The 107,774-nt window shown below is 39.8% G+C and overlaps 1 protein-coding gene across 1 annotated transcript; it reads left to right on the top strand.

The window, feature by feature from the left end:
- The first annotated feature begins 14,586 nt into the window (after positions 1 to 14,586).
- Zmym2 (zinc finger MYM-type containing 2) lies at positions 14,587 to 88,491 on the top strand. The gene is given in 27 exon segments (XM_032917999.1): positions 14,587 to 14,668; positions 15,757 to 15,819; positions 29,480 to 30,336; positions 37,262 to 37,544; positions 39,308 to 39,334; positions 39,336 to 39,376; positions 39,379 to 39,473; positions 40,161 to 40,373; positions 49,072 to 49,143; positions 50,069 to 50,219; positions 50,876 to 50,991; positions 54,088 to 54,204; positions 56,266 to 56,416; positions 60,333 to 60,505; positions 63,393 to 63,558; positions 64,248 to 64,282; positions 67,641 to 67,770; positions 68,836 to 68,951; positions 69,695 to 69,866; positions 72,029 to 72,154; positions 73,517 to 73,611; positions 75,153 to 75,321; positions 75,877 to 76,028; positions 81,774 to 81,888; positions 82,442 to 82,693; positions 83,857 to 83,977; positions 85,308 to 88,491. Coding segments are annotated over 25 exon segments (4,128 nt in total). The 5' UTR covers positions 14,587 to 14,668; positions 15,757 to 15,819; positions 29,480 to 29,489; the 3' UTR covers positions 85,501 to 88,491.
- Positions 88,492 to 107,774: the final 19,283 nt, after the last annotated feature.

The raw sequence follows: 107,774 nt of genomic DNA, 5'->3' as shown, positions 1-107,774 counted from the left end.
CCCATGTTCTTGGGACCTTCACACTTAGTGGCAAGTGGTAAGTGAAAGGTTATCTCTCCAAGGGTAAAATGAGCCAATTCAAGACAGATTTAAAAATATGTATATAAAAATATGTACATAAACACAGATTTATTGGGAAACTGCTCTCAGGTTGAGTTCACGGGTCTCAGGGAATTCACTATGGGGAAGGAGTCAGGAGGGGAAGGGAAAGAGAGAAAGCACATGGACAGAGAGAAGGAAAAACAAGGAGAGAGGTCTAAATGTCTGGATTATATAGGGAGGAGTCTCTGGGGAGGGGCAGGCCAGTCCCAGGGCTGGAAGTTCAGGGTTGGGAGTGCCAGCTTGGAACTGAGGGATGCTGGGGGACCCCAGTGCCCAGATCTGTTTTTGTTTTGTAAAATATCCACCTCAGCCTCTTGTGTGGGGTCTCAAATCCAGCACTATATACCTTTATTCAGCCATCTTTCTAGTCTCATGATGATATTTTAAGTATACACTATACAGCCTTGTGCATCGTTTCTTTAATGCAGGAGAAATTTGTTCAATTCTCAGTTCCTTTCTTTCTGTTTACAAGTAATTATGTTTAGCATGTTTTGCATTGGTGGTTACTAACTTGTTGAAACATATTTGGTAGATCAAGCTATTTACTCCATCCCTACTTTCTTTTTCTTTTTTGAGACAGGGTCTTGTGTAGCTGTTCTCAAACTTGATATGTGGCTGTAGGGAACCTCAAGTTCCTGAATCTACTGCCTCCACCTCTCCTCAGTGCTGAGGTCACAGGTATGAACCACTGTGCCTGTCTTTATTTTCCTTTTTAAAATGTACAGGTAAGGCAGGTGTGGTGACTCAGACCTATAATCTCAGCCCTAGAGAGTCTATGACAAGAGGATCAAGAGCTGAAGGCCAGGGCCATGGTAGTGACTTACTGGGTAAAGGCTGTTGCTACCAGTCCTGAAGATCTCTGCCTTATCCCTAGGACATACATGGTTGAAAGAGGGAACTGGGGGTTGGGGATTTAGCTCAGTGGTAGAGCGCTTGCCTAGCAAGCTCAAGGCCCTGGGTTTGGTCCCCAGCTCTGGAAAAAAAAAAAAAAAAAAAAAAAAAAAAGAGAACTGGCTCAACAAATTATATTCTGACCTCCACACAGCATGGTGCACATGTGCCTACACACAATAAAGAGGTAAGAAAATAGAGCTGGAGCCGGAATCTTGCTGATCCCGACCCACATTCCCTGCTCCCAAACCCCTTGGGAGAGAGAACTCACCGCCCGGACAGGTGGGCACTCCTGAGACTACAGAGCTGAAGAGACCACCAATACTGCCCACCCCTGCCCACATCCCTGGCCCAAGAGGAAAGTGTATAAGGCCTCTGGGAACCAGAAGATAGGGGCACCCAAGTGGCAGGTCCCCTGCAGTCCAGACACCACCCAGATCTAAACGGCCCTGATCAAAAACTCCCTGCACCCAAATCCTGTGGGAGGGAGAGATAAACCTTCAGAGGGGCAGACAAGCCTGGGAAGCCAGATGAGACTACACTCTGCCCACATTTCTGACTCCAGAGGAAAACACCTAACGCCATCTGGGACCCTGGTGCACAGGGGCCCCAGGAAACGGCGGTGCAGGCCCTCCTGGTTACTGCCCTCACGAGAGCTCAAAAGCAGCCACTCAGGAGCCACTTCAGCCGCGGGACCACAGGTAAGACCAACTTTTCTGCTCCAAGGGACCTGCCTGATCGACTCAGGACACAGGCCCACAGGAACAGCTGAAGACCAGTAGACAGGAAAAACTACACGCCCGAAAGCAGAACACTCTGTTCCCATAACTGGCTGAAAGAAAACAGGAAAACAGGTCTACAGCACTCCTGACACACAGGCCTATAGGACGATCTAGCCACTGTCAGAAATAGCAGAACAAGGAACACCAGAGACAACCTGATGGCTAGAGGCAAGCACAGGAACCCAAGCAACAGAAACCAAGACTACATGGCATCATTGGAGCCCAATTCTCCCACCAAAGCAAACACTGAATATCCAAACACACCAGAAAAGCAAGATCTAGATTTAAAATCACATTTGATCATGATGATGGAAGACTTCAAGAAAGACGTGAAGAACTCCCTTAGAGAAACACAGGAAAACATAAATAAACAAGTAGAAACCTATAGAGAGGAATCTCAAAAATCCTTAAAAGAATTCCAGGAAAACAGAATCAAACAGGTGAAGGAATTAAAAATGGAAATAGAAGCAATAAAGAAAGCACAAAGGGAGACAACCTTGGATATGGAAAATCAAAGGAAGAGACAAGGAGCCGTAGATACAAGCATCACCAACAGAATACAAGAGATAGAAGAGAGAATCTCAGGAGCAGAAGATTCCATAGAAATCATCGACACAATGGTCAAAGATAATGTAAAACAGAAAAAGCTACTGGTGCAAAACATACAGGAAATCCAGGACTCAATGAGAAGATCAAACCTAAGGATAATAGGTATAGAAAAGAGTGAAGACTCCCAGCTCAAAGGACCAGTAAATATCTTCAATAAAATCATAGAAGAAAACTTCCCTAACCTAAAGAAAGAGATGCCCATAAACATACAAGAAGCCTACAGAACTCCAAATAGATTGGACCAGAAAAGAAACTCCTCCTGTCACCTAATAGTCAAAACACCAAATGCACAAAACAAAGAAAGAATATTAAAAGCAGTAAGGGAAAAAAGTCAAGTAACATATAAAGGCAGACCTATCAGAACCACACCGGACTTCTCACCAGAGACTGTGAAAGCCAGAAGATCCTGGACAGATGTCATACAGACCCTAAGAGATCACAAATGCCAGCCTAGGTTACTGTATCCAGCAAAACTCTCAATTAACATAGATGGAGAAACTAAGATATTCCATGACAAAACCAAATTTACACAATATCTTTCTACAAATCCAGCGCTACAAAGGATAATAAATGGTAAAGCCCAACATAAGGAGGCAAGCTACACCCTAGAAAAAGCAAGAAACTAATCATCTTGGCAACAAAACAAAGAGAAGAAAAGCACACAAACATAATCTCACATCCAAATACGAATATAACAGGAAGCAACAATCACTATTCCTTAATATCTCTCAACATCAATGGCCTCAACTCCCCAATAAAAAGACATAGATTAACAAACTGGATATGCAATGAGGACCCTGCATTCTGCTGCCTACAGGAAACACACCTCAGAGGCAAAGACAGACACTACCTCAGAGTGAAAGGCTGGAAAACAACTTTCCAAGCAAATGGTCTGAAAAAGCAAGCTGGAGTAGCCATTCTAATATTGAATAAAATCAATTTTCAACTAAAAGTCATCAAAAAAGATAAGGAAGGACACTTCATGTTCATCAAAGGAAAAATCCACCAAGATGAACTCTCAATCCTAAATATCTATGCTCCAAATACAAGGGCACCTTCATACATAAAAGAAACCTTACTAAAGGTCAAAGCATACATTGCACCTCACACAATAATAGTAGGAGATTTCAACACCCCACTCTCATCAATAGACAGATCATGGAAACAGAAATTAAACAGACACATATCCAGACTAAGAGAAGTCATGAACCAAATGGACTTAACAGATATTTATAGAACATTCTACCCTAAAACAAAAGGATATACCTTCTTCTCATGGTACTTTCTCCAAAATTCACCATATAATTGGTCATAAAACAGGCCTCAATAGATACAGAAAGATAGAAATAATCCCATGCATCCTATCAGACTACCACTGGCTAAAGCTTGTCTTCAACAACAATAAGGGAAGAACACCCATATATACATGGAAATTGAATAATGGTCTACTCAATGATAACCTGGTCAAAGAAGAAATAAAGAAAGAAATTAAAGACTTCTTAGAATTTAATGAAAATGATGATACAACATACCCAAACTTATGGGACACAATGAAAGCCGTGCTAAGAGGAAAACTCATAGCTCTGAGTGCCTGGAGAAAGAAACAGGAGAGGGCATATATCAGCAGTTTGACAGCACACCTAAAAGCTCTAGAAGAAAAAGAAGCAAATACACCCAGGAGGAGTAGAAGGCAGAAAATAATCAAACTCAGAGCTGAAATCAACCAAGTAGAAACAAAAAGGACCATAAAAAGAATCAACAGAACCAAAAGTTGGTTCTTTGAGAAAGTCAACAAGATAGATAAACCCTTAGCCAGACTAACAAGAGGACACAGAGAATGTGTACAAATGAAAAGGGAGACATAACTACAGAATCAGAGGAAATTAAAAAAAAATCATCATATCCTACCACAAAAGCCTACATTCAACAAAACCTGAAAATCTGGAGGAAATGGACAATTTCCTAGACAGATACCAGGCACCGAAGTTAAATTAGGAACAGATAACCCATTCAAAAAACCTCAAAAATACTAACGAAATAGAAGCAGTCATTAAAGGTCTCCCAACCAAAAAGAGCACCAGGTTCAGATGGGTTCAGTGCAGAATTCTATCAGACCTTCATAGAAGACCTCATAACAATACTATCCAAACTATTCCACCAAATTGAAACAGATGGAGCGCTACCGAATTCCTTCTATGAAGCCACAATTACTCTTATACCTAAACCACACAAAGATTCAACAAAGAAAGAGAACTTCAGACCAATTTCCCTTATGAATATCGATGCAAAAATACTCAATAAAATTCTGGCAAACTGGATCCAAGAGCACATCTAAAACAATCATCCACCATGATCAAGTAGGCTTCATCCCAGGCATGCAGGGATGGTTTAATATACGGAAAACCAACAACATAATCCATTATATAAAGAAACTGAGGGCTGGAGAGATGTCTCAGCGGTTACGAGCACTGACTGCTCTTCCAGAGGTCATGAGTTCAAATCCCAGCAACCACATGGTGGCTCACAACCATCTGTAACAAGATCTGATGCCCTCTTCTGGTGTGTCTGAAGACAGTGACAGTGTACTCATCATATATAAAATGAATAAATAAAATCTTTAAAAAAAAAAGAAACTAAAGGATAAAAACCACATGATCATTTCATTAGATGCTGAGAAAGCATTTGAGAAAATTCAACACCCCTTCATGATAAAAGTCCTGGAAAGAATAGGAATTCAAGGCCCATACCTAAACATAGTAAAAGCCATATACAGCAAACCAGTAGCTAATATTAAACTAAATGGAGAAAAACTTGAAGCAATCCCACTAAAAATCAGGGACTAGACAAGTCGGCCCACTCTCTCCCTACTTATTTAATGTAGTACTCAAAGTCCTAGCCAGAGCAATGAGACAGTGAAAGGAGGTCAAAGGGATACAGATTAGAAAAGAAGAAGTCAAAATATCACTATTTGCAGATGATATGATAGTATATTTAAATGATCCCAAAAGTTCCACCAGAGAACTACTAAACCTGATAAACACCTTCAGCAAAGTGGCTGGGTATAAAATTAATTCAAATAAATCAGTAGCTTTCCTCTACACAAAAGAGAAACAAGCTGAGAAAAAAATTAGGGAAACAACACCCTTCATAGTAGTCCCAAATAATATAAAATACCTCGGTGTGACTTTAACCAAGCAAGTGAAAGATCTGCATGATAAGAACTTCAAGCCTCTGAAGAAAGAAATTGAAGAAGACCTCAGAAGATGGAAAGATCTCCCATGCTCATGGATTGGCAGGATTAATATAATAAAAATGGCCATTTTACCAAAAGTGATCTATAGATTCAATGTAATCCCCATCAAAATATCAATCCAGTTCTTCAGAGAGTTAGACAGAACAATTTGCAAATTCATCTGGAGTAACAAAAGCCCAGGATAGCTAAAACTATCCTCAACAATAAAAGGACTTCTGGGGGAATCACTATCCCTGAACTCAAGCAGTATTACAGAGCAATAGTGATTAAAAACTGCATGGTATTCGTACAGAGACAGACAGATAGACCAGTGGAATAGAATTGAAGACCCAGAAATGAACCCACACACCTATGGTCACTTGATTTTTGACAAAGGAGCCAAAACCATCCAATGGTAAAAAGATAGCATTTCAGCAAATGGTGCTGGTTCAACTGGAGGTCAGCATGTAGAAGAATGCAGATGGATCCATGCTTATCACCCTGTACAAAGCTTAAGTCCAAGTGGATCAAGGACCTCCACATCAAACCAGATACACTCAAACTAATAGAAGAAAAAGTGGGGAAGCATCTCTTAACTGCTGAGCCATCTCTCCAGCCCGGGAAGCATCTCAAACACATGGGCACTGGAGAAAATTTCCCGAACAAAACACTAATGGCCTATGCTCTAAGATCGAGAATGGACAAATGGGATCTCATAAAACTGCAAAGCTTCTGTAAGGCAAAGGACACTGTTGTTAGGACAAAATGACAACCAACAGATTGGGAAAAGATCTTTACCACTCCTACAACTGATAGAGGGCTTATATCTAAAATATACAAAGAACTGAAGAAGTTAGACTGCAGGGAGACAAATAACCCTATTAAAAAATGGGGTTCAGAGCTAAACAAAGAATTCACAGCTGAGGAATGCCGAATGGCTGAGAAACACCTAAAGAAATGTTCAACATCTTTAGTCATCAGGGAAATGCAAATCAAAACATTCCTGAGATTTCACCTCACACCAGTGAGAATGGCTAAGATCAGAAACTCAGGTGACAGCAAATGCTGGCGAGGATATGGAGAAAAAGGAACACTCCTCCATTGTTGGTGGGATTGCAGACTGGTACAACTATTCTGGAAATCAGTCTGGAAGTTCCTCAGAAAATTGGACATTGAACTACCTGAGGACCCAGCTATACCTCTCTTGGGCATATACCCAAAAGATGCCCCAACATATAACAAAGACACATGCTCCACTATGTTCATAGCAGCCTAATGTATAATAGCCAGAAACTGGAAATAACCCAGATGCCCTTCAACAGAGGAATGGATACAGAAAATGTGGTACATCTACACAATGGAATATTACTCAGCTGTCAAAAACAATGACTTTATGAAATTCATAGACAAATGGTTGGAACTGGAAAATGTCATCCTGAGTGAGTTAACCCAATCACAGAAAAACACACATGGTATGCACTCATTGATAAGTGGCTATTAGCTCAAATGCTTGAATTACTCTAGATGCACAGAACACATGAAACTCAAGAAGGATGACCAAAATGCGAATGCTTCACCCCTTCTTTAAAAGGGGAACAAGAATACCCTTGGCAGTGAATAGGGAAGCAAAGTTTAGAACAGAGGTAGAAGGAACACCCATTCAGAGCCTGCCCCCACGTGTGGCCCATACATATACAGCCACCAAACTAGATAAGGTGGATGAAGCAAAGAAGTGCAGGCTGATAGGAACGGGATGTAGATCTCTCCTGAAAGACACAGGCAGAATACAGCAAATACAGAGGCGAATGCCATCATTAAGCCACTGAACTGAGAACAGGACCCCCGTTGAAGGAATCAGAGAAAGGACTGAAAGAGCTTGAAGGGGCTTGAGACCTCATATGAACAACAATTCCAAACAACCAGAGCTTCCAGGGACTAAGCCACTACCCAAAGACTATATACATGGACTGACCCTGGACTCCAACTGCTTACGTAACAATGAATAGCCTTGTAAGAGCACTAGTGGAAGGGGAAGCCCTTGGTCCTGCCAAGACTGAACCCCCAGTGAACGTGATTGTTGGGGGGAGGGCGGTAATGGGGGGAGGATGGGTAGGGGAACACCCGTAGAGAAGGTGAGGGGGAGGGGTTAGGGGTATGTTGGCCCACAAACCGAGAAGGGGAATAACAATTGAAATGTAAAGAAGAAATACTCAAGTTAAGTAAGATGGGAAAAAAAAAAAAAAGTAAGAAAATAGATTAACATATTTTCGAAACAGAATTCAAGGCCAGCCTTCTATCCCATTTCCCAAATAAAAGCATTAAAACAAAATCAACGTCTGCAGTTAAATGGTTTTTCGTTTTATCGAAGCTATCACTTTTATTGATTTTAGAATCTTTTCTTTAAAAAAAAAATACCACATGTCTTCAATCTTTCACTTTCCCACCTATTTTTAAAATTGAACCTTCGGTGGCCCGTCTCCCTTCTGTGATGAGCACCCTACCTTCCCAGCTTTGAGGAACAGCTAAGCGATTTGATGTTTTTATGGATTTGTCTATTTGGTTCACTTCACATAAAGGGAAGTATACAGTATGTAGTCTTCTGGGTCTGGCTTATTTCATTTAAGATAATCTCTTGAAGGGTTGTCCACACATTTATGGGAACTTCACTCCTGTCTATGGTTTCGTAATATTCAATCATATGACTATACCAGGTTTTATCCCTTCATCAGCTGGTGGACACTCTATTGGTTTGTAACATTTTGAAATTATGAACAATACTGTTATGAACATTCAGATGATTTTTCTTTAAGAAGTTAAAAGATATATTCATCTGTTGTGTGGGTCACGTGCAGAGGTCACAGGACAGCTTTAAGGAGTCGGTTTGACTCTTCCGCCATGTGGGTTTGAGGGATCTAATGTTGGTCACTGGACTTTTTGTCCTATGTGCATCTGTGTTCTGCATGCCTAGTGCCTAGAGAGGCCAGAGAGGGTGTTAGATACCCTGGAGCTGGAGTAACAGTTGGCTGTGAGATGGACACAGAGTCCAAGTCTCAGTAGTTACGTTTCTGCTGCTGCTGAAACACTGCAGGCAGGACTAACATCCATCAGGAAGGGATTATTTGAGATTACCATTCCAGAGAGAGCCGCCATGATGCCACGGGGGGAGGGGGGAGGTGAGGGCTGAGAACTTTAACTGCAATGTCTAGCAGAGAGAGTAAACAGAGGAAGTTCTTAGTTCTCACAATGCACCCCCAGTGACGTGTTACCTCCTGCAAGCTGACCCCTCCTAAGCTTCCCGGAACAGTGCCACCAGCTGTCAAATGTAAGAGTTTATGGAAGCCATTCTCTCTCAAACCAGAAAAAAGGTCCTCTGCAAAAGCACCAAGTACTCCTAACTGTTGAGACAAGTCTCCAGTCCCCTCTATGATTTTTGTGACACAGTATCATGAGGTCTCAGACTGGCCTTGAACTCCTGATCTTTTTGTTCACCTCTCCTAAGTGCTAGGATCCCAGATGTGCACCACCATAATGGATAATATTCAAATGCTTATTTGGTTAGTTGAAACAGGTTCTTACAAAGTCCAGAAAGGCCTAGAACTCAATTATATAGCTGAGGAAGACCTTGAATTCCTCATCCTTCTACCTCTCAAATTCTGTGTTAAGCAAGTACCCCAAGTCCTGCTCAAAAACCTCTTGTACTTCAGGCTGACCTTGAATTTACAAGGTCGCTGAGGATGACTTTGGCTTCTTGATCGATCTTCTTCCCTATACCTCCTAAGTTGAAGGATTACAAGCATGTGCCACTGCACCTGGCTGATGTAGTACCAGAAGTTTCTACCCACAGTCTTAGCCCTTAAATGTTTATTTTATTGCTCTTATTATCTTGGATTATCATTATTTTGGATCTTTTACATTTTCTTTCTTTTTTTTCTTTTTCTTTCCTGTCCTCCTCATTCCCTTCCCTAGAAAATGTTTCTTTGTGTAACTCTGGCTATCCTGGAACTCACTCGGTAGAGCAGGCTGGCCTCGACATTCAGAGATCTGTCTGCCTTCTGAGTGCTAGGATTAAATGCTTATGCTGCAATTCAAGGCCAGACTGGGCTATATAGTGATATGCTGCTAGCTCGGAGTTCTCTTTTTCTTTATGCAGCCCTGGCTGTCTAGGAACTCCTTATGTAGACAATGCTGTCCTCGAACTCAGAGATTTGCTTACCTCTTCTTTCCAAGTGCTGAGAGCAAAGACATGTTCCCCATATGTTGCTGTCAGGAATTCAGCAGAGAAGACTGCTCAGACATCGGTTTAAGCCAATAGAAAGTCTTTAGTAACGGGCTAGTGACTACACTGGGTGTTCAGGGTCCCAGTGTAGCCCTGAGCCTTTTCCAGGTGAGCTTTTAAGCACAAAACTATGTTCTGGGTTGACAGACTTTTGTTGACAAGAAATGTTAGCTAGAAGTGGACCTACAGAAGCCAAACAACAAGCTTAGTACATTTAGAGACTTTCTCAGAACTACGGACTTTGACAGACTGGGTTTCGTTTGTGTGTTGGCTGGAGGTGCTGTCTCTGTGCTGAGTTTTACTCTTGAATGGCACTTCCATCATGGGGTCAGTTTTGCTGAGGTCTGGGCTCTGGTAGAAAATGGCTATTTTAAAATGAACTTTCAAACAGAATTGAGTGTAATTTGTGTTTAAATTATCATGTTCTAACTTCCCACCTAATGTTGTGGAATGATGTCCTCTTGGCATGACCTAATCCTTGTACTCTTGAACCCTGAGCAATGGTAATTACTCATGCAAGACCTGTAAGATTTGGCCTATTATTGTTTATCATAATGGCGGTAAGGGATTCATAATCTCCTCCTCTGTAGATGTATAGGCAGTTAACAGTTGGTTGGGGGAAGGGCTCAGGAAACCCTGCCTCATCTCAAGAATATATAGGCAGTTAACAGCTGGTGGGGGAGGGGTTCCCAAGGTCCCTCTGGCTTCCTACGAATAAGTAGGTAGTTAATAGTTGCTCGAGGTTGTGTAGGCGGTGTTCGGCTTCCAGAGGTACTGCCCTCCAGGGTGATATAAAATATTTTAACAGCTTTTGGGGAGACTTTTCTTCAATGTAAATTGCCTATGTTCTTGTAAATAGTCATAATTAAACCCGTCATTTACAACATTCTACTTGTGCGGAGTCATTTCTTTGGTTTGACTTTGGTACCCTACCTGGGGGTAATGGGTATTTGTTTCTCTCCCTAGGAGAAGTCCACATCACTGTGGTTCAAACTTCTTTTTTTCTTTTTTTTTTTTCTTTTTTTTCGGGGCTGGGGACCGAACCCAGGGCCTTGCGCTTCCTAGGCAAGCGCTCTACCACTGAGCCAAATCCCCAACCCCTGGTTCAAACTTCTTTTAACTGCCTTTAAACTCTGCACTCAGCAGGCTTAGACAGGATAATCTCTGTGAGTTCCAGGACAGCTTGGTCTACATTTTGAGTTTTAGGACAGTCAGGCTAAGGAGTGAAAGATTGTCTTAAAACAAAATGAAAGATTTATTTTATGTATGTGAGCACACTGTCACTATCTTCAGACACACCAGAAGAGGGCATCAGATCCCATTACAGATGGTTGCAAGCCACCATGTGGTTGCTGGGAATTGAACTCAGCACCTCTGGAAGAGCAGTCAGTGCTCTTAACCTCTGAGCCATCTCTCCAGTCCCTAAGTTGTTAAGTTTTATGGACAAAAGAAAATGAACAAAGTATTATATCTCATCTTCCACATATTTTAATTACTAAAGTTATATCAGTGTGTGCACATGCATGTGTGAATGCACATGTGCACATGTAGGTAATAGGCAAGATCAAGAGTCCAAAGTCATCTGTGATGGTTTGTACATGCTTGGTCCAGGGAGTGGCGCTATTTGGAGGTGGCCTCATTGGAGTAGGTGTGTCATTGTGGGCGGGGGCTTTAAGACTCTAGTTGTAGCTGCCTGGAAGTCAGTCTTCTCCTAGCAGCTTTCCAGTAAAGATGTAGAACTCTCAGCTCCTCCTGCACCATGCCTGCCTGGACTTTGCCATTTCCTATCTTGATGATAATGGACTGAACTTCTGAACCTGTAAGCCAGCCGCTTGTCCTTATAAGTGTTACCTTGGTCATGGTGTCTGTTTACAGCAGCAAAACCCTAACTGAGACACCATCCTCAGCTACAGTGTACAGTCCAGGACAGCCCGGAGTATATGACTCATTTGAGTGGTGCTTGGTGGCACATGCTTATCCCAGGTTTTTGGAGGTAGAGGTAGAAGGACCAAGAATTCAAGGTTCTTCTTGGCTACATATTTGAGTTCTAGGCCATCCTAGAATGTAAGAATCTGTGTTAACTAATCAAATAAACACTTGAATATTTTCCAGGAAAGGTGATGCACACTTGTCTTCCACCATGTGGGTTCCAGAGATTGAACTCAGGTCACCAGAGAATTATGAAGTGTAAGATAGCAATAACATCAGAGAACTGGTGGCAGTACAAAGCTGCTCCCATGTAAACAGCTTGTGGCAAACCAATCAATGTTTATCACATAAAACCACTTCTAACAATAAATTCAGTGAGTTGATTTAAGATAGGACCCTGATATCATAGGCCCGTCCTTCAAGGCTCAGGGGTGTTTTCAGTAGGGGGACAGATTGTAAGAGCCAGAAGTGGGAATGACTCTGAGGAATACCAGGACTGACCTTTCAGAGAGTCTGATACAGAACTTGTAGGACCTGCTGGGGTTCAAACTTTAGCACTGTAAGGGGTAAATGGATGTGGGTTCTCACTCCTATCAGGAAGGTATTTGCAACAAGTATCTGCTGGCAAATGGAAACTCAAATTTTTCTAATGGAGTGTTATAGAGTATATCAACCACCCTTCAGGGTAGGCCAGGTACCCAGGAGTATTGAACCAACTCCATGCTTTTCTTTGTGGACTTTTTTTTTTTTTTTTTTTTAAAACGTTTTGTTGGTATTATTTGGTTTTTTCAAGATAGGGGTTTTTTTGTTTTTTTTTTTTTTTTTTTTAGTCTTACCAGTTTCCTATTTGTTTTGATTTTGAAAGAACAGGAACTTGGGGTAGGAAGGTGAGGAGGAGCATTTGAGAAACTGGGGGGGGGGAAAAATGATGAAAATATATTGTGCACAATCTCATATAATACTTCCATGTTGTCAGTGAATTTTACCATCCCTCATGTTTATAAAAATGTTCCTGTTGTGATAGTGACACCATGTCAAAGTAAAATGGTATTGTGAAATATGAAATTTCACAAGAATCTTTTAGTATTGAAAAATAAGAAAAATAATTTTCTTATGAAAGTTTTCTGAAGAACAACTGTGAAAAGCTGGTTCATATGTGTTGGAGTTCTTTTCTTCAAATGGTAAAGGAGTGCAGTGTATGTATGGAATTTAAACGAGGGTGAAAGCACTCTTCTATTGTAAGATGAATGTTTCTACCAGGTTATTCTTTGTAAATGGTATCCACTGCTGTCTACACATTAGTCTGAGACATTAATCAATAATTCACTTCATTAAAAATTTCATATTCATTTTCATCCTGAAGATCTTTAAAATGCAACTTCATATGGCTCATTAATAGGCAGTATTGTCAATTCGGAAATTCAGAGGTCTAATTTAATTCATCCATTTGGCTGGGGAAGTAACCAACAACATCAGTTGTAATCCCGCTAACAACCACCAGGGCGAGGTGCATTTCTTAGGTTACAGGGAGGCCTGGAAATCCAGTACCAAGTCTGCCAAAGACGTAGGTGTAGACGAGGAACAAAAGACCCTCGTGCCGCCCTCCAGCGGCTCCGCTTCGAATGCGCCCGGTGGCACTCCCGTGCGAGGGTCACTACCCACGGGGACAGGACTCAAGCGAAGAGCATGCGATGACCCAAGGTCCCGTCAACGTGGAGGACAGGCGCCGGGCAGGCCCGGGAGCGCGTGCTCGGCCAGGCACCGACGGTCGAGCCCAGACAGTCTAGGTTCCAGGGGCGCGAGCCCGCTAAGGGAGCCCGGGGCTCCATCTTGCCCGGAGGCGAGTCTGGGGCCCGCACCGTCGTGTGGCCCCGCCGCAATCTAGGCGCGCACGCCCTTAGCGGCCGAGGGCAAGGCCTACGGTAGAGCGCGATCCGGCCCGTTTCGGGCCAAGTTTCTCATCCCCACGGGTTCGGTTCTGATGAGTCCCAAGTTCTCCCAACAGATCCCACAAAATGGAGGCCGACATCTCCTCCCGCCACAGCCATGGCGGAGGAGGGACACCCTTCCCACGGGCCAGGCAAGGTGGAAGCGCCTGCACGGCCGCCAGCGCACCAGTCCCTTTGCAGTCCAGCCGCGGCCGGGTTCGCCCCCTCGGTCCGCCGCAGGCACTGCCGGGCTCGCCAGTCGCCCGGGCCTTGGGGGCCTGGACAGGGAGGATGCCGGGACATCGAGGCCGCGTCTCTCCACCGGCAGAGTCGCAGGGGGCCGCGGCGACCGTCTGGAGGCCGAGGCCTGGCGTCCCGATCCCCGGCCCGCGGGAAGCCTCGACGAAGATGGCCCGCCCAAAGGCCGAAGCGCGAGGCGTACTGCGGGCAGCACCACTCGGGCTCCTGACCCGGGCAGACCCCGCGAGTGGGGGCGGGGCGGGGCGGGGGCACGGAGGGAGGGAGGGATGGAGGGAGGAGGGAGGGTTGGCCCAGCCCGGGGCAGGCGGCGCAGGGGAGGGGGGGGGAGATGGTGGTGGTGGTGGGGAGGGCCAGCCGGCCGGAGGGCGTGGCCCACGACTGACGGACAGCCGCAGTGACTACCTCACCGAGGAGGGTCCTGAAAGAAGGCCGACTGGGCCAATGGAACCTGCCCGAGGCATTCCGGGCCGCCCTCGCCAGCAGCCAATGAGCGTGCGGAGGGCGGGGCTTCCCCGGGCTCCGCCGCGCCGCCGCCTCCTCTGCCTCCTCCTCACCAGCGCTAAAGCCGGGACTGGACCGAGCGGAGTTGTGCGTGTCGCCGAAGGGGGGTGGGCCGGGGGAGGGGAGGTTCGTTCCGCGGAGCTGCAGCCAGAACCGGGTGAGGCTTCTCCCCGCTGTCTTTCCTGTCGAGGGCCGCGGAGAGTGGGGGTGGCTGGGAGCAGCGCAGCCTCAGGAGGAGGAGGCAGGCAGGGGCGACTGGGGAGGCGGAGATGGGTGAGGCAGCGTCAGGAGCCTCCCACAGAGCCCGGCTTAGCAGCCCGCGGCGGCCGGCGTCGCCGCTGCTGCGTCAGGGACTCCCAGGGGTTCGCTGGGGCCGCGCTCATGTCCAGGGCGGCTTCGCGTGCGGCCCGAGGGGTGAGGGAGCGCGGGTGCGGCCGGGCGGGCTGGGTGAGGCAGCCGCCGGGGCGGGGGTCGTGGGGGCCTCCGGGTGCGGGCGGCGGCGGCCGGAGGTCGCGGGGTGTTTTCCTTTCTGTGCTGCGGGCGGGCGGGCCGGGGAGGGGCCCTTTGGCCCTCCCGCCTGGTGGCCGCACTCCCACCCTGTGTGCGGGACCGAGACCCCAAGTTTTCGTTGGCGAGGGGTGCCTTTTGAGTCTTGCCGAGTCCCCTTCGTCGCTGGTCTCCTCCCCAGCGCTGTGCTGCGCGGCTCTTGCTCCTCACGTATTGTTTGGCTGGGTCTCTAATGGCGGACGGGGAGGCAGCGCTGCCGGTCTCGGACTGCAGGGGGGGCAAACCTCCAGCCCAGGGCAACTGCTTGGGGCAAATATGAGCAATATTAGCCCATCGTTGACATAAACTGTTCCTTACATGTAAATTGGTTCTGAGTTTGACTGGAATGACGGTGGTGGTAAGATTTGCTAGGGAGTGCAAGTCCCTTGCTGGCGTCGGGGCAATGTTTGCCCTTCCCCCTCCCTACCCCCTAGCAGGCTTGATGCCCTCAGGTCCCTTTCCCTGCAGATTGTGATTTATATGTAGGTTTTGGCCCCAAATAAAATATTTCACTCCACTTGGGTAGGAGTGGGCCGTTTTGCGTGGGCTTTGGGGTAATAATAGAAGAGCCGAACCTCCTTGACCTCTTAGTCCCTTCTCTGCCTCCTTCTGGTGAAATAGGCTTGGTGCTTCTACCAGATTGGGTGTTCATCCATTTCTCTCTCTCTCTCTGTCTCTCTTTTTTCTCTTTTATCCCAGGACCAGAAATTTCGTTCAACCCTATCTGGTGCATCTTTGGCAGAAAGTGAGGAAAACACCATTGTGAGTCCTTTGCTTCTAATTTGTTGCTTATTACAGAGGACATCGTCGGGTTATAGGGGTTCAGCTATGGGACTTGGCCCTCCTGGTTGTTCTTAAGGGGAGGAGCCTTCTCTTGGGTGGCAGTTGTTCTCGGGGAGAAGCTCCAGTGATGCCTGGGGAGGCAACTGGGAGTGGGCGCTGCTGTTTCCACCGCTGCAGACATCGCTTCTGCTGCTGCAATACCAACCTCAGCAACCAGACGACGGGTTCTGCAGCTGCTCACGTTACTGGGGGAGGAGGGGTGTCGGGAAGGAGGGCATATTTCTGGTGCCCTCTAGAGTTACAGAGTGGGAATTAATGTTATTTGGTTTGAAGTGCACGTAACCATTTTTGACATTTTTCTTGTCTATGGCTAGTGGACCTTGAGTATTGAACAACCAGGGAGATCTGCTTAACTTTTTCTGTCTGTTCTGAATGACAGAATTTGACCATTAAGGTGGATGTGTTTCTAGATCTTTTCATGTCTTTGGTTAAGAAAGGACACAATATCTGTTCTTTGCATCTGTTTCACCCCACCAAGTAGATGCTGCTCAGACCTGTGCGGTCTTCTACTTAGTCTTTCGTCTCTGGTGTTGACCAGTCTTCTATTAAGTCCCACTTTTTATAAATTTCTAGAAATTTATGTAGTGTGTGAGTGCATGATGTGTTTGTGTTGGTGTACATGCCACAGCACCAGTGTGTAGGTCAGGACAACTTTTGGAGTGAGTTCCACCCTTCACCATTGAGTGGGTTCTGTGGATCCAACTGAGGTAGTTAGGCTCATGTAGCAGGCGCCTCTACCGAGCTCAGCCATCTTGCCAGCCCTGTCACTTAATTTTGAGATGAGTCTAATGTATCCCAGGGTGTCCTTGAACTTTTGTTGCATAGCCTAGAACTTTGAACTTGTGATCCCTCAACTCCCTAAGTGCTAGAATTACACTTGCACCCTTTTGCTAGATTTACGTGGTGCTGGGAATCAAACCCAGCTTCCTGCATGCTAGCAAGCACTTTACCAACCGTGCTACATTTCTAGTCCCAGACATTACTCTTGAGCCCAGTACAGCCCGTGTTATTTGTATACTTTCAAAGGTGTGCTATAAGTATAGATGCTTATGGTTTCTTCCGATGCATCTTAATGCATGTGATTGTTTTACCTGCTTGATTGAATGTATGTGTGACATACATGTACTTGGTGGCCAAGGATGCCAGAAAAGGGTATTGGATATTGTGAGGCACTGTGTGGGTATTGGAAACCCAACCTTGTAAGAACGCGCGTGCTTTTTTTTTTTTTTGGTTCTTTTTTTTGGAGCTGGGGACCGAACCCAGGGCCTTAGCTTCGAGGCAAGCGCTCTACCACTGAGCTAAATCCCCAACCCCAGAATGCGTGCTTTTTAACTGCTGAGCCATCTCTCCAACCCAATGTTAAATGTTTTAAACTTGTAATTAAGTAATTTAATCCATAGGAGCACTTGGTAGTATAGCTAATATTTTTCTCTTCTGGATCCTGTTTTTATTCTGAATTTGCCTAGGAGGAAATAGGTATAGAAGGATACTGGGAAGTTTTTATAAAGCAGGTTCTGAATATAAGCCGTGTGATGACAGAGGTCAACATCAGCAGCTGTACTGAACTTTAGGATTCTCAAGTCATCGATCTCACATTTCAAACCAAGTCAAAGTAACCTTTTCCTGCTTGGGACTAGAAACATACAAAGTGCTTGAATCCTACCCAATTATTTCTTTTTAAAAAACAGAGAATGCCGGGTGGTGGTGATGCACACCTTTAATCCCAGCACTCAGAGGGCAGAGGCAGATCTGTGAGTTTGAGGGTAGCCTGGTCTATAGAGTGAGTTCCAGGATAGCTTGGGCTACATTGAGGAACTCTGAGGGGTCGGGGAATGACCGTAGTTAACAATTGGTATTCATTCATTCATTTAATTTAGACTGAGATTATGGTCCAGGTTGGCCTTGAATTCACTGTGTAACACATGATGTTTTTGGGTTATTTTTTGCCTTTTTTCTAGTTAGTGGTGTTATGGCATGTGCCACCATGACCTGCTTCATTTAGATTTTTTACTACCTTATTTCAACACCAATAGAGGCTGTTTGTATCAGTATAATGTTTTTGAAGTATATGTTCAGATTAGTCTGAAAATTTGAAGGAACTTTATTATTATTGAGATGAGGTTTTTGCCATATAGTTCTGGAACTCACTTTGTAGACCAAGCTGGCCCCAAATTCAGAGAGGTCCACCTGCTTCAGCCTTCCAAGTACTGGAATTGCAAGTGTCCACGTCTGTGCCTAACTTGAATATAAACTGCTAATGAATGTACAGTCCTTTTAGGAATTAAGTCATTCAGGTACTACATTTCAGGACCTTTTGTGGGATTTTTTTTTTTTTTTTTTTTTTTTTTTCGAGCTGGGGACCAACAGGGCCTTAAGCTTTTTGCTAGGCAAGCGCTCTACCACTGAGCTAAATCCCCAACCCGTGGATGTTTTTTATTGTCCTGAATGATTTACTTATCTTCTCGCCTCCCCTTTTTCTTATATTTTTGATTATGAACCTAGCCTTTAAGAGACTGAGCCGTCTCTCTAGCCCTCCTCCCCTCTTTTTGTAGTTGTGGTTTTTATATGTTTGTTTTTTGAGACAGTCTTGGGGTGTGTGTGTGTGTGCGCGCGTGTGTAAATGTTGCCCAGCCTGGCCTAGATCTGCAGCAGTTCTGCCTCAGTCTTAGTGCCACTGGACATGGTCTGGCTGTGTCTGTTCTTTGTTACTTTGGTGGGCCACAGAAACTGACACAAGAACATTAACAGCTTGCATGGATATGAGCCTGCATAATTGGATTTATTTTGTAGACTTTTATTGTTTTGCTTGTTTGAGATACAGAAGTATACAAGCAGTGTTATTGTGACAAAATAAATCTTTGGCTCTTATAACATGCTCTGGTATTACTATGACAGGAAAAAATGTCTGAAATACTATAACTGTTGTCAAAAGATGTGGTATAGGGGTTGGGGATTTAGCTCAGTGGTAGAGCGCTTGCCTAGGAATCGCAAGGTCCTGGGTTCAGTCCCCAGCTCCGAAAAAAAAGAACCAAAAAAAAAAAAAAAAAGATGTGGTATAATTTTAATTTTGTCTCTTATGCTTTGATTTCTGTCTATTTCAGTGATAACATTAACACATAGTTTATTATGTTAAATGTCACCTATTATAAGAAATCTTAAGAATATTCACTTTTGTGTGTCTTTAGGGACTGTAATGAAAGTTCAAACTTATAATTTCTTTTTTTTCCCCCTCCTGCCTGGCTCCCAAACTTATAATTTCTTATCCTGCTGGGATTGTATGTGTGGTCCACCACAGTGGTATCTTGATACCTTAAGAGAGACACACACAAAGGCAGACTGTCATCTGGAACAGCCCTCACTAGGAAATAGATTACCTGGACTCCATGCTTAGTGCATTTTTATTTGAATTTTACTTGATTTATTTTCTTCTGTTACTAACTGTATAGAACAAGGATTTTAAATTTGAACATACTCAAATCCAAAAGCTGTGCAGATCCTAATACATGTAATTCATAAAATTGCCAGTGAGAAAAAAATGCTGTTGGATAAATGCGTAAGTCTGAAGTGTAAAGTTCAGAGCGGCAACTACAGTGTATTCTTTTGTAATACAATCTAGACTGTTGTATCTGGTTGGATATTTTAGTTTTAAAATAATTGACATCTTAACTTCTGTTTTTTAAACATAGAAATAGCAAGTACATCTTCATTGGTGCCCGTGCTAAATTCATAGTAAAAAGACAGTTGATCATCTTAAAGGGTGAATAAAACACACCTTTTATTTTGTTTAAAAGCATATCAGTTTAGGGGCTCAGTGATTAAGAACACTGACCATTTTTCCAGAGGACCTGGGTTCAATTTCCAGCACACAAATGGTAGCTCATAGCCGTCTGTAACTCTGCTTCTAGAGGACCTGGCATCGTCACACAGACATATGTAGGCAAAACACCAGTGCACATAAAAGTAAAGAAATCATTTAAAGAAGCATATCAGGTTAAAAAAATGAAGTTAAAATACTTAGCATTTTTAAAACTTCAGAATAAAATTTTTGTTCATCATTAAAAGTCCATTTTAGCATTAGAAAAGTGATTAGGTACCACAAATACTTTATCACACGGTGTGATTTGTGGATTTGTTTGTTATTTTATTTTATTATTTTTTCAGACACAGTGTTCTATCTTTCTTGCTGTGATAAAACACAGATCAAAAAAACAACTTAGAGGAGGAAAGGATTTATTTGTTTTACACTTCTTTTTTTTTCTTTTTTTTTCGGAGCTGGGGACCGAACCCAGGCCTTGTGCTTGCTAGGCAAGCGCTTTACCACTGAGCTAAATCTCCAACCCCTTGTTTTACACTTCTAGGTCACAGTTTATCATGGAGGGAAATTAGGGCAGGAACTCAAGCAGGAACCAAGAAGGAATGTTGTTTGCTGGATTGTTTTTCTCCTCCCCCTCCCTCTTTTCCTCTCCCCTGCCCCCCAGAATTTCTTGGGACTTCAGACATTAGACCAGGCTGCACTCAAACTCAGAGACCTGCCTGCCTCTGCTTTTGGTTCCAAGTGCTATTAAAGGCTGTGCCCTGTTCAGCTAGTTTTATACAGCCTAGGCCTCCCTGCTCAGTGATGGTGTTACCTAGAGTGGGCTGGGCCTTCCCACATCAAACATGAGTCAAGACAATTCCTCACAGACATGGTACAGCACAATCTGATCTGGGCAGCTCTTCATTTGATACTTAGATGACTCCATGCTGTGTCACGTTGACAGCTGAAACTAAATAACTAGGCTACTCCATCCTTGTCCACTTGACACACAAACATATCACTTAAAGCTATAGCATTTCAACTCTTTCCTTGTTTCTAAGATCTTGTTAATATCATAAAATAAAATGTAGTTCAACTTTGAAAGCACAGTCTTTAAAAATTTCTAATACTTGAAAAGATTAATCTCTTTAAAAGTCCAAAGTCTTTCAACTATGGGCTCTATAAAATTCAAAACCAGCAATATCCTTATTCTCAGTGGGAAGAACTGGGCATATTTATACTCAGATCAACGCAAACCCAAACCCAGCAGTATAAATCCAAGTTCTGAAGCTCAGTGTTTGGCATCTTGGACTCAGTCAGCCTCTGGGCCCCAAAGGGCTTGGCAGCTCACCCCTTGAGCTGCGCTGTCCACAGCACATACAACTTGTCCTTTAGGGTCAGCCCAACTCTGCTTCACACCTGCTATTGTTCTCACATCTTAGTTCCTCAGTGCAAGTGCGACTGCACTCTCATCAGTGGCTTCTGGCCTTTATTGACTCTGACTCTGCCAGATGGTGCCAGGCCTCAGCCACTTTCTATGAACCTCTCAGTCCTGCAACTTTATGCCTTCAGAACCAGTGCAAGGTGGACTGATTCTTATGAGTTGCCTAGTTTTGCTCACCAGTAGAATGATAAAGCCTTGGTGTCGTGTGGAGTCTACACTGGAGAAATAGCCATCTTGAAGAGTTCGCCTTAGTGATACTGACCTCTTATTCATCACTATGATTATTCCGTCCTCACTGGATCAGGAACCACAGAATGATAATTCAAAACGCAGCACAAACAATTCTGTTGGGAGTTTTGCTTCCCCCTGAGAAACCAGATAAGCCAAGTTTTAGCATTTTTACCTTCCAAGCTCCATTATAGCCCATTTACTAAGCAGTGGTTTGTAATGATTCTCCAACTCAAAGTTTGAAAATTCTCCACAATTCTCTAGCCAAATAGTCCAAAAGCATGAAATGCTTTATGGTCAGGTTCCCTGTAGCTACAGCCTCACTCCTGATACCAGACTCAGTTCTGTTTTGCCTTTTTGTTGATTGTTGCTGTGAGCAATTTTGAAGAAGAAAGGATTTGTTTGGCTTGTACTTTGAAGGATACATCCCATTGTTGAGGGAAGTCTGGGCACAAACTGGAAGCAGAAACCACAGAAGAACACTCTTCCCTTGGTCAATCTCTGGCTTACTCACACGCTCATGTTTATCTAGTTTTCTTTTCTCTTGGTTTTTCAAGGTGGTTTCTTTGTGTTGGCTTTGACTTTCATAGAATTCACTATGCCTTGAACTTACAGAGGTCTGCCTGCCTCTGCCTCCAGAGTGCTAGGATTACAGGCGTCTGTACCACTGTCAGCCATCTAGTTTTCTTACATAGTCTAGGCTCACCTGGACCAGAGATGATGTGTTGCTGCCCATGCTGGGCTGGACCCTCCCATATCATTCCTCAGTCAAGACAAGACATGGCACAGACCAAATAGATTTGAACAGTTACTCAGCTGCGACTCTCCCTTAGATTACTCTGACTATGTCACATTGGCAGCTGAGACTGACTAGGATACAGGGTATCATTATGTCCATATTGGCCTCAGCCTCCTTGCTAAGTACTGGGGTTGCAGGAGCTTGTTAGCTTGCCTGACTAGAATTTTTCTATTTTAAGTTCCTAACAGTCCATTAAAAATTAGAAGAAATAACTTCTACTCTTGGCTAAGAACAAACCTTTCTTTGTGGCTATAATTGTGTGTGTTGTATGTATGTACATGTACATTTGGTTGTGTGTGTGTGTCAAAGGTTGGTGTTGGGTGTCTTCCCAATTGTTCTTTATGGTTTTGAGGCAGTTTTTCTTTTTTCAGTGTTTCTTGGGTAGGTGGTGGTTGCTTAAGTTTAGTGTGAGATCTTTGTAAGAGGTATTAGCTGGATGTGGTGGTGCTTACATTTAATTCCAGAACGCAAAGGCAGTGGCGGTGAATTCTCAGTGAATTCAATGCCAGCTTGCTGTACATGAGTTTCAGGCTAGCCGAGAATATATAGTGAGGTCATGTGTTCAAATAAATAAATTAAAAACAAAAAGATAGTATCATGGGTGGAGAGATGACTCAGTGGTTAAGGACTTTTCCTACTCTTTCAAAGGACCATACATAGTATAATGTAAAAGTATTAATTAAGCCTTTTTATCTTTGTCAGTATAATAAGATAGGTGTTCTTTAGAATCTAAATTTGTATTTACTTAATACAAGTAGTTCTTTTCTTGGTAGCTTTTTTTTTTAAGTTTTAAAAAATGACTGTTTTATTATTTTATATGTATGGTTATTTTGTCTGCATGTTTGTAAACTTTGTGTCTGGCCAGAAGAGGGTGTCTGATTCTCTGAGGGTGGAGAGTTACAGATGTGTGTATTACCCTTGTAATAGAATCTAGATCCTGTGGAAGAGCAGCCCAGTGTTCATAACTGATGCTTATTTTCAACTGTTCAGATTCACTTTTAACGGAAAAGTACTTTTGGTCCCTATTTCCTGACATACTTCTCCTGAATCATTTATGAATCTCAAATGATGATACCTGTGCTAACGAGGTTTTTCTGATGGCTGGCAGTCCTGGTGGTTTCAGAATATGGATAGGGCAAGGGACTGGTAATTGGAAAGACGGGGGTATAAGAGAGTTGGGAGAAACAGTTAACTTTATCATCAGTGTTCACAGGCTTCTTTTATAAAAAGCTAAAAGAAAAGGTTCAGGGAGCTTTTGGATAGATGAACTTTTAGGGAGCCCTGGAGGATGGCACCCTAGAAGGGGCATGGGGCTCTTTTGTTCTTTCTTATTTTCCAGATCTTTTCTCTAGTCTTTAAAATACTATTTATACAAAGTAAACTGTTAAGTGTAAATCCCAAATTAGGTTTTATGGATAGCTTTAGCAAAATTTGGACCTAACTTGAGGACTCCCAGTTTAGAGTTGATTAATGAAAAACATGGTAAAACAACCCTGTGGCTTGCAATCTGAATTGGAAGATACATGAGTCCTCAACCCATGGATCTGATGTCTTTAGATAGATAGCATCAGAATAAGCTGAATCAGAAGGTATCTTGCTGGTATTAGGGGAAACCCTCTTCTACATTTGGTTATAGATTTTCTGTACTAATTTTTTAGTGGGAGTATTGGAGAAACTTTAATATATGTTTTTCCCCCTAATTGGCCATTCTGTTGCCCCCATATAGTTACTTGTCTTTCATTTTTTTCCTTTAAAAATTTGTGACATTTAAAAATATTTATTATTAACATTTTTTAAGTTTATTTTTATTTTATGTGTATCAATGTTTTGCCTATATGTATCTATGTGTACCATGTGTGTGCTTGGTGTACACATAGACATAGACACACAATGCATGTGTACACCTATCATAATACAATTTTTAAAATGTCATTGAAGATTCTTCATTCCTTCATCCTTTTTTTCCTCTCAAGACAGGGTATGTCTGTGTACCCCTGATAGTCCTAAAACTTGCTCTGTACACAAGGCTGATCTTGAACTTGAGATCCTCTTGCCTCTCCCTCCAAAAGTATTGAAACTTCTGAGCTGTGACTCATGCTGCCTAAGGGTGAACTACAGGTGTGGGATACTACACACCAGGTTAATGTGGGATTAGAGTCAAGATTTTAGCTATGTGAGAACCCTAACTAACTGAGCTATATCTTTTTTCTTTGGTAAAAAAAAATTTTAAATAGCTACATTATTTTACATTTCCAACAGTGCTAAGGAGATGTGGTTTTTATTCTTTTCAGTAATTAAAAAAGTTACATGTATTTTAATATGTGGTAAGCATTATGGAATATTTTCCAGGACATACTCTGAGTAGAATAGAAAGCTTGCACATTTACTTAATGGTAGTTTTTCTAAGAAATGACAGCTGACTTGTAATGGATATGATTCTCTCCTTCTACTTAGTGTTTTTCAGGGACTAATTTCAGGTGGTCAGGCTTGTCACTAAGCAGGAGCAAGTGCCATTTTGCTGGTTCCTTTGGATTTTTTTTTTTTTTTTTTTTTGAGACATATCAAAATGTAGCTCAGGCTGACCTGAAATTCTCACTTTGTCTCCAGCACTCTGAGATTACAGACAGCAGGCCATTGAGTTGAGATTTCTTGGTTTCCCATACATTACGCAATGACTGATAATGGACCATCTTTTGATTTGGTTATGGGTCATTTGTGTGTCTTCTGGCAGAGTGTTTTATTTAAGTGCACTGTTCATGTTAGAAAATTGTGTTGGGTGTTGTTGACGTTCCTACACCTACTTTCCTACCAGTCCTTGTTGATTGTTGATTTGCAGGTATTTTCTCTGTGCGTTGTCTTTATTTCCTTGGTAATATTCTTTGCACAAATATTGTGAATCTTTTTCTTACCTGTTTGGTGTCATCCAGAATGACAAATCCAGAGGCATGGAATTTTCTCTGAGTTTTTAGTTGACTTCTATTTAGATCTAGCTTCTTTTTGAGATTTATTTATATATTGTATATGGTATAAATGAAGGACCAGTTTTTTGAGTTTTTCCCCTCTTCAGGTCATCTTTCTGTTTTTTTTTTTGTTTTCATATATGAAAGAAAGCACAGGACTGGCTGTAAAAGTAACTTTTATTCTCCTGCAGTAACTGTTGTCTTGGAAGCTTCTAGCCTCTGTGTGATCTAATCTAGGCCTAGAATTTCCAGAATTATTGCTGCACAAGCTCACCCTTTCTAACTTTTTCTGAACTCTGGCTTGCTGGTTCAATTCAGCTGTTTGGGTTTAAATTCTTTTCCAAGCTGACTGATTCAATTTGGCTTCTTTCTCTTGGCTTCTGAATTTCTATGCTTAGCTTCAGAATACTAACTTTGTTAATATGTCCTAATCTTCTGGCTTCTTATTCTAGCTTGTTCTCTGTCTTTCTGCAATTTGTCTCTGTATAACTATCCTCCATCTTTCTCTGTACTGCTCCTAAAAGAGCTTCCCTTTTCTCTATCTCATGAGAGTTGGGCGTATCCTAGTCTGTCAAATGTTTCTCTGATTTGTCTGCCGCTCAAGTAGACATCACTTTCTGACATGGGTGCTTTCTTCTACAAACTAACTTTGCCTTCATTGTTTGTTATTGAAAGTGCGTACTGACGTCATCACCATCACCACCAGCACCAGCATCAGCATCAGCATCAGCATCATTGGTTTTTTGAGACAGGGTTTCTCTTGCTGTCCTGGAACTTGTTCTTTCTGTAGACCAGGCTGGTCTTGAACTGAGATCTTTCTGCTTCTGCTGGGATTAAAGGCTTGGGCCAACATTGCCTGGGTCCATTTTCATTATTTTTAGGAGAGGTTTAAGAGTTGTTGGTTATTTTGAAATGTTGATAGAATTCATAAGTAAAGCTATCTGTCTCTATTTTTCTTTTTTTCCCTTCGGAGCTGGGGACCGAACCCAGGGCCTTGTGCTTGCTAGGCAAGCGCTCTACCACTGAGCCAAATCCCCAACCCCGTCTTTATTTTTAAAGATATATTTATTTATTTTATATACATGAGTACACTGTAGCTGTCTTCAGACACTCTAGACCAGAGGAGGGCATCAGATTTCTTTATGGTTGGTTGTGAGCCACCGTGTGGTTGCTGGAACTTGAACTCAGGACCTGTGGAAGAGCAGTCGGTGCTTTTAACTGCTGAGCCATCTCTCTACCTCCCCTGTCTCCAATTTATTTTTTGCTGAGCTGTTTCGGATTACTGACTTAATCAACTTTGCCTCTTCTTGGGTCTGCTCAGATTTCATAGTCTTCCTTTGTGTGAAGTTTAAGGATTTTTTTTTTTCATTTTATTTTTGTTATCCAGTTTGGCATATGATGAATTGCTTGAGTTATTCTTTAAAAATTCTATTTCTGTAAAGTTAGTAGTAACACCCATTTTTATTTCCCATCTTAGTAATTTGATGCTTTTCCCCTCTCTTAAATAGATAAGTACTTTTTTTTTTCTTTTTCTTTTTTTTCAGAGCTGGAGACCGAATCCAGGGCCTTGCGCTTGCTAGGCAAGCGCTCTACCACCGAGCTAAATCCCCAACCCCTAGATAGTACTTTTTAAGTATGGTTTACTTCCCTTTCTAAAGAGTCAACCTTTGCTTTTTTTTGTATTTTAATTTTTATTTATTTTTGCAGTACTTTTTTTTATTATTTCCTTCCATTATGAATTTAGGCTTATGTGCTTCCTTTTTCTTTGTTCTTATTGATTTGAGAGGATTTCTCTTTTCTTCATTTGTTCATTCTTGTTTGTTCATGTACTCCAGTCTGGCCTCAAATCCATTGCATAGCCAAGATGCCCTTGGAGCCCTACCTCTGCTCTGTAGTGCTTGGACCACAGACATGTGATAGTGGACCTGGTTTTTGTGGTGCTGAGGATAGAGCCTGGGTTTCCTGAATGCTAAACAAGCACTCATACATCTCTCTCTGATCCTTGTTTTGATGGATATTATTTCTAGAATAGTGCTGTGATAATAAAAGATTATTCTTGTCATTCTTTAATGATGGTTTAAATATATTTTATTATATTTGATATTTTGTTGATATATTAATATTTTGTGACTCATTTTTCTATTAGAAATTACTAATTTTAAATTGATTATATTAATTGAGAACTATAGTAAGTACAACAAACAGATTAGCCGGTACTCTTGTTATAGAAAATTTATCTTAGCCTCCTGTGATTCCTTTATGGTACTTATAAAATCTTTAGGTAAACACATTCTAAAGGGGAATATGTTCTTTTTATTATTTCTTCTTTTTTTAAATTTGAGACAGGCTTTCACTCTGGTAGGCTTATAAATGAGAAGATAATGATAATTTGCTTTTTTTTTTTTTTTTTTTTTGGTTTTTTTTTTTTGGAGCTGGGGGCCGAACCCAGGGCCTTGCGCTTTCTAGGCAAGCACTCTACCACTGAGCTAAATCCTCAACCCTTGCTTTTATTTTGAGACAAGGTTTCTGTGACGCTAATGCTGGACTTAAACTTGAATTTCATAAAGCTAAGCAAGTTATAGACAATTGTTAGTCAAATATGAGTGGTAGTAAATTGCCTATAATTAAGTCATCTCCTGCTATGGTTCATAGAGGAATAAAACAGTCGTATATCTTTTAAACCTGAATTGTCCTTAACAAGAAATTTAAGCTGATGGGAAAATAGACAAGAGTCACAAGCTGAAGTCTCCTGGTATATAGCTTTGCTTATTCTGACACAAAAGAGGTAGAATAACATTTAGAATGAAGATCTTCCATTCACAAAGTCAGGGGATGACTTATGAATGCTCAGTTAGTGGGAACGTTCAAGTTTACCTGTGAATGAATAGTGGATGTATTTCCACTGTAAAGCTATTGGCACTGCTGAACACTTTTACTACAGTCAGCTTTCACTGTAAACCTTTTGATTTCCCCACCAGTTAATGTTATTTAATTCATACTTTTTAACTGTGTTTTGGAATAAAGTTTCTGACCATCAATTACACATTTTTCTGTTCTTACCTCTTTCTCATATTATTGGTTGATTGTGTTTTTGAGACAGAGGTTCTCTGTGTCGCCTTAGCCATAATGGAACTAGCCTTACAGACCAGGGTAACCTCAAACTGCAAGGCCCTATCTGAGATATAAAAGCCAAGGATTTCTCCAATCTACCAATAAATTCAGCTTAAAAAATGAAAATCATGTGATATAAAACTTAGGAAAATGATAAACAGTGAGCACATTCTCTACCCCTGTCACCCATTAGTTAAAGTGCTCATTACATTTATGTCCTCCATCCTATTCGCTCTTTGTCCTCTATGACTTAAAGCCAGGCCTTTACGATTCATACAACCAGGGGTTAAGTGATGGCTCAGGTGAGGAAATGCCTGCTGCGAGCGTGCAGGTGTGAGGACTTGGATTTGAGCACCTACAGAGGAAACTGTGTGTGCCTGTCATCCTAGCAAAGGAAAGGTAGACACAGCAGGATCTTTAGGACTTGTTAACCAGTCAGTCTGACAGAGTGGTGAGCAAGGTTAGTTAAGTGAGAGATTTAACATTGAGGTGAAAAGTATTGGAGAGAGACTCAGTGGTTAAGACTGCTTTCTTCTTCAGAGGACTTGAGTTTGCAGAGGACTTGAGTTTGTTCCTTGCGCTCATGCTGAACAGCTTACAACTGCCTGTTACTCCTTCAGCTCCAGGGTATCTGGTGCCTTCTTTTGGCCTCTGCGTAACTGCACATGTGTGGCATACATTCAATACACATACCCTTAAATAAAAATTAACGTTAATTAAAAAAAAGTAAGGTAAAGAAAAATGTGCCCTGGGATCAGATCAAGGCATCAGCAGTACTAAGCTTCCTTTGGAAGCCCTAGGACTTGCCAACCATTGTAGACTGGGTGGCTGTGAAAAGCTAGTAAAAGATTTCTGAATGTTCATGGACCAAAGAGTCAGTGAGTTCCAGGTAAAGATTCTATCTGGAAAGAAATAGAGAGGAAGATACCTGATGTCCCTCGCCCCTTTGCTTTCATATTATCATGTCAGTTTTGGAGTTTCTGTTGACCGTTAACTATTTACATTTTGAGTAAACTTTATGGATTAAATAGTCATCTCTTGAAAGTGGTAGTGGAAGTGTAGTACACATGACTACTGAAAATTGGCTCTGTTCCTTGTTACCCTGCATGTAGCTATATGGATATGTAAACTACAAAATGTTAGAGACCACAGAAGATCCTGCTGGCATCTTATAGCAGAAAATAAATTCATCTTTAAAAATAAAGTCACTCTTATTTTTATTCTTTCATTTCTCTGAACAGGTTCTTTGGCATGGACACAAGTTCAGTGGGAACATTAGAACTGACTGATCAAACTCCCGTTTTATTAGGAAGCACAGCCATGGCAACTAGTCTCACGAACGTAGGAAATTCATTTAGTGGCCCACCTAATCCATTAGTGTCTAGATCTAGTAAGTTCCAGAATTCATCAGTGGAAGATGATGATGATGTTGTTTTTATTGAACCCGTACAACCTCCTCCATCTTCTGCACCTTTGGTTGCTGATCAAAGATCCATAACATTTACATCTTCAAAAAATGAAGAACTACAAGGAAATGATCCCAAAATTCTTCCTTCATCGAAAGAGTTGGCTCCACAAAAGGGCAGTGTAAGCGAGACAATTGTTATTGATGATGAAGAGGACATGGAAACAAATCAAGGGCAGGAGAAGAATTCCTCAAATTTTATTGAAAGGAGACCTTCTGAAACTAAAAACAGAACGAATGATGTGGATTTCTCTAGTTCCACGTTTTCAAGAAGTAAAGTAAATGCAGGAATGAGTAATAGTGGTATTACCACAGAACCAGACTCTGAAATTCAGATTGCTAACGTCACAACCTTAGAAACAGGCGTAAGCTCTGTGAGTGACGGCCAGCTGGAAAGTACTGAAGGGAGAGATATGAACTTAATGATTACTCATGTAACTTCACTGCATAACACCAGCCTGGGAGACAGCTCTAATGGACTGCAGTCCAGCAACTTTGGTGTGAATATACAGACGTACACCCCCTCTCTGACGTCACAGACCAAGACTGGAGTGGGACCGTTTAATCCTGGTAGGATGAATGTTGCAGGAGATGTATTTCAGAATGGAGAGTCTGCACCTCATCATAATCCTGGTAAGAAGTGATACTTTGCTTCATAAAGATGAATTTACTGTTTTTTTGGGTATTTTTCATTGAAATAAAAGTGTTGTTTAGTGGCCTCATATAGAAAATGTTTTAATTTTGTTAATATTAAAGTTTGGAATGTTAATGAATTGTAAAATATATAATTGTAAAGTAGAATATTAGTCTGATTTTATTTAATGAATTAAAAATTCTGCATAAACTTAGCATATTTTTATAGGTTGATTTTTGCTAATATAATATGTAAATTAGAACAAAAGGATTAATAACATACTTAAAAACATTGTATATTGTTCTCTTTCTGCATGTTTTTCATGTTTTTATTAAGAATTGGCTAAGGTATTTTTTTTTTTTTAATTTCCTACCCCACCCCCCACCCCAGCCTGAGGACCAAACCCAGGGCCTTGTGCTTGCTAGGCAAGCGCTCTACCACTGAGCTAAATCCCCAAACCCTATTTCCTATCTTTTGAAGAAAGCAAAACACAGTTTTAATTTTTAAACTATTCTAAGGGATGATTGACATATAAAAACTGTACATGTTTACTACATTCAACTCATTGACTTTGAGGTCCTTGTGCTTTGTTTGCTTGCTATTTTCTTTGTTCTTTGAGATAGGGCCTCACTTGGTAGCATTGACTGGCCTGGAACTTGCTGTGTAAACCAGGGTGACCTTGGACTCAGAGATCTACTTGCCTCTAAGTGCTGGGATTAAAAGGCATGTAGCAACACGCATGCCTTGCTTTGATTACTCATTTAGTGTTATTTTTTATTTATTTTACATTTTCCAGTGATTTTAATAAGTACTTTATTATTTATCAAAGTTGGTATATTTTCCTTTTCTTTTAAAAATTTTTCTGATACAGGGTTTCTCTACATCCGTGATTGTCCTGGAACTGACTCTGTAGACCAGGCTTGCCTCAAACTCAGATCTGCCAGCCTGTGCCTCTGCCTCTGCCTCTGCCTCCTAAGTGCTGGGACTAAAGGCTGGTGTCACCACTGCCTGGCTATGTTGGAATATTTTTTGACTATTGGAAGTCCCCTTTTTTTGTAAGCTTCTTTGCTCTCTGCTTAGCTGGGTGTAATGGCACATGCCTTTAGTTTCAGCCTTTCAGAGATGAAGGCAGAAGGATGAAGAATTCAAAGCCAGCCTCTACTCTGCATAGCACATTTGAGGGCATCTTAGGCTACAGTGAGACTCTATAAAAGGTCTCTCCTCAAACAAAACTGGCCTTTTCACAAACACTGTGTCTGTTCCTCTTCTCTGCATGAAGATAGGTCTTCTACCTCAGTTTCTATGTGTTTATCTCCACTTCATTATTTAGTCTCACTAGCAACTTTAGCACCTAGAAAGTGTGTAAAATTAATGTGGGATCACCAAAATGTCGTTGATGTGCACTGTTCCTTGATATACATGAGGTTTAAAAACCACTTTACTCACTGACTGTGTATGAGTATTCGCCTTTGTGTATATATCTGCACCATGAGCTTGAGGAGACCAAAGAGGGACTAGAACTCCTGGCACTGGAATTACAGACGTCTGTGAGAGAGCCTCCAAGTAGGTGCTGGGGATCTAACAGGAGTCGGAAATAGCAGCTGGTTACTCTTAACCTATAAGCCTGCTATTTTTGTTTATTTACTTCAACATTAGTCTCTGATTAGTGGAGAACATTTGGGAAATGCATAATTAAGAATGAAGGGTAGGGGCTGGAGAGATGGCTCAGTGGTTAAGAGTGCTGGCCGCTCTTCCAGAGGACCCTGGTTCAATTCCCAGCACCTACATGGCAGCTCAGAGCTATCTGCAACTCCAGTTTTAGGTTATCTGGCACCCTTACACAAACATAAATGCAGGCAAAACACTAATGCACATAACGAGAAATATATACATAATTTAAGAAGAGAATAAGGGTCAATACCCTTATTTTTATTAATGGAAGATGATAATTGCCATCAGTGTTGTTGGTAGTTATCTTTAAGTCCTGTTTCTGTTTCTCTTAATTTAGCCTAGTTGAAACATAGCTCTGTATAATGTAGTTTTATGTTTTTAAAGATAAATTATTTAGATTTGCTTTATTATTTTATGAGTGTTTTGCCTAATTCATAGTAGAGACTGGACTTTTGAAACATCAAAGCCCACCCCTAATGACACACTTACTCCAACAAGGGCCATACCTACTCCAGCAGGGCCACATTTACTAATTTTTCTAATCCTTTTCAAATAGTGCCACTTCCTGTGACCAAGCATTCACACATATGAACCTTTTGGGTGCATACTTAGTCAATCAGCATAATGTCTACATATGCATGTCCAGGCCAGTGGTCATTGTTGGCTGTGTTCTTCAACCACTTCTTTATTTTTAGGCAGGGTTTCTGAATGAACCTGAAACGTATGGGTTTGACTTGACTGGCTGGCCAGCAAGCACTAGGGACCTTCCTGTTTCTGCCTCCTCTTTACTGGAATTCACTGTATCTGTTGGGTTCACTGTACCTGTTAGGTTTTTGGTTTATTTTTTATTTATTTATTTTTTTTTAAATATAGCTGTTGGGGTTGGGGATTTAAAGATTTATTTATTTATTTTGTATATGAGTACACTGTAGCTGTCTTCTGACACACCAGAAGAGGGCATCGGATTCCATTACAGATGGTTGTGAGCCACCATGTGGTTGCTGGGATTTGAACTCAGGACCTCTGAAAGAGCAGTCGGTGCTCTTAACCACTGAGCCATCTCTCCAGCCCTTGGTTTATTTTTTAATGTGTGTTGTAGGTGATGAAACTCTGGTTCTTATTTTTCCATGTAGAGTGCTTACCCAGATCTTTGTTATTTATTTATTTATTTATTTATTTATTTATTTATTTATTTATTTATTTATTTTTTGAGACAGAGTTTTATGTAGCCCAGTTCAGTATGGAACTAAAGATGATCTTGAATTACCAATCGTTTTTTGCTTTTACCTTCTGAGTGGATCACAGGCATGTGCCACCACCATGTCCAGTTGTTGTTGTTTTTTTAAATTAAATACTTTTCTCCTCCATGACATATATTTAGGAAAAGCCTTAAATATAACTAAAAATTTTCTTCTCTCTTTTATGTATGTGTATTTACAGTCATGCTGCCTTGGTTACTTTTATATTGCTATGATAAAACACCAAGACCAAAAGCAGGAAGAGGGAGAAAAGGTTTATTTCAGCCAGCATGTCCTGACCACAGGCCTTCATATTGGATGGAAGGACAGACCCAGCCTAGAGTGTGGAGGCAGAAGCTGCTGCAGAGACCTTACAGTAGTGTTGCTTACTGGCTCACTCTCCTAGTTTGCTAGGCTGTGTCCAGTTTATGTCAAGTTAGCCTGGGCACAGCCAGACCTTACAGGAGTCAGGTTCTCCGTCTTGTAGGTCCTGGGGCTTGTTGACAAGTGCCTTTACCTGCTGAGCCATCTCACTTCCTCGTGCTTAGGTCTTTGCAGTGTTCCGGATCAGCTCGTTACACAGACTCTACTGAGCCATATACCCAGATTGAGAATTTTTGATTTATGACATATATTGCTGTATGTTTTCCAGACCATTTTTACAAATTTATATTGCCACCAGGTAAATATTAGTATGTTTTTCATTGTAGCTTTTTTTAGTTTATATAAATGTAGTCAGAGTTAGTTTGTCCTCAGTGTTAGTTTTAGAATAGCTGTTTTTCTAATCATTATAAGTATGTCAACAGTATTGATATGAAAAAGTAAATGGCATTGTCACCATTAAGAGGAATCAATCACTTCAGCTAGGCCTACATAGCGAGACCTGTCTAAAAAATAATTGATAGTATCTATAGTTCTGAGAGCATGGTGGAGATACTGTTCTGAAGTCTCTATACCATTCCTTTAAATACCTAACAGGTTTTCCTTTCTAAAAGATTTATTCTTAGTTATGCCTTACGTGCCTGTCTGTTACGTGCATGTATATGTGTAAATGCCTGGAGAGGGTAAGAGGGGGCATCAGATCCTTCACAGCTGAAGGTATGGCTAGGTATGAGCTGTCTGACATGGGTGTTGGGTACTAAACTTCAGTTCTAGAAAGCAGTTATTCTTGACTGCTGAGCTATCTTCCCAGCCTCTACAGTAATTTTTAAAGTTTGTCTATGTCAAGTTTATGTGTATTAAAGTTCTTGATTCTTAGTTTAATTTTAGTTTTTAAATGTAATTATTTTTAATATATGCATTTGTCTTATTTTTATTTCTTTAGGAAAATAGATGGGTTGTAAAAATATGTATTACTCCTATACTGCTTATTTGTTATATAAAAGAATATAAAAATTCACTTAAGAAAAATAGAGGCTGGCAAAATACCTCAATGAATAAATGCCCATGTCACTTGAGGTTCATACCTGGAATTCATGTGGTGGAAGAGGAGAGCTGTCTGTCTCCCAGAACGAGAGAGCTGACTTCCGCAAGTTGTTAAAAAAAGAAAACAAAAGAACAACAAAAAACCAACCCCCTCTCTCAAAACCTAAAATGCAGTCAGACTGATAAAGTTTTTAATTAGCCTCTTACATTTTTGGACTATTTTCATTTGTAATAGAGAATAGATTAAGAGTTAGAAAACTTACTAGGCATTGTGGTTCTAATCTGTAATCCTAGCATTTGGAAACTAAACTCAGGAGCGATCAGTAATTAAGAGTGAGGTACATAGAAAATTTGAGGCTACTCTGACTCAAAGAAGAAAGTTATAATTCTGCTATTTATACCAGTTCTTCTACTGGTGTTATTTGGAAAAATATAACTTATTTCGTTATCTTTTTATATAAAAGTGAGGGTTTAGATAAATGATTAATTACCATTCCTGCCTATTCCTAAAATGTTTTTAAATATTGGGGGAAGTGAAAACCTGGAAGTAGGGGAAATGTAAGAGATGTTTTTAAGAGCTGATATGTAAAGAAAGCCATATACTATTCCTCAGGCATTAAGCTAATTTTTTTTCTTTTGAGACCTGGTTTCTAGTGTAGGTAGCCCTGGCTGTCCTAAAACTCACTCTGTACCATGCTGGGCTTGAACTCAAGAGATCCATCCATCTGTCTCTCTTTCCCCTCTGCTGGGATTAAAGGCGGTGCCACCACTACCTCACACTGGAGGCTTTTATTTTTAATTTATTAATTATTAATTTATGCATACCAATTGAAACCTCCCTTTCTCCTTTCTTCCTAGTCCTTCCCTCTCACCTCCCCTGAAAAACTATTCTGAAAAAGACATTTTTTTGGCCTATGGCATGTGCATATGCAGAATCAAACAATAGATAAAATAGAAAAAAATTAAAAAGATGTTTGGAAATATATTTATGTCTTTTCAAAAATGTCATATTTGTTCAAGGTTCTTATATCTTGATTTTTTTTTTTTTCTCCTGTTTCTCTATGTAACAAGTTCTGGCTGTTCTGGACTGACATTGTAGACTAGGCTGGCCTCAGACTCACAGATAATCTGCTTACCTCTGCTTCCTAAATTCTGGGACTAAAGGTGTGTGCCACCATGCCTGGGGCCATATTCTATATGCTGATATGTTCGTTCATTGTAAATACATCTACACTTCCTGTCTCATAACTGATGACATTTTTAGTGCATCCTGAGTGCTAGTCACTGAGCTTTGTTTTACAGTATTAGCACAGTTAATATTCTATGCCATTTGTAGTTTAGAGAAGCGTGAAACACATTTTTTTTTCTTTTTTTTCGGGGCTGGGGACCGCAAGGACCCAGGACCTTGCGCCTCCTAGGCAAGCGCTCTACCACTGAGCCAAATCCCCAACCCCCAAAATGTGTAGTGCAGGCTGGCATCGAACTCGTGATCCTCCTGCCTCTGCCTCCTTCAGCAAATCCTACCGGCATGCGCCACCACAACCGGCCACATTTTTTTAATAGTAGCATACCAATCTTAGAAGTAGTAGAATACAAACTATTACTTTAAATTTGTTTTTCCTTGTTTGCTGTATGTGCATGGGTGTTTTTGTAAGGTACATGTGCATTGCTGTGAGGGCCAGAGGTTAATCTTGATTATTGTTCCTCAAGCATTGTCTATCTTAATCTTTGAGACAAGGTTTTCTCATTTGCCTAGAGCTCACTAAGTAGCCCTGGGGGTCTATCTCTGCCTCCTCAGTTCTGGTGTTATGAGTGTGTGTACCATACTTGGTTTGCTTTTAAAAGAAAACAAAACAAACCAAAAAAAAAAAAATGTGAGTTCTGGGGATTGAACTCAAATCCTTCCTTATGCTTGTGCAGCCAAATAGTTAACGGCTGAGCCATCTTCCAGCTCCATTCTTTTTTTAACTGACAAACAAAAATAATATGCTTTTATCTCGGAGAACATGTTGATTAGAAATATGTATATAGGGCTGGAGAGATGGCTCAGCGGTTAAGAGCACTGACTGCTCTTCTAGAGGTCTTGAGTTCAATTCCCAGCAACCACATGGTGGCTCACAACCATCTGTAATGGGATCTAATGCCCTCTTCTGGTGTGTCTGAAGACAGCAATAGTGTACTCATATACATTAAAAAAAAAAAAAAGAAATATGTATATATTGTAGAATGGCTAAATCAAGCTAATCATACATCATAGCATATATTATATACTCTCTTGCTGGTTTTAAGACTACATATATTGTTTATAGAAAGCAGACAGTCTTACTTGCAAACAGTTCCTCTCAGCAAATTTGCTGCTTCATCAACATCTGAGACAGGTCTCTTACTTCAGAGCTCAGGATGCTCTTAAATTCATGGCAACCTCCTGTTTGAGTTGTCCAGGTGTTGGGGTTATAGGCATGAACTACCATGTGTTTATGATAGTATCATAAACTTGGGCAAACTGGGAAAGTAAAACTATTTCTTTGATAATAGATTTCAATGTCTTTAAATACCTATTTGATTATTCTCTATATATTTTATTTTTAAGATTCTTGGATCTCCCAGTCAGCATCATTTCCTCGTAACCAGAAACAACAAGGAGTGGATTCTTTATCACCAGTGGCCTCACTTCCTAAACAGAATTTCCAGCCCTCAAACCAACAACCCACTAAACCAGTTAAAGTCACTTGTGCAAACTGCAAAAAACCTCTACAGAAGGGGCAGACAGCTTATCAACGAAAAGGATCAGCTCACCTCTTTTGTTCAACCACCTGCCTTTCTTCTTTCTCTCATAAACCCGCTCCAAAGAAACTCTGTGTTATGTGTAAAAAGTAAGATTAATCTTTCACACAATTCCATGTCATCGAATATTGATCATAAAAGTTTTTAGAGATTTTTTTTGGTGATGAATTTATGTTCTAAAAATCGGTAAGCTGCTTTGAATCTTTGAAGTCCACGTTTAAGTGGCTTATGGATAGGGCTTCCTATTTGTAGGCGTGTCTAGGTCCTTGTAATTATTTTGACTGTCATCTCCAATGGATTCATTAAATTTGAAAAAATGTGATTATTTACAATTTTATATTTTTTGTTTTTATAGCACCAGGCTAGTCTAGAGCCTCCCCTCAGAGGTGCTCTACTACTAAATTCACTATTAAACATAAGAATATAGCTTAGGGGTTGGGGATTTAGCTCAGTGGTAGAGCGCTTGCCTAGCAAACGCAAGGCCCTGGGTTTGGTCCCCAGCTCCGAAAAAAAGAAAAAGAAAAAAAAAAAAAAAGAATATAGCTTAGTGTTAGACAGTTATATCTTTATGTTTATGATACAGAATGTATATATGGCACATTTTCTATTGTAATAAGCCACGTTTTACAGTATCTTTGGAATGTTGTTTTCAGTGGGTAAAGCTTTGGGTTTGTTTTGAATATTATCAAAGGCTTATAGCTTCATGACTCAGGTACCTTTTTTCTTTAGTCTTGGAAATACAGTTTCTGTCCTTTTTTGGAACTGTTCTCACTGATTACAAACAAATACAGATGATATACAGGGTTAAGTCAGATGAATTTTCTACTCTCTTGGAGCAGCCCAAGTCTGGAGCTGATTTTAGCCAATAGACCCCTGGGAAGGGCTTAATGCTTTATTTTTGTAGTAAATCTAAGCATAGAAACAATTGTTCTATAGTGTTTAGATTGTTTTACAGTACCTTAAATACTGTAATAGAGAGTTTAGAAATGTAGTTATTTCAAAGAAATGTCAATACTATTATTATTTAGATTTTTTTGGGGGGTTGGTTCTTTGAGAGTCATCTTGTTATGTAGTCCAGGCTATCTTAGAACTTTATGTAAGTCATTCTGGCTGCAAACTTGTGGCAGTCCCACTACCTCTCCCAAGTGCTGGGATTGCAGGTTCATCCCCTCTCTTCTATTTATTTATGTTTGCTCATTCATTCATTCATTCATTCATTCATTCATTCATTCATTCATTCATTCATTCATTCATTCATGTCCAAACATGATCTCATGTAATTTAGATTGGCGGTACACTGAGACCTTGAACTCTACGATCCTTCTGAGTATTAGATTACTGGAAAAGTAAAACAATTTTTTTGATAATAGATTTCAATGTCTTTTTAAACCTCTACCTTCTAAGTATTCAGATTATAGGTATGAGCCACCATGCCTGGCAAGTGGTGCATCTAAGTAGATTATTTTATGTAGTTTCTCTTGATGTTAAATTCCATTATCTAGTCATCTCATGTGTACCTATTAATCAACCAAGGAGGGGAATTGAACAGGCATTGTCAATTTAAATAATTAGTCTTTTATTCCATGTTATTATAGAAATTTTACTTTAATGTTTCCAATAGCCGAAAGCCTTGTTAGTGTATTGAAGATAAATTATTAGTGACAGGATCAAATATTTTGACTTTTAATCTTTTTGTTCCTAAGAGTTTATATTTTATACTAAAAGTGATTTTCTGGATCTAAAAATGGTGTTTGATTTCCATAATTCAATCTGTGGTTAAACCTACCAGTTCTAGCCTTTACTTTTGGGTTCTTAAGAAATGGAACTTTAAGTTGTACCTCTTGTTTTTCAGAGATATAACTACAATGAAAGGAACCATTGTTGCTCAAGTGGACTCGAGTGAGTCCTTCCAAGAATTTTGTAGTACATCTTGTTTGTCTCTCTATGAGGACAAGCAGAGTCCTGCTAAAGGAGCTCTAAATAAATCAAGATGCACAATCTGTGGTAAATTGACTGAGGTTTGTACTTCTGTACTTTTCACTTTCTCATATGAGAGATCAGTGCAGATTTGAACAGTTTTCCTGTGCTCTGAATTGATGTGTGTGTCCTCAGAATGCCGATATATAAGGCTAGGATCATATGATTCTAGTCTTCCAAGGAAGCTGACTCAGGAAAAAATGACCTTGTTCATTTAGTCACAGAAAAAAAGTCAGAGTATTATGATTGCATTTCCTTTTTTTATTGGCCTAATAATATGTTTATTTGTACAAATAGTCCAGTATACCTGAAAGACAAGTACTTGTAGCCAGAGAGAAGTGGAAGCATTTTCAGAGACTCACATCATTAGTTAGGATCTTAAAGCGGTGTATATATACATACCTTATTTGAACTGACTGTAGTACCAGTGCAGTGTATTTTGTCATTTCTTTTGTTGTCTAAAGATTTTAAAGCATAGTGGCTTTTCTGTCATTTTATCTTTAAAGAGGTTTATAGTGATAATTACTATGGTCATTCATTTTTTTTCAGTGCCATGCATGTGTGCATATATTCTTTCATACATGAACAGTTCAGTGACATGAAATGTATTTCAATTTTTTTTTTTTCTTTTGCTCAAATTAGCCTTCTTGGGCTGTAGTGCCTTTGTTGCTGTTGAAGCACCTTTTTAGCTACTTGAAAACAGATAAACTTGTTTGTTTTTCTTTTAGATTCGCCATGAAGTTAGTTTTAAAAACATGACTCATAAGCTGTGCAGTGACCACTGCTTTAACAGATACAGAATGGCCAATGGTCTGATAATGAATTGCTGTGAACAGTGTGGAGAATATTTGCCCAGTAAAGGTGCTGGAAATAATGTTTTGGTGATTGATGGTCAGCAGAAAAGATTTTGCTGTCAGAGTTGTGTCAGTGAATACAAACAGGTAATTTATGTGCTAAAAAACAAACCAGGTATTTTTTTTGGTGGATTTGGTAGCATTGTAAGTATTGCTAATGTAGGAGGGTTTACTTAGATTTATCTTGGAATCCCATTTAATTTTGATTGTCTTCATATGAAGAGGGCCTACCTCAAATGAATTAGGAAAAAAAAATATATGTATATATATATATACACACACACACACACACACACACATATATAGTTGGAAATCAGCTAGTAATTATACATATAATAGTAAATGCTACTAGTGCAGTCTTGAATTTTCTTTGGGGTATAAGATGAGCTTTAGTTTAGCTGCTGTTTTGTTTTCTCCTTGACTCTTATGCATTATTTGTAAGTAGTACTTTTCAGTTTATAGTTTTTTGTTCCGTATTCCTTTTGAAAAATAAGGAAATAGCTAACTTCATTGTTAAGGTTCTTTAGTTTTAAACAGAAGGTATATTAATATATGTATGTATTGTTCTATATGTCTCTTAACTCATTTCATATCAAAATCTGGATAGCTCCTTCTCATTCTTTATGGTAGCATAGGGGCTGGAGAGAGACTGCTCTTCCGGAGGTTCCAAGTTTAATTCCCAGTAACCACACGGCAGCTTATAGCTGTCTGCAGCTCTAGTTCCAGGGAATCTGACACCTTCAAACACTATACACATAAAAATAATTATTTAAAAAAATAACTGAGCCTTTATGGTAGCATAGTCTATTTTATCATAATTTTATGAATCCATTATTAAAAAATTAAATTGAAACATATAGATTAGTATTAGTTCTTTAGAACTGCTGTATACCATATACTGTAGATTCTGACGTAAACAATAGTGATTGGCATCTCTTAGTTCTGGAGAGTGAAGTCCAAGTATTGGTCTCTGCTGCTGGCTCTTACCTACTTCCTGCTTCCTATAGCTGTTTCTTTTTGCCTTGTTAGTATATGACATTTCCCTCTTCTCAAAAAAGGAAATCAGTCCTATTGACTAATACCCTACCCTCATGACCCTCTTTAACCTTAATTGCCTCTGAAAGATCCCATCTTCATATAACAATTACATTGGAGGTTTCAAAGTAGGAATTGGGTTGAAGGGAGCACACGGTTCAGTCTACAATTATAAAAGCAAAGATACTCTCACTACATTGTCTTTTATTTATTCTGTATTGTGACAGAACCTCTTTTGTAGCCCAGGCTGTCCTTGAACTTGAACTGCTGCCTTAGCCTCCCCAGTACTGTGTAGGCATACGTCACCATTCCCGCACTGCTTATTGCATTTTTATCTTTTCTCTGCATGCTTGTAGGTTATTTGTATTCAGTATGTTTGTGTGCTGGAAGCACAGTATGTATAATGGAGTGCCTCTGTCTCTTCTCACTCCATGCTCAGTTCCATGCTAAGAACCTTAATTAGCCATAGCAGGAGTGTTAACCAATAAATCAAGATGTCTTCCTGTAATTCCTTCTATGATGCTGGGAGATTGACTATAGGATAGTCAATACAAGCCTGTATTGTAGTAGCTTTGTTGTTGATTGGCACTTAAGCTATGACCCGTCTTTTGCTCTTATAAAATAGTTAGTGAATGATGAATAACAGAGTATTCTGTTTCTCCCATAGTTGGGGATAATAGGTATCTATCTATAATCTCAGTAGTTGGGAGGTTAAAGCAGGAGGGTTGCTTATCTGAGGACTATCCATAGTAAGACACACCTCAAAAATAATTTGATGCTGGCTTTAGAATCATGTGGTCCAGGTTGACATAGGGCTCTACCCATTATTAAGTATGTTCCCTGTTGAAATTACTTGTGTGCCTTTTCTGTTTTTATTGTTTGCAGTAGGGAAAATGCTGACCTTTGTGCAAGAGCAAATGCGTACCTTATATTCTTGGGAACCTGCTTCCCTGCTTTGCTATTGCGTCTTTCTTGCCTATGTTTTCGTTTGCTTTGTTTTTGGTACTAAGTAAGTCAGGAAACAGTTTTGTTTGGCTACCCTCAATTCAGTTCTTGATTGTTTGGATATTTTGGGCCCATTCTAATTTTATATGAATATGAGAAGCTGCTTTTCAAGTTCGCAGAAATAGAACTTTGATATAGTGGCATAGAATCTACATCTTGACAGTATTAGGCCTTGTATTTATAAACGTGTGTTTGCATTTACTTAGGTCTGTGTCTTGAGCAGTCTCAGTTTTCACTGTGCAGGCCTTCATTGATTATTATCCCTCCATGTTCATCTTGGACTTATTAGTTGGCACATTTATCTCCTTTGTGATGAGTTACTGTCCTTTGTGATCCTCAGCTTTGCCGAGAGATTCATTACCTCTAATGTCTGCAAGCGTCTTGGGGTTTTTCTGTAGTTTTAGTCATTCCATGTATCTGGAATTAGAGTTTTACTTATTTTCTAATATGGATGGATGCCTTATATGGTTTTTCTTTACCGATTGCCGTTGGCAGAACTTAATGTGTCATGTCTAATGGAATGATGAAAATGACCCCAGAGGGAGCTTGTTTTTCACCAGTTGGTAGCTCCTGTAGCTTAAGTGTATTGGGTTTTTTTATTATAAAAGATTCTGTTGGAGTCAGCTTAATGCTGTTTCTGTTCCTTTGAGATAATTAAAAAATTTTTATTTAGCAGGTAGATTGATTTCCTCTTTATAGGGATAAAGCCCATTTGATCTTTACTACACATTTTTTTTAAAGATGTATTTAATTTAATTTATATGAGTACACTGTCACTGTCTTCAGACACACCAGAAGAGGGCGTCGGATCCCATTGTAGATGGTTGTGAGCCACCATGTGGTTGCTGGGACTTGAACTCAGGACCTCTTAACTACTGAGCCATCTCTCCAGCCCTTTATTACACATTTCTAACTAAGTTCTTGCCTACTCTGATTTTCTTCTGCTGTTATATATGTTTTGTTGTGAGGGTAATGCTGGTGGGTGGAAAGGTGGGTTAAAATGTTTCCTCCACTTTTTAGAAGAAGAGATTGAGATCCCTGTTGTTTATGGAGTTTAGCAGTAAAACTGTCTATTCTTGGGCTTTGATGAAAACTTGCATTAGTCTTGAAGTAGAGTCTTGTTATGTTCTCTGGGCTGGCCTCAGACTCCTGTTTGTAGGATTACAGCTGTGTGTCATCATGCCAGTGGCGGGGAGTTTTCATGGATTAAGTCTCTTTACTTAATAGGAGTTTTTGTGTCTGTTTTGGGAAATTCTAGGTTGAACTTGTTTTGTACAACTTTTCATACCACTTTCTTGTACTCCTTTTTTCCCAAAACTATTAATGTCATTTATGTATAGTGTTTTTTCTCTCCATTTTGGTGTATGTATATATGTGTGTATATGTGTATACATGTTTGGATATGGGTTCAAGTGTGCATGTGTGTAAGCCATAAGTCAACCTAGGGTGTCTTTGTTTAGGTGTTGTCCACCTGGTATATATGTCTATACCTATGTTTTGAAATATGATGTCTTATTGACATGGAGCTCACCAAATTTTCTAGGTTGCTTGACCAGTGAGCAAGACCAGGGGAACTACTATGCTCTGTTACAAGTGTACCCAGCTTTTTATTGATTCATTTTTAATGTGGGTATTAGGGGTGGAACTCAATCTATCAGGTTTCTGTATGGAGGAGTTTACTGCTTGAGTAATTTCCCCAGCCTTTGTGTATTTTGTTAATGTAGCAAAAGGATCTTGTTTGTTTGTTTGTTTTATATTTCCCCCTCTTTCTGTACCTAGGGCCTCACATATGCTAAGCAGATGCTTTGCCACTGAGTTGTGGCCTCATCTCTCTTCTTTCTATATTTCCTTTTCTTTGTTTTTGTGTGTGTGTGTGTGTGTGTGTGTGTGTGTGTGTGTGTGTGTATGTTAGTAGCAGGGTATGGTATGAGCGGTTGTGGATGCAGGCGTGTTTACAGGTATATATATGTATGGAGGCCACAGGTCACTCTTGAGTGTCATTCTTCTGTCATCCTGGTTTTTGAGGTAATGCATTGCCCTGAGATCAGTGGCTCACAATTAAGTTAGACTGACTGGCCCAAGAACATCCATGTTTCCATCTCTCCAGCACTGTAATATAAATGCTTGCCACTATGCTTGGCTTTTTAGTGGGATGCTAGGGAGTATTCTTTTGTCCTCATAATTGTTGAAAACACTTTTTAAATATTAACTTACTTAACAATTTTATGTATATGATGTTTTACCTGTATGTATGGGTGTGCACAACACATTCTTCTGGTACCCACAGAGGCTGTAGCCTCTGAAAGAGCAGCTTGTGCTCTATTTATTCATCTCCCCAACCTCCCAGACTCAATGCACGCATGCATTCAAATGAGACAGGTTCCCAGGTTTGCTTGGAATTTACTGTGTAGTCCAGAATGGCCTAAAACTCATAGCAACCTATCTGTTTTAGTCTCAGTAGCTGATATTATAGGTTTGTTACCTACAGGTCTGGCCTTTATCTTTTTGAATAATCAACTTCTGTTGATTTTTTTTTTTTTAAATTTTACTATTTTTTTTCTTTTTTCTGTTGTCAAGTTATAGTAGTGATTTGCTGGAGCTCAGTAGTAGAATATTTACTGCTTGCCTGTGTAAGAAAAGCCTTTGCTTCAATCTCCAACCCTTCCCCCCAGGGTTTCTCTGTGTATCCCTCGCTGTCGTAGAACTCACTCTGTAGATCTGCTTGTCTCTGCTTCCTGAGTGCTGGGACTAATGGTGTGTACCACCACACAGCCAGGTTTGTTCTTTCTTTGCATGTTTGTTTTTCCTTTTTAAAAGGGAAGTTGGAGTATTGATTTGAGATTTAATTTATAAATGACAAGTTCTTGTTAAGGAGCCAGATTGTCTCAAATGGGTATTTTCCTGTCTCATCCCGTCCCCTGCTCCATGGCTAGCAGCTGTGGTTTGTAAGAAAAGCCTTTGCTTCAGTCTCCAACCCTCTCTCCCCCTTATTTTCCTTTGTATCCCAGGCTGAGTATGAGCTTGTGTGTAGGTGAAGATGACTTTGGAAGGCTGGTTCTCCTATATCTACCCTCAGGTGGTACAGTTGTAGACAGGCACTAACACAGTGGATTTGTGTGGTTCTGGGACTTCACTATGGTCTTCATTGCACATACATTGCACTGAGATACATTGCCAACCTCTGTTGTTTTTGTTGTTTGTTTTTTAGTGTTTGAGATGCCTAATTGGCCTTGTTGCTGCTAGTTACTGGTTTGACTGACTTAGGTGAGACCACTTTAGTAGGATTTGGGTTAAGAGTAGTTGTTGTTGGTGGGGTGGAAGATTTGGTCTTTAACATAATAGTGTCTAGATTGGGGTTCTTAGGAAAGGTATCTTCTACAGAAAAGTGAGATGGGAATCTAGTCTCTTTGCTTTTGCTTGTGGATGGGACTAGAGGAGAGGGGTTGAATGTTTTGTCTTTCTATGCTGTGGTTGTAGTGTAGTTGTGTTTTTTCTGTAAATGTTCTTTATTTTTTTCTAATTTCAAGATTTCTTTCTTGTCTTTAATTTTACCAAATTGTTGGTGTATCTTGTTTCTTTTCTCCTGGATGGAGGGGAAGTTACTCTACAGTTTACTCAACTCCTAGCTGTAGGTCTAGCCTTCTGCCTAATGTTAGGCATCTCCAGGCAGTATTTTTTGGGGAAACTTAACCTGTCTAGCTCTGTCTTTTCGTCTAACGCTCCAGAGATTCATAGATAGGAAATAGTACAATTTCTTATTGTCTTACAATTCTCTGACCTTTTAGCATTCTTTTCTTCCTGGCACCTCTCAGAGGAACCCATCTCTTTTTTTTTTTTTGGAGCTGGGGACCGAACCCAGGGCCTTGCGCTTGCTAGGCAAGCGCTCTACCACTGAGCTAAATCCCCAACCCCTAGCATTCTTTTCTTCTCTGTATTATTTCTTTGTTTTTTGAGATAGCCTTGGCGCAGCTTGAACTCCGCAGAGATCACCTGCCTTAGCTTCTAAATGGTTAGGATCAAGGCTGTGCACCACCACACCTGGCTTTGTGTCTTGTTTGTAAACTGAGAGCTTGTACTTTATTCTTAAACATATTGTAATTATACTGAAGCATTATTATGATAGCTGTTTATGAAATCTTAGCTAGATAGTTCTAACGTAGTTTTAGGTGTGCTTTTGGTGATAAGGATTGCTCTTTTTAGCTGAAGTGTCGAGTTCCTAGTCTAGGGGACTTTTTTCTGTTTTACCTAGTTTTCTTGGTGTACTCAAGTGTTCACTGCATGTCTTGGAACCCATGGTGATTCTCCTTTTCCTTCAGCCTTTCAAGCGGAACTTCATGTTAGTTAGGCATGCACCCACCCTATCACTGAGTGCCACAGCCATGTCATTATTAAGTAAAATTAGTAAGTAAAAAGCTTGAAATGCTTTTATGTTCTTTAAGCTATTATTTTCATACTGTCATAAATAAGTAGGTAGGAGTTCATGCAGGCCCTTTCATTGATCTCAAGACGCAAGCAGACAGGTTGGAGACCACAACAAAATATGTTCTAGTCCATACAGTATCTCCATACAGCTTAGGGCTAAAATTACATGATCCTTTTTTGGTCTTTCCCTCTTTAGCTTTGTCCTTCTGATGTTGTCCTTTGGGGTTTTTTTCTTCTTATTTTATTTATTTATTTTTTAGGGTTTCTTTGTGTAGCATTGGCTGACCTGGAACTCACTCTGTAGACCGGTCTGGTCTTGAATTTACAGAGATCCACCTGACTCTGTCTCCTGAGTGCTAGGCTTAAAGGTCAGCATGGTGGCTGAATTTTTTTTTTTTTTTTTTTTTTTTTTTTTTTTTTTTTTTGGTTCTTTTTTTTCGGAGCTGGGGACCGAACCCAGGGCCTTGTGCTTCCTAGGCAAGCACTCTACCACTGAGCTAAATCCCCAACCCCCGGTGGCTGAATTTTAATCTATGTCCTCATGGCTAAGTTTCTGGAATTCTCATTTTTTTTTTTAATAGTGCTGTAGATCATAGTAGTGTATACAGTGTGATGCTTAATTGCTTTTCAGTAGCTTTTGACTTTTTTAGCATATTTCACTTTTATAACATATAAGAGATTTAATTTTACTTACTTACTTTGAACTTATATTTTAGGGTGAGGATATATATTTTATCTATTAGAGGCTATCTTAAGTGCTTTAAAATCATTTTCAAAACAACATATTTTGTAGTAATGCAAATTTAATTATTTAGATTTAAGATTTTATTATAGTTTACTTTAACGATCTTTGAATATGCTAGGTTATCTAAGAGGAACAATTAATTTTTCTTTTTTAAAGGAGAAATAAATGTGGTTTAGTACTACAGGACTGATCTCAGCTAATCGGGAAGTTGATGTAGGAAGATCCCAAATTTTAGGCTAGTCTGAGCTAGACAGTGAGTTTAAAGGAAGCCTGAGAGCAATATAGTAAGAGCATCTCAAAACTCAGAAGTAAGGGGTTGGGGATTTAGCTCAGGGGTAGAGCGCTTGCCTAGGAAGCGCAAGGCCCTGGGTTCAGTCCCCAGCTCCAAAAAAAAGAACCAAAAAAAAAAAAAAAAACCTCAGAAGTACAGGGGCTGGTGTGATGGCCTCACATGCATACAAGAGTGATGATCTAAGGCAAGCAAGGTAGCATGCTGTCTGTAATTCCATTGCCCCTACATCAGGATGGGAGATAGAGATAGGACATCCTGGAAGCCCAGGGTCCAGATTTCTGTCATACTTGACAATCAGGAGAGCTGTCTTAAATAAGGAAAAGTCAGAAGTGATTCCCAAGGCTGTCTCCTGATTCCACACGTTCTACATGTGATTAAAAACATCAAAAGGGCAGGCTGGATATGCTGGTGCACTGTTGTTTTTTTTAACAAAATCTTTGTAAAAACACCAGTCAATTTTACTAATGAAGACTGGGGTGCCAGATGCTGGGGTGAAAGCCCGCTAGTTCAGAGAGGCAGAGAAAGCACCCTTCCTCCTCAGCCTTTGGTCAGAAGCAGTCCCATCAGGCTATCTCAAAAAAAAAAAACAAAAAACAAAAAACAAACAAACCAAAAAAAAAAAAACTTCTACAAACTCAGTGTCTGTCCCTTCTACTTCCCATGTGTCTCTCTATCCACCTCCTGACTCCCTCTTACTCTCTATGTTTGTTCTTAATAATCCTGTGTTCGTTTCCTGTCAACTGGTTGCTTGCTCCACCTCTTGACTTATGGTTGACTTTAATATCTATAACAGTACACACTTCTAATCTCAACACTCAGGTGTTAGAGGCAGGACACGATCTCTGAATTTGAGATTAGTTCATTCTGAATACCAACTTGTAGTCCAGCCAGGGCTAGCTATGTAGTGAGACCCTGCCTGAAAAAAAAAAAAGAAAGGGAAAAGGAAAAAAAAAAAAAAAAGGAACCAAAACCAAAACAAAAGGCCAAAGGTCCAAATTCTACAATTAAGATATATTTTAATATATCTTGCCAGGATGCTGGCTCATGTTTTTAGTTTCAGCAAGTCAGACAGATCTCCATGAGTTTGAGGCCTGTCTGGTCTACATAATGTAGCATGTGTTGTTGGTGTTGGTGTTGTTGTTGCTGGTCTACATAAAGTAGAGTGTGTGTGTGTGTGTGTTGTTGTTGTTGTTGTTGTTGTTGTTGGTGGTGGTGGTGTTCATAGATCGTTTGCTTTTCAGGCTGTTATTCTTTATGTACTTATAAAGTCTTTCTGAATGTTTTAGGTAGGTAGCCATCCAAGCTTCCTGAAGGAAGTTCGAGATCACATGCAGGATTCTTTCTTAATGCAGCCTGAGGTGAGCAGAAACGTTGGTGAGATCGAAGATCTATTTAAAAAATTTACACACACACACACACACACACACACACACACACACACACGACCTACAGATACTGTATCTGTGTATGTGTGCCATGGTGGGTGTGTCAAGGTCAGAGGACAACTTGTGGGAATTCGTTATCTCCTTATACTATGTGAGTCTGTGGTGTCAAATGTATATGAAAAATCACATCCAGTTTGAAGCATCAAAATGTATTTTTAGCATAATAGTTGTATAAATATATTAAAATTTGTTTTCTTAAATTATATGAGATGATGAGTGTTTTTGTTATCTCTAAAAGAGATTTTTCAATTCCACTAAGTTTTACATGCCTTTTGTCAGAAAATACTTGTGTTTTTGTATTGTTTACCCAGATGCGTAATCCCCTCTGATGTCTCTGACTTCATGCAGCACCGCTGCTTTCATGTCTGTGCTCTCACAGATGCACATATTGGTTCTTACCAGATGCTTCCTCGAGATACCCACAGTCAGACAGCCATTGTTCTATTGGTGCAGCTCCCTCCATTAGTTTGTTTTCCAAGCTGGAGTTTCTAGAACTTCATTTTTTAATTCAACTTAGTAACATTTCTGGGCTTCAGAAACTGCAGCCCACCTGCAGGCACTGAGATTTAGTAGCTCTGCTGTTCGCTTGGCTCTTGTTTCTTTGAGAATCAGTCTTGAGCATAGGGCCACAATCACTGCACACATAAAAACGGTAGTCCTAACCAGATCTCAACTCCATTTTAGAAAATCAGAGTTTTTTTGAAGGAGAGTTAGATGATGACAATTGGTCTGTTAATACCTAATCTAGTTAACAGTACAATGATATGAAATTGGTTCTAGTTGAACTGTATGTGTGGTATGTGTGTTTATAAATTATCTTTTTATGTTCAAATTTTAGAAGTACGGAAAACTGACAACTTGTACTGGTTGCCGAACACAGTGCAGGTTTTTTGATATGACTCAGTGCATAGGTCCTAATGGATATATGGAGCCATATTGTTCAACTGCTTGTATGAACAGTCACAAGACAAAATATGCAAAATCACAAAGTAAGTTTCAGATATTTGGAAAGTTTAAAGACTTTAATGACATAATTATTTATTAAAGGTAACTGATCTTATTTTTATTTAGTTTTAACTGTTTTTTGTTTTCCCTAACTAACTTTGATGATTTCCACACTTGTTGATTTTTAAAAGTAGTGACATTTTTTCTGTATCTGAAATTTTTACCCAAAACTCTTATTACACCCAAAAATATCTAATCCATATTTTTATGTATCCTTGTATGTTTTAGGTAATTTGACAGGTGTTTATTTTTTTTTAATGGCAATACTTTTCTATTAAGTATCTATTTTTATTTTATGTGTCTGGGTGTTTTGCCCAAATGTATCTGTGCACCTTTGTGCATGTAGTGCCCATAGACGTCAGAAGAGGGTGAAGGATCATCTGGAAATGGAGTTACAGGTGGTTTTAGCTGTCTGTGGGTGCTGGGAACTGAACTTTGGTCCTTTGAAAGAGCTCTTACTGCTCAGCCATCTCTAAACTCCTGACAGCATTTTTTAAAGATGGAAATAATCTTGAATAACTTAAGTTACAAATAATAGAATAATTTATAAGAGACCCATTTTTAAAAATTAGTTGCCATTTGTAGAAAGCCTTCTTTTTTACTTTATAAAGAAATGAGGTATATATCTTTTCTCTTATAGGTTTGGGAATTATTTGCCATTTTTGTAAGCGAAACTCTTTACCTCAATACCAAGCCACGATGCCTGATGGAAAACTGTATAATTTTTGCAATTCTAGTTGTGTGGCTAAATTTCAGGTTGGTTATTTCCTTTTCCCTACCCCATGAATACACCAAGATAACAGTCAGTGTAATAGGCTTTCTCTGTTCTGTTACTTTTAATTTGTTAAGTGCCTAATGCGAGGTTTGAGATTACAGCCTGAATCACAGAAGGCTGGCTGTACTTTTGTACAGATTTGATTGATTTTTAAATTATTACTATGATACAGATCTTGAAGGAAGAAAATGAATTTTAGTATGGGTTAATTCGGTGCTTTTCTTGTTAGTTTGAGTAGCTGTGCTCTATGATAAATGAGTGAAAGTGTCTTCAGCCTGAAAATATTAAGAATATATGCTTTTCAAATTAGAAATGAACCTTGTCAAAAGGGGATTAGGCTTCTGAGAGTAGATCTCAAGTTAGTGTGTGACCCATTTCAGGGAGACAGTATTGATGCGGTAAATATTTTGGAACTGTCATAGTTCTTCAGAGTTGGAGTATGGATAATCTCAGAGGATACTGTTAAAGGTAGTGTTGAGACTTAGTTTGGTTGATCGCTCGGAGGGAATAGTATAGAGGGACTCAAGCATTTGTTAGGTAGTACTAGTAGGTTTACCTATTGTATGTGAAAATTTCAGGGTATTGCCCAAAGGTTCAAACCAGTGCATAAAGTCATGCTTGATGAGTTAATTCATCCAACAGTTCTACTTTATTCCAGGTACTGTGCTCTATGTCAATTTATTTAAACTGAAACTATAGTCTTAAATATGCTACAGTGGTTACTACAACAGTTACTACTATTTAAATTGAGGTTTTAAACTCAGATGAATGATTGTTGTTTTCTTGAGTTATATCCTCATTGAAGGTGGATGATAAAGTTAGTTAAGTTTTTGTTTTATTCAAATGTTTAACACTATAAGTTAGGCTAGTCTAGAACTGGAAGTACATATCCCTGTTTCACACTTGAAGTGCTGGGATTGCAGGTTTGAGTCACTTTGACCAGCCTAGCTACTTTCACCATTTACTTGAAATTCATGTTGGCTCTGGTTTGATGAGACTGTACATGTACATTAAAATTTTCTTTTCTTCTGGTTTTTTGAGGTAGGGTTTTTCTGTGTAACAGAGTCCTGGCTGTCCTGGACTCACGCCTTGTGCTCATAGTGAAAGCCTGCCTCTTCCTCCTGAGTGCTGTGATCAAAGGTGTGCACCACTGTGCCTGGCTACATTAAATATTTTTAAGTAACAATTTTGAATAGCATAGCACATTTAGGTGTGTGTGTGTGTGTGTGTGTGTGTGTGTGTGTGTGTGTGTGTGTGTGTGTGCGCGAGAGAGAGAGAGAGAGAGAGAGAGAGAGAGAGAATGAATATGTGTAGAGAGAATGAATATGTGTGTTACCAATTTTATGTAGTCTCATTTATATATAAATAAGACTAAGCTGACAAATAGGCAGTATTTTTATCTCTCAAGCTGTATAACTTGAACTTTATATCTGTATTAGATAGTTTCCTTTTAAAAGCAACATAATAGGACTGGAGAGATGGCTCAGCAGTTAAGAACACAGACTGCTCTTCCAGAAGACCTGGGTTCAATTCCTAGCACTCACATGGCAGCTCACAGATGTCTGAAACTCCATTTCCAGGGCATCTGGCACCCTTACATGCATGCATTCAAAACACCAGCATGCATAAAAATGATAATAGTCTTCTTTATCTTTTGAAGCTACTATAACAAGATAGCTCATAAGCAAAGGTTGCTGTAAGTTCACAGTTTTAGAAGTTAAAAAATCCAACATGGCTCTTGCAGTTTTGTGACTCAAAGTCCTTTTGGACTTGAGTAGATGAAGGTGTGTCAGATGGCCTAAAAGGCATGTGACATTTTAGTCACCTGATAGTTAATGTTTTTTTTTTTAAACAAACTTTAATCGTACTGTGTGATATTTAAAAATGATTGCTTCTCCCTCCAGTGTTTGTTGAATAATTTTATTAGCTACTTTATAAAGGCACAAGGTTATGAGTCGCATGTATATGTGATATGTAATATAGTTCAAAAGAAAGACAAATACAAATTAAGAATAAAAAGAAATAGCTTTGCGTGGTGGTGGCTTATACTTTTAGTCTCCATACTCGGGGCAGAGGCAGTGGATCTCTTGAGTTTGAGGCCAGTGTTGTCTATAGAGTGATTTCCAGGTCAGCTATGGCTACACAGAAAAGAAAAGAAAGGAGAAGAAAAGAAAGGAAAGGGAATTGGGGAGAAAAGTTCTTTCCTTTGTGGTAGTGTTTGCCTTTAAATCCTAGCATCTGTAGGGCAGGTGGATCTCTGCTCTATATAGCTAGTTCCAGGACATCAGAGACTGTATGGAGACCCTCTCATAAATGAAGACTCAGAAAACAAACACAAACCCAAAACAGAAAAGCATTTTAAGTCCACGTGTGCTTAAATATTCTGTCTTATTCTGCGAATCATTTCTATGTGCTTATTCTGCGAATTCTGTCTTATTCTGTGAATTATTTCTGGTATGATACCAGTTTTTACTCCTAACCCACCTAGCTCTGAAGAATTGATTCCCTTTTAAAAAGTAATACATGATGTTTTTCTTGATAATAACTTAGAGTGAAAGTTATGGGAGTGATGTTAGTTATTTGTAGCTTAATATTTGAACTTACAGAGATCAGTGCGTGTTTCTATCTTCTTTCTTCTTCCTGACTTTCCCCTTCCTCCCTCTCTCCTTATTCCTATTCTCTGAGTTTATTTACATTTTAGAACTCGTGAAACTAACTTTACTTTTTCCATTTTCTTTAGCTGAAATAATTAAGCTGTAGTTTTTCCTTTTCATGTTTAGATAATCTCTTGGTAAACATTTCTAAAGCTAACAGTGGAGCTTTTTTTGTTGTTTTTAAAGTACTGGAGATTGAAGCTAGGACCTCGTGCTTGCTGAACAAGCATCTGACCACTGAGCTGCATTCGGTCCTTTGACACAGTATATTTTAAAGGCAAAATTAAGAATTGTTGTTTCATGTACTAAAGAAATAATTAGCATAGAAACTTGCTTTTTGCATGTGGTAGACATTAGATAGTTCTTTCAGATAGAAGTTCTAAAGTACATGTCAGACTAAGTGTATTTTGTTCTCTATTTTAGGCTCTAAGCATGCAGTCATCTCCAAATGGCCAGTTTGTAGCACCTAGTGATATTCAGTTGAAATGCAACTACTGTAAAAATTCCTTTTGTTCAAAACCAGAAATCTTGGAATGGGAGGTAAGTCTTGATTCCTTATTATGTTATCTAATGCTAAGACAAGAATCTAAGAACATAAGTGGCATTTCTGTTTGGAAACTTCTTTTTTCAGTGGATAATCATAAGCTTTGTATTTTGTGTCATTGGTATGTTTACTTCGTGGAAATGAAACCAATAGGATAGATTTCACGGAAGCAATTTATTGAAGTCACATGTGCAACTGTATGTTTGTAGTAGAGTGTAAAAGTCAGTTCACACCCCCGAAGTCTGCGACCACCGCTGTTCTCGCCTGGTCACCATCGGCGTCTGTGAACTGTGAATACGCTGTTGCTCAATATTTGTACAACTAGGATTTGTAAGGCAGATACTGTGCTGGTATTTACTATCTTACACTTTGATAAGGGAGTAGAGGCTGTGAATGGTGTTCATTTTTTCCTTAGCTCCTAACCTTTTCTAGTGCACTGATTCACCATGTCATGTTCTTCCTTTTGATGTTTCCATGTGAGTTTGTCTCTTTAAGAGGACAGTAACGGATAGGTAGATGATCCAGGCTGCCCATGGATGTATTCAGCAGTGTTTACTTTTGGTCATCCTTCAACTTACTTTCTTTCTTTCTTTCTTTCTTTCTTTCTTTCTTTCTTTCTTTCTTTCTTTCTTTCTTTCTTTTTTGGGGGGGGTGGATTGGGTGGTTGGAGGGTAAAGCATGAAATATATAGTTAAAAAAGTTATATAAGATACAAAACTAAAATCAAACTATTTTCTATGGTTGTTCACATTAACTTAAAATGTAATGCTTAGGTCAAGAGTGGTATCTAAAGTATTTGGAAATCCGAGGTGGTTTATTGTTTTAAAGCCTGTGAAATTCTTTACTTTTATTATTTTATTTTGCTTGGTGCTGTCTCTACAGTAGTTAAACTATTCATGCTTTTGAGACTCTTGATGGTATCTCATCATGAGTTTTAAATAGCAGAAGTAATATTGAATACCCAACATGAGATTAAAGGAATTGCCAGGGAGTAAAGAAAGAAATCTACAGGCAAACATACAAAATAGTATCATACAGGAAATGAAGATTCCATAATAAGCTGAAATCTGATAAAGTTTTAAATGAAAATGGCAGTTTCCCCACTGTCCATATTTTGTAGTACTATAGTGTTGCCTCTACTTGAACACAGAACTCTATTGTTAGATGCCATGAAGAGATACTGCCCTACTGAGTGAGCATTTCTCTCAGGAGACTGTGGGCTTAGGATCCCATAATTAATGGTTATGATTTTTTCCTCTTAATTTGTGCATGTGTGTGTACATGTGTGCGTGTGTGCAGCTTATGGAACCCAGGACCTTGAGCATGCTTAGCAAGTACTTTAGTTTTGAGCTCCCTCCCTGTTATCCTTCTCTTCTGAGTTTTATGTATTCATAATGGGGCAGTTTTCCACTCATGATTGCTTTAACTACTCGAGTTGTCTTCTAGACTTTCATTTTCCTTATTTTAGTCTTTAGATATCTTTATGTATTACGTTGATTATTTAGACTTAATCTATATCTGCTATAATTTTGGGAGAAAAGAAGTTTTAGTTCTTAACTCCTGGATCACTCTTGAAAAAGTAGGCCTGACAATTGTGGCTTGAAGCCAGAAGAAATAATAATTAATAACCTTTTATGTAACTTAACTCAATCTCATGTTTTTGCGTTAGTATCGTATAAGAAGAGCACCAAATTGAAAACTTTAATAATCAATGTTTTTATTAAAATATGACAGGAATGTGTTTGAATGTGTAAAAATGTTGTATTTCTGTAGCTTACATTATATTTTTCATTATTTTTTGTCTCTTCAATTCATTAGCATATCCAGGCTGATACTTTATGTTAGTGATTGTTCTCTTAGTCACTCGGTACCTAAAGGTAGTTAATAATGCACAGTTGGTTAACTTAGGTGTCTGTGGCCTTTAGCAAATGTAACTCCAAGGATCATTACATTTAGTAGATTAATGATTTAACTTTCTGTAAAAGTGGCTTGTTTATTTCTTAAGCTTGGTCTTGAGATGGCTCTCATACTTACCAAGGTTCCCGTTGTGCATTTAGAACAAAGTGCATCAGTTCTGCAGCAGAACTTGCTCAGATGACTATAAGAAGTTGCATTGCATAGTTACATATTGCGAATACTGCCAAGAGGAGAAGACTCTGCATGAAACAGTAAATTTCTCTGGCGTTAAGAGACCTTTCTGTAGTGAAGGCAAGTGTGTATACAGCATTGTTCCTCTAATATATATATATATAAAATGTTTTTTGCTAAATTATTTAAGGAATATATAATTACAAACGTCCAGAATAGGTACACAATTTTAATACAGTTTAACAAAACTTAGTTTAGTTTTCTACTGAATCTTTTTTTGTTGTTGTTGTACATGTATTTTTAGACTTCTGGGCCTAAAGGTTTCATCTCTAGAAATCTGGGGATACAGTGAAAGAAAGCATTATCATACCGTGTTACTGCTAGAATTATACATTGTGCCCTGAAAGTTGATTTTCAAGAACAGGAAGAATGCTTTGCATTAGCTCCATTTCCCCTACCGGCTTGTAGCTGTAGAGTTTTTTTAGTATATAGATTGATCATCACTGACCCCAAAATCTGAAACCCATGATACTCCAGAAGTTTCAGGTTTTGGATTTTCAGTTTAAGGAAGTCACTAAAGTCCACGCAACTGTTCAGAACAAATACCCCACAGAAAGCCCCCAGATTTCTCAGACCCAAAGCGTTTTAGTAAGTGTGGTTGAGGAAGAGGTGGGAGGGCTTACATGCAGGAATAAACACAGTGGGTCCATTGCGGTCTGTGGTGTCTGAGACACATTGGGTTCACAAGTGCCCTTTCTCCTCACTTAGACTTGCACTGGCCTTATACAAGAATCAGGTTATAGACATGAACTTGAGCTCTAAATTTATTTCTCCAGAGTTAGAAACAGGATTGGGTTTTAGGTGTTCTTTGTTGCTAGTGTTTCCAGCTGTCACATTTTTGCTCTTAATTTGACTTTTATCTTCTGTCTTTTGTTGGGAATCAATAATGTATCTGTTCTCTTTTCTTCTCAAATATCTATCTATCTATCTATAGACATATATATATATATATAGACATACACACAGACATATATATGTGTGTATGTGTATATATATATATATATATATATATATATATATTTCCCCCCCCCCTTAAAGAAAACAGCTCTTTCCAACCTCCATTAGAAGCCATCAACTGTGAGGAGCTATATTCCTATTACTTTTTTTGTTTGTTTTTTTCAGACAGGGTTTCTCTGTGTAGTTCTATTGTGTAGACCAGGCTGGCCTTGAACTCAGAGCTTTATCTGCCTCTTCCTAACCCAAGTGCTGAGATTAAAGATTTGTTGCTCCTTACTCCTCCTCCCCCCGCCAGCCCCCTTCCTATCACAGTTTTTAAGGCCTCTCTTCAGTCTGTCTTGACAGTTTTGTTTTGTTAGGGTGGAGTTAGAAATCATAGGGAAGCCTTCAGTATCTCACATTCTCAATTGTGAGTCTGTAGTCATTAGCAATAAATACCATTACAGAAAAGCTGCCTATCTGTTGTTTATACCTGTTCTTTTTCCATTGAGGACTCTTTGTCCCCTGCTTCTACTTTTTCTGTAAATTCCTGTATCAGATTTGGGGCAAAAGGGAAGTTGGGTAATCCTGAATGCCAACAGTCAGTGGCAGAAAGAAAATGTTTGTTCATGATATCTCCATACATCTCACATAGTACAGCATACATGTTAGAAGGTATTCACAAAGCAGAACGTTTCTACGTAGTTGTAATTGCTACGTCCCACCCAGAACCATCCTTTACTGTTATTTTCTTTCTTTCTTTTTTTTTTTCTTTTTTTCGGAGCTGGGGACCGAACCCAGGGCCTTGCGCTTGCTAGGCAAGCACTCTACCACTGAGCCAAATCCCCAACCCCTACTGTTATCTTCTAAGAGCAAAGTTATAGTAAGAATGACCAGTTCTAAGGTGTGATGTCACACATCTTTAATCCCAGCACTCAGAAGGCAGAGGCAGTTAGGTTTCTGTGAGTTTGAGGCCAACCTGGTCTACATAGCAGGTCCCAGAACTGCTAGGATTATTATGCAGAGAAACCCTGTCTTGAAAAAGCAATAGAAAATTAATACTGAGTTGATTTACTCCATCACCTACATTTTTGTGCCAAAAATCGTGTAATTCACCTTAAGTCTGAACATACTGATTATTAATATATCCATCTTACAGAGATTATATTTTTATAAATCTAAAATGGATTTTATTAAATTGAAGAGTGCATCTTAAATAGTTATTTGGTACTTAGAAACATAATTTTTATTGGGAAGGACTTAAAGTTTCAAGTGGGTAAAAGTGTTAAGGATATGAATTTTTATTTTTACTTTTTACTACTGAATGAGTTTTTATTTTTTATTTTTTTAAGTCCTTTGTTACCCAACCTAGTTTTCTAGGTAAAGTATTTACTATCAGCCGAATTCAGTAAATTGAAAAAGGCCAGGTGCGGTGGCATATACTTTCAATCCCAGTACTCTGGAGGCAAAGGCATGAAGATCCCTGTGAGTTTCAGAACAGCTTGATTGACACAGTATGTTCCAAGACAGCCAGGGCCACATAGAGACTGTCTCCAAAAACCAAAACCAAAAACCAACCAAATACCCAACAACAAAAAACTAAAGATGTAATTAAATATTTTAAAATATAGTTCAAAGGCTGGTGATGGTTCATTGGAGAAAGATGAGAGGCCTGATGACCTGTTTGATTCCTAGTACTCATATAATAGAAAGAACTGACTTTTTAAAGTTGTCTTGACTGCCGTGTGTACACTATAGCATGATGACATGACATGACACATGCATATTTACATATGCAAATAGGTAAATGTAATTTTAAACATAAAATATAGTTCATAGTAATAAATTATAGGATGTTACATAGTGATTTGCAAAACTTTTATTTTTTAAAGATGTACAGTTAGGTATGGTGGCAGTTGCCTACAATCTTAACACTTGGGCATCTGAAGGAGGAGGATTGGAAGTTCAAAGCCACCCTGAGTTAGATTGTAATGAGACCCAGCTTCTAAAAGCAGAAATTCACAGATAAGGCAGAACATTTAAACACTTGGGTTCATGAAACATTGTATATGGTAGAATTAAAATTTGAGCTTTTTATTAAAGGGTAGATCAGATTTCCTAGATATTAGTAGATTAATCTACTTACATGAAGTAGCATGAGCAAGAAGAATGTGGAGGCTTATTTAACTTCAGAGGTAGTACAGGTGGAAATTAGATATGTGAAAATACATTTATGCAGAAGATAAGGAGGTATTTCATTAAAGGAGTAGATAGCAAAGTATTTTCTCTAGTCAGAGTTCTATTTTCTTGAAGAATTTCTATATGAAAATAAGCTGTTAGGAAGAATCTAGAAAACTTGAATAAATGCCTTCTAAAGAATATATCTGAATTTGGTCAGAACTTTTAAGCAGTCTGCATTCATTTTGCAACACACTCACTTGTATCTTTGTGATTTTATTCAAATAGAAAACAGTTCTGAAGCATTACTAGATTTAATGTCTTAAAAGTATTGTTTGAACCTATGTGATGGATGATAGGTTTTCTAGTATAATAATGTTCTGTTCTAATTTCTACAGGTTGGTGTTGTTATAATAGACGTAGTATTTCAGAGGGCCTGGGGAAAAGGTTCAGTCAGTAAAGTGCTTGCTGTTCAAACATGAGGCATAAATACCTGAGTTTGGTCCCTATCATCTATGTAAAAGGTGGACCTGGCAGTCTGTAGCCCCAGCACTGGGGAAGGGAAGCAGAGACAGGAGGCTTTGGGGGCTTGCTGGCCAGCCAGTCCAGCTATATTCGCAAGCTTTAGGTTCAGTGAGAGGCTCTGTTGAGGCAGTTGAGGAAGACTACTGGCATCAAGCTCTGGTCTCCACATGCACCTGAGTGTACACATAAAACATGGAGGTTTTTAATCAGAAGGGAAGAGGACTGAGAATATATTCAACAAACTCTGAATCCGATAATCAGCTAGTCTTTTAAGATTTGTCTCAGTTTAAAATGTGTCGTTTTATGTGTTCTTTTTAAAAAATACAACATTTTTCAGGCTGCAAGCTGTTATACAAACAAGATTTTGCAAGACGATTAGGATTAAGATGTGTTACCTGCAACTATTGTTCTCAATTGTGTAAGAAGGGAGCCACTAAAGAGCTGGATGGAGTTGTCCGAGACTTCTGCAGTGAAGACTGCTGTAAGAAGTTCCAGGAGTGGTACTACAAGGCAAGTCAGCGCCTGCTCAGGAGAGCAGCTGCTTTGGTTGTCTTCTAAAGTGTTTGGTAGCCGTTGCCGTGGCTAGCAAGTGTCTAGTTCTGTCTTTCATTCATGTACTCTGTACCTAGTCCTGTTTTTGCTGTTCATTAAGATGGTTTTTGTCTTTCCTGCTTGTCTTTTATATTTTGAAGTGGAATTATTAATTTTCCTTATGCATTACCAACCACTAGACTATTCATCTTCAGTGGTGAGGCTTTATAAAATGGATATTTCTCTAAAATTATTTTTAATAACTCCATTATCAGTATTGAACAATAAATGGCAGTAATAGCTTTAAATACTAAGCTAGTATTTTGTAAGTCTTTGCTTCTATGTGTACGTGGGTTCACATGTAAATATCTCTTTGTGGAACAGAGGTGAGGAACAACTGTATTTTGTATATTATAAAAGACTTTTTTTATAAGTCAATAAATGATACCCTTTGGCCCATTGTATTAACCACTTTTTTTGAGACAGCGTTTCATTGTGTAACACTGGCTGGCCTTGATAGCACACATCTCTGCTTTCTCACTGCTGGGATTAAAGGTGTGCACCTTCATTCTCGTTGACTTTTTTTTTTTGGTTCTTTTTTTCGGAGCTGGGGACCGAACCCAGGGCCTTGCGCTTCCTAGGCAAGGGCTCTACCACTGAGCTAAATCCCCAACCCCGACTTTTTTTTAAAGACAAGAAAATGAATATAAATTTGGGGTTTGTATGATGAGATTATATCCAAGAATAAGTTACTAATTTCTTCACTGATAACATAGAAAAGTACCTCAGTGGTAAAAGTTCATGATATGGATATCATGTGTGTGATAAGTCTGGGTATAGTTTTAAAGCATGTGAAAATAGATATTATGACTCCTAATTTTGTAGCATAGATTAAGTTTGAAGGATCTGACTAACACTTCAAAGGATGAAGCTGGTTACTGTCATAACCTATTGCCAACCAGGTGCTCCATTGTCAAGCACCTTTTTGAAGGGAAAAGTGCTTTCACAGTCAGCAACAGGCTTTAGAAAACGCTTTCTAAGAATTTCATCAAATCTCAAACCATAAATTTCTCTGGAATTAACAGGCATTTCTCATTGGCTCAAAACAAAAACAAAGAAACAAAAGAAATGTTTTCTGTTTTGATGGGTAGAAATGTGTTTTTGCCTAGTACACATATATCAAAACGTGTGTGAAATTCACAGTCCTAAATTGCTGTTTCTTTTGTACCAATATAGTAATTATTTAAAACCCACAAACCTTTTTGCAGTATGCATAATAGAATTGAGAGGCTACCTAGGATTCAAATAATTTTATATAATTTTAGCATTTAAATTTAATGAGAGTTAGCTGTATAGCTCAGTGCTTAGTAGGCAAAAGGCTCTGCGTGATGCTAAGTACTACAAAATATATTTCATTGAAATATTTAACAGTATGCTTTTAAAATTTCTGTTAGTATGTTATATTAGTTGCATTTCTATTACCCTGATAAAAGAACATGGCCAAGATGACTTATAGAAAAATTTATTTTGGTTTAACAATTCCAGAAAGATAGAGGTCATAATGTATATGTATATATGTGAAATTGCAGATGGTTTTGGTCTGGTTGTATGTCTAGCTTTGATTGGATATCTTTTATTTCTTTGTTTATTTATTTAATAATTTTTTTTCTAAGACCAGGAATCTCTGTGTAGCCCGAGTGTCCTGGAACTTACTCTGTAGACCAGGCTGGCCCACCTGTGCCTGCCTCCCAAATAGTTGGGCTTAAAAGCACATGCCGCCCCTGCCCAGCGTCTAATGGGTCATTTGCTAGATTATTTTATTTTTAAAGTAAATAGTACCTGTTTTAAAATGTAGTTTCTAAGTGCTTGTCAGAGAATTGACTTCTTTTTTAATTTTATATTAAACTGTCAGAAAATAAGGTATTTTAAGTGCCATTTCTGAGTTCCTATTTTAAGAGCTTGTTTCATAATTATTCTGATCTTCTTGGAGGCATCATTCCTGTTGCTGCCCTGTGTGCTGTCCTGTAGTACATTCAGTGAACTTTCTTTCTTTAAAAGAAGGTGTCTGTTTATCAATAAGAGCCGTTGAAGACAATACAATTGCTAGAGACTTCTTCTGGTTATGATTATGGGCTTCAGCATTAGTCTATCTTATGCTACTTATGCTACAGCAGTGTTTGGTTTAAGTTTTTGTTTTTATTTTTATTTGAGTCAGGGCATTACTGTGTAGTCCATGGTGGCCTCAAACTTGCCAACTTCTTTTTTTTTTTTTTTCTATTTTTCGGAGCTGGGGACCGAACCCAGGGCCTTGCGCTTGCTAGGCAAGCGCTCTACCACTGAGCTAAATCCCCAACCCCGCCAACTTCTTTCCTTAGCCTATTGACTATTGGAATAGTAAGTATGCACTACCAGTTCCAAGATTATTTTCAAGTAGATTTCTATCAACTTAGTATACTTATGTTAAATAATCATTAATTATTTTTAATTATTCATGTATGTGTGTATACATGCTTCTATTTGAAAACCGTAAGAGGGCGTGAGATCCCTCAGTTGAGTTTATAGGTATTTAAGGGATGCTGTTAGTTTTATGGATGCTAGAATCAGAACTTGAGTCCTTACGATTGCATGGCACATACCAGAGAGGTGCTGAGCCGTCCTCCAGCCGTTATTCTTTCTTTTTTACTTCGTGTTATAAGATTGGAGTTTGTCAGTTGTACCACACATTTAGTCTTTATGTTTGACTTACAATTTCATTTTATTTTTTTGACATCATTTCATTACTACTCATCACTTTGGCCAGCTATTGTGTGTGCTATGTTAAATCTTCTCAGTTGAAACATCTGAGCGCATTTCCCTTTTTATTAAGGCTGCGAGGTGTGACTGCTGTAAATCTCAAGGCACTCTGAAAGAGCGAGTGCAGTGGCGTGGCGAAATGAAACATTTCTGTGATCAACACTGCTTACTACGTTTCTACTGTCAGCAAAATGAGCCCAACATGACAACCCAAAAAGGACCTGAAAACCTACATTATGGTATGTCAAGTGGCCACTTTAAAATAAAGAATCCCAAGCATTGATAGTAAAGCATTGATTTTGAAGGTAGTTATAAGACTGGGTCATGGCTCACTGGTAGAGTAAGGATGATAGTTTATAGCCCTAGTAAGCTTCTCCCCCAAAAGGTCAGTCTTCTCACAGTTTATGTACAGATGGACAATAATAATTGAAAGAAGTCCCATACTTCCTCTAGGTCTAAGTACCCTGCATGATAATGTTCTATAGATACATTGCTTATTTTATTCCCCCTTAAAAACCTATTTGATGAAAAGTATTGGGCATCATTGAGCTAAATTACAGAGAAATTAAACAGAATTAAAAGAACTGTTTTAAAAACAATCTGTCCTGTGACAGCTAACTTCAAATTCAAATAAAAAGTTTTCTGAGCAGATTATGTGCTAGCTGTGGCCTAGAAGGAACAATAAAAGTTTTTAGAAGTTGAGGCCTTTTATTTAAACAGTAATTCTTAGAATATGGAATTTTTTCTAAAGCACTCTGTATTCAAAGGGAAAAATTACTCACCTCCATATTTTTTATACATGTTTATAAATTTGGGATTGTTTCTTAAAATAGTTTTTCAAAATTGGTGAAACTTACTGATAAACAGGGATTTATAAAAATGTCAAGAAAGTGTATTTGTCTTATTTTTAAATGTTTATGTTTTTTAGATCAGGGCTGTCAGACGTCCCGAACCAAAATGACAGTGAGTATTTCTCAGTTTAGTGTTGTGATGTGATTTATAGTGTAAGTGAAAGTAACTAGGCTGAGTTAATTCGATCACAGTGAAAGGTTTTACTTACTTATTTAGTTTACTATGTTGAAATAGTGGCAACGTTCAGCTTACTAGTAGCAGAGGCTGCCAGACATAATGAGGAACATAAAGGTGAACCTTTATAGCCTCTACCCAGATGGTATTGAATTGACAGGAATAGCTTTGATAGGCTTGCTCCCTCTCTGTCTCTGGAGGTCATGGATGAGCCAGTGGTAAACAGAGTTTTCAAGACAAACAGCAGAGGACAAAGTACATGAGCTACACACTAGAGACCAGCCCGACATGGGTCTCTTGAGAGGAGAGCAAGGGACGTGAGGTTGAAAGTAGTGATGTAGGGGAGGGGAGGGAAGGGATGGGGACTATGGACAGGAAGCCGGGAAGGGGAGTAACATTTGAAATGTAAGTAAAGAAATACATCTAATAAAAATTAGAAAAAAAAAGAAGTAGTAGTGATATAAAGATCCCTTAGTGGATGGATGGCTAGGTCTATGAGTCTTTTAAACCCAAAAATATGGACATACTTGTTCTCTGATCCTGTTTCTGTTTAGCCTTTTTCTTTCTTGTGGCACAATGCACAAATCCTTAATTACCTGTAATGATTACTAGAGAGCATAAGCAGTGCTTGACCACACCATGGAGGACAGTGAGGCACTGTCTGCCTTTAGTATGTTGCCTCTTTTGGAGGCACTTTTGTTCAAAAGGTCTGTGCTTCAGGAATTGTTCATTGGCATTAGAAAAAGCCCATGGACCAGCTTATTTGTTTAACATGTGGTTAAACAAATCAAGAAAGATCTGTAGTTCCAACAGAGCTCACCTAGCAGGTTTTCAGAACTCTGATAGTTAGGCTCCAACTCAGAAATTGTGATTTAGAAAATTATTTAGGTGGAGGTAGTTCTAAATAAAAGTAGAAATGACAATAACCTACAAACATACACTCTTTATACCCTTGGGAGGATGTCATCGTGAACTATTAAGAACTGTGTCTCTCTCTTTTTTTTTGCATTGTAAACTTTTAGCTCTGTATCCATAGTCAACAAAGGAGCTTAGCTGATTTTTGAATTAAGCTAAGATAGGTTCTACTTCTGAGATATACCCTTACAATATTTATTAATAGAATTTCATTTGAGATATGATGTTAGAGATAATCACATATACAATATAAAACTATGGATTAGAGTAAAAAAAAAAAGCCATAGCCACAATTATCATAAACTGTAAAGTAGTACTTAGTATTAGAATTTCCAAGCTGTTAAGCTGACAGTTTTTAAAAATTGTACTAATTTATTTTTAGGTCAGAATCTTATGCCCTATTTACAAAAAGTGTATTGTGTAGCTTTCTGCTTACAGAATGATAATCAGAATTAGCAGAGTGTTAAACCTCGGCTGGTGCCAGCAGTTTGCACATTAGATATGTTGAAAAAGTTGAACTTAAAGGAAGTAAGTTATGTAGATACTGGAAGGATCTGGCAGTGTTTTGCAGGAGAATGAAGAACAGCTTTCTAGAGCTTATGCGAGTGTCTGGGGCTTTCAAGGGCACTGGTAAACTTACTAATAGTTTTCCAGTATCTAACTTTAAATTAATCAATTTCTGCAGCCTTGCCTTTATGTCAATGCTCAGAACAAATTTACAAACTGGTATTGACAGTGCTCTGAATCTATGAACTGTCTGTGTGTCATTCTGTGGGAGATGGGATGAAAAGGCATAGGGATCTCTAAAATATTCTGGAGTCCTACAGCTGGATTATGCCAGAAGGGAGAGAATCTGGCCTTCAGAGCTGAAGAATTAATGTGCTTACCAGGCCAGAATCCTTAGGTTCTAATCATGTCCGGAAACAAAATTAGAATACTTCTCTCCGACACAGTCTAATCAAGTTGAAAATTAAGGCCTGATGTGGTGAGACTTGTAGTCTCAGACACTCAGGAGTTGGAGGCAGGAGGATCAAAATGTCAAGAGCTAAGTGGTCCACAGAGTTAAGTTCAAACCTTAAGGAAACTGAGACCCAACTCAAAAATTTTGTTGCCTTAAATAAGGTTGCATGATACAGCCTAGTAGAAGTGCTCTTGCCAAGGGTATACCAGGACATAAATATTTTTTTAAAACTGTCAGCATTCTTAAAACTTTGAAGGTGTGAGGAAGCTCCAAGTCTTAGTATTTACAAAGAAACTCCCACAGTGCACAACTGCCCATTATTATTACATTACCTCAGCCTGGGAACATCAAACAAATTTCTATTAGCTAATTGATGGAGAAATGTTTGTTAGACTACGAAGTTTGAAGGCTCTAAATTCTGGTAACTGGAAAACATAATTTAGGTGCTGGAGAGACAGCTCAGCAGTTAGAAGCACTGACTGCTATTGGAGAGGACCTGGGTTTGGTTTTCAGCACTCCCATAGTAGCACACACCTGCCCGTGACTCGAGTTTCAGGGAATCCGATTCCCACTTCTGACTTCCTCAGGCACCAGGCATGCACACAGGCAAATACTCAAATACATGAAATAAAGATACATAAAAATGTTGTGCAGTGAATGAGTAGGCAAGGCTTTGGTGACGTGGAAGGAGACGGTACAGCAGGATGGATGTCTTGAAAAGACTGCCAGTGATATGGAGAAATACGACCTTGTGCTTAAAACACGGCATCAGAGTTAAGCACCACATGTGCTTGTGCTTTGCATAACATACAAGGCCAAGAGCGTTGGCTTGGGAGGGAAAACTAGTGCTGCCAAGTCACAAGCCCTAGTTCAACTAAGTTCTCCCTTTGTTTCATCAATTTCATCAGGGTTGAAAGATAAAATCAACCACTTACAACATAGATCTCAAGCTCTACCAGAGTAATACAGTGTTTATAATTAAACCTCAAATGCTGCCCTTTTTGTGTATTTTCTGGACTTTATAGTATCTCTTGAAGGTGACATTATTTTGTAGAATGAATTTCTGCTGCTAACCAGTGTTTAGACCCACATTGACCCTCTAGATTTTGACTGGTAATCTAGGAGTAATAGTATTTGGTTCTACTTTCCTGCTTTCTGTGGAAGTCCACTTAGGAGTTAGAAAACAGCAGTGACTCGGGCATGGTGGCACATACATACCTTCAGTTCAGCATTCTGGAATCAGACACATGTAAACCTCCGTGAGTTTGAGGGCAGCTTGGGTTCCAGACCAGTCAGAACTACATAAGACTCTGTCTCAAGAAAGAAAAGAAATACAGAGATAGAGGGCAGAAAACATGATCAGTACCAGGAAGATGTAAAAATTACAAAAATAAAATGTTTCTCTTTGCTTCTCTGTAGGGCTCAGCACCACCCCCTTCTCCTACACCAAACAAAGAGATGAAGAACAAAGCGATTCTTTGCAAACCTTTAACAATGACAAAAGCAACTTACTGTAAGCCTCACATGCAGACCAAGTCTTGTCAGACAGGTAACGGGGACATTTGGGTTACACCTCCTCCTACTTAGACCTTACTGCTTTAAAGTGAGTGCTTTTCTAGAGTGAAACGCTACAGCATAGGCGTGATAGGGCATCGTGTCCTTTTCATCTGTGTGACTCTTTTTTTATATTTCCTTGAGAATAAAGCATATTAATCAAATTACTTGTGATCTGTTAGTCAATGATTAAAGGTCTAGAGTATAACTTGTTAAAAACCACATAATTCTATAAAACTTTTCCTGCACTGATAGCTACAGTTGCGTGTTTCCTGTTGAGAAAATGGTTTCTTTGTGGTCTATAACAATGATAGTTTTGTTTCCTCCTGTTCAGAAAGATATTAAATAATTTAGGTACTTATTTCACATTTGTAACATTAACTATTTCTGTTCTTCATTTCCTTTTGACTTTTTCTCTTGGGATTCTGCCTTGCGGTATAGCTCAGGTTTCCCTTGAATTTAATGCTGTTGAGTACTGGGGTTACAGGAATGGACTGTTGTGCAGCTCCATGTTTGCTGCATTTAATATTTAAGTAAGTAGCCTGAGGGGATTGTCAGGACAGTGTGCTGGATATAGATGTGTACTTTTAAAGGATATATTTTCATTTTTTAAATAAGTGTTAAGTAGTGTTCTAAGTTAGAATAGGTGTTGTAGAAAGCTTTTGAAGTTTATCAAATCTTATAGAAGCTAGAAAATTCTTTTAAATTAGGACAAAGTTATTTTCTTTCGTTCTTAAGTTGCCAGTTAATATTGTTAATATTAATGTTAATATTATTTGATGAAATCAGTTAACCAAAGAAACAAAAAGTCATGGTTGGTGGCTGTATGCTTTTAATTGCTCACCTAGGAAGGCAGAAGCAGGGCCATCTATTAAGTTAAGGCCAGCTTGGTCACAAACAAGTTTAAAAACCAAGAGAGTTATTATGGCGGCTCATACCTATATTCTCAGGATGTTGAGACTGAGGCAGGAGGATTGCCAGGTTAAGGCCAGCCTTTATGACATGTTTAATGATTTCTTAAAACCACCCATTGTTCTTTTCCCCATGTCTTGTTTTTCAGATGAAAATTGGAAGACAGAGTATGTCCCAGTGCCTATTCCTGTGCCTGTGTATGTCCCTGTGCCTATGCACATGTACAGCCAGAGTATTCCTGTTCCTACCACAGTCCCTGTCCCTGTACGTAGACCCTGCCCTCAGGCTAAACTTTGCAGGCCTTTGGGAGACTAGTTTGTAGTCACTAGCTCAGTGATACTGGCAGAGCTGTACTAGTCACAGTGGCTGTGTCAAGGTTGACTTAATGGAAGGAGGATTTTTATTTTGGTTCATGGTTTAGAACTTCCTAAGAGGTTCTACCTTCTAATGGTTCCACAGCCTTTCAAAACAGCACCAGCAGCTGGAGACCAACACGAGCCTATGAAGTGCTGTTGACATTTATACCCAGTAGAAGCCATCTGTCCTTTTCTTCCATGGTTAGATTTTGTCAGCTTCCTGCTATCATTCGATTCTTTTAATATTTGTTTGCCTGGTCATCTCAAGAGTGTTAAGTTAAGCAGATGGATGTATCTGCTGTGTCAATACTGTATTTTATATTTGAGTTTATTTTCAGAAGGAAATTTTTTGAAGCTGTAAGGTTTAGAACCGAAACATAGACTATAGGTTCTTGAAATATTCACTTAATCACAAATCACATGTAATATTTAAAATACTATGTTTGAACTTGACTTCTTTTCTCTTAATTTTATTTTTAAAGTATTTGTATTCTGGGATTTTCTTGTCATGGTAGGCTTCTTAGTTTTGATATTTAGTCTTGCTAAAGACTTTCTTCAATAATGTATTTATATAGTAGTAGATCATGCATCTAATTTCAGAAAATAGCTTGTATTGTTTAGTATGCCTAATATTAACAATGCTTTGGTTAGGTGCCCGTTCCTGTGTTTTTGCCTGCTCCATTGGAGAACAGTGAGAAGATTCCTGCCACAGTTGAGGACCTCAAAAGCAAAGTGTCTTCAGATTCTCTTGATACAGAATTGCTTACAATGACGGATATGATGACTGAAGAGGAGGGGAAAACAGAGGCATCTAATATCAACAGTAAGCTACACTATTCAGTTTGTCAACAAGAGGTTTGGGGGACGGGGTCTATGTATTGTCATCTTTACAATACTTAAAGGCATATCCTGTAGCAGGAAAAAGGATTATAGCAGAAATATTTTATATTAAGAAATAACGCACTTTGCCTCAGTGGTTAAGAGTACTAGTTACTCTTGCAGAAGACCTGGGTCTGGTTCCCAGCACCCACAGGTTTATATCTTTCTTTAATTCCAGTTCCAGAGGTTCCCCTGCCCTCTTCTGGCCTTCACAGGCATAAGACATGCAAGTGGTGCACAGATATACATACATGTACAACACCTGTACACATAAAACAACAAAATTTTTTAATAAAGAGAAATACACACTCCAACTTGAACCAGGTTTGCTCTAATGCTAAGCTTGATCTCTAGTGGAATATTTTGTTTTATTTTGAGATGGAGACTTAGAATGTGTCCTAGGCAATAAACTCTTGGCCTCAAGAAGTCTTCCAGTGTCATCTTCTGAAGTAGATAAGATTACCTTTTCTTAGAAACAAAAGTTGGGTGGGTTTGTTTGTTTGTTTGTTTTGGTAAGATTTCTTTATGTGTTTGAGAGTTGCATATGTGTATGCCTGGCACTTGTGGAGTTCAGAAGATAGAGCATTATATCCTTTGAAAATGGAGTTATAGATTATGAGCCACCATGTAAGGGCTGGGAACTGAACTTTGGTCCTTTGCAAGAGCAGCCATTGCTTCTAAATCACTCACTCCCTATTTTTTTATTTTGTTTTGTTTTAATAGTAATAGGATTTGAATTCAGTTCAGTTATTTTTCTTCGGTTTCTAAGATTTTATTTTGTGATCGTTATTTTCAGTAATATTTATTTTTTATACTAATCAAATATAATTTGCTTAATCTAAACCAGAATTTTTCCTACTTTCTTTTAGGACACTGCTACATAGTGGTGTGATTTAATATGAGTGTTTTGTTGGGCAACTCTGTCCTTTTGAACATTTATTCCTTCCTATCCATAGTCTTCTGGTAATATTTAGAATCCATTTTTAGTCCTGAACTGTCTGATTGCTTTTATACCAGAAGAAAAGTGTAGAAGTTGTTTTGCAGTATTCTCAGAGGTTGTCAAATGAAGTGGATTGTACTTAGTGGTATGATTTTTGTTGTTGTTGTTTGTTTGTTTGTTTTTTGAGACAGGGTTTCTTTGTCTAGTCTTGGCTGTCCTGGAATTAGTGCTGTAGACTAGGCTGGCCTGGATCTCACAGAGATCCCTTTATCTCTACTTCCCAAGTGCTGGGGTTAGAGGCCTGTGCCACCACCACCTAGTGTGGTGTTCATTTTTAATTAAGAATAAAATACAGACACCCACTTAGTCCCTGCGCTCAGGTGTTGGAGCGTGAGTTCTAGGTGTGTCCAGTATATGACACTACATACCTCATGGGAAAAAGAATGAGAAGCCATGTCTGAATCCTTCAGAGAAGAGTTAGGTGGGTTTGTGAACGCCTTTGTTTCCTAATTATATACGTTTGTCTTAATTTCTGTCTGGAGACCTATTGTCATTCTAGTATATATTAGATAGAATGCATTTATAACTACAGCAAAACAGTTAAGCAGTTCATCGAAACATTCGGTAGCTATTAACAAGCATATACTGAGTATGTGTAAACTTGGTCAAAATTCAAAAATACTGTTTGAAAACCATAGTTGTTTATTTCCATAAGTTTATTTCTGATAAAGAATTGTTTTATGAATATTGACATGGGGAAATGGCTCACTCAGTAAAGTGCCTGCCATATAAGAATGAGACGAGAACTGAATTTGGATCCTCAGAACCTATTTAAAAGATCAGGCACAGTGGCTTGTGTCTGTAACCCTAGTGTGAATTGATAGAGCAGATTAGGAAGGGAAGATGGATCCATCAAACAAAGAAAAACACAGGACGTCAGCCTCTGGTCTCCACATGCATTCCTGTCTGGAAGCACTTACATCACACTGGCAAGTAATGTATGTGTCCTCCCCACCCCCACCACACACACACATACACACATACACACACTAACACGGGAGTTGTTTTATTAACTTTTCTACTTTTTCCTTTGGGAACTTAAGCACAGATACTATTAAGTTTTTTTTTTTAATTTGATTTCTAATGATATTATTGCTTGGTTACAGGTGTAATTATTGAGGCAGACATAATTGGCTCAGATCTTACAAAGAACTCTGACTCAGATATACAATCCAACATGCCCGATGTACCATATGAACCAGATTTGGATATTGAAATAGATTTCCCCAGAGGTACTTAAATACTACTTTATCATTATTAAATCAAGTTATATGGTTGTATTTAAAGTAATTGATCAACAGTGTTAGTAAAATTACCTCTTGTCCTCATAATTGTTTCTTTTTTCCATGTGTCCTTTGTAGTGGAGGACGCTGGATGTACTTTTCCACTTAGCTACATTCTTCCTCCTTTTCTTTTTTATTTCTCCAAATAAAACTGAATTAATTGCAGGAACTTTAGAAACTAGAGAAGAATACAATACTTATATTTTTTCAATTCAGAGGTATTGATAGTATTAGCGTAGAGGTAGGAATCATGATAGGGTTTTGCTATATAATTCAGACTGGCCCCCAACTCAAAGCATGCCTTCTCCCAGCCTCTCATGCTGGGATTATAGGTACTTGTCAAATGTATAGCTTGGTAGCATTTTTCTTAATGTTCTTGAAAGTTAAATTCATATTTAAAGGAAAAGAAATACATTTACTTCTTTAACAGATGTATGCTCAGGGCTGGAGAGACGGCTCAGTGGTTAAGAGCACTGACTGCTCTTCCAGAGGTCCTGAGTTCAAATCCCAGCAACCACATGGTGGCTCACAACCATCTGTAATGGGATCTGATGCTCTCTTCTGGTGTGTCTGAAGACTGGCAGTGCACTCATATACATAAAGTAAATCTTTAAAGAAAGAGAGAGACACGTTCCCTTTTGCTGCTGGTTAGTGCAGATGAAGTGTAGACGTCTTCCGTCTCTTCCGTCCGGATAGCTTGGCATGCTCTACAGTCCCAGCCCTGGGAGATGGGGGCAGAACTTAAGTTAAGAGCAGCTACTGTCAGGTTGTGAGGTCAGTCTGATTTAATTAATAAGGGTCCGTCTCAAAAAAGACAAGTGTTTGAAAGCCTTGTGATAGTACATTCCTGCAGTCCTGTTGCTAAGGTAGGAGGGTTGTGAAGTGTAGACTCTGTAAAGTGGGTTCCAGGCCACAGACAGACAAATGTGTTCCTGTTCTCATTTCCCCCTAATTTATAAATTCCTACTGAATGAAGTGTAAAGCATTCCACGAAAAAGACAAGAGATTGAACAAGATTGGCACTTTTAGATCTTCTAACTAGATTTATAGTTGTTTTCCTTTTTCTAGTATCATACAGTTCTGTGATGCTTCTGTACTGATTGATACTTGTTACATTTGGTTTCTAGTAATATGAATAGTTTATCAAAACTCAACACCACGTTAAGTATGAGTCTCCCTGTGCCTAGCCTAGCTGAAACTTATCCCCATGTTTGAATGATCCTTCATGTCACGTGACTCTTTATTGGCTGTGTTTATGTAGCAGAAGCTTGTACTGTTATATTTGAAGTAAAATATTTTCTAATTTGTCAGCTGCAGAGGAACTTGATATGGAAAATGAGTTTTTATTACCACCAGTTTTTGGGGAAGAATATGAGGAGCAGCCCAGACCTCGATCTAAAAAAAAGGTATAGAATTTGTTAATGTTTTATGTTTTTTATTCATTTAACATCGCTGTAGCAGCATGTCAGAGAAAGATGCTTTGGGGGTATCTTGTGCCTGACAATATGGGGAGATAGATATTAAATTCATCTTAATACAATGTCAAAATGGAAAATAGTTGACGTAAAAAGAAAATTCAACTCAGACAATAACAAAGATTATTTTCTGAGTGAGCATGGCACATAGCTATAACCACTGCATTTGTCTCAATGGAAAGGAGAAAGGAGAAGGGGTTGGTGATTTTCAGTGGATTAAATTTCTCATCAGTTTGGATGAGGTTAATTAATGAAGAGAGATGTAGTTTATTCTTAAGCATGCCAACACAGAGAGGAAGACATTTGGGGAACTAGGGATGCAGCTCAGTTGGTAGAATGTTTGCCTACTGTGTAGGAGGCCCTGGATGGGAGGCCCTGGATTTGATTCCCAGCTCTATATAAACTGGGTGTAATTCTAGCCAGAGAGGCTATAGGATCAGCAGTTCATAGCCCGCTTGAAATAAATGTTACACTGTTACACACACACACACACACACACACACACACACACACGTGCGCGAGGGAGGGAGGGAGGACCAAGTGCAAAAGAGGAAGAAAGAAAAACTAGGTATGTATTAGACAGTGATCATTCAGACATACAGAATTAAATTTGTTTAATATTCTATCAAATAAACTTTCTGACTTCCAACATAAGACAAGATGAAAAGACATTAAGAAAAGGACTTTCACAAATTTGTCTCAGGGAAGAAAACTGAAAGTAAAGGACTATGTACAGTGTGATGAGGTGAACTCTTATTTGACACTGTACAGAGCCATGAACTCACATGGGTCCTAGTCCTAAATGTTCGAGCACAGGGAGTTGGAGACCATCTGGCTACATACTGGGGCCCTTTCCAAAAGGACGAGCACCCGTACCACCAGGTACTCAAAGAAGGGACCGAGGTGACCGAGGCACTGTGATCGCCTAGCATGTGAATGGTGCTGGACTTGACCCTCAGCGCCAAAAAGAAACAAGTAAAGAGGAGATTTCTGTGTTCTTTTTTGTTACTGCTTTGTTATTTTTAAGACACCGTTTCTCTTTGTAGTCCTGGCTGTCCTGGAGCTCATTCTGTAGACCAGGCTGGACTGTTAAAGCCAGAGATCCACCTACCTCTGCTTCCCGTGTGCTAGGATTAGGGGCGTGTGCTGCCACTGCTGCCTCAGAGTAAATTTCTTATATGTTGAAGCTATTAAAAAGTTCTTCAGTCTCAAGCTGACGTTTAGAACAGTTTTTATTTTATATTTTTTCTTTATTATATGAAAACGATTTGTTTACAAACATTTATGGTATGTTGGATTTCAAGAAGCAGTATTGAGAACTATTACCGCTGTATATTGCTGTAATGATAATTAGCTCTCAGAGTACCAGCCAGTTCTAACACAAATACAGTTTTTTTAGGTTGCCTTTGTTTAGGATTACATGAAATAATGGAGTCTCAGAGAAAGGATTTACAGTGTTATTTTATTACCAGGGAACCAAGAGGAAAGCTGTATCAGGATACCAATCTCACGACGACAGTTCTGACAATTCAGAGTGCAGCTTTCCTTTCAAGTATACGTATGGTGTAAATGCATGGAAACACTGGGTCAAAACAAGGCAGCTTGATGAAGATCTTCTGGAATTAGATGAGCTAAAGTCCTGTAAGTGTTTTGGTTTTGTCATCTCAAGTTCTGCTTAAAAAAGTCTGTTTCCATATTTAATTGCCTTTGATATTTTTCTTTTAATTTCTTATTTTTTTCACATATTACTTAATGTACATGAGTGTTTTGACTACATGCCTGGTGCCTACCAAGGCCAGAAGAGGATGTTGGATTTCCTGGAATTGAAGTTACAGAAAGTTGTGAGCTGCCATGTGGGTGCTGAGAATCAACCTGGGTCCTATGGAAGAGCAGCCCTTGAATTAATTTCTGAGTTTTCTCTCCAATTCCATGATTCAGTTTTAATTTATATCTATGTGTGCATGTCTATGATGTGTCTATGAATGTATTTTGTGTGTGTGTGTGGGAGAGAGAGGAGAGAGAGAGAGAGAGAGAGAGAGAGAGAGAGAGAGAGAGAGAGAAAAGCGCCCACGTCTGCCCATCAGTGGAAGCCAAAATAAGACACTATAGTTAAAGCTGGAATTATAGGCAGTCGAGAATTTGTGCAGCGTAAGTGTAGAGACATAATAGTTAATGATAATTTTTATTTCTTTTTAGCCAAATCAGTAAAGTTAAAAGAAGATCTACTCTCTCATACTACAGCTGAGCTCAACTATGGCTTAGCCCATTTTGTCAATGAGATCCGACGACCAAATGGAGAGAATTATGCCCCTGACAGCATCTATTATCTCTGCCTTGGAATACAGGAGGTGAGCATCCATGTATGATATTACTAAGAGTAGTTGTGGTACAGTTTTATTTGCTGGAACTTTTAAAAAGTTTTTTATTTAACTTATGTGTGTGTGTGTGTGTGTGTGTATGTGTACAAATGTGTGTTTTGGTGCCCACAGAAGCCTGAAGAGAATGTCAGATACCTTGGAGGTAGTGTTTGTAGGTGTTTGTGAGCTGTCAGATGTGAGTGCTAGCATCTGAATTCTTATCCTCATGGTTGACCAGTGCTCTTAGGTGAGCCATCTCTCCAGTCTCAGTTTTCTGGGATTTCTATTAGCTAACCAGGAAAGCTAGAGTATAAACTCTTGGGAAACACTTAGGGTACACAGGGATTCTCTAAGATATTCTACGCTTATAGTAGCTACGCTCCTTACACCTTTCAGTTCTTTAGAACACAAAATGTTGACCTACGTGAAGTGCTCCCCTTGTCCCCTTTAACAGGGTTTCACAGTGTTGCGCCGGCTGACCTGAGACTCACAGAAACACATCTGCCTCTCTGCCTTTCACGCTGAAATTAGCATGTGCACCATCACACTCAGCCTCAGGCATCTTTGTGAGGAGTCCAACAGGATCATGTATTTGGGGATGACATCACTTTTTAGTAGATGCAAATAAATGGATTCCCTTAGAATTGCTGATGGTTTTTATATACATATAGGGCATAAGTGTAAGTGCATATCCTTGACCCACTCTAGCAATGCTAGGTAAGTGCACATGCTCCTTGTCCATCTGTCTAGTTACAGTGACATTACTTTTGACTATGCAGATGTAAAGATCAACTATTTTTCTGTATGAAATAGCACTAGAGTTCAGTGGGAAAGGGAGAGAAAATATTAGACTTGTTATTTTTATCCAGTGGTATATTTTTGTTGTGTTTTAGAATTCTACATAAAATTTTATTTAAAAGGACCTGTTAAACACATCCTAAAAATGAACGTATATGATCAGTTAGTGTTGAGGGTTTGTTTTTGTTGTTTTAATGATATTTTTATTCTTTGGGAATTTCATAGTGTATTCCTTCCACTCCTCTAGGATCATCTCAGCCCTCTACTCACTCTATGTTTAAGGAGTCATTGGCTTTTTGAGACTGGCTGTTGTTGATATTCAAATCCAAGACTCACTCAGCCTGTTAATATATCATCATCCCCAGCTTTTGTTGATTTTTAAGTTAGAGTAAGACCTCAAAAGACATATAACAAAATGGTGGTTTCTTTGTCCCTCTGTATCTTGCAAGGCAGCTGCTTTACCATTGAACCCCATGATCAGGTCTGTCCCTCTAGCGTCTTATCCATCTAATTTGTCTTCCTTTTTCAAATACGTTAGGTTATGTAAACTGCTGATCTGTCTCTCTCTTTTCTTTTTTCCTCCTTGTTCTAAATGACACGCTCCTCTCCCCCAGTGCATTAGAATGGAAGTGGTGAGAGACGACACCTTTGTTTCATGGTCTTGGAAGGAGCGTCTTCAGTCTTTGCTGTTGAGTGTGATGTTACCACCCTTTTTATTAATTAAGTTTCCTGTTACCAGTTTGAGGAAACTTCTCTTCTTAGTTGACTAAGGCCTTTTTGAAACTTTTCTTGTTTTTTTCTATTATAATTAGTTGAATTTTGTCAGCTGCTTTTTTGTATCTTTCAGATGATCCTAAAATCCTATGGCATTTATGAATGTAGCAGCATTCATAAAGTGAATTGAGAGTGTTTCTTTTTTTATTTTTAAAGATTTATTTTATGTATATGAGTATACCGTAGTAGTTGTCTTCAGACACACCAGAAGAGGGCATCGGATCCCATGACAGATGGTTGTGAGCCACCACGTGGTTGCTGGGATTTGAACTCAGGACCTCTGGAAGAACAGTCCGTGCTCTTAACTGCTGAGCCATCTCTCCAGCCCCTTGAGAGGTGTTTCTTTTTCTGAGAAAAAAAAAAAAATTAATGAGAATTGTTAACTATTCATTCCTTCTATAATAGTTTGGACCTGGATTCATTAATTTTGAGTGGGAAGGATGGCTTTAAGTTACTACTTCTTGGGGCTGGGGATTTAGCTCAGTGGTAGAGCGCTTACCTAGGAAGCGCAAGGCCCTGGGTTCGGTCCCCAGCTCCGAAAAAAAAAGAACCAAAAAAAAAAAAAAAAAGGTTACTACTTCTTTTAGCTTATCTAGAGACCCTTTGCTTTTGGTTCAGAATCATTTTGGCAATGTTGTCTCTGAAGACATTTACACAGGGTGGGCATGATCGAGCTCACCACTCAGCAGCCTCTGAGCAACCAGGCAGGAGAACTGTAAGTTTCAGGCCAGCCTTGAGCTACACAGTAAGGTTCCGTCTCAAAAAGGAGAAATTACTTGTTAAATTTTCTAGTTTACTAGCTTAGGGTAATCATTCTCTAATTTTCTTTTAATTTCGGAAGAATATGCTCTTTCATTTCTGTTATTGTTAACTTATGCCTTGTAGTTCTCGAATAGTCTAGTTAGGAATTAGACTTTTCCACAAAGACAAAATAGTAAGTACTTTAGGTTTCCAGAGCAAGAAGAAAAAATTTAGTTTATTATATAATTTCTTTTTTCCCCATTTGTTTGTTTATCCTGATTGCAGTTCCCTCCCTCTTGTCCCAGTCCCACCCTTACAAATCCCTTTCTCCATTACCTCCTTTCCTTTTCTTAGAGCAGGGGAACCCCTCCTTGGATACCTCCCCACCCTGGGATATCCAGTCACTGCAGGACTAGGCACATCCTCTCCCATTGAGGCTCAGCAAGGCAGTCCAGTTAGAAGGGGATCCAATGGCAGGCAACAGCATCAGAGACAGCCCCCACTCCAGTTATTAGGGACCCACACGAAGACCAAGCCTCACATCTGCTGCAAGTGTGTAGGTTGCCTAGATCCAGGTCCTGCATGCTCTGTGAGCCCCCATGAACCCAGGTTAGTGGACTCTGTAGATCTTCTTGTGTCCTTGGCCCCTCTCATTCACTCAGTTTTGCTGCCCCACCCCACCCCCAGGTCTTCCGTAAGACTCACAAGCTCTATCTGATATTTGACTGTAGGTCTCTATCTGTTTCCATCCCTTGCTAGGTGAAAGCTCTCAAGAGAGAGTCATGCTAGGCTCCTATCTGCAAGCAAGGCAGGGTATCATTAATAGTGTCAGGGGCTGGATCTTTTACATGAGATGGGTCTCGAGTTGAGCCAGTCATTGCTTTCCTTCAATCTCCAGCTTTATCCCTGCACATTTTGTAGGCAGGACAGATTATGGGTTGAAGGTTTTGTGGATGGGTTTGATGTCCTTCTCCCTCTACTGGAAGTCCCATCTGACTATAGGAGGTGGCCACTGAGTTCCACATCCCCCATTATACAATTTCTTAAATAAATAACTGGTTTATATGCCAGTTGGAACGCTCTGTCCTTTTGTTGCAGAAGGACTTTACTATGTAGTTCAGGCTGGTCTGTCTCTCTTATGTAGACCTCAAATTTAGAGGAATCCTTCTGCCCCTGCCTGATGGAAGTTGCAGGCACACACAGCCATTGTTGGCTTTCCGTCTGTGTGCTGGGAATTTGAACTCAGGCCCTCAGTCTGGTAGGATGACTCTTGTCCAAAGTGCTGTCACTCCAGCCTCAGTAAACAATAACTCGACATCATCCCAGACTTTCTTCTAGGATTTTATCCTTGAGTATTTTATAGATAATAATGTAGTAAGATTTTGTTCTAAAGCTGTGAACAATGTTTATTAAATTTAAGAAATAGTAAATAACAGGCTTATGTAGTTAATTTAAATTCTATACAAAAATTTTTTAATAATTATAAATTATATCCAAACAACTTTATCTGTGAGCCTCTAAGACTACATTTATAGAATATAAGTAAACTTATAATATTTATGACATGAACTTGAATCTTACCAATCCTTCTTTTTAATTTTTTTCTGTTTACTGGCCAATGGCATGGGCTTTGGAAATTAACATACTCCTGGTGATAAATTACATTTGCTGACTGCTAGTAATTGCTTTTCTCTGTACCCATGCTAGCTGTTACTGTTTTTGGTTTGTTCTGATGAGGAGAGATGAATTAAATAATAGCTTATCTAGAATGTACAGCTTGCATGTTTAAGTGTGGGTCAGATGTGGTAGCATAGTACTGGGAGGCTGAGGCAGGAGGCTCATGAGTGTGAGGTCAGTCTTGACTACAAAATGAGTTTATGGGCTTGCCTGGGCTGTATAGCTCTGTTTCAAAATAATCAAGTAGAATCTGAGCAGTTTGACTTTAAAAATCTTTATAAACCAGGTACATGCCAGCATTTGTTAGGCAGGAGGGCTGTGAATTTGAGGTATGGGCAGTGAAGGAGAATAGCAAGGAGGCCACAATAGTAAAGCTTCACTCAAGTATTTGAAATATTTATACCAAGGAATATTGATAGCACGGTTTTGGAACAAATCAGTGTTATCCAAGTATCTCAGTGAAAGATATAGTAGTGGGCTGAGGAGATGGCTCAGTTGGTGAATTGCTTGCAGAACAAGCATGACTGAAAGTGGATCTCTAGCACCTTATAAAAAGCCAGGTATGGGGGGTTGGGGATTTAGCTCAGCGGTAGAGCACTTGCCTAGCAAGCGCAAGGCCCTGGGTTCAGTCCCCAGCTCCGAAAAACAGAAAAAAAAGAAAAAGAAAAAAAAAAAAAAAAAAAAAAGCCAGGTATGGTGCTGTCTGCTTGTAATCCCAGTGCTAGGAAGGTGGAGATAGGAGGCTCCTATGTCTTCTTGAGAGAACGAAGGGAGCTCCATGCTTAGTAAGGGACCCTGTCTCACAAACACACAGAGAACCTGTCTCTACATGGATTTATACACACACGCACGCACGCAAGCATGCAGATAGGTAATAATATGAAAGACCTTTTAAATTGAATTTTTTGAAACACAGGCAGAAATTTCTCAGACAGAAGGAATGAGCGTAGAATGGCATCCTTAGAAGACAAGAGTCGGCATGGTTTCCCAGGAACCATGTTTAACATGGCTGGAAGGAACATCAGGTGTGAAGTCATACCAGAAAGGGCCTGGATGCTTTTATAAATTGTTCAGTTTTCAGGTATAAAGATTGTTTGTGTTTTTGTTCTGCTGTACTAGAAATCAAAGCCCCGGCCCTTGAGTATGCTAGACATGTGCTCTCCCCTGTGTTGCACACCCGATTAGGTTCTCCGCATTTGTACGTGTACACACAGGTTTTTTGGCAGAGGAAAGGGAGAGCATAGGCTGACAGCTCTTCATTGTTTTCTTTTATTCGTTAATTTTCTTCAAAATGGATCTTTTCTTCTATGATATAAGGATGTCATTCTGTATATTGTCTGACAGTCTAATGAGAGAGTATGTGCTGTGTGTGTATGACGAAGGTCTGTGTGCCACATCGCACAGATGGCGGTCAGAAGACGACTTAACTCAGGTTGTCAGGCTTTTGCATGGCAAATGCTTTACTGGCTGAGCCATCTCACTGGTTCCAACCTGATGGTTCTTATCCAATTTTCACATTCAGGATTCTGTGTTAGACTTTCCAGCTTTGCATGTTTTAAGTAACAGCTTAATTGGGAATGTATGCTTTTTTAACTTGTACACACATACCCAAGGGCAGTAATCTCTTATGTTTTATTAGACCGCTTGCTTTTCCTAAACATAAAGCTTTTTTTCTTAAGAACTGCAAAGTGTGATACATTGACTATTTGTAATTAGCTGGTTTCCTTTCAATAATTTTTTTTGTAGTACTTATGTGGTAGTAATCGAAAGGACAACATATTTATTGATCCAGGATACCAGATGTTTGAGCAAGAACTGAATAAAATACTCCGAAGTTGGCAACCAAGCATACTTCCAGATGGTAATGCTATTTTAACATGTGTTGATAATGGCATTGTTACTTTTACAGTTTTACAATATGTTAAATATATTTAGGAAGTAATTGAAGTTGCAATGTAAGAGCCCATGAGCTCATATGCAGATAAATAATAACTGTTTGTGAAGAACTTAGTAAAACCTATGACCTACTTTCTTTGTAGTACAAAGCTAGATACTGTCTTAAGACCTACAATGTAGATTCTTATGTGAATAAAATATATTTGTTTCTGAGAATCATGTGTTGTTTTAAGAATTGTACAGATTTTAAATTATTTTCTGATCATGATGTCCTTGTCTTACTGAAGGACAGAAATAAGCATCCTTTACCTTATTCTGGGGATGATGGTGTCATCATCTGTTTCCCAACCTATGTGTTGTTAAAAGAGCTAATATATAATTATGGGTTCATTCACATTGACCTGAGGTGAGTAGTGGATTGACATAGGGCTATTTTAAACTTACCTTATTTCTAGATAGTCAAATTAAAACTGTTTGTGGTATTTATAATTCTTTTAAAGTAGTTTTTTCTATTTAAGGGTCAATATTCTCTCGAGTTGAAGAAGACTATCTCTGGAGGATAAAACAACTAGGATCCCACTCTCCAGTAGCACTTTTGAACACCCTATTCTACTTTAACACTAAATATTTTGGCCTGAAAACAGTGGAACAACACTTAAGACTTTCCTTTGGCACTGTGTTTAGGCATTGGAAAAAAAATCCTTTAACAATGGAAAATAAAGCGTGTCTTCGCTATCAGGTGTCTTCCTTGTGTGGAACAGACAATGAAGGTAGTGTAACTTTTTAAACACAAGATGTGTCTGTATTTTATATGCTTGAATGTATGTGTGCATCACACATGTCCAGTGCTCGCTGGTATCATAAGAAGTGTCAGACCCCCTGGAACTGGGCTTTGAATGGTTGTGAGCCACCATGTAGGTGCAGGGACCTGAACTCAGGTATTCTGCAAGAGCAATACATACTCTTAACCTCTGAGCCATCACTGGCCCTGATAGTATAGCATTTTTATTTGGAGATTGTCTGTGGTGGGAATATTCAAACTTTCCTTACTAAAGCAAGTAATTCATTAAGAGACTTTCATAAAACACAGCGGACTGTGTATTTGGGGGTTTGTTGTTGTTTTAGTTTTTGTTGTTTTGGTTTTCTTTGTTTCTTTTTCAGACAGGGTCTCACTATATTGTGTTGGCTAGTCTAGAATTCCCTGTGTAGACTAGGGCTGCCTCAAACTCCTAGAGATCCATTTGCTTTCTTCAAACTGTATTATCTTAAAATGTCTTATGTCTTGTTGTTGTGGTTCGTTTTGAGATAAGATTTCTAGTCCAAACTGGCCTTAAGCCATACAGCAAAGAATGACCTTGAATCTGTGGTTCCTATTCTGAGACACAGGCATGAACCACTATACCTGTGTTTAAGCTGAGCTCAGGTTCAGACTGGGGCTCCTTGCATACTAGGCCAGCACTCTACTAACTGAGCTACATTCTCAGCCTCTGGGATCTTTTTCTTGGAAAAATTGTACATTACTAAAAGCTGCCACACAGAAAATCTTGAATGTCACCTAGTGCTATGTTGTTAAAACAGGTACTAAGGGTAAATAGTAATGTCTTCTCTCAGAAGGGATAACTCATTGGGTAAAACCATTTGCTGTGCAAGTCTGACCACTTGAATTGGAATCCTGGAGCCCACAGAAAGTTCCAGATGCAGGAGAGGGGAGAGGTGAGCTTCTAGGTCAGTTATCCTGGAGTGTATAGTACAGTAGCGGAAACAGAAAGACCCCTGCCTTGGATAGGTGGACAACAAGAACTGACGTGCACACATGTTGTGGCACATGTACACCCACGTTCACACACATGTCATACATGCACACATACTCATAAGAAAGGGAAAAAAGGTGGTGGTAGGAGCCTTACTGTTGTTGTTGTTGTTGCTGTTGAAGATAAAATTGCTACTGGGAAGCGGAAGCATGAAGATGATGAGCCGGTATTTGAGCAAGTTGAGAACACAGCCAACCCTTCCAGATGTCCTGTGAAAATGTTTGAATGCTACTTGTCTAAAAGGTGAGTGAACATTGATGGCATTTGACTAAAACTTCGTAGTACTGGGGAGTTTAACTTGGGGTTGCCTGCCTACAAGATATACCGAACTACATCCTTCGCCCAGTAGTTTTTAAAGATGTTTATTTAAGATGTTTTAAAGGTAATTATTAAGAAATGAAGGTATTTAATTAATTTTAAAGATTTTTTTCTCCTTACTTAAATGGAGTTTTTTTGTTCCAAAGTTATATTTAGCTCTAACTTTAGAGTCCCCTTGTGAAATACCTAGCACATGTACTTTATATGATTCTAGTCCATGTTGAGAAATCACTCTTTACTAAAAACTATCACTCTTGCTGTCCTCCTTAGTTAGAACATTAAAGTAGGTCTGTTGATTGCCAAGCAAAGATGCAAACTTTCTGTACAGAAGTAATTATGTTAGGCTGTTGGGGTGTTTAGTCTCTTTACACAAACAGGCTGTTGGCCATTGTCTGCCAGCTTCTAGTGCAAAGGTAGGTGTGTTTAAAAGTAGGTAGAATGAGCAGAGATGAAGGGAAAATAGATGTGAATGGCAACAGTCTTGGAAGACACTTTTTGGAAGGCCCTTACTCTTCAGTCGCATGACTGCCTTTTCCCCTGTCTAAAAGCAACACACTGGAACTATTGAAGAGCCGAGGGCCCAGGGCCTGTCTCATTTTGAGTGCTGGTTTAAATAAGCACTCTGATTTCCAGAAAGAGAAAGTACAGAACTGTGTTGTACATTGTAAATAGCTGTCCAAATCCTAGTGCGACTTCCAAGGTGGCTCTCGTGAGCTAGTGAAGACATGAGCATCACCCAGCATGACCATATCTATCTGTGGGTTCTTCAGCTCTGTTTTGGACCATCAGTTTAGTTTTGTGCATTTCCAGTGCTGGTAACAATTTGCCAGGTGGGAATTCATTTTTTGGAATTTAATGTTTTTCTATTGTATAGTGCAGTGAGACTGTTTTTATGTGTTAGGTATTTTCATCATTTTAGGTCACATTTTTCACATTTCCTTTTTCCTGAGGAGGACATGCACACTTAATGTCATTGAGATTGTAATTGGCATCATACCGTGATGACTAAAATTATAGTATGTATATTAATGAGGTCTCAGATTTATGAAATAAGAATTTCAATTATTTGGACACTAATCCTTTATCACAAAAACTTAGAGAACAGTTTACTGATACATTGTTGTTGCAGTTAATGAGTCCGGGGCTCTGAGTACATCTATTGTTTGGTGCTGAGTTACTCTTGAAAGATTTCAGTTTGCAGGGGGTTTTGTTATGTTTTATGAAATTGACCTTTTCCCCCCTTTTTTCTCCAAAGTCCACAGAATCTTAATCAGAGAATGGATGTATTTTATTTGCAACCAGAATGTTCTAGTTCTACAGATAGCCCTGTCTGGTACACATCTACTTCCCTGGACCGGAACACCTTGGAAAATATGCTTGTACGGGTTCTTCTAGTAAAAGATATTTATGATAAAGACAATTATGAACTGGATGAAGACACAGACTAAAAAGGACCATTTCAGAAGCAATGGGATAACACAGCATTAGATAGTCATGCTGCTAGATCTTTACAGGAAAACATTTCAAGTTTACTCCTTCTGTTCTGAGTTTTGTAGCAATGTGCCCACACTGGGTATCACCATGTAAATAATCTGTGAGTGGAAGTTGCCATTCTTCTATGTAGTGGTTTTAGGATACTTAACGAATACATCAAATTCTTTTTTATTATTATTTATTTGATTAGGTATGTTTGTAACTTTTTACATTACAAATATGAAGAGAATGTGCCATGTATAAGTTTTCTTGTTGCACTGCTCTACTGTTGCAAAGCTCCCTCCGAAAGGTGTGCTCTTACTGCGTTCTTGACCAGATGGTTGTGTATGGGTAGCACTACTCAAGTTTAGAACTTGCGGTGTCTTTCAGAATTTTTAAAATAAACTGTAAACTAATAGGCTGGGTTTTTTGTTTTGTTTGGGTTTTTTGTTTGTTTGTTTTATGGTTTTATGTTTTAGTTACTGAAGCCTTACCAGGTTATGTAGAGCGATAACATCTTCTGTACCAAAAATAGACAAGAGAATGCTGTGGATACTGGTGTTCTGTAATGTGAACTTATGCTGGTGAAAACAACTTTATGTTCCCCTTATTAAAACTTAGTGTCCTTTTCTCACTTGTGACTTTCTGCATCACCCCATCAATTTAAGGGAAAAAAATATGTATATATGTGTAAGTAGAGAGAGAGAGTGAGAGAGAGAGAATGACTATAACTTGAAAACAAGATTAAGACATTTCTCTTTGTAAATGCCCAGTGACAGTATGACTTTGCTTTTCTTTTTCCATGCCAACCATCAGTATATGAAACCCTTCCCCCATTAAGGGTACAGATCATGCTGCATTACGACTCGCATAGCACTCTCAAGTTTTACCGCTCTTACTAGAATTCTTGTGCCTGCTTCTAGAAATGACATGCATATGTGGGGCAGAATTATTTTTAGAAATGCCACTCCTGAAATAGTCATTTTAGAAAGTCAAGCTACTTGAGGGGAGATAGTGTCACATTGTCCTACAGATATTGCCAGTGGAGAACGCTGATTAATCCAGGTGATTGAAGAAACAAAAGCTGGTGGATGAAGTCAGTTTCAGAGGAAATTGTGCTTGGAATTAGGTTGTTTGGCTTTGAAATTTAAATTACTTCTTATAGAAGATACATTTAAAATACCTTTGTGCTTCTGCATAGCAGTTTATCTGTTCATAACTTTTAGATTAAGGAAATCTACTTCAAATTATACTTTCTAAAGATTGAGTAAAGTGGTATCTGAAAATTATCAGTTATTTAGCTGACTTTGTGTAGCATGTGTGATGTTGCTTTCTTAATTCTGAATCCTGAAATCACCACGGTGATACTAGTTTTCAAATAACTCTGAGGGAACTGGCCTGCTCTCCATAGTGACTAGGTAGTAGTACCTACAGCCCGTCTGTTTCTCTCTCCTTCAGCGCAGTAAAGACGTTGTCTCAATCATGGTTTTGAAAATTTCAGAGGTATAGCCACTGCTCGCTTAAGCAATAACTATCTGAAATGTTTTCGGCATGAAAATTTATAGTGTTCTAAGTTTTTGTAAGTATGAATAATTTCAGTCCCTTGAATCATCAGACTGACAGTAGCAACCCCTTCCTTTACAAGGTAGACCTGCCCCTCACCTGTTAAAGGAATCTGGAAACACAACAATGCAGATGTTTCTTGGCTTTTCAGTGCTCCTTCTGAAGCACGTTTACTAGAAATGCATATTGTGATTAAAGCCTGGTTGATCCTAACCGTCTTCTATTCTTCAGAGTGGTGCTATAGCCCATCAAAAAAGCAATAAACTTACCCACAAATGTCACATGTATATTTTACCAAATACCATAAATTCTGCCGTGGTACTACTAAGCACCGTGTCTCGCTATTTAGTTTTTATTGTTTGTACATTTTAGCTTTTCTAAGCAGAAATGCTACAGAATTTTGATCATACATGATAGAGGATTTAGAACTTGTCTTTGTCTCATGCAATCCAATGACTGATCTATTTGATTCTCAGGGGGAAAGAGAAACAAACTATTTTATGAGAATTGTTCTGGGAAATGTATTCACCTGGAACACATTTCCTTGGTTCTTGGCTGGCCTTACAGTGCGGCCATAACTGACTGCTGAGAGACAGGACATTGAAATGATAGTTTATTTTTACTTCTCGGTGGTTTCTGATTACAGACAGCATCCTGTAAATATAACTTTATTGTCTTGAGATGTCTATTGAAGATTACTATATTTTTCTGTTTTGAACGATTTTGCCACTTAAAATCGTTCAATGCAAAAGATGACTAGCTATTCTGAGGCAGGTGGATTTCCCATGCAAACTGAATCCTCAACGCATTTCAGAAGGCTTTTACTGTATTAGGTAACATGAGATATTAAAGGATTTTTCTAGGCAAGATGCTCAGCCTTTTTTTTTCCCCCATAAAAGTACTTTTACTCAAATTGTAACTCATGTTTTTCTTTCATGAAATGGAGTGGTTATTGGAGTGTTCACACTGAAGTAGGAGAAGGGTGCATATACACTGCTTTTTCTGGCTTCCCCTTGTCTTAGCCAATTGTGATTTGCACACCGGGGTAACTCAGGACAGAAAATAGCAAGTTTGAGTTTGCATTTCTCTACCATAGGTACCACTTAGTCTATCTAAATGTCTTAAATATCCCAAATACAGTCTTAAATTACTAAACATTAATGTTTTTATCTGGCCAGCTATTTTCAGGGGGTTTCATTACATGACTTTGCTTTTGTTCTGAGCTACCATTAACTGTAAGTTACTTCAGTTTCTGTCAAAAAAAGGAAAAAAGTCATGACTTTCATGTCTGTGTGGAAGCATTTTCAAGAATAAATTTTACTAACTTAATTACAGAATTATCAGCTTTACCCCTGACAAGACATTGTGTATGTTTAGAGTAGATTAAAAATTTGCTAATTCTATTCTGCTGTGTCCTTGGGATTACACCAATTTCAGAGTATTACCAGCTTGGAAGCTTGTGTCTACAACAGGTCATTGTAATCTTCATTTGGAAGATGCATATTTGGAAGGATAATCAATAAACTGCTCTGTTTACACATGAGATGAACTGGATAGGAAAAATGTTCCTATAATAAAAGGCAGGGACTATCCTGACTACTGAACTACAGGCTCATGAATCTAGACCAAAACACAAGCTAAGATTTACCTTACAGACAGTAGTGACAAACTGAGCGTTCCTAGTTTGAAAATCTGCAATGGTCTTAGAAATCCAGAGGTGATGGTGGGCCATCATGGCAACGCTTTGTGTGTTAGAATCGTTACAGACTCCAGATTGATCGTGCTGCCAAGTATCTCTGCTTGTGTGGGACTGGATAGCCACAAGCAGTGCTGTCACAGCTGAGCTCCAAACTGACCTTAAGAATGCTAGGGTTCGAGGTTTCTAAAGCCCAGTACTGCTTGCATCTCTGATTCACAAATTGAGCTTGGTTACAATGCACCTCACAGGTTGACGGTCAATCCGTGTGATTCATTTAGCATTTTTTCTTGGAAATGGGGAAGGTCTAAAACAGCTTTAGCACATCATTTTTTTAAAGTCCAACTCAAAACTATACACCAATGTTAACACCCGACTGTTTACTACACAACTTTCTTTTTTCTCTTGGTTTATCCAGACAGGGTTTCTTTGTGTAGCACTGGCTGTCCTGGAACTTGCTCTATAGACCAGGCTGCTAGCCTGCCTCTGCTTCTGCCTCTGCCTTTGATCTGGTAGGATCAAAGCTGTGCACCACCACACCTCGGTTTTTACACACTTTTTTAAAAATATGTGTGTGTGCCACAGAACTGCTGCTCTCCAGGGTAGGTAGAGAAAAAGTGTGTCAAAGTACTTCTAAACAAGGTAAGACACACACAACAGCTAGGGATGTACTCTCCATCTTCAGAAGGCTATGAGTACACTACAAGTTCTCCAGAGGCTACTGCTGCGCCCTAGGCTTGTTTATGAGACCATCACCTGTGAATGTGGAGTAGATTGTCCTGTGACTGCAGGTGTACCAGTGGAGATGGTCTCAGCCCAACACAGTGTATGAGCAAGTAGTAGTTCCCAACCACCACAGACCTGTACTGTTCATCATGCGTTAGCCATGTCTACAAGGACCTTGGCTACAGTGAATCAAGAGCAATCCAGTTTCTAGGTTCTGTACAGTAAGTGGAGCACATAATTTCCAACATGTTGCAAGTTATTCTACATTGGGTTTCTAAAGCAATTGCTTTTGGAATAAACTCAGCTTGCTAAATCATAGTGTATTCTTAGCTCTACACAATATAAAACGTTCCCACTTTGATCACATATTAGTAGTTTTGTTGTTGCTTGTTTGAGACAGCCTCTTACCTATCAGAACTACTTGAAACCCGATCCTTCCTCTCTCAAACGCACAGTGTTGTAGTTCTGAGTTGCTGTCAGGAGGTGGCAGTACTGCACAGCATGGTATGGCTTTCCTCTGTGGCATTCACACTAAAAGTCCTTGGGAACCTTGTAATACAGAATTTCTAAAGGTGAATTACATGCTGTTGAATGATGTTAGTGAGGTCGGGGCAGCACCTGGTTACGATACTGCAGTTGAGAACCAAGTATGTGACTGGCGTAAGCTATGCTGTACACATTGTAAGTCCATTTCTGTCACAGACTTGGGGGAGGGGAGTTTTCCAGAACTTTTAAGTATTAATAAGGGATCAGTGATAAGAAACATAATAGGTAGGTATTTTAGTAAAATATTTAGGCTTTTTGTGGGGAGGGGAGTAGAGATAAATCTGTAAGATTTGCATTTGGATTTTGTTTCATTCTAAGATGGTTTATTATGTACCTTGGAACTCAAAATGTAGATAGACCAGACTGGCTTCTAAGTCATAGATATTCACCTACCTCAGCCTCCCAAATGCTGGGACTAAAGGAGTATGCCACTATGCCTGGCCCCTTTTGGATTTTAAGAATGCATAAAATAGGGGGCTGGAGAGATGGCTCAGTGGTTAAGAGCACTGACTGCTCTTCCAGAGGTCCAGAGTTCAATTCCCAGCAACCACATGGTGGCTCATAGCCATCTGTAATGAGATCTGATGCCCTCTTCTGGTGTGTCCGAAGATAGTGACAGTGTCATATACATTAAATAAATAAATCTTTTTAAAAATAGAATGCATAAAATAGGAACAATACACAAGTGATAATTTTAGATTCACCATTGAATTCTGACTCACTAAAATGTGATGATCACTTTCAACTCTTGGACATTTGTAGCCTAAATATGTAAACAGGACACCTTTGTGGAGAACTATTCTTTCTACAGGAGCCAATCATTTATTCAACAAACTGACCATCCTTCAGGGACCTAGTCACCTGCTAAGAATGGACTAGGTCAAAGAGCCAGGCCGCTCCTCTGTGGGATATGGTCTGTAGCTGGGGAGACAATCAGCTAAGACTTGGGCCTGGCTCTGTGAGACCAGCTCTGTCTTTCTGAATGAATGAAATTCTCCATTAACATGTTTCCAGTTCTGTCCAGAGGGAGAGAGGCAAGGTGGAAATAGAAAACATCTCCCAGACTTGAGATTTCTGTCTTCAGAAATTTTATTTGCTCATGTTTGTCCCATTCTGTTTTTAATATCTCCTTGCTACAAGAGCAGAATATACATCATATTTTGTGACAATGAGTGGGTCATTCTCCACTCCCCATTGCAAGTACTATGTAGTAATAAATATTGCAGGGGTGACTCAGTGGTTGAGAGCACTGACTGCTCTTCCAGAGGCTCCTGGTTCAATTCCCAGAACCCACATGGCAGCTCAAACCTGTCTGTAAAAACAGTTCCAGGGAATCGGTCAACCTTTCAGACACACAGGTATGCAAAACACCAGTGCACATAAAAATAATTATAAAAATGTTTGTTCAATGAATCAATGATTTTAAGTAGACTGAAATGATGCGTAAGAATGCGCCTGTTTGGGGATGTGCCTCTGAGCATGTGTTTTACCTGGATCTCTGCTGACTCATCCTGGATCCTGCTGCCTCCTGAATTCCTAGGCCTTCCATTTCAATACAGGGGAGTTAGGGTGTAGGGCAGGATGTAGTCTGCATGAGCTTTAGAGGAGGAGCTGTTTCTGTAACATTGGTTGAAATCTAGTCAAAATCAGCCACAAATCCTTAAAGGAACAGGCCGTGTAGGTAGAGTGCAATAAAGTCCATCTAACCCTTGTTTGGGGTGACACATTTTTATGATCTCCAAGTCTGAAGGCCCTACCCTCTGGTTTTGGAGGCAATGATCTGTGCCTACATTCCTTTTTTAGATTCCACTTAAATTTCTATACTGAGCTCCACCTGGGCCATATTTATGCTGTAACAACTGTTCTTTTCACCAAAGCTAGAGTGGAGTGTTTTACTCAAAGTTCAAGGCTCCCTGACACCAGCAAAACTTCCTGTGAGATTAAGAGCAATCATTATTCCAGTGTCTTCTGTGTAATACCACCTGCAATTTAAAGGCCTTAATTTAAAGGCCTATGTCACACAAGCCAATGGCAGAAATGCCATTTGGGACTTTGGAGTCACTGCCAGGTGTGAAGCAGGAAGTCCAAATGACCTACCTAGTCACAGGAGAGCCAGTGATAGCCACACAAGGAGGACTCTGTCACTGCCACAGCTGCTAGCAGCAAGGCACAGTGCTCTCATCTATTAGCATCTGTAAAGGACCAGAGAATATGCTAGGCCTAGGGGAAAAAGACAACAGGAAAACAACTGATGATATGAGATACTTAAAGGAATTCTCACAAGATTTCTATTCCAAGATGACAATTTACGGGAAAATCAGTATTTTCTAATAAAGCTCCAGTAAGATTGGCATACCCTTTATTTAAGAGGGCTACCCATTTTGTTTAAGTGGGGTTCAAAGGCAGTAATTTGTTGTCAGAAGTGGTTGGTTGCAAATGTTTATCTGTTGGGTCTCATCTTCAAAAAATGTCTTCTTAAATGGGTAGGTATTACTGGTAGGCAAGTCTTGAGTCAAGTGCATTCCTCTCTTGGAAGGCAATAGTACAATTTCCTTCCTTCCTTCCTCCCTCCCTCCCTTCCTCCCTTCCTTTTCTTTGCTCACTTATTTACTTATACTCTTGTTTTACTTCTTTAGTATATCATCATCTTGCAGATTAATCGCTTTCCATTCAGAGTTCCCTGGATGTGGTTGCACCATCAGCTGGCAGGCTAATGTCAGTTGTTGGAAGTCCCTCTCCTGCACTATGTTTTATATTGCAGCATTGTTTGCCTTGTGATGTTTGGCTTGCTCCTTAAGAAACATCACTACCCCTGTAACAAAAGCTAGTTTCTAATATGGGGAACACACACACACACACACACACACACAGTGGGGGGGGGGTCAGGGGAAGGAGAAAAAGAAATGTTAGCTTGGCCCTGAGTGTAAAAACACAATAAACTTTACATTGTGAAGCCCTCCAGCTTAATAGTGTGGCAAGACCAGAAGGGGCTATTAAATTGACTGACTTGACAAAAGTCTATGGGTCCAGCATCCAAGAGAGTGCGTGGCGCTGGCCCTTGCCACTGTGGGTTTAGTCATGGGTAGATTCAGGCCTGCTACAGTAGGACCAGCTGAGGGCCACTAGCTACCATCAGCTTCAAGCATTTCAATCTCTGCTGAGTCTTGCTCCAAATACTTACACACCCATCTCAGCATCATCTTTTAGGTTTTAGTGGATTTTTTTCCATATAGATCTATTGATAGGTATTTAGTTCGAGGGGCTGGTGGAGCTCTGTGGTAGGATGCTAGCACATATACTAGGCTTGAGTTCTACCTTGACTTAGCACTGTGAGGAAGAGAAGGAAGGAAAAGGCTGAGTCTTCAGTCACTTCAGCAACTGTGGTCTATGGTGTAATCACAGCTCATGAGGAATGAAAAGAACGGCAGGTGTGACAATTGGACACCTGTCCCTGCATTTGGGAATCTGAGGCAGGAGGAGAGGTTGAGGCTAGCCTTGGTTATAAACTGCGATCTTTGTCTTACACATATGTCCCCCCCCCAACTCCCCTCAAGAAAGAAAAGTAAAAGGGGGAGGGTAAGGGAAGAGGTTAGTCAGTGATGTGGGGGTTTGATGATCCCTTAACCAGAAGCCTGTAACTCACAGCTACTGACCAAAGATGCACAGTTGAATGTGTGAGGAAGGAGTGTTTAGTCGCTTCCAGTGGCCTTAGCCTCTTCCAGGTCCAGGGGCGGAAAGAGCCCTGGATGGAGCCAAGCCCAGCCTCTAAAAGTCAGGCAAGGTGTGTAGGGGCATTGCTACCTGTTAAGTACAGCACACTGCCAGTCCTGTAGAAGGAAGGGAGCTCCCCGGAATGCCCTGGGCTTGGTGTTCTGTCTGCCTCGTTCTGATCCAGATCCCCAGGGACAGGAGGCAGCAGGTATCTTTAAAGAGTGAGCCTCAGAGGGCTGGCCATGACTTTTTCTTGGCCTGTATCTCACTGACGGAGTTTGTAGGATTAAAACATTTAGTAATTTAGGATTTTTTTTTTTTTTTTTTTTTTTTTTTTTTTTTTTAGCATGGCATCTATTGAGGACAACAGATTTAATTGCAGGCTGCCACAGGAGTTTTTCCTGCCAAAACTCAGCAACAACCAGTAGTGGAGAGGCAGCACCACTCCTGCAGAAGTTCAGTGAGCAGAGCTGGTCATGAGTATAGATGACTAAGCGACTGCAGTAGTTGGTACCTCTTGAGATCACTTTCCTGGGCAGGCAGGAAGGCTGAGCGAATAAAGGTGCTGGATCATATGACTTAGTTCCCGTGGACCCACGTGGTAAAAAGAGAGAATCAATGCCTGTAAGTTATCCTCTGACCTCCACACATTCACATGTGACCCCATTCTGATCCCCACACGAAAGATAAATAATTGTAAAACCACGTTTCTCAGCACATGTTCAGGTTTTACCAAACAGGCTAATTTGGATTGGTGGATGTGGAAAAGGAGACCGGGAAGGACAAGTTCAGCTTCAGCCTGATGGTCTTTAGGGAGGTGGCTCAGGACCCCAGCCCACTCAACAAATAAAGGCCCAGAACTTGCCTTCTGCCAGAGATAGAGTCTAGGACATCAGTCTGTGTTAGCTAACACTGAGGTTCCCCACCCCCCACCTCCTACTTTGACCGGAAGACCAGCAATAGCGTTTTATCCCTGCCGGCTTGGCACTCATGCCCTCGGGCTCGGTGAAGGCAGGCTATAGCTCTGTACGGGGTGCAGCAGCAGAGGGCCATACCCGTCAGCAGGGGCAGGGCAAGGCTGTAGCTGTTACTATTATGGAGACAGGATTCTCTAGTCACTGGAGAATCCAGCGGCTGAACCGTTGCAAGAACACTGTTCTTTCTATTAAATCTGGATTGTTCTATAATTGAGATCATTATTCTCTGCTGTCTCCTGAGCCCTCTGGATCAACTCGAGCTGGCTCTTTGGGCTAAGAAAACGGTTACACAAAGGTGAACCAGAGGTTTAGCAACGCATGCCTTCATGTGGATGCCTGTGTCTGGCCCGCATTCTTTAGCGATATTCTCCATACTCCGACATGGCCATAATGGATTCCTCTGAGTGATGTTATCAGAAGGGGGCACAGAAGAAAAGAGAAGTGGTTTTATTTTGTTACTAAAATCCCAGCTCTGGGATACATTCTAGAAGCCCTCAAAATGGAGGTAAATTTAACTCACACACATTTCTACTGGGAGCCAAACCTTCTGAGCTCAAATGTAGTTGCTTAAAAATCTCTGTCTTGTTTCTTCTTTCCCTGGAGTCTGATGATTTGGCCCAGAAGCTTCCCCGTCCTGTTGAATGAAACGTCTGAGACCATCATGTGGCCAAGCTTTCAATGAAACACAATAAAGAGGCTGCAGCCAGACATGGGCACAGTCATGAAAGGCTGACAGAAACACATTCTGGTGAACTACAATACGTCAGGGAAGTGAGGCAAAAAGGAGGGCACAGAGATTGGTGTTGAGGAAAGCAGGAATGATTCCACACAGTCCTCATTCAGATTATCAGTAAAATATTCCACTTTATTTTTTAATTTTACTTTTCTTTGATATTTTATGTATTTACATTTCAAATGTTATCCCCTTTCCTCCCTCTCCCATACCCCATCTCCCCTCCCCCTGCCTCCATGAGGACGCTCCCACCCCACCCACCCACTCCCACCCCAATGCCCTGGCATTCCCCCACGTTGGGGAAACGAGCCTTCACAGGACCAAGGGCTTTTCCTCCTATTGATGCTGTACAATGCCGTCCTCCACTGCATATGTGGCTGTAGTCATGGGTCCCTCTATGTGTACTCTTTGGTTGGTGGTTTAGTCCCTGAGAGTTCTGATGGGGTCTGGTTGGTTGACTGATACCTTTGTTCTTCCTATGGTGTTGCAAACCCCTTCAGCTCCTTCAGATTTTTTCTCTAACTCCTCCATTGGGGTCCCCACCTGAGGACCCAGCTATACCACTTTAGATCTTAAGTTTTCTGAGTCAGTACTTTGTTAAAGCAGGAAAGAATATGTACTTGGAACCACAACAAAATCTTTTCCCTCTGCATTCCCTTTCTCATCTCCCCTTTCCCACTTGATCCCCTCATTCCTGTTCCCCACCCCATCCATAACTATCCATTATATTCCCTTCCGCCCATCTGCCTGGCCCAGTTCCTTACTCTATAACTAACCTCTGTGGTTCTACGAACACTTATCGTTGACTTAACAGTTAATATCCACTTATAAGTAAGTATATACCCTGTTTGTCTTTCTGGGTCTGGGTTACCTCACTCAGGATAATTTTTTTCTTGTTCCATCCTTGCACCTGCAAATTTTAAGATTTTGTTTTCTTAAATATCTGAGTAATACTCTAGGATGTATATCACATTTTCTTTATCCATTCTTCTGTTGATGGATGGCTGTTTCCATTTTCTGGCTGTTATGAATAGAGCAGCAGTGAACATGGTTGAGCAAGTGTCTCTGTGGTAGGATGAAGTTTCCTTTGTGTCTATGCCCAAGAGTAATACAACTGGGTCTTGAAGTACATCGAGATCCATCTTCCTGAGGAACTGGAGGAGTGCCTCCCTTACTCCACATTTTCTCCAACAGGAGCTGTCACTTGTTTTATTGATCTTAGTCGTTCTGACGGGTGTAAGATAAAACCTCCAAGTAGTTTTGATTTGCATTTCCTTGACAGCTAAGGAGGTTGAACATTTCTTTTTTTCTTTTCTTTTCTTTTTTTTTTTTTTTGGTTCTTTTTTTCCAGAGCTGGGGACCTAACCCAGGGCCTTGCGCTTGCTAGGCAAGCGCTCTACCACTGAGCCAAATCCCCAACCCCCCATTTTCTAATTGGATTATTTTCTTGCTAACTCTTTCTTGAGTTCTTTATATATTTTCAGTATTAGCCCTCTATCAGATGTGTAGCTGGCAAGATTCTTTTCCCATTCTGTAGGCTGCTGCGTTGTCCAAATGATGGTGTCCTTTGCTGTGCAGAAGCTTTGCAGTTCCATGAGGTCTCATTTATAATTGTTGGTCTCTGCACCTGTGCTAACGATGTTCTGTTCAGAAAGTCTTTTCCTATGCACATGAGATCAAGACTAGTCCCCATTTTCTCTTCTATCAGGTTCATCATATTTGGTTTTATTGTTGAGGCCTTTGATGTACTTGGTGTTGTGTTTTGGTACATGAGTAGTGTGGCGCCACTGAGCTTTTCTACCAGCAGACATCCAGTTTGACTGTTTGTTGAAGATGCTGTAAAAAGGACAGTGATGTTTCTGACTTCTTTATCAAAAGGCAATGATCATTGACATGCGGATTTATGTCTGGGTCTTCAATTCAATTCAATTGATCAACATGTCTGTTTTTGTGCTAATAAAATGCTTTATTAAAAAGTTTTGTAGGGCTGGAGAGATAGCTTAGTGGTTAAGATCCCTGACTGCTCTTCTAGAGGTCCTGAGTTCAAATCCCAGCAACCACATGGTGGCTCACAACTGTAATGAGTTCTGATGCCCTCTTCTGGTGTGTCTGAAGACAGCTACAGTGTGCTTATATGTAATAAATAAATAAATCTTTAAAAAAAAAGTTTTGTAGTACAAAATATTTAATTTTTGCCTTGACTCATTTTTATTCAGTAATGAATTACTCAGTTTCTGTGAGTTTGTCAGTTTTCTATTGTTTCTGATATCCAGCTTTAAGCCGTGGTTGTCAGATAGGATGCAGGGTTTTAATTCAGTTTCCTAATATCTGTTAAGACTTGCCTTGTGTCCAGGTATGTGGTCAATTTTGGAGAAAATTACATGAAATTCTTTGTATTTGGGTGAAATGTTCTGTAATCTTTTAGGTCCATTTTGTTTATAACATTTATTAGCTCGAGCATTTCTCTGTCTTTTTATTTTTTTGGTGGCTTGTCTATTGGTGAGGGTCAACTATTGAAGTCTCTTATTATCAGTGTGTGAGGGTCAATATGTAATTTAAGATATAATGGTGCTTCTTTTACAAGCTTGGGTGCCCCGTGTTTGGTGCATAGATGTTATGAATTTTAAGTCCTCTTGGTAGTTTTTTTCTTTTGATGAATATGTAGTGTCCTTCCCTATTTCTTCAGATTAGTTTTGATTTGAAGCCTATTAAAATGTCTACACCAGCTTGCTTCTTAGATTTACTTGCTTGGAATATCTTCTTCCATCCTTTAACCCTGAGGTGATGTCTATTCTTGATGTTAAGGTGTTTGGGGTGAAACCTCAAAGCCCAGCACGTAATGACACACTTCCTTCAACAAGGCCACACCTCCTAATAGTGCCACTCCCTATGGTCCAAGCTCTCAAGCACTTGAGTCTATGGGGGACATTCCTATTCAAACCACCATATTTCATTTCCTAGTCCTATAGGCTTGTAGCCATACCATAATGCATGCATTATGGTATGCATTCAGACCATCTTCAAAAGTCCTTATGGTCTGTAACAGTTTCAACCTTGTTTAAAAGTTCAAAGTCTATTCTGAGACTCGTGCAAATCTCTTAACAAATTAAACTGAAGAAGCAGATCACACACTCCCAACATATAAGAGCACAGGATATACATTCCTGTTCCAGATAGGAGGATAGTGAGGAGATACTGGACCGAAGTAAGGCTGAAAACCAGCTGCGCAACCCCCAAACTCTGCATCTCCGAGTGCGGTGAGAACCTCTTTAAGTCTCCAGCTCTCTCCAGCTTTCTTGACTGCAGCACGGTACTTTCTCCCGAGCTGGTTAGCCCCATTAGCAGCATTTCTCAGCAGGCACCCGTGACATTGGCATCTCTAATATCGCGGGGTCTCCAAGCCAATCTAGGCTTTACTTTCACACAATGGCCTCTCTCAGCCTCCATGCAGGGACTCCCGGGCACATGCCTGACCTCAGTGACTTTTCTTAGAGGGAGATTCCATAACTCCTTCCATTCTTGACTCTAAAGCCAAAACCACGTGGCTGAAGCTGCGAAGTCTGCTGCTTGCTGGGGTTGGAACATGGAGTCGTCATTCAATTACATCTTCACCGGCTTCCTGTTTTCTATGGACTCCTTTACTGCCTAAGCACGGCTGTCCTAGAACTTGCTCTGTAGACCAGGCTGGCCTTGAACACAGAGATCCGCTGGCCTTCATCTCCTGAGTGCTGGGATTAAAGGCATGGATCAAAGTTTTTCCTTAATTCCTTTTGACAATTAGCTGGGTGGTCTTATCTTGAGGTCTTACCCTTTATGTCTTTTAATAGCAGGCTTTTTAGTTAATGTTTTAAAAACTTCCTTAAATATTGACTTAGCTCCATTCCACTGCCTGGTGCCCCCTTTCTCCTCAAATTGTACATTTTGTATTTTTCCTTGTTACGCTTGCTCCTTCTCCTTACAGATCTGCCTAAGGGTGAACACTAAGAACTATATAACGGAGTCAATACTAGGCTGTTTTGAGATTTCCTCTGCCAAGGAGATTAACCCAAAACTCTTCATTTTAACCTCAGGCAGGCTTTTCAGACAAGGGAAAAAAGCAGCCATTCTTAGGCAAAATATTACAAGAATAGTCTCTAAGCCACAAACAAATATTCTTTTCCTCTGAAACCTCTGAGTCAGGCCCCCACAGTGCAAATCACCCTCAGCACCACCATCTTCCACACACTTACAAGTATGGCCCATTACTCCCCACTTAAAGGGTTCAACTGCTTTTCTAACCCAAAGTCCAAAAGTTCACATTCCTTTAAATGATAGCATGGTCAGGAATATCACAGCAATACCCAGTTCCTGATTCCAACTTCAGTTTTAGTTGGGGGTTTCTTTTGATGTGAAAAGATACCTTGACCATGGCAACTTTTATAAAGGAAAAATTATTTAATTGGGGATGGCTTACAGTTTCAGAGATTTATCCATTATCACTATAGAGGTAATCTTGGTAGTGTACAGTTAGACATGGTGCCAGAGAAGGAGCTGAGAGTTCTACATCTTGTTCTGCAGGCAGTAGGAAACTGCCACACTAGGTCTAGCTTGAGCATATGAGACCTTAAAACCAACCTCCACAGTGATACACTTCCTCCAACAAGACTACATCTACTCCAATTTAGGCCACACCTCCTAATCATATCACTCTCTATAGTCCAAGCATTCAAACACATAAGTCTATGCAGGCCACTCCTATCAAACCACCACAGTCTGTGTCTTTTTATTGGGAAATTGAGACAATTGGCGTTGACAGATATCAATGAACAGTGTTTGTTGATTCCTGTGAGGTTGGAGTTTTCCTTCTCATAGCCTTCTCTAGGGCTAGATTTGTAGACAGATGTTACTTAAATATGGCTTAATTGTGGAATGTCTTGTTTTCTCCATCTACTGTGAGCAAATGTTTTACTGGGTATAATAGTTTGTGTAGTCTATGGTCTCTTAGAGTCTGTGGAACATCTGTTTAGGCACTTCTGGCTTCTAGAGTTTCCCTTGGGAATTCAGTATTATTGGTATTCTTTTGTATGTTGTTACTTGGTCTTTTCCCCTTATCATTCATAATTTTCTTTCTTTATCCTATACATTTAGAATTTTGATTACTATGTATATGGAGAATCTCTTTTCTGGTTCAGTCTATTTGGTGTTTTGTATGCTTCATATACCTTAAGATATAGATTGTAGAAATTTTCTTCTATGATTTCATTGAAAGTGTTTTCTGTGCCTTTGACCTGGGTTTCTTCTCCTTCCTTCTCTACCTATTATTCTTAGTTGGTCTTTTCATGGTGTCCTAGATTTCTTGGATGTTTTGTGCCAGGAGGTTTTAGATTTAACATGTTTTTTTGACTGAGATTATTTATTCCTTCTACAGTGTCTTCAATGCCCAATATTCTCTCTTCCATCTCTTGTATTCTGTTCGTGAGGTTTGTCTCTGTTCAAGTTCCTAAATTTTTCTTTTTCAGGCTTCCCTCAGTTTGGGTTTTCTTTATTGATTCTATTTTCAGTTTCAAGTTTGAACTGTTTTATTCATTTTCTTTCACTGTTTGTGTTTTCACAGATTTCTTTAAGGGATTTACTCATTTCCTCTTTGAGGACCTCTATCTTATTCATAAAGGCTATTTTAAAGAATTTTTCCTGTGCTTCGACAATGTTGCAATACTCAAGAGCTTGCTTTGGTAGGATTGCTGGGTTTAGTGGAGTTGTATTATCCCAGCTATTATTGATTTTTGGGAGAAAGTGGACCACTGGGAGTGAACCTTGAAATATTGTAGCCCAGCCCAGTGGATACAATGTGACCAGTGGCTACTGGCCACTGCTACTGTGTCCTGTCCACCTTGATGAGTGTTTCCTCTCTGACTGTGAGTTAGAATAAGCTTTCCCAAGCAATGTCACCAGCTGGGGACCAAGAGCCTTTTGGGAACTTTCACACTGAAACCACAGCAGTGAGTAACTTCAAAATGGGGCCTTAAAATATGAACCTGGTAAGTTTGCTCAAGATTATCTGAAGAGAGGACAGTCCACAGACAGAGAGCACAGGTAAAAGACAAAGAAGACAGAAATGGAGAGCTGGATCTCTTGGGAAAAGGTACTGGGTGGTGTGTATATTTCAGGTGTATTTCAGGCTGTAGGTCTGTATATTACAGCCTTATGCTAAAGGCTTAGTTTCCCAACTGTGCTGCTATTGCAATGAAGGTGGAGGAACTTTTAGGAGGTAGGACCTAGGCAGGTCATTGAGAGCATACCCTCAAAAGGGAAATGGAGATCCCAGCCCCTCTTACCTCTCTGTTTTCTGGCTGGCAAGTGGGGAACAGGTCTCTGCCACAAGCTCTCACCACAACGTTCTATGCTGCCACAGGACTGTAGTGATATGGTCCATTGACCACGGACTGAAATCTCTGAGAATATGCACCAAAGCAACCTTTTTTTCCTCTTTTTAAAACTCTCTTGAAAGTGTCACAGTAGTGGAAACTTAACAGTGTCCCTTAAGTTTTTGGTTTTCCATTGAGACAAGGTTTCTCTGTATGGCACTGGCTATTCTTAAATTCTTTCTGTAGACCAGGCTAGTCTCAAACTCAGAGATCCATCCACCTCTGCCTCTGAAGTGCTAGGATTAAAGGTGTGTGCCACCATCACCCAGCATCACTTAAGTTTTGATACAGTCTTCCACCAACTCCAGAGGGGTCAGGAGGAAGAAGCTGTGGCAGGTGGATCCTCAGTTCAGTTTCTGGGCGTGTAGGGAAGGTGAGAGAAGAGATGAGCTGATTACAACAACAGGGGTTGAGAAGGTGAGACCAAGAAGGAGCATACTCACAGAGACAAGATTGAGGGGAATGGTCTTTAGACCCCCGGGGGAGACCATGGGGAAGCATAGGAGGAAGCAGGAGGTTGATGTCAGAGGCCCTGGGTCAGCATGAACATGGAGTTGAAAATGCTGACCAGAAGCTTGAGAAAGCAATGCTGCTCCTGAGAATGTTGTTGGTGAAAGGGGGGCTAGGAGCCATTTTGTTTTTAGCCTGTCCTGAGAGCTGTGCCCACTCACCAGTGGGCAGTTCATCCTGACTCTTACCTCTTTCATAGACTGCAACAGTGAGAACCAGGGAGTCTACCTCACATTGGCCACTCTTCAGCCCACTCTGATTCTCATCCCCGTCTCCAGCCAATATGGGACAACCAAATTCTAAAATGCCACTCCTACCCCACAGGGCTGAGCCTGATCATACAGTGAGAGAGGTCAAGAAGGGCTGTCGGTTATAAACAGGGAGTCTCTCAGACTGAATCCTGCTACCAGCCATGCTGGGTGCTGCTGTGTGGGTAACTGCCACACTCATCAGTCGAGTGTGCACGTTCACTTCCTGTGCCCGAGGCAGAACTGAGGATTGCATAAGGGATCATTTGGCTCTCACGTGTAAAGTACCCACCATATAGGAAAGGCTTATGGAACCCTGGATCCCAGGGATAACAGACAGCTGTGTGCTTATGATGACTACATAGGTCTTCCTTTCAACCTAGGCTAATTGTAATACATTTTCACAAGCACCAGGAACATTTTTTTGGAAGTCAGAGTTTTCCATCAAGGGATGTTGGCTGGGCTCCAGCTCGGTTCTATTCATGTGAAGGCAGAGCTGGACAGATACATGGTGTGACAATTCTCAGACCTCGCTTTTGTTTCTGCTCAATCCCTGGTCCTTTTAAGCAGCACAATAAAAGTGCTTCGGTCAGCAGGGTCAAACAGGATAACCAGAGAGAAATGTGAAAACGAGATTATGGCCCGTGATTAGAGGCTGGGACCTGTGCTGAATGTCTTTGACCACGTGGTCTGAGCTAAGGCCACCACTTGTCATAAAACAAACTGCCTGGTGCCCAGGAGTAAAGAATAGATGACAGATGCACTTTAACATGTTTTGTTCAAGAAAGCGAAGTGACATTGTTTTGGAAAACAGAGCCAAAGCTGACAAACAGTGAAAGGATTCCCACATTTTCGTATTCGTCTGCTTCTAAGGGGCTTGGGTTCCTTTGGGCATCTTTTACTAGTCTATCTGTGGCTGGGGCTTCCAGTTCTGGCATAGGAGCACCCATGAAAGTCAGTTCACATAAGTTGGGACAGTGGTTATTCCACAGCTGAGACATGGTCCTCAGGGGCCAAGGTGGAGGACAGTCTTCCTGGAAAACAATCTGTAATGAACACCTTAGACTTCATCTCCAGCAACTTTAGCAACTCACTTCCACACAGCCATCATGAAGAAATAATCAGTGGGGACTGGGGTGATGGTTCAGCAAGTATCAGGGTTGGAGTTTGGGTTCCCAGAAAACCATGTAACTATGGTGGGCATAGTGGATTACCCCCAAAGGTAAGCTGCCCAGCAAGGTTGGCCATGGCTGTGAGCTCCTGATTTGATCGAGAGACCATGACTCACTGCATAAAGAGGAAGAAAGGTTGAGGCTGGGTTTCCATATCACCTTTAAGCCTCAGTCCTACAAAATTGGCTTTTGATTAAGCAAATTGTCATACAGTGAAATGGTGGAATCTATTTATTTATTTTCTTGTGGCTGGATTTTGAGACAGGGCCTTGCATGGTAGCTTGGGCTATCTTCAAAGTACTCTGTAGCCCAGGCTGGCCAGATCTTGGTGATCCTGCCTCAACCGGCCAAGTACCAGGATTGAGTATCCATGACCTAAGTGGTGGGACCTTAACTGCCTCTACAGATTACACATTTGAAAAAGAAAATATACTAACATAGAGAACGTTCCTACTATAATAAAAAACATAAGAAGAAATAGGCGTGAGTCAGATTCTACGAGAACATATGGGTAGAAGATAACACAAATTGAAAGCAGAGATGACCCAGGAGATAAACCTCTCCTTCATGCCTACATGTTTGTACTTCTACCATAGCAAGTCCTGATGCAGTGTTTGACTTGAGGTGCAGGAGGACTAGGAATTCACTGGGTTTTCAATCCATGGATAGGATCTTTCATTAGACTTGGTCATTTCTCCTTCTAAAATATTGTCCCTGCCCTCAACTGCCTCCTTCCCTTCTAGCATGTTGATTTGTGTTGTTTGTTTGTTGTTTCATTTTTGTTTTCCAAGATGGAGTTTCTCTGTGTACCCATGGCTGTCTTGGAATTCACTCTGTAGACCAGTCTGGCCTCAAACTCAAAGAGATCCCCCTGCTTCTGCCTCCTGAGTCCTGGGTTAAAGGCGTGTGTTATCACCTGGCTAGCTTATTGGTTAAACAGGAAACTTCTGATCCCTGAACTTTTTCTCACACTGCTGAGTAGAAAAAGTCCCTGGTCAAAAGAATCAAATCTCTAGCCTTGGATGGAGACTTAACCTTCCAGTTGAACGGTTCATTCACTTAGCCAAAGGACAACCCCTAGGAAGGCTTCTTACCTTAGGCCAAGCTGAAGAGATAGGAAGAATTATTGGCCCATTACTGAGGTGTTTACTATTTCCTTCACAGAATCTCTACCCTTATGGGAATACATGCAGGCTACAGACATCCATATGTCATGAAGATCTGTTGGCTTTAATTTTTCCTTTTCTCCTTTCTTTTTCTTTTTGAGAGAGGGTCTCTTTATGTAGCCTTGGCTATCCTGGAACTTTCTCTGTAGGCCAGGTTGGCCACAAACTCACAGAGATTCACCTGTCTCTACCTCCTGAGTGCTAGGACAGAGATGGGCCACCACTGCCTAGCTCTTCCTATTTTTAAATGCTGGTCTCCCTAACACTTTTGAATCCCCCACATTTTGGGCTTCTTTACTCTTTCTCTAAACTTGTTCCCCTCCCCCTCACCTGTGGGCATGTGTCTGACCTGCTGGCCAGCTTACAAGGCATGGCCAATTTTTTTTCCTCCTCTCCATCCCCTCCTCTGGGCAACTTGATGAGGTTAACAAACTGCCTTCTCTGAAGTTGTTTTATATATTTATTAATTTTAATTTTTAAATTCGAATAAGGTTGTCTGTGACCTACACTTGAGTCCATTCTTAGATTTCTTTATCACTCAGAACACCCGAAGGAGACATCTACTTATCTTGTATGCCTTCTATCTCTAGTTTGTGGTTCTTTCAGGATAATTCCTTCACTGTATTAACTTGCTTTTTAAGAAACATATTCTTGATAGGTCATTGTGATGGTTTTCTCGGTTGTCAACTTGACTACATTTAAAATGAACAAAAACCCAAAAGTAAAGGACAGGCCTGTGAGGGATTTCTGTTTAAGAGAAGATCTGCTTCTAATCCAGATATCTGCGGAAAGAAGATATTTATTGCAGATCTAATCTGTGTCATGCCTTCTGCTGGAAGCCTATATAAGGACATGGAAGAAGGAAGCTTTAGCTGCTTTGCCTGCTTGCCTTTACCTTGATAACAAGTCCATTGCCTCACTGGAATTAGCGCCTACACTTTCTGGATTTAAGTGTCTACTGAGGACCAGCTGAAATATCCAGCAATAAAGAACTACTGGTTTGAGCCTGGGACAGGATCCTTCCCATTTCCATCTGTGCCTGGAGCTGACCCTGTGTCACAGTTCTCCATACCCAGATCCTGCTGGGAGAGAGCTGGTCTCTCAGGAGTGCTGACACATTTGAAAGCGCAGGTAAGACTACCACTTCTGCTCAAATACTTGGGGGACCCACCCAGAGCCCTCAGGACACAGGAACCAAGGAACAGCCTGGGTCAGGATCCTTCTGGTTTCCATTTTCATCCAGAGCCACCCCTATGCCACAGCTCTCCATACCCAAATTCTACCTGGAGAAAGCTGGTCTCCCAGAAGTGCTGAAACACAGGCTTCCAGGAGGGACAAGCCACAGTCAGAGACAGCAAGACCAGCTAACACCAGAGATTAGCCAGATAGCGAGAGGCAAGTGCAAGAACATAAGTAACAGAGACCAAGGCTACTTGGCATCATCAGAACCCAGTTCTCCCACTACAGGACACCCTGGATACCCCAAACACTCTGGAAAAGTAAGATTCTGATTTACAATCACATCTCATGATGATGATAGAGGACTTTAAGAAGGACATAAATAACTCCCTTAAAGAAATACAGAAATGCAGGTAAACAGGTAGAAGCCCTTAAAGAGGAAACACAAAAATCCCTTAAAAATTATAGGAAAACACAAACAAGCAGGTGAGGGAGTTGAACAAAACAATCCAGGATCTAAAAAGGGAAATAGAAACAATAAAGAAATCACAAAAGGGAGAAAACCCTGCAGATAGAAAACCTAGGAAAGAGATCAGGAGTCATAGATATGAACATCACCAACAGAATAAAAAGACATGGGGCTGGAGAGATGGCTCAGTGGTTAAGAGCACCCGACCTGCTCTTCCAGAGGTCCTGAGTTCAATTCCCAGCAACCACATGGTGGCTCACAACCATCTGTAAAGAGATCCGATGCCCTCTTCTGGTGTGTCTGAAGACAACTACAGTGTACTTATATATAATAAATGAATAAATCTTTAAAAAAAAAAAGACATAGAAGAGAGAATCTCAGGGACAGAAGATACCATAGAAAACATTAACACAACAGTCAAAGAAAATGCAAAATGAAAAAGCTCCTAACACTAACATCTAGGAAATCCAGGATACAATGAGAAGAACAAAACAATGTATAATACATATAGAAGAAAGCTAAGATTCCCAACTTAAAGGGCCAGTAAATATATCTTCAACAAAATTATAGAAGAAAACTTCCCTCACTTCAAGAAAGAGATGCCCATAAACATACAAGAAGCCTACAGAACTCCAAATAGATTGGACCAGAAAAAATTTCTCCCATCACATAATAGTCAAAACACCAAACACATTAAACAAAGAATATTAAAAGCAGTAAGGGAAAAAGGTCAAGTGACGTATAAAGGCAGACCTATCAGAATTACAGACATCTCACCAGAGTCTATGAAAGGCAGAAGATCCCAGGCAGATGTTCTGGATCCTAAGAGAACACAAATGGCAGCCCAGGCTATTATATCCAGCAAAACTCTCAATTAACATAGATGGAGAAACCAATATCTTCCATGACAAAACCAAATTTACACGATATATCTTTCCACAAATCCAGCCCTACAAAGGATAATAGATGGAAAACTCCAACACAAGGAGGGAAACTACACCCTAGAAAAAGCAAGAAAGTAATCTTTCAACTAACCCAAAAGAAGATAGCCACACAAATATAATACCACCTCTAATAACGAAAATAACAGGAAGCAACAATCACTATTCCTCAGTATCTCTTAAGATCAATGGACTCAATCCCCCAATA

The sequence above is a fragment of the Rattus rattus genome, chromosome 12 (assembly GCF_011064425.1).
Source record: "Rattus rattus isolate New Zealand chromosome 12, Rrattus_CSIRO_v1, whole genome shotgun sequence".
NCBI lineage: Eukaryota > Metazoa > Chordata > Mammalia > Rodentia > Muridae > Rattus > Rattus rattus.
Note: the sequence above shows the minus strand (reverse complement) of the source record. Positions and strands in the feature narration are given on the sequence as shown.